This window comes from Rousettus aegyptiacus, unplaced genomic scaffold (genome assembly GCF_014176215.1).
Source record: "Rousettus aegyptiacus isolate mRouAeg1 unplaced genomic scaffold, mRouAeg1.p scaffold_m13_p_8, whole genome shotgun sequence".
Taxonomy (NCBI): domain Eukaryota; kingdom Metazoa; phylum Chordata; class Mammalia; order Chiroptera; family Pteropodidae; genus Rousettus; species Rousettus aegyptiacus.
Window position 1 is genome coordinate 31,482,370 of NW_023416311.1, and position 144,179 is coordinate 31,626,548.

At 34.3% G+C, this 144,179-nt stretch overlaps 1 protein-coding gene and 2 pseudogenes across 3 annotated transcripts; 1 reads left to right on the plus strand and 2 right to left on the minus strand.

Annotated features, from left to right (window-relative positions):
• Window positions 1-286: 286 nt before the first annotated feature.
• On the minus strand, window positions 287-85,783 carry SLC12A2 (solute carrier family 12 member 2). 3 transcript variants are annotated; one of them, XM_036225512.1, is made up of 27 exons: window positions 84,861-85,783; window positions 58,038-58,157; window positions 56,384-56,459; window positions 55,976-56,071; window positions 50,117-50,256; window positions 48,001-48,111; window positions 46,558-46,666; window positions 41,586-41,713; window positions 41,386-41,470; window positions 38,301-38,452; window positions 33,291-33,398; window positions 32,075-32,198; window positions 30,889-30,990; window positions 29,421-29,576; window positions 28,048-28,147; window positions 23,942-24,053; window positions 22,245-22,385; window positions 19,001-19,107; window positions 17,220-17,299; window positions 14,671-14,796; window positions 11,874-11,921; window positions 10,352-10,474; window positions 8,816-8,927; window positions 6,948-7,034; window positions 4,887-5,022; window positions 4,529-4,596; window positions 287-3,189 (listed from the first exon to the last, which is right to left on the minus strand). In XM_036225512.1, the coding sequence occupies exons 1-27, from the start codon at window positions 85,593-85,595 to the stop codon at window positions 3,054-3,056; spliced, it is 3,618 nt and encodes a 1,205-aa protein (XP_036081405.1). In that variant the 5' UTR covers window positions 85,596-85,783; the 3' UTR covers window positions 287-3,053. The 3 variants fall into 3 exon arrangements, with proteins under 3 accessions (XP_036081405.1, XP_036081407.1, XP_036081406.1); XM_036225514.1 differs by lacking the exon at window positions 84,861-85,783 and adding an exon at window positions 58,529-63,565; XM_036225513.1 differs by lacking the exon at window positions 11,874-11,921 and having other exon boundaries at window positions 84,861-85,700.
• LOC118607496 lies at window positions 49,768-49,886 on the plus strand (annotated as a pseudogene).
• Window positions 85,784-138,740: 52,957 nt separating the features above from the next.
• LOC118607513 lies at window positions 138,741-138,859 on the minus strand (annotated as a pseudogene).
• Window positions 138,860-144,179: the final 5,320 nt, after the last annotated feature.

A 144,179-nucleotide genomic window follows, 5' to 3' on the forward strand; every position in this document is an offset into this window, starting at 1 on the left:
ATGTACTGTATACTTGAAACTAAAAAACAAAACAAAGCAATCATTACTTTAAAAAAATCAAAATGAGCCGCATTTTATATGGCTTAATCACACTATCAGTATTAATAGTGGGTATAACAAAAGCTTAGGGACAGTGAACAATTTCAAACAGCTTTGCCAAGTCATGAATATTAAGGTGAAAGCCATTTAAAAAACTCAGATACCAATAATAATTATATAAATGAAGTTCAATCACGAAGTTGACATAGATTTGTAAAACAGATACAATATAAAAGTAGACATTAAATAGTTTTAATGAATCCACTTCCTTTATTGCAGTAACCTCTGTACAAAGCAGCAACTGCAATACTCAATGTTTAAACATTAGAAAAGCATTTGTGTGACAGTTATAGTACAGTATTATCAAAATATTACATTTTCAAACTTGGTAAACATCCACCAGCTCAAATCTTTAAATTATTTCCATAGTCTTTAAAAATACGTAATATCAGAAAGCATATAAAAAGAATGTAAAAGAAAACCTAAAACAAATGAAATAATGTAACAAATAAATATTTGATTTAATTAACCATTTAATAATCAGCTTAACACCACCATTCTCTCTAAACCCACTGAATTTTTACCTATAGGAGTAATGAACTGTCAAATGCCACTGCATAATTATTTGTTTCCAAGCTATCACCAATGATTAGAAATGAAAAACAAAAATTGGCATTAAAATAATCAAATTCGGCATAAATAAAATAGAGTAGAATAGCTTCAACATTAGATAGCATCTCTAAGAATTGTTGAACTTTATTAGAGCACTACAATAACCTTGAAAATTTTGATCTGGTGTCTAGAGTTAATTAAAAGTAATGCATTTTTTTTCTTTTTTAAGTGAAAAGCTTCTTACATTATTTCACAGACAATATTACCCTCCCCCCATTATGCATATTTAGATATATTTTATGTACTTTATACACATGTATGTATGATGCATGACATTTGGTTCCTGCAGTAGAGATCACAATGTTTTCCTGAATGGGAAAAACTTAAAAAAAGAAAAATAAGTGTACCTGTGCACATTTCAATATAGCAGCACTCAGTTCATGCCCTATTATTCATTTATAATGTTCAAACATGATATTGTTTACTGAATAATATGACATTTCTACTGTCTTTACCCCAAAACACTACAAAACCTGCAATAAATGGAACAAGGCTATGGGTTACAACATAAGAAAAAAAATTATGGAAAAAACAATTACTGTATTTTCTTAATGTTCTGAATTCAAAATTATTATTGGATCTCCATTTTCATATTAATTTAGTTCATACTCATGCAGCAAAATACTGCACTATTGATGACAGTAATTTTATAGATTTCTATTAAGGTTCATGAACACCTGCATAAATTCTTCACCACTGAAACTTATGTTAGTGAACTCACTGAATAGTACTCTAGATAAGAATTCCTCCATTTTCTAACTGAATGATAACTGTGTGAAGTTACATGCCCTTCAAATGAACACCTCTGTTTCTAAGAAACCTGTATTTCAATCTGATTTTGAACTTATGTTTACTAAAGCAAAAAGATTTTTAATCTAATGAATGTTGATCACTTAAAACGCAAAAAACCAGCAAAACATAAATGTCATTATATATACACATGTGCATCTGTGTATGCATATACATACACACACACATACAGATATGTAGATATATATCCCTTGAAATGTTTTTAGGAAATCCTTCCTTGAATAAAAAATGAAAAATTTCACATTAATAACTGTATATAAAGCTTTTAGTAACAGTACATACGCACTGTCAAATTTGTACTAGTAGACTACGATGTCAAAACAGACATTTCGAAAGCACAAACTGGCAGTTTTTCTTAACACAAAAGTTTTAAAGTATTAAGAATGGATTAAATTTAAATGTTCGGAATAATCTGTTCAAACCTGAGTATATTAATTAAGACTAAGTGTACTTGACAATTGAATGAATTAAACCTAAAAACATTTCACTGAGAAACCAGTGGTCCATTTAACCATTTGAGACAGTATTTTAATGATTTATAAAGAATGGTATAGTGAAACTCCATGTAGTATTTACTGAAATAGTCTATGAAATGGCATAGCTTTGTCTAATTTTCCTTCAGAAAAAAATTTCTAGCATTTCTTAAAAGTCCCTCAGATTTGAGAAAAATGCTAAATTAGAACAGATCTCTCTTCTAATAAATACAAATGATCTTGAGGACTTTTATCTAAACAATTACAATATATGATATTTCAACATGGTATACAGAAGTACTGGATAAATCTTTAAACTTCCCTAAGGTTTCAAGAGATAATAATCAAATAAAGATACAAATAAGAGCCACTTAGAAGTTAAAAAAAAAAAGGGTTTATTGGGCCTTTTTTCCCTAGATCTACATTTAAACATACTCATACAAACCTAAACTTAAACTTGGGGTCACTTTTTGGTTCCCTTTTTTTTTTTTTTTGCATTTTTCATTAACTTGCCCTAATTCTCACCTTTAATTTCTAAACGTATACCTTTACAAAAATAGTAAAAAACATACAGTACTCAACACTAATTGGTCAATGGAAAAAGAAAAGTAGTGTCCATTTTAAGATGGAAGAAACTAGAAATAAAAATAGCTGAAGGCAAAGTTTGACATTCTATAAATTTATAAAAAAGGATATGTGGATGAAATTTGGTTATTTTCAGAAGGCACCTCAAGGCTAAAGGCTTTTTGTACTCCTTTCATCAATCAAAAACCAACACATTTTTATTGCTATTCAAGTAGCAAAGGAAAACTTTACTTTCATGAGCTTCAGTCCAACAAGGAATCATCATTCATTGAGATTGAGATATGTTTTTGACTAATGCTGAAGTCTCCATACACACACATCAATGGGACAACTTCCCTGTGTGCTTTCAAATTAATAAAATAGTGAAAGAAAAGTCACAGTTCGCTATCGTGATGTTAATGTGTCATTGAAGATTTCAGTTACTTCACTAGGCACTGAAGTACCATCTGAAGGGCTGTCCACTGTGTAGAACATTTAGGAATAGAAGGTAAGGACACTCTGATGATTCCCACGAACCAGGAGGATAGGTGGTAGGTCCTTAGATAGAGCTTCTAACCATGCCATGTAGAGAGCACTAGACACAGCACCTTTTCGTGCAACTGGGAGACTCCTGGTGTCAAAAAGAGAAAGGAAATTAAGCTATTCATTTCAGCTGAGAAGAATAGAATGTAATAAAAATTATAAATTAAGTCATAATAACAGAACTAAAAATTCCTATAGTTGCAAAATATTTTTAAGTGCAGGGACATTCTGCATATAGTATAGTAACTATTATACTGCCATAACACTATTCCGATTTTTAAATTTTGAACAAAATATTTAAAAATTTTTCTTCATAAAAATAGCAAGTAAATTTCTATAAACCATAACACATTTGGTACTTAACATTAACCCCCAAATTTCTCCTTCTTCAATAAGTACAAAATTCTTTAACAGGGATGTAAAGTATAGCATAGGAATTGTAGTTAATAATATTGCAATAACTAAGGGATCACTTCGTAAATTATATAAATGTCTAACCATTATGCTGTACATCTGAAACTAGCATAAACTATTGAATATCAGCTCTAATTGAGAAATAAAAATTAAAACAAATAAAGACACTTAAGGTTCTTAATGTATTTTTATGAAACATATGTAAATACCAACATCTCAGTTTGGTGAGAAATGTTATTATAAAGAAATTTGAGTTATTTGAAATATTTAGTAGCAACTATTAAACAGGAAAAAAAATGTTTTAGAAGAAAAGGATGCTTCCATCTGAATTTAGAAAGTGGAAACTATACATAGATAAATAAAACTCAAACAATTCTACATGTTTATTTTTATCTTCTCAACTCTCTGGGGTTTCATTTCTATTTATAGATGATGGCAGTAGGGACCAGATTTCTATGTTTAGCATCTTCCATTACAGATATTTGATCAGCAGCAGCAAAACTTAAAATTTTCTGGTGTATTAAGTAGTTGTTATTAATCAAAATAACAATACTTTGGTGTTATTTTATTTCATCATTTGGCAGGTTTCTGAAGACCTGAGCTTTCCTTACCTATTTAAGGACTTACACTCCAGGACTGAGAAAATTTGGGTTCAGTATCAAGCTAACATGGTTTCGTGGAGGAAAAGCCAGAGCTAACATTAGCATCTACATTCAACATAAGGACAATGAATCAGTATGTAAAGTCTGTGTGTGGGAACTTGGGGTGAAATTAAGTCAGGAACTGCTAGTAACTTTATGGGGTTATTTCCATGAAGAACCTGCTTGGGGTTCAAATTTTGACTTTTGGCTCTCATACCCCACATGTTTGATGGCTATGCTAAAAAATTTTTAAAAGGTGGGAAAAAGGATACAGGAAAAATTCCAGAATGAACTGTTATGACAATTACCTAAATCTATCCTAATTGCATTATTATGAAATAAATACCCAAGAAAATTTTATGTATTACTTACATGACAATGATATTAGCTGTGCTTGAATGTTCTTTTAATAACTCATTTAACCTGATCTGCCGGTATGTCTGAAACACAACAGGACAAAGTCATTCCTAGACCATCTGGAAATCTAGTATGGTTTATAAAACTATAAGTAGACAAAGAGAAACCAATTTTGGTATAACAAAAATTTGTTCTCTAATTTAAAAAAAATAATTTTTTACACTATCCATGTATAAATCCAACTTAAAGTAGATTTAATTCACACAACTGGTCTCCCCATAATAAATTGCAGTTCTTGATACTGATTTATGTCTTAAGTATTTAAAAAATCACACGGAAGATTAATGAATAGGAAGCAGAAGAGAAAGAATACCTTGGTTTTATAAAGTTCAAGTTCATTATCTGTTATTCTCCATGGCTCATCTTCTTTCATTTTATCTGCTATATCTTGTTCTTTATCATCTTCATGAAGTCGGTATGGCTCAATCATTTCATCAAAAGCTACAATACTTAAAAAAATTGAAAGGATACTGACAATTATCCTTATTTTGAATTACCTAACATTAAGATCTTAAATGCTAAATTATAACTTGAAGAGTTAGTGTTTTCCATTGACTGTGCTCCCCTCTACACTCTAACTACTCTGATCAGTATCTACCCCTGCTCCTACGCCCACCCACCTCAACCTAAGTACATTTTCACCACAGAAGACAAAAATGATCCCTTTGAGCAGTACGTCAAATTGTGTTGCTCCTTTACTCAAAATACTCAAAGGCTTTCCCCATTCAAGTACCACTAAATAAAAGTAGTATAAGAAAAGATACTAGAACATTTCAAAGCAAAAAAAGGGCAGATAGTAAACATTTAAGATGCAAAATTAATTAATTAAGATCCAAATACTTATAGGCAAAAGATACTAGAAGAACATGAACAGCATTCCAATCTTCTGTGAATGTGAAAAGTATTTTCAGCACTGCAATATTGTGATTTATATTTGGTCTTCACCCACAGTTCCTGGCTCACAGCTCCCAAAACTCTTGGAATTTCCTAAGTGTCCAGAGTGATAAAGGTGTTTTTGTTATGTTAATGAGATGATTTTTGGAACCCAAGGGTGGGGCTGGTTGCCAGGAAAACCCACCTAGTGAATAGAAGTTTGAAACTTTCAGTCATTGCCACAGCCCACCCCACTCCTCAACCCCACCCAACTGCCAGGAGAAGGGGCTGGAGACTGAGTTCAGTTGCCAATGGCCAATGACTTACTCAGTCATGACTATGCAATGATACCTTCATAAAAACCCCAAGACGACAGCTCATTAGTCCTTTTCCCTCTTTTAAGGAGAGTTTCCATGTTGAGGAATCAGAATGCTTCCAGGTGCCACCTTGCCAGGCCCAGAGTTACACAAGGCCAGAAGCCCCTTCCTTGGGGACCTCACTCTACGTATCCCTTTATCTGGCTGTTGATTTTTATCCGTTAATATCCAATGTAATAAAAAGGTAATCTAGTGAGCTGTTCTAGCAAATTAAATGAACTTGAGAAGGGGAGTGAGAACCTCTGATTTATAGCCAGTCAGTCAGAAATACAGGTAACAACTTCGGCTTGTGACTGGCATCTACAGTGGAGGGTAGTTCTTGTGTGGCTGAGTCCTTTCCTTGTGCAATCTGATTCTATCTCTGGATGGACAGTGTCCTAACGGAGTTGAATTCTCAGACACTCTGCTGATGTCTGAGAATTGCTTACTGGTGTGGGGAAGCCTCCACACATACATTGCAACTGGATCTTGAAACAACCCATTTTGAGTATCAAGTCTCATAAAAGTGCCTTGTTTTTATTGTTTTATAAGAAGAAACAATCTCTCCCTTATTACAACCTTACATGGTATATTTTCTATTTAAAATGAATTCTTTATACATTTCATCATTTATTCAACATTTGTCTGAAAATAATTGAAAATCTGTCTGGTAATATAAATATAACAACCACTATATATCATTTTCAGATAGAATATTCCACAAGTCTACTTTTGACTCTTGAGAATTGTGAATACAACTATCATAGGCAAAATCTTAGATTCTCCTATTTTAGTAAAGTACTTCATATGTGGAGTAGGGACTAAATGGTCATAATGAATGTGGGCATAAACAATGGAAATTTAAAAACCATGTGGAATTTCTGTGGAATTAATTATTTTCAGAAATTACTTATAAACAGTAGTAATAGAATTCTCTGAAAATTGAGGCTCTTTGGACTAATTCCAATATCTACTACAAGCATGCCAGTTATCAGTGCTAGATTTAAAAAGCTGACTTCACATGTAACTAACAGAAGGCAAAACCCCCAGATAATTAAATTGAATGATCTGTTATTGAAGTGTCTGGGTAGGTTATCTATAAAATGATCAGAAATATGTACAAAGTAACTTATTCAATAACTTACTTTTCTTTCTTTGGTTTAGTATTAATATCTCCTAGGACCATGATATCGGAGAAGTCTATCCGGAACTTGCTAAGTAAAGTAGCCATCCTAAAACAAAAATGAATAGCACTGAGACACATGAAAACTGTAAATACATATTTTAATTCTATTTAGGGTTGACTCCATATACCTAAAATGCATGACTTATAGGAAAATTCTACCAGGTGCTAAACAAAGTCCATCTAAATTAATTCACACTGTACATTTGCAAAATAGATTTCTAAATTCCCTGAGAGGAGACTTCTGTTATATTCTTTTACATTCTCTCAATCTCTCCTTAGTATCCAATAATGAATGGACAGAGAGTGACATTAACAATGAAATTTGAATGGCAGTTAGTTTTTTTAAAGTTAATTTTAGTCAAATTATAGTTAAGTATATAGATTTCAGTAAAAATTTGTAAATAATCATTTGTTTACTTCTTTTTGGATTAGTCTTCATTCATGAAGAATGCGAATCTCAAGGCCCAAATATAAATTTTTGGGCCAAACTGAAACTATGACTGATGGCATAGATTAAGTTCACAGTCTTTTTTGAGAGAGAAGGGAAGACTTGGATAGGCATGGAATAAAAGCTCCAACAAGCCTTCGATTTTCAGGAAAAAATACTTTTTTGGAGGCACAGTTAGCAATAAAATCTTGTGGCTAGAAAAGTTGAACATATAAACAGAAAAAAGAAGGAACAAAACAGGATTTTATTTTTAATGGGTTTTCTAAATCAAGATACTAGAAAACAGACAAGCAACAGATTTAACTTTTAAATTATTTCTACTATTTCTTGCATAATTCACTGTTTGAAATGAATAAACATCTAGCTGAATTCTGGTATAAATTACTAAGTCCTGCTATGTGTTACAGGGCCCACAAAACTCAAATCTAAGAATAAAATACAAGCCCCAGAATGTGATGAGTGGTATCATCATTCAGGAAGGAAACACAACAACTGGAAACACAACAACTAGTGGTGGGCGAGGGGTAGGGGAGGATGGGAAAGTCTTATAAAGAAGGTGACAACTGTCTGGATTTTAAAGAATGTAGTATATTGACAGAAAAGGGAGGCAAGCAAAGAGCTTTTTACAGTAGAGAAATGAGAGTGTGCAAAGGAGTAAAAGTCTGAAAGCACATGCATGTTTAGGGCAGGTACAGAAATGTAAACTGAAGTATAAAGCATATTTGGGGGAACAGAAGATAATAAAAAAAATTGAACAGGAGGACATAAAAAAGGCCTTGTCACATTTTGGCAAAGACTTTCTATGGTATGTTACAGAGACGTTATAAGTATTTTTGGCAGAGGAATCATATAATCAAGCTCTGCTTTCCAAACATGAAATTGGAAGCAACGTGCACCAAATATGCTGAAAAGGTCAGAGACTAGGCACAAGGTATTTAGAGAAGCACTGAAACCAGAACTAGAATTGTGACAATACAAACAGAAATAAGAGAATGAATGAAAATGGCATCCTGCATTTCTGTTGTCCAGAAGTCTACAAAATGTATCCTATATATGAATATGCATATAATCTTTGTGTACTTTCTCTGATTTAAAAAAAAAAAAGCTGCTTAACACTTTAATACCATAAGTATTTAATAAAGACTTTCTAAAATGTCAATATATTAAAAAATATATATCAATAAAACTAAGTATAATTTAAACATAGACTACACTAAATAGAATGAGGTTTTATTTGTTTAGCTAAAATTTTCAGTTTTGGTATAGAACAGAACAACATGACTGACATTTTATGGATTGCCTAATTTTTATCCTATCAAATGTATATTGTATAGTAAAATACCATTAATTAAATGCCCTTCAATTTAAAATAGACTTACGCTCTCCGGTCATGGTCTATTCTGTTTATTTTTCCACCAATGAATACTCTGATCTTACAATCTTTCCACTTTTTCTTGGTAGTCAGAAGATAAGGTATCAATAAAGTCAAACCTGAATTATAAAAATATAACAAATCATTTACTTAATGCTAACGTCTCAATCAAGAACTTTTAATTTAGTCTCTAAAAACATGTTTACTACATACAACTCAATAGAAAACAGAATTTTTCATTCTGTCCTTCCTTGATTTAGTCAAGGCGCCATAACTCAGGACCCATGTGAGGAAGGGAGCGAAATGGGACAGCGGCCTGGCGGAGCTGGATTATTCACATAGAGGAGGGGTGAGGAATGAGAATATTCATTGATGCTAATGAGAGCCAGTTTTTTCACTGAAATGGGAAACATAAAAAGAGAGAAGCTGAACTGAACTCTGCCATGTTGGACTGGAATTGGTTTTCAATCCATATGCACACATACAAACGTTTTCTAGATCTGCCCACTGAGAGGGCCTGGGAGCAGTGAAACCCTAGGAAGAATGGGCATATCTTAATACCCTGATCTTGGCTTCTCAATACCACTCTCCATTAAAGGAATCAGGGCTCCTTGGATAATGAATGATTCGACAGCTGGTATAAGTACAAAACTGAGCCTGGAACATCTTATTGTACCAGGAAATAATGAATGATTGAGACATGACATAAAAATCAGACAAAACAGGAAATCCAGGACAATTTGAATATCAAAACAAATAATGAGAATGACAAATCATACCCCACTGAATAAAATAGGAATCCATGAGTCCACTCAGAAATAATGAGAAAGCTCTTCCTTATAGTAAAATTCCAACTAATAAATGAGGAAGAAATGATAGAATCGGAAAGTCATCTTTTGGTGACCACAAACATGCCACCATAACAATAATAAATTTAGGCAGAAATATCAATGGATTCCAAAGATGGTGGCAAAAGCTGCAGTAACAATGGTATATTTACATGGTCTCACATAACACCTCATTCCCCAAATACCTGTAGTTATAAAAGGGAGAAATAATAACTCTTCAGTGTATAAACCTGGTGAAAACCACCTTACTCAAAAGTCAAAGGTAATTTCACGAATGAGGAGACAAATCAACGTCATGTGCCATCTGATGAGATACAGACAGAAGAGCATAGCATCACTTCTGTGATACTTCTACCCAAAATATATAACTTAAAATTAATTATGATGAAACATCAAATGGCACTCCAAATTTTAAGTGACATTCTACAAAATGGTCTGTAATATTCAAAAAAAAAAAAATGTTAAGGTCGTGAAGCTCAAGGAAGGACCCATCAACTCCCAAAGTGATAGACAATGAAGAGATATGACAACTAAGTGCAACACCTGTTTCCAAAATTAATCCTGTTGCTTTGAGAATGCTGGCAAAACTGGAATGAGGTCTACTGGTGAAGAAAGAGTATATGCCAATTCTTAGTACTATTCCCACAGCTCCAATAAATTTAAATCTGTTAAAGAAAATACATTAACAGCCTTACCTCCATCATCAAAAAGCCACCAGACATCAATGGTATTCTTTCCTTGCTTTTTCTGAAACTGTGTACTAGCTTCAAGAAGCTTTTGGTCAGCTACATTTAAAGGCACAGCAGGGCCTTTGGATTCTAAAGGATTAGCAGAAAAATAAGATGTAAGAAAACTAAATTTTAAAGTCCCTTGTGCTGAATTCCTAGCTTCCTTTTATATACTTAAATGTTTATAATGTAGATAGTTGTATATGGCATCCATCGAAAGCTTTCAATTGTTTATGATTGAAACATACTTTTAAAAAGATTACAGATAAATACATCTTTACAACAGCTAAACTCATCCAAATTATCCTGCCTTATTTCCAATATTTTGAAGCATTCTGAATGAAAGAGAATCATAAGTACCAATCAAGAAAATTATAATCAACTATTCGATTTTGATTTCTGAAAGGCTGTTTTGGGTTAACCGGACAAATTAAATTTATGCCTATTCTATGAATATCTTTTGTAATCTGGTTTCTCAATAATATAAAGCTCAAAAAAATTTTTAAATAAAATGTTGTTATCTGTAATATGATAGACAGAAGGAAGTGGAAGACATACCAATGCAATCTCACAATTATCACAATGAAACCGCTAAGGAAAAACATCCTCATCTTGACCTAAGTTTTGTCTTCTCAATATAGAACACCCAATTCTAAAGCCATATAACCACCACATCTTTCTCTGAATCACAGAAAGATGGTGAGAACTCCCTGGAAGGACACCTGTATGCTACAAGTCTATATCAAGAGAGCTACCTTTTATATTCTCAGGAAGTGGGGGGTGGGGGGAATCAGCACAGCTCTGTGAGCAAGCAAATGGCTATTATGAAACTCCTACATCAAATTTTAATAAGCAGAAATCCACAGGAGGAAATCTGATCACTTTCGCAGAATGTCTATCATTCACTTTTCATGCTGCCATGATGTATGCAAACATGACAAATGATTTTGCATGATGAAATATTATGGCTACCAAACCACACTGCTCCATAACTCTCACCTCTATCTCCTTCTCAAAAAATTCATGTATGTTGACATGCCTGTATCTCCCAAACGCAGCAGGACTGTGAGAAATATTGTAATTTTTGAAATGAAAAATATATTAGTATCAAAATTAAGGACTTGGCTGGGTACAACTGATGGTAAAGAATGTAAGTGACACTGTAAATAAACCTATTTCAGTGTCTCTAATTTTCATCTAAACCATGCAGTTTAAAGTAAAAAATTAATATTGACTTTCAGGGTATATTTCCAAAATGCTATGATGACATGAAATAATTTGTCTTTGATGTATATCACCTTTTCCTGGAATGATTTAACTCTTTATTTGGACTAATGATAATTTTTCTAATCTGCATTTAATAAATAACTGTAACATCACCTCACCATGAAAATAAAAACTAAGGTAAAAAAAGAAAATAATAAGGTTGGAGTTAAAGAGTTAACAGTATGAAAAAAAGGATTAAAATAAAATGATGAAAAATGCCTGCCTTTTTTCAACAGTGGTTGAGTTGGAGTCTTGCCATCCTCTTCCTCATCTAGATTATGTTTAAAAAACAAAATATAAGTTAATTGCCTTTATATGATTAAATAATTAAAATATAATGTTAACAGCACATTTATAAACAAAACAATATGAAAAAAGTCTGTGAATAATCATCGAGACTGAAGATAGATGTTTTCTAGAGAGTGTTCAGGATTTTAAAAAGCAAATATATTTTAGACCCCTCCAATTGAGCTACTGATCAACATTCATCCCCAAATTTTATTCCCATACAACTGACCAAAACTTCAGTGCAATTTTAAAACTTTTTTTATATTTGAAGTCAGCTGAAAGATGTTGAATTATGGCTTAGAGAGTAGAAATATGACATGAAAAAACTGACACTGCAGATAATATACAAATTTTAAACATGCCACTGCAGCACTGTGCAAATGACTGAAAATTAACTTTAGAAACATTTAATGGATTTTTGGTATTTTTAAAAATTAATCACCACTTGAAATATTAAGAAATTTGACTAGACAGAGCCTTTTTGGTTTATATAAAATGCCAAGTTATACAGGAGTGATTTTTTTCAAATATGTAAATCTATATATTCATATACTGGTCCATTTACATTTAAATATCTATAAATTATTTTCCTGGGGTTAACAATTTTCCTAACCTTAGTTTTTTTCTTAATATAAGCTTGTATGATATTTTGCTTAAGGCATATAAAACTCCCAACTTGGACAGGAAAGGGTGCACTGCAGCGGGGTCCAGAGTCAGACTTCTAGCATTCCAATATTACCACTAACTCTTTTTCTGGGGTGTGTGACTAACCATTCACTTTCCTCAGTTATAAAAAGGATGAACAATACCTACCTCTTAAGGCTGTTATATTGTAAGTATTAATGCATTTAGTGGAGTGCTTAACACAAAGTATTCGAACGTTGCTTTTTCTGTTCCCTTGTATACAACTGGGTGCCTCAATAATCAAGACAGACATACCAAACATCTATGACTATATAAGAACTACACAGAATATTTGTAATTCTGAAAACTTTTAAAATTGTCTAAACTTTTCTATAGTTTCTATGCTAATTGTGAAAATAATTGGCTAAATAGAAAATAAACACAAAATAAAATTAATGCTGCTTTTAAATGCTAATTTCTCATGTCTGTTATGGGACAAGAAACATTTTGATTATTACAGTTAATTTTTAGTATTAAATACTGTTGTTCCTAAAAACTTGATATTATCTGTCTCTGATAATAAAAACATTTAGAAATATAACTATGGACATTTTCTATTCATTTCAAAGCTCAGAAAAGTCGAGGAAATATTGACACTTAAAATGATTTAAATTAAGTTGAAAGTATTTACATTTTATAACAAAAAGATAAATAGAAATGTACTGACCCAGTTTTCTACTTGATAAAAATAATAACATTATAAGATTGTGACACACATTAGTGAGCTAATGTATGGATAACATCTACAATGTGGGAGGCACAAAGTAGATGCTTGGTGAATATTACTTCTCTCCCCCACCCTCATCATAGTTTTATCTATTAATTCCTAACAGATTTTATTAAAAAAGTATTTGTTTTAGGCAAGAAAAAAGGACAAGAATAAAAGTAAGAGGAAATGAAAGAATGTATACTATAAACTAAAAATAAATGTAGGAACATAAGAGTTATCAGAATCAGTTTAGAGAGTTTTGACACGAAACAAAACAAAAAATTATAACTAAGCCAGCAAAGAACTGAAAGGGAAAATGGGTCTCAACTAAGTTCTCGACTATCATTACTCTAGGTAAACAAGGTAAATAAAGGAGGAAAGAAATAAAAAGCAACATTACTGCTTTTAAATAATATATGAGAGATCAATTTTTACAGAGACAGAATTTGTCCAAGGTTATCAATTTCAGAAAAAGAATTGTAATTATTCACAGGAATCAAAAGTATGATATGGTTTGATGATTTACAGTGTAGATTTTTTCTTATTGCATCAGCTGGGAATAAGACAGATAGATGGAGATACTAGACTGAACAGAGGTAGGAGAGTGAGGGTGGGAGAGTAAGATTTGGAAGTCATCCCTCTTTCCTTTTCATAAATGTGACATATAGATTTGTGGATGAATTTATCTGAAAGTCTCATAAGATCTGGAAACCTTTTTCTGGCTTAAAGCACATGAACCACCAGAGGTTATGTTTGTAACTATGGCCTAATAGTTCAGCAATCAAATACAAGGAGCTTGTTTCTTCAGAGAGACTAAATTGGGAAATAAAACTGCACTTGATTTTTTCTTACACTGTTTTACCTAAACAACTTCAGATTCAGCAAATGTAAAAAATTTCTGAATTTCTCAGCACATAAACAAAACCCCTGGTATTTAAATATCTTGACTTTGACCAAAAAATTATGTAAATTATGTAAACTTCATTCCTTTCAAAGTTATCATATGCTATGTGCACAAAAACATCGCTCTAAAATGATCATGTTTCTTTCCAAGTTCAGATTTAACCTAAGCTTCCAATTAAAATGTTTTATTTAAAGCAAATATAAGTTAAAAACATACACAAGCATATAATTAATTAGTGTAGTTTCTGTTCTATGACCTAGTAAAGTAAGTAATCATTTTGTAGCCATTTTTGAAAGCTTTAAAATTTATCTGAGCAATTAAAAATGAAGTCAAGTTTGAGAACAGGTTACTTTATTAGCTGTGTAATGTAATAAGAGCCATTCCTCCCAAATTAAAACATTACCTCGATAAAATTTCTTGTTTGAATAAAATTACCTTTATGCGTAACAGTTTTTTCACCAGATGGTTTGGAAGTATCTAAATCCGATTTCTTACTATATTCCATACTTAGTACCACATCCTTGACACCAGGAGATTTCTCTTGTGATGACAATAATTCTTCTGTAGATATGAAAATATTCAAATATTATCTAAATCTTATTTTAACCATTACATGATAAAATTTTAAGCGAAGTTTATTAAAAAATTAGTTTATAATAAATGATTTCTTATATAAACAAATGTGACGATCTGTTCATTTCAATATCTTGAGCCACAGTTAAGTGTCAGACATTTGAATTAGGTGCTGGGCAATCAGTAATGGGAACACAAGAATGTGGTAGGCAAAAGAATAATGTATGATATGTGAATCAACTCTATTCTCAAAGTCATTTACACATATAAAAATGTAAAATGTGACAATTTTTCTTATACATATAAGATAACAGACAACACTGAGGGCTTGGGTGCAAAAGGTAAAGGGATTAAGTACAGATTAGCAATTATAAAATAGTCTATTGAGATGTAAAGTACAGCAGAGGGAATATAGTCAATGATATTGTAATTACTATGTATGGTATCAGGGGTGCACTAACTTATCAGGGGGATTACTTCATATATAAGTGATACAAATGTCTAATCACTATGCTATAGACCTGAAACTAATATAACATTGGATGTCAACTGTAATTGAAAAAAATTTTTAAATTCTCTAAAAAATAATAATAATAAATAAATAAAAATAAAAATCCTGTGTGAGCCTAGATGCCAGTAGAATGCGAAAAGGTTCGCAGGCTGTATTTTCTTTTTAATCTGCACAATGACACTATGATGCAATTATATTTTAACAGATGAGGAGACTGAGGGTTGGAAGTCAGCACATTTGCCTAGCCTCAAACTACGAAGAGAAAAAGTTGGGATTTTTAACGCAAATCTGACTCCAAAGCCTGTACTCTTTATTAATCCCTGTCTAAACCAAACCCCTGTCTCCAAATTCTAACGATGAATAACAAGGATTTCAAAATGATTTTCATTATGATAATAAACATATGAAAATATTTTCTCCAAGTTCCAAACACATGCAAATCTCAGTATATTTTAGAACTATATAATTTATTAGCCAAACTGATATTTTTGAGTGAAAGGGAACACTACTAATAATTACACAGTTAAAAGGTACCCTAAACCTAAATTGCTGTTAGAGCAAAAGAGAATTAAAATAGTATTTTGTAACGCCTACTCCAGAGTAAGAAAATGCATTTTCAGCAAGCCATACTTTTGTGTTACACGGATAAAGACCTCAAAGCACTCCTTTCAGAACTGCATAATACCCTTAAAATAGTAGGGGGAGTGGGAGGATTAAAACAGCTTCAGTATATAAACAAGTGACAAAAGTTCATTATCTGCCTCAGCTTATTTAGGTTTAGCTAATTTTGATCATTTGGTGGATTAATTTAAAATGTATGCAAAGTTTCTTAAGCTTAAAATATTTTTGAATATTTTTATTTTTGAATTATAGTAGACTTACTCTGCCATCTTGACAGGACAAGCTTATTATAATTTTTAAATTACCAGGAAATCATTAGAGGGTATGAAATTTTCCATAGTTTATTTATAAAATCTGCAAAAGTAGTAAGTATACTTTAACTGGTTTTAATCTTTACTTTTAAAAATTTGTTTAAGTACTTTAAAAATTATACAATTGGAGAAGAGATTAGTGGGTATCGGGTTAATGATGGGGGAGATAAGGGAAGAGTATATGAAGGCTAAAATGGGGTAGCAAAAGGGAGATTTCTGTAGTGATGGAACAGTCCCATATCTTGACTGTGGTGCTGATTCCATGAATCAACATATATGATAAATGGCATATGCATTCATGCACGCAGAAGGGTACCTAAAACTAATGAAATATGAATAAGAATGTAAATTGTCTCAATGCCAATTTCCTGGTTTTGATATAGCTATAGATATGCAAGATATTATAACTGGGGAAAATCGAATAAAGGGTAAACAGGACCTCACTGTACTTTTTTTGCAACTTCTTGTGAATCTATAATTATGTCAAAATAAAAGTAAAAAAATGACTTATAGGATTTTTTCTGAAGACAGAGTAAATGATATTACAAAGTTTAGTTTTTCATTATTAATATGCTTTTATATACAAAGCATGACTTTCGTAAATAAGAAAATATCTAATAATTTAACACAATTTAAAATATTTCTGGTATTTTATTTATCATGTCTTTTTACAAATTTGGCCAATCCACAATCATACCTAATATTTATTTCACTTAAAACTTATTTAAATTGACTTTTATTCTCTCCATTAATAATCCCTATCCATTATCTAGGTTGGTACAAAGAGAAAACACAAACTTTGCTGGAGCCAAATAGATCTGATCTTAAACTGACCTACAATAAGTACATAACACGTAATAAATGGTAAATATTAAAATTATTGAAGAACTAGTAAGAATTATATATTTTTTAACAAAGTAATTAATTTATATTTTTAAAATAAAAAACTTATTTCAAACAAAATTTACCTTGTCCTTGAAGATGAGATATATCCAGACCCTCTTTTAGGCGGATAACCACTACTCCATATTGTATGTCAAAGGCATCACTAAAATAGGAAGGGGAAAAAAAAAATCACAAAAATTAGCCTCCTCTTCTGGAAAATGAAGGCAATAGTGGATATGATCTTCAAAATTACTTTCAACCTTAAATATCTGATTATTTAATATGCTTTAAAAATTCCAATGAGATCCATATACTGTTAGTTTCAAATCTTACATCATTCCCTTTCCCTGATTCTATAATACCTCTAAAGCTACTTACATGTAGATCTTTATAGTAATGATGTTTTACCTATAGCAGCTGTTTAAAGCAGTAATTGTATTTTTATCTTATCAGAAACAAATTATGGAAAAACAACTTTCAGGAATTCTACCATACTTATTTTAAACTTATACCCTTAAAGCCAAGAGAAATACATAAAGATGAAAAAGATAGATTTTACTGAGAATGAGAGCAGATTTTAGAGTATGATCATTGCTGAAAGGAGAAAGTGTATTTTTAAGTTATTTATAATGTTTTACAAAACTGCTTTAAAAAGTTGTCCTAAGATTTTGTATGCATTTGCAGACATGTGTTCATATGTCCTTTTAATTTTTTAAACAAAAATGGAAGCATCTCATATATACATTAAAACCTCGAAGATAACTAAAAAACCAGATTTAAGTTCTGGAAATTTTGTTAAGACCATAAATTCTGTACATTCAAGTTCTTCTCAAATCTACTGAAAGAATTAGAAACTCCAAAACTTCAGGTTTTTTCCCCAGTGTGGCAACTGGCTTAAGGTAGGATGAAATCTTGCTTTAAAAAGGTAATGAGCCTAAAGCCAAGAACAGTCAAAACAATACGATGGACCAGGAAAACTTTAATTTTACTAAAAGCTTTTAACAATTACTTGGGAAATCTTATTGATTATATACTTTACTAATCAATAGAAAGAAATTTAAAAAAATTAAAAGTATGAAATTTAGTTACTTCCTCAAAAAGATGTTTCAAGGCAGCTATGAAAACAAAACTATCATATCTGATACAGGCAAATAATTATGTCCTTTTAAATACAGATACAACAGGAGTTCCAGTGAAGGAAATAAATAATAACATGAACAGAGTAAAATCAGAAAGAGAAAGTTACAAGAGAATAAGAAGAACCCACTAGACAAACCATAAAAGGAAAGTTAAAGTGATGTAAATCAAAACTAAGCTATCTGATAAAGATCATTGGAAATACCACTGAAAGTGAATAGCACACTCAGAACTTATACTTCAGGGAGGTAGAAAAGCAAAACATATAAGTATACCTTTTTAAAAAAATGTAAATAGCTTAATGGATGAAGGAAATGATTAACTGAAAAATTAATTTGAGAGGGGCACTAGGTTGTAGCTACCTCTGAGGTTGATATCAGTGATGCCTTACTCAGCATGTATTATTATAATGACATAACTTAGAAGGTGATGAGTCTGACAACCTATGGGAATTCTGCTCAGCAACAGCTGTAAGGATGAGAAACAGCTTCCTAACTTAAATGGGAAGCCAGAGTGTGTGCATGTGTGTGTGTGTGTTTATATGTATAAAGAACAGTCAAAATTTTTAATTGATCATCAACTTAAAATCCAGAAAACCCCACATGATTATTTTCATTATTATGTTGCTCCTAGAAGAGATTTTATGAGAAACAGGCTTCAAAAGTCAGTGTAAACTGTCAAAATTAAAATTTTATGAACCACGTTACTGAATTAAAAGGATACTTACTGGAATAAGTTTATATACATATCCACTTCCCTCATATCTGCTTGCAACCAATCCTTCTTAAATCCAAGGACAAGTGTGTTTGGTTTCATACGCCCAAGACCAGCAGCCTAAAACACAGGAGAAATACAACTGTAAAGATATACTACTCAATGAAATGTTTTTTAAATGATGAGATACTCCAAATGGACAGCATCTAAACATTTTAAAACTATGCACCTTTACTGCCAAAAATTCTTGAGAATCCAGTACACTCACATTTATAAATTATATATACTTATGATTAAACATATACAAAAAAAAAGATAAAATGAAACACTAGAAAGGTTTTAAATGTACATTTTAATACTTCAATGATTTATCAAAATTTTCATATTTTTAGTAAAAGATAATGGAATATAATCTTTCATAAAAATTATAATTATGCAGTGGTATTCTCAGTTATATATTTTGATAACAGCCATTAAAACCCAGAAGCGAAAGTCCAAATGGAAGACATGCCTCATTGGTTATAGTTCTGAATCACTTCAACACTAAATTTTGAATTCTTTTTACCAAATATGAAAAAGTTTCTGCTGAAATTTGGCTAATTTCCTTTCTCAATTGTCCTGTCAATCAGTTTTTCTTGCAACCTCATGAAGAGTTGCAATTCAATACACTTAGCAAATATGCGCCCAAAGCCAATGAATCACTTCTTTTATAAGATTTGAAAACACTTAAAATTCTCTTCCCAAACTTGTGTACACATGTTTTTTGTGCATCGTAAAAGAAAACACTTTGCCATTTTAACCATTTTTATATGTGCAATTCATTGGCATTCATTACTCACAATGTACAGTCAACCCTACTACCTATTTCTAAAACTTTCTCATCACTCCAAACAGAAATTCTGTAACCATTAAGTCATCACTACCCATGCTCACCCACCATCAGGCCCCGGTAACATCAAATCTAGTTCTATCTCTATGAACTTTCTTATCCTAGACATTTTCTTTAAGTGGAAATATCGAAGTATATATAGTACCTGGACTGGACCACCACCAGCATCATTATGTGGAAACTTGTTAGAAACGCAAATTCTCGGGCCTCACCCCAGACCCACTGAATCATTCCAGAGGTGGGGCCCAGCAGTATGTGTTTTAACAAGTCTATCAGGTGATTCTGATGAACAATGAAGTTTAAGAACCACTGCCTTAAGGAAACATTTTCTTTCATAATATTTATTAAATACATAAAGGAGTTATCAAAATGTTCCTATAAATTGTACAAAAGCAAGTAAGATTTACCCACTAGCAACAACCTCTACTTGAAATATTTAGATATTTCACATGCAAAAGTAAATAAAGTAAAAAATAATCATGTATCTATCGCTTAGCTTAAGAAAATAAACATAAAAACTCTCTTTGTAGTTTTGGATTCCACTATTTAGGCACACATATGTATATATTTTAAAGTTACATTTTTAAAAAAATTTTAATATCTTTATACCGCTTATATTCTTTTAACTTACTATTTTTCCTTAACACTTTTTGATGTTTATCCCCATTGATATGTACGGCTCCCTTCACCACTACACAGAATTCCACTGCATGATTATACCATAATTTTCAATTCTGTGATTGATTGACATTTCCCTTGTTTCTTTTTCACTATTGCCAATGAAGTAGGTATGACGTTTCAGACAGCCTTTCCACATATGTAAAAGTTTCTCTATGGTATGTGGAATGTGCTAGGATATTCAAATTTGCAGGACATTGCCAGGTTGCTGTCCAATCTACATTACCAGTTCAAAGATTTCTAATTGCTCTGTGCCATTTTTAACACTTGGTATTGGCAGGCTTAATTTTGGTCAACTTGATAGGTTTGGAATAAAACTATACTGTGGTTTTAATCTTTACTTCTGTCATTTAGGTTTCTACTTCTTGTTTCTTTCCCTCCCCACACCCCTTATAAATTTATAATATTTTCTTTCTATATTCTGAACCATATTCTTTTGCTGGTAATGTTATTTTCTTTTGGTCTGTGGCTTCCTTTTTCATTTTCACATTTTCTTTAGAAGCACAAAGTGTTAAATTTTACCTAAAAAAATAAGTGATCTCTTCTTCATAGTTCATTTTTTTTGTCTCATTAAAAAAAAATACTTTTCTAGTCCACGGTCACGAAATTATTCTGTATTTTCTTCTAAAAGTTTAAAAAATTTACCTTTCACATTTAGGTGTTTAATACAACTGGAAGCAGTTTTTGCGTAGTCTTTGTCAGGATCTGCTATGTTATTTTTTCATATGGATAATCAATCATCTCAGCATCTTTCAATGCTACTACTACCTCTGTCATATGTTAAATATCCTATAGAAGTGGCTCAATTTCTTCTCTCTGTTTTGCTCCATTAGTCTAATGATCAATTACTAATGTAATATCACAATGTCTTAATACTATAGTTTTATGATGAGGCTTTATGATGAGGTTTTATATCTAGCAAAACAACCCACTCCCACTTATTATTTTCCTCAGGATTGCCTAGAATATTCTTAACACTGTTTGTGTTAAGAAACACAAAACAAAAAGGGCTCTGAGCCTCCCACCTCTATTTTAACAAAGTAGGTCCACCATTAACACAGGGAATGGACTTCTTTTGAAGAAAGGGGTTCCTATAAAAATCAGTTGGCAAACGCTGTATCACCTATCTTTATTTTTCTTCTCACAACCTTTAAGGCTGAGGAAACTTGAATTTCAGAGAAGCTAATTAACTTTCTCAATCCAAAATCCAAAATATGGAAGTGGCAGTGCTAGCATTTAAACCTAGGACTAATCCCAAATCACACATTCTGGCTACTATGTCGTACACAAAACTGAAAGAGAAGTCTAAGTATAGAACAAGTAAATATACAGTGAGAAACACAATAAATAACTAGAATTAAAAAAAAAAAAACTAAATAAGGACTGTCATTACTTAACACTCCTCAAAACAACAAAAAAAAGACAGTGAGGTGTAGCAGGAAGTTGAATGGGAAACAGAGAAGAGAAGCAGGCTAATTTATAAATAGGTTCCTCATTGTTAGCCAACAGTACATTATTTCTGTCATCCCTTTAACTCTCGAATTATACAAACATTAAAAGTGTACTTAAATAAAGATATTTAAAAAGATTTACTATTTGTATTATGAAGAATGAAACCTAGAATAAAAAAGTTTTTAAAAGCTTCTGAAAAAACGAAAATGTCGTCATTTAGAAGGCATGACAAATTTACCTGCATCAAATACTGTGCACCTTCTCTCAAGTCATCTGCATGTACTGGAGCATAAAAAGCTTTCATTTTGTTTTTAATAAGCCATCGCTGATATTTAGCTTGATCAATGGACATCTCTTTCATGGCTTGTCTTCGAGGGCCCTGTAAGGTAAATTTAATATCTTTAATTAAATGGTAATCTAGTCCACATCTATAAAAATCTTCCTAGTATATTGGCTTAAACAAGGTTCCTAAACATTGAAGGTTGAGGAGAGAAGCATAACAATAGCATTTCATTTTCACTTTCATGAGTGAATTCTTTGCAAGTCATGAGATCATGAAAAGATAGAATAGTGAAGGCACAGAGGATGCTGGTAGAAGGAAGAGGAAGAAACAGACTGAAAAATAAGTTTTTGGTACTAAGTACATGAGAGGAATTAGAAATTATTGAAAATAGAGCAGAGATTATGCAGAAAAAAATAAGAGCCCTCTGTTTTTCTACAGAGAGTTTCTCAGCTTGTTTTGTTTGCTCCAAATGTGTTAATTTTAAGTAGCCTAGGAATATCATCGAAAATCAAAGTGAGCTGTATAATATAAATATATTTTTTTCTTCATGTTGTTAAATGATGAAATACAAGAAGGAAATGACTTTTTAACTTGCCATTCTATTTGATCCCTGCAAGCAATATGTAAAATGTGTTACATACAAATATATAAAGCAAAAACCTAAAAATAAGTTTGAGTACATCCTAATTACACATGAATATGTAAAAGAAAAATACGATTTATCTTTCCTAATAGGAAAATTACCCCATTTGTATTTTCTTGTGCACAAGACCCCAACTTTAAGACAAATTAGAAAACTCCACAGATTCCAAGTGGGATCAGCATCTTAATAAGTCCTCCCACCATCCTATGCATTCATGCATGCACACGCACACACACACGCACACATCTTTGACTTTGCCACTGTTCAAGTAGAAGAGCAACTCTAGCAGAGGCTGGGACGTGGAGCATAAAACACACCTGTCTAGAACCAAACACAAGATGAACATGAGAGGTTTGGGAGAAAAGCTAAACTGACAAATAAATACTCCAATTTTTTATTTAGAACAGGTTATTCATCATCTAGTGACTGTTTTCAATTGCCAAGATGCCAGAAAACTACTTTTGGACAAAAATTTACCACTATTTTTAATAATTTACTCATGATTAAAAAAGAAATGAATGGATAAGTAAAAGCATTTGAATTTGAAAATTCAGCATTCACTCTGCTCTTCTTAAATACCCGATACTAGATATTTACTACTATTTGTCTACCTCCTCAAACCTCTTTTTCTTTTTGTCAAGTAAATGTTCCTAGTGTTTTCAGGACTTTATGAAAAATATCAGTAAGGAAAAACACATACTGACTTTAGGCTCCTTAGTTACTAAGAAGCTATTTTGCTTAGGCAAACCATTCTATAAGGGCAATATGGTTGTCTAAAATCTACTCATAGTAAATAAGAAAAATAATTAAGGTTTCAAATTCCAATCTTTTTAGAAATAAGGTTTTAACAGCAAAAATATTTTGAAGAAAATAACTACCTTCAAAAAAACCCAAACAAACCCAAGAGATGTTTATTTTGTCAAATTATTTCAGCTCTAGAAAGCCCCCCACATTATAAATTATATATACAGAGTGAAAAATGTTTTAACATAGAAAACAAAACACTTACCATATGTACATGACCACAGATCATTAAGCCAACATTTTTTGTAAAATCATGAACAAGATGAAGTAAAGCTGGACGTGAGTTTGGAGCACCTGTCATAACAAGACACTGTGGCCTAATTTATGATTAAAAAGAAAAACAAAATTAGAGTTTTGGTTTTTGGTAACATGAACATGATTTTAAGTTGTTTCTATAAGAATACATTATTACCCTAGAATCTCATTTATGTAATTGTCCTCAAGACACAGGCCATAAAATTCTGATAAAACATGACTTTTAACCAGGGTTTCTTGAAACACATGAAATGTAGAAACAGAATGTTGTTTAAACAAACATTACACCAAATGTCCTTCTAAAATAAAGAGATTGTACATCAAGATTCTGGTAGGTATTACCAAAAAAAAGACCATGATAATTAAAAATTATATAAAAACTTCATCCTCTAAAGGTAATAAATATTTCGTTTCTTTCGCTGAGTTTACGAAACTTCCTGAGAGTATAGCCTTGCCTTCATGTACAAAAACAGGTCACTGTCCTTCTTAGCTGGATGTAATCATAATTACTTCTACTTTATACTCCTATCCCTCTCTAATCTAGCTTAATTTTATTGACTGTTGTCACGAGTAAAAACCACCTATGGTGAAGAAAATGCTTCTATTTGAACTGAAAGTTTTAATTTTAATTAATTATGGTGGGAGCCAAAATTGAATTAAAACATCTTTGCAAACACAAAACAGTGATATGACTTTCATATTAATTTTCCTTGATTAGAAATGGAAATCAATCCTGTTTGATGACAAAATGTTCAGATATCCATTTTATAAATTCAAACAGATTAGCAAATGTTCTTTAAAACAAGAATTTATATAATTAAAATAACAAAAAGAGAATAGACTAAAAATTCTGCCTTAACCACTAAATTTAGAGTAGTCCCTAATTACAGTCATAAAATAAGCAAGAAAACCTGAATAAAGACTGAAAAATATACTAACATTCAGAATTTTAGCAAGCCATCTGAAAAACCAATTCTGTCTGGGTGAACTACTGTGGGACAATCAAATGTGAATCACCCTCTGTGGCCCAGACTGCTAATATAGTCCAGTCTCCCTGTCTCAGCTTTAGCGGTTACATGGCTCCCCAGCTACAGATTACATTTCCTAGCCTCCCTAGCAGCTAAAATGGCCCTGTGATTGATTTACAGCACAGATGGTATTCCTATTTCCAGGTCATGTCCTTTAAAAAGGAAGCTGGCCACCCTCCATACTTTCTTTCCCTTTCCTACAAGCTAGACCATGGGTGTTGTAATGACTTTGACCACATGGACAAAAATACCTCCTAGGGAATGGCAGACTGAGAAAATACAAGGAATGTGGGACCTGAATGACCAACTGGGGCAAATCTGCCTCCCTGTCATGAACTATCCATCCACCTCTGGAATATCACATAACAACAATGTACATCTTGTTTAGTCACTGTATCTTTTCAGTTTTTTGCTATGGTACTTTAACCTATGACCTACTGTGGGAAATTAATTTGTAGTCCTTATCTTTACTAAATAGTAAACATAGCACAAGGGCATAGTTTGATATATTTTTATCATAACAAAAACAGTATAGTGCAAAATATATTAGGAATGACTGAGTATCAATGAGAGTATGAACATCTGCCTTCATTTTAACTTCTTCTTCAAAAACATCCATGATGCAATAGAATCTTTAAAGGCACAAAACCACAAAAATATGGCAAACAGGAGATAATGCAATAGCGCTGAAATAATGAAAGCTAGAAAACAGATGGAAGAACAATAAAGAATTTTACAAATCAGTGAAAAGTTAAATCTTAAATGACCATTAGAGATAGCTGTGAAACTACCTGATTTTACAGCTTAAAAAAAAATCACCCAAATCCCTAGGAGTTAGAGGTAGTAGATGTCTCTGGAAGCAGTAGGGGCAGTGCGTTTAAGAAACTAAAATACGGACTGACTTAAAATTTGCATATAAAGCAATGAGATAAACCCAAATTCTTTCCATCACCATGATGAGCAACTGTCTCGGTCCCTCTCCAACCCTATTAGGCCAAGGCTTACTTGCTAGAGAGGGCCTCTGGTCTAGGGGACACCAGCAACAGCTGAGGGCAGAAACAGCTACTTTAAATTGGGAAGTCAGAACAGTTATACTCTGTACCCTGAGATCTCTAGGAGATCTCTAAGCTCCTTTCCCATTTGGCTCGCCAACTGCCAGGAATTTATCAACAAGCAGAAGATTAAAAGAGTCTTTTCTGGGAAATCTAGTCAGATCAAAAAAAGAAAGCCTTTAAGATGACTTAACTTTCTCAAAGAACCAGCACAGCCCACATTAATCTACATTAAGGGCTTCACAGACAAGCCCCACCCACCAGTGCAGAGCTTCCCTGGCGAAGGATCACAGATAACCTAAGTGAAGGTTAAATACAAGAACCCGAATTAAAGAAACAGGAAACAGTGAGAAAGACACTTTAAGGAAATAGAAACTACAAAGTGAAGGAAACAAAATCTTTCACCAAGTTGGGTGAAGGCTGAAATAGTGATACAGTTAAATAAAAAAAATTTTTTTTTATTGGATCCAGAGAAAACAAAAAAGCTGTATAGGAAAAAGCAATCATAATTTACCACAAGGCTTAGTTCTGAATCATGTTTGAAAAGTCATAAAAATATAAATACCAAGTATGATCTAAACAAAATAATGACATAAAAATATTCTAGGAGGATGAGATAAAGGGAAGGGTGCATGTGTGTAGTAAGTGCATGTGGATACAAGACATCACTAGATAATGCCTAAAATTAAAAATTAAAAAGTCCAGTAAGCTAGGCAAGTTGGGAATATGAAATACTGAACAAAATGGTTAAGAGGTGAAAGTGGTTGCCTGTGGTATGACAGAAATAGAAAGATGAGAAGTGGGGCACATACTGATTTTCATGACAAACCTGATTTTCCTCTTTAAAGCATGTTCATGTATAATTCTGATGAAAATTTTAAAAGCCATACACAAAGCAATATACAGATAATGTATTATAGAAATGTACACTTGAAACCTATATAATATTAACCAATGTCATCCAAATAAATTTAATAAAATAAAAAAATAAAAGGTAATACTGCACCCAGAAAAAAAGCCATATTGGAATAAAATCTATTTTTACTAATTTATTTTTCAAAAATATATTTTAAAAAATATTCCCATTACTATAATAAGCCAACACAACAGGTTTTTATTAATGACAAATTAACTTTGACTCTTGGATATACACTTAGTTCTGGAATACAACTTTTTATGTAAAGGAATAATTTCTATTTTCTGCCATACTTGGTATCAACAATGTAAAATGCACTGAAATTAAAAGTTTTCCTCCCAGAGCTCTCATTCCTTTTTCTTTTTCCATTTTCTCTCTACTCCAAAGCTGAAGATCTCAAGGAACTTTTCATTTTAGAAAAAAAAAGAGGAAGGAAATCCAAATGAGTAACAAAAAAAATACACACAGACTTTTCTTACTGGGAGAAATTTGGTACAGCAATTCTTTTCTGGTGCTTATTCACTCTTAAATTAAGAAATAGTTTTTAAATTGATGACTGATTAAACTATTATAAGATAAAATATGAAGTCATTTATTGAGAAAAATGGTAATAAAGAGTCTTCAAGGCATTGCTTTTTTATCATTAAAACTGGTTTCCAGTTAGCCAATGCTGAGAAAGAAGAGACTAACATGAAAATATTTAGTGCCTTAATAAAGTTATGGATTTCATACTTAGCAGTTATATAACTTCAGTGGTCACAGAGGGAAAGATGGTTCACTTTATGATACCTGCCATTTAAAAGTCTTCAAATGAGAGACCTCTAAAACTTGCATAGCATTTTTGTAAGATAGATGGTAATTTATCTCTTTATAAAATTTAGAACTAAGAAACCTCAACCTTGCTTATGAATAAATTGCCCAAGTCCAACCAAACAAAAAATATTCTATGCTTTTAGAGAATTTTTCAAGAAATATCAGCATATAAAAACGTTACTGAACAATAAGTGAAGACCTGATTGTCACCCAAGACAAAATGTCTTTATATTACCTTACCACTTACCTGAAGTTTTTCACATGGTCTTCTACTCCAGAAAGACGAATCGAATGCTGCAGTGCATTCAGGTAAGTCAAGGCTTGTGTAGACGATCCCCAGTTCACATCTGTGGGAGGATAGTGTTCATGCAGCATAACATCAATATTAGCAACCAAGCATTAACCAATTTGAGACAAACAGAGAAGTAAACAATGCTTTCACATTTAAAGTCAATTGCTAAAATAAACTAACACAGTTGGAACTTTTAAGAGTTCAAGTCCACAACATGACTTTAAGACAATGCTAATATCAACTATAATTGCATTTAAAGAAAAAATACAATTTAGAAAAGACTAAGCTGTCAGGGCTGCAGACATGTTGTGCATGCAATTTAAGAGTCTTTCACAAATAAAGAAAACATTATTGTTTATATAGTCAAAAGTTTAAAGGGAAAGTGGCAGATCTCTAATTGTTAAGAAGTACTACTTATAGTACTTAACAGTTTATTTGAACAAGCAAATTTTATTCCTCATCAAATAAACAGTCTGGATGCCAAATGATGATTTTTAGACATGTGTTCTTTAGAGACTTAATAGGCACATTAGAGAAATAATTGCTTCTAAGATGGGTAAAACAATACCTTCTTTGTTCATTTCATTTCGAAAGTCACCACTTTATCCCAAAACCCTCATTGCGTCATATCAAAATTACAAAATGTTTCCTCACTGTTTAAAACAACTACATTCCAAGTACTCTTGTAATTTCTTCCTAATCTATTCTATTGGACCAAACACTTTTCAAATCTGTATCACTGGATCTTTCTTCTGTGTTACAGGTTACCATACTGAATATTGGACCAATCGTAATGTATCTTAGCATCATCTTCTTATGTGACAATATACAAACACTTATCAATAAGACACATTCCAGATAATCTTTGACTATTTCCCAGTTAAAATACGTTTGTTCAATGTTTTCTGGTGTATAGTAAGCTAGTAGGAAGACATTTTATCTTCTAGTATTTTCTGAATCCCATAGTATATATGATAGTAGGTACTAACACAATAGTAGGTAATATACATGCTCATTAGGCTAATAGCTACTACAGTACTAACAAATCTAATTTTTTCAAAGAATAATTTTAAAATATATAGAGTGTAATAGAATGTTAATAATGTGAATTTATTATTTTTCTACAAATAGGATTAGTTAAGTTTAATCTATAGATAATAATGAAATTCCATAGACTAAAAAGTCTTGTAGTAATTGTTTCATTAAAACTACATGTATTTGGAAATGAAATACTTTTTAAGTATCAAAAGATAATGCTTAGATATGAAAAGTAACAAAGAACTTCTGATGTTTCTAGCTTGAAATACTAAACAGAAAAGATTACTGACCTGGTTTTTTGTAGGTAACATAAATATACAGCCCAAGGACTATCACATATGTTAGCAACGCAGCCCACCAGTTAATGACAAACATCACTATGCAACAAAGAATTGCTCCAATAAGTGATATCCACATGTTGTAGTATTTGAATGCAGGACGCCATCCTAACAACAACAAATAAAATAGATAAATAAAAGCCACTCACATGCCTCACCTGCTTTAGACAATGATACATACATATGCACAATTTTGTGGCTGCTATACTGAAAAAAGCTTTAAACATTAAGTATGTGGCTAATATATAACAGTAAAGTCAAAGACCATTATTGATCATGATTTAATTTCACAATTCTTGAAGAGAGCACATCTATTTACTTCCACATTGTTCTACCTTAGAATTTTTGTATTCAATAAACTCTTTATCAAAAAAAGTATAAATCAACCCACCCTAGTGAATGCTAAAAACTAGAAAAAAATTTAATAGGTTTCAAACTGAGTCCTTGACAGTGTGGCTTTATATTCTGATTTTTAGCATAAGACATATCCATATTCTAATGAATATACAAAACAGTTCGAACAAAATATTCTTGAGAATTGTTAAAAATTCATCTCTTACTAAAAAAACCGAGTTGATTATAGAAACATATATAAACAATAAAGTTTATATATTTTAACTACACTTTTAATTTTGAGATAATTGCAAATTCACACTAAGTTGTAAGAAATAATACAGAGAGATTTTGGTTACCCTTTACCTGTTTGTTCCAATAACACCTACCATACTACATAAAACAATACTACTATAAAATAATAATACAATATCACAACTAAGATACTGATATTATTACAGTCAAAAAGTCCAGCACAAGGATCTCTTGTGTTGCTCTTTTATAGCCACACTTACTTCTAAAATTTATATTCTTGAAGTAAAAACTAAAACTATGATGTTTGTGTCCTAAGTCCCTATACTTTATCCTGTCCTGTTCTGAGAGACTTTCAGATCCTTAAAAGGAATAGCACTTTTGTTCCTTCACTTCCTTCCTTGCTGTCTAACTGCTGTCATGGTTTTTAACAGAAAGCCCATAACCAAAAGTATTTTTCAGTTGATAAAGACATTAGAACTCCACAGAATTAATGGTAAAAATATTTGTGAACAGGTTAACCATATCATAATGTTCTTAGATTTGAAATAGAAATCAGCTAAATAAACAATAAAAACAAAAAAGCAAAATAATTCATAGTGTCAGTCAAAATTTGACAGTTATGCTATCTTAAATGCTTTGAAAACAAGAAACAATTTTATGAGTATAGTTCATAACAGAGATCCTCAAAGACTTACTTTATTTGACTCAACTGTAAAAGCAGACTGAGCATTGAACTAATCCCATACATAACATCTTTAAAATATGTTAAAGTTTTATCTTCTCTAAAATCAGATATTGTTACATTTACAAAACTTTTAAAACATAAAATCACCTGGAGATTTTGCAAGTGATGCATGGAATACTGAAAAATTGATCAATGCATAGGATGCAAGGAAGAAGTTAGAGATGATTGGAGCAATAACATTCAGTTCAGCTGCAAAAAAATAAATAAATAAATAAAAACCCAGGAGGCATATTATTGACATTAGACATTTTTTTACTTTATAAAATCATAAATTATTTCTAATCTTTACATAATGGCATAATGAATACTTTTATATCCACCATGTAGCTTTAATAAATACATTTTGCCATATGTACTTTACTTTTCATAAATCAAACCTTAGGAACACAGTTGAAACCCCCTTTCTACCTCTCTCACAGTTGGCATATTCTCTTCCCAATGATATTATATACTTTTACTACATATACATATAGTCCATAAGCATTATGTAGTACTGTTTTGGGTGCTTTAATTAAAAGTTACAAAAATAGTATCATATGTATTATTCTGCAATTTTATTTTTTAGATTTTTTTATATTTGAGATTCATCCATATTGATATATTAAAGACAAGTTTATTCATTTTTTTTTTTTTACTGGTGAATATTATTATTCTGCAGTTTGATTCTTCCAGTGATAGGTATTTAGGCTGCTTCCATTTTTCACTATTATAAGTAATCTAAAAAGATTCTCTTATATGAGGATATATGCAAGTTTCTACAGGGTACATATCCCTAAATAGAATTGCTAGGTTGAGGGAAACTTTACTAAATATTGCCAACTTGTTCTCAAAAAAGAAGCTATGCCAAATACATTAGTTTTCACACCTGGTGGTATCATCAGACTTTTAATAAAAGTGGAGTGTCTTCTTCAACAGTGTAAGATCCACAAGCTCGTTTGTGATCAGAGGCAAATGTGCTAAAAATTAGATCAGTGGAGGCTCTACCTTCAGGGAGAAATTGGAATCCTTTTCTTTATGCTAATATTGTATTTGTTTTAGGACAAGAACCTAGGAATTCTTTCTAGCTCTAATGAAGACTTAGTGATGGTAATAATTTTAGCGAATATGTATTGAATGCTATTATTTGCAGTTTTTAAACACTTTCATTTGATCAGAAAGAAACTAACTTAGTATACTAGGCAAAGTAACATTTTACTTCTAATTTATTCAATATTTAGAGCTAATATTATAAATGTACCAAAATCTACATTAGCACACCATTTATATGACTAACCAATTAAGATGAATCCAAGTGCAATTAAGAATGTTAAGATGTAGCCGCGAAGAGGTTCATTATTTTTCCCATAACCTTTAGCAAACATCTGAAAAGCTGGGTAGATGTTGTCCTTACACAAAGCCTAATGAAGAAATGTAAACAATAAAATGAAATATACTGAAATTAGGCATACAGATTTGCTTATAGTTAACAACAGGTTAATCAGGAATGGGACCCACGTTTCGAATTCTCTCTTTCCCCTGTCTCATATGGCTTCACCTACAAAGTGTAAAGGAGATTCAAACACTTCAAGAATCAGAACAGTAGTTGGTTTAGAATATCAGAAGTTTTATCCACTTTATCCCACCCCCATGTTGAAATTCTTTTATGAAGAAGGAATCAGAAAAGCAAGCATACGAACAGAAGAAATTTGGAAGCCTGATAAGTATGACAGAGGTTATGTCCTACTTTATACCAAGTCCAAATCCTAGACTTAAAGCAGATAAAAATCCTAATTGTAGAACTTAATAATTTTTCTTGAAACAATACTAAAAGTTGTTTAAAGAAATATATTCCATGTCTTTTCTGTACTAACTAGCTACAACTACAACATTAAGAACAAAGCTACAGAATCAATATTTCATTTATTTGATTCAGTAATAAAATATATTTCTTATCCAGTAACAGCTACTTGTTAAATGCTCATTAAAGGGAGATGATAATGTCTGTCTTATTCACCATTATATGCTGAGTACCTAACACCATGTGTGGCACATATTAGGTATTCAAATATGTGTAAAATAAAACATTTAGGTTAGTATAATGCTAATAGAAACAAAATACTTTAATTCTTCTGACAGGGTCTTGGACCACACACCTTATCCTTGGTAAGAAATTATAAAAAATTATACTAACAGAATATATCAAAAAACAAAAATTCATTGCTACTTCCAGAAAGACAATTCAAAGACTACACATTGACAGTATGTAAATGCACAGATCTTTACATAAATATACATATTCACATTCATATGCATAAAATTAAATATACCAGTCTTGATATGTATGTATGTGTATATACTATATATATATATATATATATCTGTAGTTTGCTTTTTGTAAATTGCTTTTTTCTGTTAACAGAAAAAAGCAATTTAAAATTATTAACAATCCTAAATTAAAATATATTACCTAACTCCCCCTTTAATAAAGCTTGTAATATAAAAATACTTACCTGAAATATTTTGGGAGCACTCACAAGGGATGCTAATGCAGAAGAAAGCGTAGCTGAAAAGATACCTGCAGAAATTAATGGTGCAAATCCCGACACCATGCTCATTACCTTAAAAAAAAGTAATAAAAATGAAAAAATAAGTCTTACGAACAATTTTAAAAAAGAACATTATCCTATATATCATTACTATTCTAATAAAGGAGACTAATACTAGAGAAAGTTTAACAATAATAAAAAATAGTAATAATTGTTACGTGCATTACAAATTTCTGAAACAGATTTACTATTAACTCTTACCTTTAAAAAATTGTTTTATTTTGTAAAATTTCAAAGACACACATGGCAGAGAAAAGAGGATACTGAACTGCCAAGTAACCATCATCCAGTTTCAACAATGACCAACTCAAGGACAATCCCCACATTATTTTGAATCAAACTACAGATATCATTTTATGCACAAGTGTTTCAGTATTTACCTCTAATGGATAAGAACTTTTAAAAATTGTAACTACAGAGCCATAGTCACAGCTTAAAAATTGAATAATTCCTTAACAACCCAAATAGCTCAGTAGCACTGGAATTTCTCAAACTGTCCCACTTTTGTTTTAAACAGTTTGTTCAAGTCAAGATCCACAAAAAGATTATACTTTACTTTTGGTTGATGCGTCTCTTAAAGGTCTTTTTCAATCTACAGGTTCACCCTTTCCTTTACATTTTATTATTTTTATTTCTCCTTAAAAAAAAACCCACTCTGGATTTTACTGACTGCATCTCCACTGTGCTGTTTAATCTGTTCCTCTCACCTCTGCATTGCCAATCAACTGGTAGGTAGAACTAGACAGTTAACTGCATTAACTAAAGTACAAGTTTCCTAGCAAGCACATTTCAAGGTGGTGTGATAAATTTCCACCAGGAAGGTTGCTTCTTTTAGGGATGTTAAGATAGTAGGTTGGTATTGTGATTATACTGGGGATGGAGGGTGCTGTTCGTTTTCTTTAAAGAGTACTTACTTTTTAAAGCTAAATGTGGAAATATTTCTAGCTGAAAAATTAAAGTCTAGGATTTGCTTCTAAATAATATAGGAAGTGGGGGTTGTAAATAAAATAAGATAAATCATGCACTGATAACTGATTAAGCTGGAAAATGTGTATATATTGGGTACACTCTATTGCTTTCCCTATCTTTGTACATGTTCAAATATTTCCTTATGATGAAGTTTTAAAAAAATGGATTGATTACCTAGATAATGAGAAGATAATCAGATACATCCAAATTGAGGGGTATAATACAAAATAACTTGCCTTAACTCTTCGAATGTCAACATTCTGAAAGATTAAAATAAGCAGACTGGGAACTCCTCTAGATAAAAGGATTTTAAAATAACATGATAACTAACTGCCATGTGTGATCTTAGATTGAATTCTAGATATAGAAAAAATAGCTATAAAGGACATTACTAGGACAAGCAGAAAAATATGAATATGGAATATATATTTAGATAACAGCATTTCACCAACATGAAATTGCTTGAGTGGGATAACCGTACTGTGCTTGTGCAGAATATTTTAAATACTTCAAACTGTCGTGTTGTGATGTCTACAATTTATTCTTATATTTTTGAGGAGAAAAAAGAATATATGTACATAGAAAGATGAGCAAAGGGGGCAAAATATAAATAACTAGTTAATGTAAGTGAAGGGTAGGCACACAGGTATTCACTACACTGTTCTTTCTGTATCTTTGAAATCTGTCAAAATACAAAATTGAGGTAGAAGAGCTGTTGATGGATTCAGATACTGTCACCTTAATCCATCCATTATAAATTTCACTGGTAGTGAATGATGACTATTCACGAGAGTCATTACTTTATTAGTAGAGATTTACCTTTCATTTTTCTTGACCAAGAGCACGTCAATTGAGACCAAGGAGATAAGGAAATGAGGCCTTAAGCTATTTATGACTATCATACACTTGACTGTGACTGTAATGTAATACTTTACATCAGATGTAAAATTACCTGGCCATAATATATGAGTATACAAACCACCTTATTTCATTTAAATGTCTCTCCTTGTATCTTTCGCAGGACTTAAGGTTAAAAATGAAGAATACATTTAAGTGTTTTACAAACATTAGCATTAGACTTCTCTGAGAATCTCAGGGAGAAAAAACTTGAAAACATGATTTTCTGTTCAGCCCTTTAATAACAATTTCGTAGTTACATATACGCCATGCATTTTTCAGGATCACTATTTTCCACAGTTACTAGTGCTAGATTATTTAGCATTGCCAACCCTGTTTTTAGGAAATAAGATTTAAAGGATATAGAAGGTGGGGCAAGATAAAAATGAGCAGACTTCATTTCTGCTGTGTATACTTTGAAGAAAAAATTACATTTTCTCTCCTCCATAATCTCTAAATTGAGGTAAATAATACACCCTGTTTAGCATCTGGAAACATTATTTGCCAAGTTTCCTGTTTTCTAGTTACATATTTACCCGATAACCTTTGCATTTCCCACCAATTTCTGGTAAAATATAAGTAGCAAGGATAATGATAATGTAAGTAATGGTAATATCGGTGTTGTCTGCAATATATAGTGGAAACAAAGAAGAAAAGAAAAAGATGGTTTTGTCTCTAAAAAAAAAGGAAAAAAGACAAAAGTCTAATAAAAGGTGAAAACAAGGCCAACTAAAATGATTGGTGAAATTTTGTGTGCGGGGTACATGTGTTGGTAAGGTTCAAGAAAATCTTCAGAGCAAATATATTTGGACATAGAAGAAGAAAAAGGAGGTGCATTCCAAGTAGAGTGAAACAACAAATACAGAACAGAGTAGGGTCAATGCGTGTCATGTGAACTTACACAAACACACCAAGACCGAAGTCCAGTCCGAATAGAAGGCAGTGGGACGTTAAGTTTGGGTATGAAAGGCTTTGACTGACAGAGCAAAGATGCTCACATTTTGTTTATTAAGCAATGGCTAGTCAAAGGTTTCAGAGGACATTAAAATATAAAACTAAAATAACAAAACATAAGACTATATGTATCTTAAATACATAATGTATAAACTTAAAAATTTAAGACAAATAAGGTAGACCAAATCACTTTTCCTCCTGAAATATGAAAAGCCAATTATATGTAAAACAGCAGTATAAAGTTTGGCTTTGTATAGCCTTCATGATGGAGGCTCCGACGTTATAGCCATACTTCATTCTCCAAATAACAATTTATATTTTCACAGGATTTCCCCACCTCTACATTATGTATCATGTTACAAAGAATTTTTTAAAAATGTATTTACTTAAATTAGAAAAGCAGCTTTATCTATACCAAGCTCCTCTTTACTTGAACAAGTCCATACTAGGCTTGATAAAGACAACTCACTTCTCTATTTGAAGGCAACAATGCAGAAATCTGATTGGTATTTTCAGTCCCTGGGTAGAGACCAGCATTTGTGCCTTTCATACACAATATCAATGTCAGAATTGGCCCGAATCATTAGCTGGACATGAATACTTTCTTTCATTCTTACGATTTTGCCTAGTCTTGTGACTAGAAAAAACAAACTCCTATTACATAATTGGGTTCAATATTTAGAACCACTGAAAGTGTAGTCAATTGCTTGAAAACTACAACAGAAAATTATCATAATGCCATTAAAATTTAAGTTACAAAATTTTATTATAAAATGTATGTATTCAACATAAAATTTATAGTGTTCTGAAATATGTCAAATTTCCAACTATTTTGTTTATTGCGTTTATAAAATACTGGAAAAACACTAGGAAGCAACATTTTTATTTTTTATTTTGAATTAGTAGAACCATCTAATCTGTAGATTTACCACAGAATATTTTGTTTTAATCTGAATCTATACCTTTGTGTCTCTTCCTTCTGGCATCCTAGGACTTATCAAGTAATTTTCAAAATTATCCTCCCAATTTTAGTAATTCTTTCTCCCTTTATATAATCTTTGCTCCATTTCTAAAAACACATAAATTTTATAAAAATTTCATTTCACTTTCAGTACACTATAGAAATACCTGAGATTACTTATCTTTACATAGCTCATATTTTAAAAGTTCACAAACTTTCAAGCATCCATTAAGGATTTAATTCTGCTGTTAAACGGTCGTTTAGCATGATCATATGGGCCATATCTAATAAAATAACACTATTGATACTAATCGTACTTTTCGAAAGGATATTTATATATATATATAGCAATTATGGAGACATCTCTAATTAGAAAACTGAACTCATTTTAATTTGTATGGATTTAAATTGCTCACAATAAAAATGAAATACTTAGGTGTATAGAACTTGTATTCTGAAACCTATACAATGGTCATGAAAGAAAAAAGATCAGAGGAAACGGAGAAACAAACTGTGTTCATGGATCGGAATACTCAACATAGTAATGGTCAGTTCTCCCTAAAGTGACATACAAGTTTAAGGCACTTCCTATCAAAATCCTAGCAAGATTGTTTATAGATAAACATAAGATTAGTCTAAAATTTATATGGAAAAACTAAAACAGCTAAAACATTTTTGAAAAAGGATAAACTGGGAAAAAAAATCAATCTATGAGACTTAAGACTTATTATATAACTACAGTAATCAAGACTGTATGGTATTGGTGGAGGCACAAATACAAAGATCAATGAAAAAGAGAATTCAGAAATAGACCCCACAAATATGACCATGTATGAGATGCTTCTGATGCTTCTTTGCTTTCTGAAACAGTATGCTACTTGTATTATACTCTATTATAAAAAGTGTTACCCTTGGAGGGCCTTTTGCTCTTAAATGGCTTCAGATTTTACCCTTTTATATCTTTATGTTTGCTCAATTAATTATCTACAGCCTTTTAAAAAAGACATCTAGGTATAAAGTAACAACAGTTCTCCTTTCTAAGTTATTGCTATAATCTGAATGGTCAGATTTGATAGCATTCTGACCTCTAGATAAATACGGAATGTCTGTTATAATATAAATTTGATGCTCACCTGAAAGTTGTTCATTAGGCCATAGGAACAAGGATTGCTTTCACAATAAGAAAAGTCAAAGTTTAATTTGCAGGCTGCAGAAGTACAGTTTGTTAGCTCTGTTACAATAGTGTCATTAATGTTCCCCGTGGCATCCCGAACAACACAAGAACCTAAAGCACAAATGACAATGAGAACAAAAAATATAGCTAATATTTATATTCATTTCAAAATTACAAAACGGTAAAGAAATTATGGGACTGACTGCATATACTTGCATATAATAACATATTCTGTATTTACAGTTAAGATAGCTTTACAGGGAACAGAATTTGAAAAGCATCACGGTCCCTAATATTGGTCCCCAATATTTAAGTAGTAAAATGGAACCTTATAAGTAGTAGTATTTATACATATATACTTAACAACCTTGTAAACATAAGTTGTGAAAAATGTATATTTACAAAACTATTTCCTGGCCTCTTTGGTTAAGATGTCTTTTTAACCAAACATGAAAACATTGTGTTGAAAGAGTTCCAAGTGGCAGAAATGTTTTCTATACTCCAAATATTTTATACTTGAAACCTGTCAAAAATCAGACTTCAGGTAATACCTTCTGTGAGGGAAAAATTTTGAACATTAATGAAATATAATTCTCCTTACACCTTTGTCTCAAATAAGTCCACCTTGATAATAAAATATATGGTATCTGAGATTTGCTTAAAAATAATTTATGGGGCAGACTGAATAGGTATAGATGAAACAGGATTAACCATGTACTGATAATTCTTGAAAAATTTTTTAAAGCTGAGTGAAAGTTGTTAGGCTCATCAGAAAATGCTCTCTATTTTTGTGCAAAACTGAAAACTTGTATAATAAAATTGAAAGTTTTCTTGAAAGCACTTTTTTGAAATAACCTATGATGTACAAGTAATAGTAATTAACCGTTCCTTAGACTGTATTTATGTATTTTTTACTTTTGAAGCCCTTTAACACTACCGTCTCACCATATAGGAGGTAAAAATTATAGCTGTGACATCAAAAACTGAATAAACGGAAAATTAAATTTGATAAGGTGTATATTTTAATTACGAGATCGACTACCTATAGTTCTTTATTCTTAAAATTTCTTCATCTAACTTTCAGAGCAGTGTTTGCAAAACCATGTTTCCTTAAAGGTATTTCTGAAAGCATTGGGGTGTGAAGGGAGAACTGAGCTGTGTCGAGCCCTAAAGCAGTTATGCTTTTATGTGTTTCATATTTCAAAATATATTTGGGAGACAAAGGTTCCATTGCTTCAAACTAGTTATACAACCACTGGTGTATTGACCCTCTTTACTGGTTCAGCTACTGAATACCCAAGGAGAAAAGGCTACACCTATTGCTGTAAGGGCTCACGCGGACAGAATAAAATGAGTATGAGTGCCAGCAGTGTTAGAGAGTCAGATAAAAAACAGAAAAAGTTAATTTGCTCTTACAGATTATTGTCCAATCTGAAACATAATCAGTTATATCATTCTTTAAATTGAAACTAAATTTTCTTTAGTTATCTTATGTATGATAAATACAAGCATCTAGGAGTTTTAAGGGAACATAAAAATATTTTGGTAAGATTATATATAAATGAATTTCAAATATTTATGTATAGATTGTAAGGTTAAATGAAATCCAATTCCTTTTTTTGTATTTTAATTTAGCCCACCAGGACAATATTATTAGCATTTCTAACTCTATGTTTAGTGAAATTTCAAAATTACGTTGATGCAAATTAACAGTAGAGGCTATAAAAACGGTTCTGTTATTATCTCCCAACAAATTGCTGAATATATAGCAAAAATAAAATTTTCTTACTGAAATACAATGGAAACCTTATACTCTGTAGTCTATGAATTTAAAGTTTGCGATTCTTTAGGTTGGTATTAAACTAAGATTTATTCTTACAGTATGCTTAAGATATTTAATTGTAAAACCTGACTTTTAGAGTTCAGACATTAAAACAATGATTAAATTTCAAAAAATATATGTATTCTGGTTAAAGTATACATTTTTATGAAAGTGTACTAAATTTGAGACAATTTATCTAATTACTACTTGTAAATTATATGCAAATTAATAGCTATTAAATTTTTTCTGGACTAGAATGTTTCAGGTAAAGAACCTACTATTATAAATAGCTTTTTAAGACTTTATTTTAAAAACAAACCAAAATCCACTTTGCCATGAAAACAATTCTTTAAAGCAAGTACGAGTTATCTTTGGTATTGAAATCTCTAAGCTTCAATTCCTTCATCTATAAAACAGGGATTTAGAGACTAGTTGACTATTTAAGTCCTTTTAAGTTCTAAAATGCTATGAGCCCATGAATGTAATAAAATAGTTTAAAACCATTTTCATTTAATTTAGTAAGGCTTTAGAAAGATTTTTCACTCAATGTAGTATGTCTTATTCATCAAAATCAGTTTTTATGGTAAAAAATGCCAGATACTGCTTAATTGCCTTGAAATAATCTTCATATAATAAAATTACATAAAAATAGTAAATAACCACCATAAACAAAGCATTTACTTTTACTTACAAAGTTTTCTATAAATATACTCAGTGAAATTTAAGAGTTTGCAATTAAGATTTCACATTAGTTTCCTATTTACTTTAATAAAAATCCTGGAGGAGTCACAGAGCATTTGGTGGTTTAGATCAGGGGCTCCCACCACCTGGGCTGCGTACTGGTACCAGTCCATGGCCTGTTAGGAACCAAGCTACACAGCAGGAGGTGAGTGGCAGATGAGCCAGTGAAGTTTCATGTGTGTTTGCAGCTGCTCCCCACCTCTAGCATCACTGCCTCAGCTCTACCTCAGATCATCATACATTAGATTCTCATAGGAGCACTGGTCCCTGATGCCAAAAAGGTTGGAGGCTGCTGGCTTAGATGTCGATAAATCATTACTAGTTTACTTAAAACTTTTTTTTTTAATTAAAATATGCAATTCCATGTTTTTTATGAAAATATTTCTAAATTTAAATGTTAGAAATATGTCATGAAATAACTATTTATAGTATGTATATCAAAAAATTCCTGAAACACATAAAGAAATGTAAAGTTCTTTACCTACAGATACTGCAATTCCTATGTAAACCACCGTAGTAATTAAAATGGCTAAGAGTGTCCCTTTAGGTATGGCTGACTGAGGATCCTAGAAGAGAAAAAGATATTTTTTAAAGTCTATCTTTAAAAATAAACATATGTCTACCATTTTAAATATATAATCAATACAATACTTTTTAATATATAATCAATACAGTACTTACTGCGAGATCACCTGAGATATTTGCTCCAGCCAAAATACCAGTTGCAGCTGGAAAAAAGATGGCAAATACAGAAAAAAAAGTCTCTTCCTCTCGAAAATCTGGTCCGAAGTTCTCATTAAATATTTCAGCTGTAGAGAACGAAATGTTTTTTGGCAATTAGAGAATAGCAGATTAGACTATAATTATTTAGGTCAAAAGTAAATGCTATGTATGATCCCTGACTTTTCTTGAAGTAAACTCTTAATTAAAAACTTCCTAATTCAACTATTAGTATCTCTCTTTTTTTGTAAGGGAACAGTTTAAAAACAAAAATAATTTGACCTGATCATGCCCTACTATTTTGTAGACCTTAATAATTAAGTTTCAAGAACCTCTAATTTGATTATTGTCACTAGACAAAATGTAAAGCAAAGCGTGGATAAACCCCCTCAATCTCTGTGAAGAAACGAGAAAAGAAGAAAATAAAAGGAATATCATGCTAAATGAATCATTTTTTCCTTCCATCCAACTTCTATATTATATGTACACCTTTCTCTATTTCGTAGTGGTGACTCATTTGATTTTTGAGGCCATTCATCAGGCTTCCAGATTTTAGCTAAGATAAATTAGGTAAAGGCCCTTTTCACTTCAACTATAATGAAAGCTTCCACTAGTCTTACTGTTTCCATCTATTCTTATAGGTACTGACACTAAAACAATGAATTAACTGTCATTTATCTATCTATCCTTCCTTTCTTCATTCTGTCAATTAATCCATCCTTCCTTCCTTCCTTCCTTCCTTCCTTCCTTCCTTCCTTCCTTCCTTCCTTCCTTCCTTCCCTCCTTCCTTCCTTCCTTCCTTCCACCCACCCACCCAATATTTAGGTATCTACAATGTGCCAGGTCCTGTACGGAAGCCATTTAGTATCTCAAGGTGCTTAGAGATACAATAGCAAAAAGCTAGACATGGTTTCTACCTTTATAGAACTTAAGAGACTCAATGGGGAGCTACAAACTAAGAAACAGATCATTACAAACAGCAGTAAATGTATTGATGGAAACAGGGTGTTGTGATAAAGAATGAAAGAGAGAATCTAATTCGAAGAGGTAACAGAAGGCTTAAGTGCTATAATTAAGGAGATAATTCTTAAATAGAGACTTTTCTGAGAATCAGCCATGTGATGATCAGAGAAAAGATTAGACCAAGAATTAAAAAAAAAAAGGCCCAGAGGTGGGAAAAGGTTTAACAGTTTTTAGGAAGAATGTAAAGATCTCACAGCAAGGGAGAGGATGAAACGAGACTGAAAAAGGGGTGAAAGTATACAAAATTTTAAGTATATAGAATATAAAATTTTATATTTTATATATAAATTAAATGGAAATATTCCTATGTGGGCAATGGACTAAGGCATCAACATCTGAAGCTGGGAGACCTTAAAAAGTTACTTCAGTGCTTCAGTCTAGTGAGGGGAGAATAATGTACTGATTAGAGAAAGATTAGAAAGTAAGGGGGCAGGTAGGAAAGACTGAGATCCTGCTTTCATCCACATACTGAAATAGAAAAGTCTGAGAAGGATTAGGTAGGACATACATATATATATGGAGTTTAAAGGAGAGATCCAGGAACTTATGTTAGTCTCTTGATAGCATCTGGAACCATGACTACATATCACCAAAGGAAAGAATATAGCCAGACTCTGTGCCACTTTGACATTTAGAGGATAAAAGAGAAGGGGTAATATAGGACATTAAAATGTAGAGTAATAGACATCAAACAAAACAAGAAAAATACTTCAAGGAGAATGGGACAATTAAGTATATGGCTGCTGCACAATGGATCTAGCACCATGTGGTCATGAATTTGACAGACAGAAGCCAGAGAAGGGTTAAGAATGAATGAAATCAAACTATTCGGTAGGGAATAGGCTCTGTACTGTCTCAAAGTATCTTGCCACAGATTACTTATTAATTACAAAGAAGAAAATGACAACCTCACAATAAAGAAACCTCTCAGGTACCACTTTGACCAAGTCATTAAAGTTAAAATCATCAGTGATGGGAAAATCTGACATCATGTGAGTCTCCTAATGTGATGACACACTGAGGAAGAAATATCATCCGGGTGGTATTCCTGGCAAAAACGAATAACCTGTGGACTCCCATAGCTCTTTATTATACCTCTCTTTTGGCACTTTACCATGTTTTATTATCAATTTAGTTATGTATGTATCTACCAGATTAGAATATAAGCCTTACCAAGATAAGGACTATGTTGTGTTAATCTTTACATTAACCAAAGTGTCTATAGAGAGTCTGCTCATAATGAGAATTCAATAAAAATGTTGTTTGAATGACCAAAAGATTAAAAAAAAAAATTAATGAATAACCTGAATCTATGGAAATAAATCAGACAAACTCAACTGTCAGGATTTGTTCTTGAAAAATGTCAATACCATGAAAGACAAAAAAAAAAAAAAAAAAAAACCCTACAGAGCTTTTTCAGATTCAAGGAGATTGAAGATTATGTAAATGCCATTTTTTAAAAAAAGGAGAATGAAGAGATATGATGACTGAATATAACACATGATCATGAATGGGTCCCTGGAACAGGAATAAAAAAGTTGCTATAAAATTTTTTATAGGGACAATGGAAAAATTTGTATACGAACTGTATGTGCCAAAGTTAAACTTCCTGAATTGTCCTTTTCCTTAGCAGATACCTGCTTAAATTTAAAGCTGAGAAGTCATGATATCTGCAAGTACTATTAGCAATCGTAGTAATAATAATTAGATCTATATGGAGTGATAAAACAAATGCAGTAAAAAAAAAAAGACAATAAAAAAGTGTTCATTGTTGGTGTATCTATTATGAAAGGTTTAAGAAATTTATTGTATAAATTTTTCAAATTCTCTGTAAGTTTGAAATTACTTTGAAATAATAAATGAGAGGTATAGATTTGAGAAATTTGTCTATGAAAGGGAATTGGGAAATGAGGTGGTAGCTCAAGGAGAATAAAAGAGACACCATTTTCAAGATGGGACTTAGTAGAACAAGTTCATCAACTTATATATGTGAGAGTTTTGATGCAGGAAAGAAACTCAATTATTATAGGATAAATGGCTTTGATAAAGTAAAAGAAAGGTGGTCTAGAACACAGCAGAAGCATTGGCCAGTGGTGAAAGATACATCTCATACCAAAAAGAAAAAAGGAAAGAGGAAAAAATGAATACCCTCTATTAGGTAGTCTATTTGACCTGACAAGTTTATCAATATTAGCCTGTTTACTACTGACACTGCCTTAGTACAAAGAATGAGAAGAGAGCCAAGCAGTATCAACCACCAAAAAGGAAAAGTCACATTCCAAAGTATATTTAGATTTATTTACCTCAGATTGAGATAAACCCAGATGTACTACTTAAATACAATATAAATTACTACACTAGCTAACTATGTAATACTTTTCTAAGTTGCCAAGGATCCGAAAAAAAAAAACAAAATGAAAAATGTAGCCTAGAAGGTATTTGTAGATATTTTTAAATCAATTAGTTATAAACAAAAAATATTTAATTATCAGAAATATTTTTAGAAGTAATCATCCACTATAATTTTTAATACTTCTTTTAGAAATAAAAGAGTCAAAGACAAATGTTCAAAAACACATATTAAAAACCCTAAAGTAAAAAATCATTCATAATAGAAGAAATGTCACAAATATAATTTACGAGAGCACAAAATACAGAAAATTATCTACCTAACCGATGTTACTAACTTTCACTTCTGGCATGCCTAGCAGACGCCGCTTCTCCCAGTCCAGGAATTCAGGAATTTAAAGCCCAGTTTAGATGTACGCATGAACACTAGTAGACAGAACAGACATCACACTATCAACCCAGGACCAGTAGGCACAAATAATAGGTGGGTGTCAGTTAAGGAAAGCACCGTAAAACAATTCGTATCAGAAAACTTCCCAGCCAACTAAGTCAGGGTCTGGTATAGACCAAATCAGTACTACTCACAAATGACCCAAGGACTGTATGCTGTCACCTACCAGTCAGCAACAAGATCAAGGGTTTTACACCAGAATGTGAGTCAACTAGGTCTATAGGCTCTACAGTTTAGTTCAACTTCCTTTTTTCCCTAAGTATGATTTTCTGAAGAAGTACACTGATTTATTTTCTATATCTTTATGAGTACTCTGGGCTAAACAACTAAGGAGAAGTAAAGCTAGGCCTTTTCTTCCAGGGCTTCAAAGCAAGGAGTTTTTATCAACTGAAACAGACCTGTTACCCTAAGTGCTAAGTCTCTCTGATGCTAATGCAACCATTTTTTCCCTACTTTCATTTTATTTTGTGGAGATAGGTTCAGAGTTGCTCAATTAAGCAGGGAGAAGATGCAAAGTGAGGGTACAGGGAGGGTGGGAAAGATACAGAGAGATCCTTTAAGAAATAATAAATAAGTAAATTTCACCAGTAGTGGCAATTAGATGCAGAATGAAAAAGGTCACATAAGATGAAAACTGTAGAAAATTCTCACACAATTAATACAAACCACAGAAAAACTTAAACTGCAATCACAAAGAAACTAACATTTCTAGTTACATTCACAGTCTCACAGTCTCAGGTACTTTTAGACTTGTGCTGAAATACAACTAAAACAACGAAAAGGCCACATCAGAACAAAAGTTACCTTTCAGTTATAAATTCCCAAAATTAGTAGAGAACTAAAGTACTTTCCTCAGTAGCACTGATTTTTTTGTACATTCTATTACCTTTCGTTGTTAATAATGAAAAAGGAAAGACATAAATAAAAGTGATTTTTTACTCCAATTGTAACACACATAAAGACACAACTAAATTGAATTGTCAATTAGTACAGGTCACTACACCAAACTCAATTACATTATAAAATATCTAAAGTGTACTAAATTTATTTACTAATAGAACTGTATTGTATAATATACACATTTGAAAACATTCTATCTTTTTTACTTACATTTGTAACTAAAGAAACCTTTGGGCTTCTTGCTCTCCAATGGGATAAATGTTCCTATGACGAAATCAGCAATAGCAAGTAGTAGAATCACCAAAAGAACAATCTGAGCCTGGAATTTTGAACATTAAAAATCAAAATCAAATCTCTTATAGCTATATTTTGATTCAGTTTCACTAGACTATAACTTCCAAGTAGCAATGGAACTGAAAGAGACAGGAACAATCTATAAGAACTACCACTTCTCCTCTTCCACTCTTTTTTCATTTTGTTTTGTTTTATTGGAACACAACGACATGTAATAAATCAGTATCAGGTATATGACATAATGATTTGATATTTGATTATAAGGTGAAATTATCACCTTTTAAGATACACTCTTTTAACAATTTTCAAATATACAATGCAGGGTTATTAACTATTATCACTATGCTGTACATTACATCCCAATATTTATTTATAACTGGACATTTCTTTGTACCTTTTGACCACCTTCATCCATTTTGCCCACCGCCTGCCTTTCCTCCTCTACTCTTAACTTGCCAATAAAACTGAGCAGATACTCATGAAAAACTGTCATTTGCGGGAATAAGAACAAATTATATCTAATCATGTCCCAGGTAGTATGAAATTCTATTCTTTTCAGCAAAGCCAATTTGTTAAATGTTTAAGTAAATGATTTAATTTTATACTAATGACTTAAATAACAACCATAGAAAAAATAATTCTTTCATACTTTCCTAATTTTTGATTCGGTAAATATTATCATAGCTCACATATAGCAGAAATCTGTGATTTTATGCAATCTACAGAAGTAAACATGAAGAAAACCTGGAAGGGACTTTGAGCTGCTGAAAAGCATCTTTGTGGATATGCATTACTCAGGAAACAGGAGCTGTACTGTGACATATTCTCTCAAAAACACAGAAATATATTTGGGTGCTCTGCCTATATGTTAACATGTGACTTCAATTTTTCCCAGAAACACTGATATTGGCTTTAGTAGTCATGATTTCTGAGATTTCAATAGTAAGGAGCAAGATTAGCTTCTCTAATCTGTAATGGGCACTAACTTATTGCTTCTGTATTTATTTAAATGAACTTTTAAATAAATTACAAAGCCAATAATTTAATTTGGTCTACCTAATACTGACCTGGACATTTCCATATAATGTAAATTAAGAATAAGGGGTGGGAGGGGAAATAGGGAGTCAAAAATTTAGAAAATACTGAATTTAAACTGATAGGCTATCTTCAAGTATTTTCCATCGTGTCGATTAGAAAATAACCTTATACATAAATTTCTCTGAAAGTGGCCATTTAGGAATCTAAATATCTAAATATCAAAATCTAAAAATATTACCACTGTATAGCATTCCTAAAACAAAAGCTCTATAAGTTCATATATTAAATATTTACAGATATTCCAATGATACCATTACTTACTTTTGCTTCCCACTCCATTCCAGCTACTGAGATACCTAAAAGGATCACCACTGTAATGGCTCCAATAATTCTAATATCATTGATTTCATCTATCATAAGTATGGAATGTTCCTAGAAAAAGAGAATTATAAATGTAATAAGCAATATTAGTTATTTTAGTTAAAGTCTAATTCTTTTTAAACATTTTAGAGAAAGCACAGTGCCTTACATGTAGAAGTTGAACAAATGCCTATTTAACTAAGAATAGAGAGACCTAAGGAAAAGGAATGAATAACTATTATTGAGATGCCATTCAGGTATCTGATGACATCAAAAATATGATCAAATGAATAATGCTATATTTAATGCAGACACAATATATCAAAAAGGGAATTGCTAACAAGCAAATAAAAAAATATGACTAATAGTACTAATAGGATTTTCTTAAATTATATAGCAGAAATATATTTTCATGTATTTATTAGTGAACTCATGCTTTAAATGATCTTTAGTTTGCATAAAGAAGAGATGGATATACTTTCATGCAGTTGTCCAAAATACATTATTCCCATTCTATGAGCAAAAGTATTTGTGATTTAATATCAATGAAATTAAAAACATATACTAAATTAAACAATGAAAGAATAGAAACTCTTAATGATTATATTACTTGCTTACTTACAGCCCTTCCTTTTCTCCATCCTTTTAGCCTACACAGATGAGGTCAATGCAATGTAAGTGTCAGTCATTTTCAAATTTTACACTCGCTAATTATGTACTAAACACTAGTGCAGAAGAAGAGTTACAACCTAACATGAACAACTATGAGTCAGTCGAGGTTCCTTTCATTTTACAGTACTGAATCTTACTTCACTTCTACTACTTTAATTAACTATACACATCCCAATGACTCTCTTCAAACAAGTCCTTATCTACATTCCCAAAGAGTATTATTGTCAGCTACTTTCTGGCCAGCTCTGCTTGGAAATATCTCTAGTTCCTAAAATTAGAGGTCTAAAACTAAACTGTCCTATGTTCTCTATCTCAAGTGAATGGCATTACTTCCCATCTAAATCCCCAACTGTGTGTAATCTTGACATCCTCCTTTCTTTTTCTTTAATCTCCCACAACCCATTAATCAAGTCTACTTATTCAATGTTTTTAAAATCTCTCATACTCGCCGACACCTTTTCAGCCCCATTCGTCAGTTTGTTTTGTTTTGTTTTGTTTTTGCAGTAGAAAAGTAAAGTTTTATTAGAAGGGTAAGTACACTTCCAGACATGGAAGCGGGCCTGAGCAAGAGAAGCATGGTTCAAAAGACCTCGTCATTGTTTTAATATAAGCCATGTCTCTGCTCCCAGGACAGCTACGACAAACAACCTTTTAAAAGGTCTTCATCGCCAGTCGTGATCCTTCAAATCCATTCTCTACACTGTGGTCATTTCTTTAGGTTCCAAATCTGATGATGTTAATGGTCCCCAACTCTATTCAAGGTAAGACCTAAATATATTAGTAAACAAGGCCCTTCCTGACTTGATTCCTCTTTCCAGTCTTACATTTCTTGCCAGTTTGTGCTCTAGTCATTCAGAAATATTTAGGTTTTTCTTTTTTTAAACACAGAATATACTCCACTCTTTCCAGGCCTTTGTTTTGTTTTCTTCTTTGTTTCCCTCATACCACACCCTACTTCTGCTATCAGTTTATTAACATTTAAACTCCCATCCTTGACAGTCTTCCACCCTCATTTCTAGATGTTAAGTTAAGTGATCCCCCTTTGTATTGCCAAGTGTCTATGGTGATGCCACTCTGAATGTGCCTGATCTCGTCTGATCTTGGAAGCTAAGCAGGGTTGGGCCTGGGTAGTACCTGGATGGGAGACCACCTAGGAATACCAGGTGCTGTAGGCGTTAAAAAAAAAAAAAAGAAAGAAAGAAAGAAGACAAATACAAACCAAGGCCTCCTAGTTATCTACTTCTGACTTTCTAAAATAATTTTTTTTTTTTGTCTATATCATACACTAAACTTCTTGAAGGATGAATTTTGCATTCATCACTGCTTTCCTAGCATCTAAATGGTGAGTGGCATAAGCCCTCAACAAAGATTTGGGAAACAAATGACTAGAAGAAAGGTGAATTACCTTAAGCAACTCCACCACAGTTTCTGCAAATCCAACCACATACATAGCAACTGCAACAGCATTGGCAAAAGCGAAAATGAGGCCAATTGCACCGCCAAATTCTGGCCCTAGACTTCTAGATATTAAATAATATGCTCCTCCTAAAGAAAAGGAAAAAACAACAGAAATACTAAAGTTAGGATTTTAAATGTCCTCCTCCATAATGTGGGTGGGCCTCATTCAATCAGCTGAAGGCCTGAATATAACAAAGAAAAACCTCCCTGCCCTCCCCCCTCCAAGCAAGAGGGAATTCCATTGCAGACAGGTTTGCAACTCAAACTTCTGTTATCAGCGCTTTTCTGTGTCTCTAGACTGCAAATCCACCCTGCAGATTTTGGACTTACCGGCTGCCATAATCATAAGAATCAAGTCTTTCATATCTTTACACACACATGCACACACACACCCTATGTGTTCTATTTCTCTGGAGAACACTAATACAGATGTGCAACAAGGTGAATATACAAAAATCCGTATTTCCATATACCAGCAATGAACGATTAGAAACTGAAATTTTAAAAAGTAACCTACACTAGCACTCAGAAACAGGAAACACAAGTCTAAATCTAAAAAATATTTGTAAGATCTGTATACTGACAACTTAAAAAAAGTAACTAAATAGATTTACCATGAATGAAGACATAATTAAGATATTTATTCTCTCCAAATTGATCTCTCTAGATTCAACACAATTCCAATCAAACTCCCAGCTGGATATTTCATAGAAATTGACAAAGTGATTCTAAAATTTATATTAAAGGGCAAAAGAACTAGAACCGCCAAAACAATTTTGAAAAAGCACAAAGTTGGAAAACACACTACCAGTTTTAAGAATTGCTATAAAGCTACAGTACCAAGACAGTATGGCATTAGATTAAAGATAGATCTATAGATAATAGAAGAGCACGGAGTCTAAAAATAAAGCCATGCATGTAGGGTCAATTAATTTTTTCCCAGCTTTATTGATATTTAATTGACATGTAACATTGTGTAAATTTAAGATGTACAATGTGATGATTTGATACATGAATACATTGCAAGATGTTGCCAAAATAAGGTTGACACATCCTTCACCTCACATAATTACCATTTTTCTGTTGATGTTATAGTAAGAATATAATAAGATCTACTCCCTTAACGAATTTAAGTATACAATATTGTTAGCTATAGTCTCCATGCTATACATTAGATATATGTATATATAATAAGTAGAACTTATTCTTCTCGTAAGTAGAAGTTTCTACCCTTTGAGCAACATATCATTTCTCTCACCTCACCGCACCCCCCACCCCCCGCCCCAGCTCCTGGTAACCACTTTCTACTGTTTTCTGAATTTAGTTTTAGATTTCACATAAATGAGATTACACAGTATTTGTCTTTCTCTGACTTATTTCACTCAGCATAATCCCTCAAGTTTCATCCATGTTGTTGCAATGGCAAGATTGCTTTCTTTTTATAGCTGAATAATGTTCCTATGTACGTGTGTGTGTGTATGTACATATACATATATATCACATTTTCTTCATCCATTCATCCATTAGTGAATACTTGGGTTATTTCCTAAGTATGTGAATGCTGCTGCAATGAACATGATAAACACAGGCTACAAATATCTCTACCAAATAATGATTTCATTTCTTTTGGATGGATGTCCAAAAGTGGGATTGCTGGATTATTTGTTAGTTTATTTTTTTAAAGCACATCCATATTGTTTTCCATAGTGGCTGTACCAATTTACATTACCAAAAATGAAGAAGGGTTCCATTTTTCCACATCCTCACTAGCTTTTATTCTCTCATCTCTTTTATGATAGCCAATCTAACAAGTATGAGGTGATTAACTCACTGTGGTTTTCATTTGCATTTCCCTGATGATTAGTCATGTTGAGCAGCTTTTCATAAACTTGCTGTCTTCTCTGGAAAAGTATTCAGGTCTTCTTCCCATTTTTGAATCAGACTGGTTTTTTGTTTTTGTTTTTTGCTATGAGTTATATGAGCTCCTTATCTATTTTGAATATTAATCTTTGATCAGATATATGATTTGCAAATATTTTTACCCATTCTGTAGGTTGTCTTCTTTTCATTTTGTTGTTTCTTTAAGCTTTTTAGTTTGATGTAGTCCTGTTGTTAATTTCTGCTTTTGTTCTTATGCTTTTGGTGTCATATCAAAAAAAAAATCACTGTCAACACCAATGGCAAGGAGCCTTTTCCTTATTTTTCCTTCTAGAAATTTTTAGTTTCAGGGTACTTGCACTTTCCGTCTGATTATGACGGCCAAGATAAATTGGGGGATTCCAGGGGAGGGCAAAGAGGGGGGACAACCTACACTTTTCTGGGTTGGTATCTGTTTAATCTCTAAAAGGTACTGTTAGAACCAATGTTAAAGTTACTTAGTAATATTAAATCTCCTATGGCAAAAAGGAAACAGCACGAAGAAAAGTATGAATTTCATATACTTCCACAGGGCTAGAAACATATCTTACATGAAATGAGAAAATATTCACTATTACTACAGATAAATGTTGTAACTCAGTTAAGAATCCAGTTAAATAAAAGTAAAATATCAAGCACTACCTCAAAAATAGTTCTTTAAATTAATACGGTAACTACACAAGTTTATTAGGGGGATCTTTAAATTAAAATTACTAAAGAGAGCAACTGCAACCTTTAAGCAATTGAGATAAAATATTTCCTTATTAATTCCATTATTAATCAACTTTCAGTCCACAGAAAATCAAGATGGGCATACAGACATCACCATTCCCACAGCATCCCTCCATTTCTCCTCTCTAAGCCTTTGGCGCCCTGATCCTTTGGATAGTTCTCGCTCTATCACTCTCCTCTCTATGCCATTCCAAGGGAGGCAGTCCAAATCAAGTTCTCAGTAGTTGGGACAGAGACCCAATCTAGGCACTCTGGGTCCCACCATATTAAAACATAAAGTAGTTTGTTGTTAAGAACAGCAAACAAAGTCACACCTATACCTTGAACCTCTTAAGGTTCAAGATAATTCCCTATATTTTTCACTCCTTGGAAAATTTTGTTGAATAAAAATTCCTTGTTCCAGAGAGATTCCCGGTCTGGAATTTCCTGTTGTCACTCTATAGTGTCATTTAATAAGTTCCTCTCTCCCCTGCATATTCCATAAAAAACTTCCTGGAACTGCAGGCATGATGTGATTCAGATTCAATTTATTGGCAAACAAAACTTCTCAGGTGCTCTTAATGAGTAAAGAGTTTACAAAAATTGGAATATTCTAATTCTCTTTCCTTTTTCACTAATTACATAGAATATTTATATAAAGAAAAAAATTTCATTAATTTCTTGGTTACACTAAGTTCAGATAAGGAAACTTTCATTCACAAAAGCTTTATTCAACATTAGATTCTTTCCCTTTATTTATCAATTTTCATAGCACTCCTTACCATTCTTCAAAGGTAAAAAATGAGCTTTTTCTTTTTTGTGGTGTCTGTAAACGTATGGATTTTATCATATGTTTTCACTCAAATCAGTTATTAGTAGTAGTAGTATTACTGTTTAAAGTATCCAAACTTCATTCATTATTAGCTTCTTTAAGTCGGCTCCTGGGTATTTTTGACATGAAACTGTTAAAAACAGCCTTTTTCACCTTCTCTACTTTCCGAGGTAGGAGGATGTCTGGGTTCCTCAATGACAATTGAGGCCCAGATCTGGAACAAATCTTTTCTCCAAGGTTCCCTCAATTCCTTTGATGGAAATACACAATGTGGGCACTAGGGGTGCTCGTTGCTACTGGATTGGTCATTTGGTACAGGTGAATTTTGTGGACAGAGTTAAAAAATGTGTACTTTTGGGATAAAATCTATGAGTCATACTATCTGACACTTTCAATTTAGAATCATGACTACAGGGTGCAATGTAATCTTATCAATTTTATACCTATATCTATTTTTTCCCGTGAGGAAAACACTGTTTTCGCAGGAAACCAAAATAAATCCTGATGGAGTGGTCTTCAAGTCCATGAAGCATATAACTGAGAAGACAGAAGGGGTACATTCATTGAAAGAATCTCCAGGAAATGTTCAGTGCAGATGATGCACCCCATTTCTATTCTGTAAAGGATTATCCAGGTGTCCAAAGTCACCAACTGACAAGTGAAAAATAAATGCCTTCTATAGCTTCAAAGTATTTGCTTATTTCTTTAAATTAATGCCTCTCTCTTTTTTTCTTCCTTAAGTTTCATTATTTCAGCAAACATATTTACTTTTTCATTTGTATGCATATCTGATAATAACAAAATTCAGAATTATATCATCTAATGGGTTTTTTCCCCCTATAGTTCCTTCCTTTGTGAGCTATCATTTTGAGGGAACTTAGGCAAAATTGCAAGATATGGTAATTTGTTGGGACATATCTTCATGCATTCCACATTCTCATATTTCCTTAGTATCCCAGGTCAGAAGATCAGACACAAAGTCTCTGAAATAGATGTATTTGTGAATATATATGAAAATCATTGGTAGTACTGAAAGATGAAATTTTTTTTAGTCATAATGCAAAAAATCTACACTTCCCATAAGTTTGAATTCACAAGGAGAATAGTCTAGAGTTCATGCTGCCTATGGCTTCATGTCCCATTTCCCTTGAGGTTCACAACCTAGATTTGAAGGGTTGAAGATAAAGAGAAATTCTTTGATGATTTCCTGATTCTCTCAACTACCAAACACTGTGCCATTTCTCCTTCCACTTCCGTCCCAAAGCAGTAACAGAAAGAAAAGAAATATGGGCACCTAGTACACAAGAAGCCAAAAAGAATCTTTTGGTGTTGTCTGCTAACTGTTGGACACATCCACATCTTACATCTCAATACAGCTCCATCCAGGCTCGCGTAGGCACATGAAACCTCAGCAAACAGTGATGCATGTTCACCATAGTCACAGTCATACTGATGTGAGCTACCAGTTTTCTCCCAGGCCATAGTGATCTGAATCCTCCAGTATGTAAGAAATAAAAGATGGAAAAAATGAAAAGCTCAATCTGGTTCTCTCTCCAAATACTGATGAAGATAAATCAGAAACTGACTGCATGTCCAATGTATATAATGTCCAATAAAAATTTGAAAATTGGTTGAGGCAGATGGTACAGGTTGATTCTTCTCTCAGTTATCTGCTGTGATGACTTTACAGAAGCTGGTATACATTTTCTCTCCTTTCTCTAGGGATCTTCTCAGTATAGATAACTGATGAGCTTTGGTTTAGAAAATGGAATTCTGTTCTTCTTATTCTCAGGGATCCTAGGGCCATTCTCCTGGTCTGGGTGCTCTTCCTCGGGAGGGTAAAATCTCACAAGGCAGATCTTGTGAACTCCACTGAAAGAGACCTCAGGGCACCCACAGAAGAGAGCTAGTTGAGAGTCCTAGGTGTAACTCTTAAAAGCTGTTAGATCATGGGGGCAAGAACTCTCTCTGCCTGTTTCCCTCAATGGGGAGGAATGAGGTTACACCTGAACAATACCATGAAAGGTAGGATGCATGCTACTGAGTCAAAGGCTGAAGCCTGGGAGGAGGCAACAAGGGGCAGCCTGGTGAGGAAGAAACCCAGTTAGAAGTTCTATTCTTGCTATCAAATACAGTGAACATCCTCAATAACTTAAAGTGTACATGTTTGTGTGTCTTGGTCAATACAAAATTTTATATTAAAATATAGTAGGTCAAAGTGCTCACTAGCAACTTTCTTGCCTACACAGACCTGATAAGTTACTTTTTAAAGGTTAAAAATGAGATTTAAATCTCATTTTTTAGTAACAATAATCTGATGACAATAATGTAAAAAACTGAATTTACCTCCTCGGACAAATCCATTGGTAGCTATTGCTGACGTAGACAATCCTGTGATAGTTGTCACGACAGTGGCCATTACTATTACGAGAACCGACAGACCTTTAGGGAAAAAGAACAGAGACTGAGAATACTTATACGCTTATTTAAACCTGCCATATTTAGAACTGGTTAGTCTGAGTATACTGAATTTATATTATAACTTATGAATTACCTTACTTTTATCCTATTTTAGAAAAATCAAATACGAATTATAAAAAAAAGTAACATTAAAACAACAATCTTATACAAAGGAGAACACAGCTTAGCATGATTCCAATTGCTTGTATTTTATGAGGTTTAGAGCCTAGAAATGCACACAGCTACTTTGCTTATTCATTCTCAGATGAATCAAGAAATATGAACTTCACTTACCTATTCCAGCTTGACCTACGATCCATGACAGTCTAATGAAGAGCATCACACCCCAAATGTTTAACATACAACGTACCTAGGAAAGTAAGAGGCCAAGTCACAGATGAAAAATGTTATCGAGTGTAATAAAGCAATAAATGCTAAGCTAGCTAAAATCAGGACAGCATACATTTACAACTACAGAGAGTAATTATAACTCTTATCACACCTTTTAATATATTTTAATAAATTTATTGGGGTGACACTGGTTAATTACATAGGTTTTAAGTGTACAAGTCAATAATATATCATCCGTACATTGCACTGTGTGTTCACCACTCAAAGTCAAACTTCTTTCCGTCACCATGTATTTGACCCCCTTTACCCTTATCTATATCCCACCCTTGCCTCTTTCTCTCTGGTAACCACTAAACTGTTGTCTGGTGTCTATAAGTTTCTGTTTGTCTGGCTTGTTTGTTGCTTTCAGTTTTATATCCCACATATTAGTGAAATCATATGGTTCTCAAATGTTTCTGTCTGACTTATTTCACTTAGCATGATTATCTGTCACCATACACCAATATTAATTCAAAATGGATCAAAGACCTAAATATAAGACCTGAAATGATAAAGCGCATAGAAGAAAACATAGGTACTAAATTCATGGATCTTGGTTTTCGAGAAGATTTTATGAATTTGACCTCAAAGGCAAGGGAAAGAAAAGCAAAAATAAATGAATGGTACTATATCAAACTAATAGATTTTTAAAAAGCTTATTTAATAAGAGCTTAAAGTGAGCTAATGTAAGTATAATGTAATATGTGAGTGTGTATCTATAGCTAAATATACACATACCCATCACAATTATCTGAAGCAGAAGAAGCACTGAACAAAGAAGGTATAAGGAATATTAATACTTCGATCCTTAAAAAAAGTAGTTAATTTCCTCTTTATCACTGCAAATTAAGTTTAATTTTTGCTTATTCTTTTATAATATTCTCATGTCATAATTTCTATAAGAGATTTAAGTATTATATGTCAACACAAAATGCCAATTGTTCACATATCTTTAAAAACCCCTAATTATTTGTGACAGTCTCCCCAATTTATTTTTATTTTTATTTATTATGCTCATACATAGAACACAGTCTTTTGAAGGACTAAAATCTAAGAATAGGCAAACAACAATCAGGAGCTTCAATTCACTATTGACCAGGCAATAAAATTACTATTAAAACTGGGATCTTCCCTCTGTTTCTCTTCTAAATGTCAATACAATTCCAAATAAGTGCTTCCAAAGTCCCAATGAGAGGTCGCTTTAGCCTGTCTACTGTAGTCAGATCCTTAGTGCCCATTTGAACACAGAAAAACAGAAGTAAATCTTAATCCCTTAAACTCTCTACTGAAGTGACCTCTTAATACTTAAAAGATTTATTCTGTTGCCTGTTAACTTCTACACATTTCTCTTCAAAAAATAATGCGGTAGCAGGTAAGAAAGTCAACATATTTTAGCTCTATTGCCTGCTCAGCTTTCTTGATTCTGATGCTCTCATCAACTTAACAGCTTCACTTAATTATCGAAAAGTGACAATATAGGACTTACAAGCAATAAAATACAGTTGAGGTAAGCAAGTATAATTTGATTAACTCTAAAATAAAGTCTGTATGTACATACTAATACACCCTTGATCCAGCCAAACTTCACAACTCCTTTACTTTCCGCAGTATACGTGACCACAGCATCTCTGGTAGGAGTACTTTCTTCTCCATTTGCAAACCCATCCTCGAAAGGTTCCTGGTTAAAAAAAGAAATGTAAATTACGCTTGGAATTATTTAAACTTTAAAATCACCTGATAAAAATAAATATCACTAAATACACTTAACCATGTTCAGAAGGACATAATACAATTTTCAAAAATGAAGGGTTCCTGAGTATTCTAACTGAGGAAAATGCAAAGCAAATAAAGTGGAAGAAAATTACTGAATTTTAAAAATTTCAACCTTATCATGACAGTAAACCCATTTTAATAACTTTACATCTTAATTACATGTTGGTGGTATCTGGAGAACACAATGAATACTGTTTGCTAAATACAGGCTAGCTCAACCAGGCAATTCAGACCACTTCTCTCCAGCCGCAACTTCAAATCGCCTAGTTGGCACACCTTTTCCACATCTGACATTTCAACGTAACAATTTTAGACGCCTCTTCACCAATGAAGTTTCCCCTTATAGTCCACGACAGTAGGGTGTCCATAGAGAGCGATTCACTCCTAACTCCTCCCTTAATTCACTCCTTATCTACATCCAGTCACTCAGTGCTCCTCATTTTCTCCTTTGTAATTTTTCTCAGATTCAGACAGGAACTGGCTGACACAACGCATTTTCATAATTAGTGTGTTTCCTCCTTGGATTTTTACATTTCATGTCTGAGTCTATAATCTTAAGTTTTTTGGTCTCTACTTTCTTTCTCTCCCTCTCTTCCTGATTTTCAACTTTTATTTGGTTCCATCACATCCAAGGCATATGACAAATTTCCAAACCAGTAATGGTGCCTTAAACCGGTCATAAAGGGTAGAGGGAGGTGTTGGGAGATAAAAATGTTCTAGACCTAGAATCATGTCCCTAACACTATGCCCATATTTCTTCTTCTATCCATATTTTCAATAGTAGGAAACAAAAAAACAGCTATATTTCAAACATCATTCCTTAAATGCAGAAGAGCCAACTAAATTATTATTTAATCCTGGAAACTGTGATTTAGATTTCCTAAAGTACTTTTTAAAAAACCATTTTCAGTGGCTCATACTCTCTAATGAATTCTGAATGTTATTATTTTTCATAGAAATGAACTGTAGTGTTTTGTATTAGAACAGAGCAAAATCTGTCATAATCTAAACTCCCCTGTTTTTTTGACCAATTCTGGTTGGTCAAGTAGATTAATTTCATTCTGTAACGCATTATTGCTATACGCTTTTTCAAAATTCTATCAACCCGGATTAGCTCTTAAAGTCCACATTTACATAACTAGTGCTAATTTTTAAGCAATGGAAGAAACATTATGTTAGATGTAATAATGCCTTTAAGTATATCTTTTGAAAATTATTTTACCTAGTCTTTTTTAATGCCAAGAGAAAAATAATCAAATTTTCAACTAATCTCCATGTTTCTATTAACAGACACAGATATAACTTCAACAATGTGAAATACATGAAAAATAAGTCATTCGAAGATCACTAAGAACTAAAAAACAAACTTCAGTGTTAAACCACTTCTGATAGTTCACAAATTGAAAACATATCCTAAGAAAAATAAATTACAATAATTTCCTTTTCATCACACAGTTTCAAAACTACTATCCACAGTATCAATGATTATTGTACAATACTATATATAAGAAAGATGCTCCAGTCTTATGGTATAAAAAATCACTCTCAGAAAAAAAATTTTAATTACCCCAATGTGTTATACTTTTTAAACAGCTTTGAGATATAATTCACATACCACACAACTTACCCTTTAAAGTACACAAGTCATTGATTTTTAGGATATTCACAAAGTTATACTATTATCACCACTATCAATTTTGGAACATTTTCCTCACCCCTAAAAGAAGCTTCACACCCATTGGCGGTCATTCCCCATTTCCACTTTCCTCCAGCTCCCGGCACTTATTGACCTTCTGTCTCTATGGATTTGCTATTCTGACATTTCATATAAATGAAATAATGAAATCATACAATACGTGGCCGTGTAGTTTTTTTCACTTAGCATAATGTTTTTGAGGTTCATCCATGTTATAGTATCAGTACTTCGTTCCTTTTCATTGCCAAATAATATTCTATTGTATAGAGATATTATGTTTATTATTCATCAGCTGATAAACTGGGCCGATTCTACATTTTGGCTATTATGAAGAATAATGCTGTGAAAATTTGTCTACAAGTTCTGTGTGGACATATGTTTTATTTATCTTGAGTATATAGCTAGGAATGGAATTGCTGGGTCACATTTTTAAAACGACTACTTCTGGTAATTTTTCTCTATTTCATCTTTTTTATTATACTGCAGACTGTCACTCCTCATTTCAGTCAATGTGTCTACCTATTGTTATCCTTCCCCCTTGCTTAGAATCTGACATACACATGGAAACCAGTAATCATTAAACTGGTTAGAAATATATATAAACAGAAAAAAAAAAACTGAGTATAGCTCAATCACAAGTGCACCCCACTTTGGCTTCCTTTACTTCTATTATTGGATGTGTTCTAGGTGGTAGAGAGCATCAGTAATGATCCTAAATTTAAAAAAAAAAAAAAAAGATACTTGTTAATTCAATTCAATTGACTCTAAAGGAGACAGAAGTTCCTTAATTTTCACTTTAGGTTATTTAGTGCTCTTCAGTTAATTTATGAAAGACTTTAATTATATAATCTCCAAGGATTACAAGAAAATGTCTATAAAACATGCAAAAAGACTTCTTTTCCCATCTCTGTTCAAAGAAAACTAAAGAAGTATGTTAATAGGCTACTTTTTCCAAGACTAAGAATTGATATGGGTGTCTTTTTAACAATGCAGAAGCATGCAGGCATCTTAAAATTTTTGCTGTGGGTGTTTATCAGAATTCCATGTCAAAGTTGAATATTTAGCAATAACTATATTATTTCTACTATACTACAAACAACTATATTCAAAAAAACAGGTTTTCCAGTATGTATGAAATAGTATTTTAAGATATAATGGATCCACATAAAATGAAAGTTTATCTTCCTTACCATGATCCGATGGCTTCTATTTTAAAAAGTACATTAGTAATCTCTAAAATACAATTCAAAAATTAAAATCAAATAAGTATGTTATTATAGTTCTAGTAATGGATTTAAATATAATGAAATTGGGTTTATAATTATATTGATTTCCAGAAGATGAAACTGAAGTAGAATACATATACAGGTTCCCCACACTATCCAAAAGTAGAGCGTTCCTATGAAACCTTTCATAAGCTGAAATAGCGTAAAGCTATGACAAGTCAGTTTATTTGCACAAAATAAACTGAGATAAAGCACAGGTCCTCACAGACATAATTCAAAACTATTGGTGACTTGATGCTGAGTGTAGTTCCCAGGGAAGGAACTTGCTGGTGTCACTCTCACTGCTTGGGGTGCAAAATGCTTCTGTACCGACTTATTGCAAAACAAATGCTGAATGCTATTTTTGCTTTTCACCTTTTTTTTTCATAAAAGCGAAACTTCTCCTTGGATTTTGTTCAGTTACTGAAAATAGGTACTAATGCAGGTCTTTTGTGAAAAGGAAATAGCATAAGACAAGCTTTCAAGAAGTGGACGATATCTGTATTTTATTTCTTTAAATACATCAGTTTAAGAAAAATATGTAAACTGTTGGGTATGGCATTTTTGTCTACACATAAAAAAACTGCCTGAAAACCTTACACTCAGGAAAATTTCACACACACAGTTATGAACTATAAAGCTGATACAAAGGTATAAAATAAAATCTTCAATTTACCTGCCTCTTTTTACATAAGTGGTAGGTTTGTGTTCTTTACTTTTTTTCACATAATGGATAAAATGTCAAAAATAATATATGATTTTACAGATAATACCATATGAAATGAGGTGAAATACATTTAAATTTATTTGGGGAAATGATCTTTCAAAAAGTAGCATTGTGATTCTGAGTCTACCAAGCAGGGATTGAAGGTACGGGGGAGACTAGAATGAAGAGAGTAAGAAACAGATGAAACAATAAAAGATCCGGATGGGTAGTCTCAACTAGAAGGATTTCTTAATGAGAGAAATAGAGATACCAGTAAATTATGTCAGCCAGAAATGGAAATGATTAATTCAGCTGGACATGTTGAATTTGAGGAGCCATGAGACAATTAGAGTTCTATCAGGCAGTTAAAAAATTCATGACTGGAACTTAGGAGAGGGGCCAGGGATAAAGACCTAGTAGGTGAAGCTATGGAAACAGTGAAAAGAGAAACTAACAGAGAGGAGGGGGAAAAAAAGAAAAAAAAAACATGAGGAATTGAACATTTTTCTGAGGATATAGAAAATATAAGAATGAAAGGGAATTCTGGTCTCCATGGTCATTATTTCTTTGCAGGGAGTAGAGAAAGGGGAATTTTTACACTGTAGACATCTCTTTCTTGTATATTCAAGTTTCCACTTCAACTTGATCATTCTTTTCCTTCAACCACGGTTAATTTTTTTACTGCACACAGCTCTCTCACCGAAATGCCCAAACTTGCTGTAAATACTATGGCATATTCCTCAATGCACACCAACCTGGCTTCGCTCCATCACAACACTGAAATAATTTTATAAGACATCCAAAGACTTCTCTGCTGCCAGATCCAATGTACATTTTTCTGTTCCTGTCTCACTGGATTTTTAAAACAGCATTTGATACCACTAACCACTCCCTTTTTCTTAAAACATTTCTTGAAATTTTCTCTCAGCCTCATCTACCCAACAATTAAACAGTAAGAGTTCCTCCAACATTTGGTCTGAGACTCATCTCCTTTTCTCACTCTATGGTCCTCTCACTAGATCTGTAGCTTTAAACATTATCTAAATGTGATAACTGGTAAGTGATGGCTCCTCTTCATGTCCACATCAGACCTCTCCTCGGAATTTCAGCCCTGTGTGTAAATACTGATGTTGCCACTTGGATGTTCTATTATGTTTACTATTCTAATTCTTACTAAATGAGAAAAAGAAATTGTCGATGTGCGATAAACAGCAACTTTCCTCTAAATTAAAAAAGGGAGTTTCTTGTTTTTTGTTTAAAATTTTCGGTGAACACTTAACTAGCAAAAAAAGTATTTAACAAGATAGTAAGTTCTTACCAAATTAAAATCCTTTATTATGCAAATGTTTTAGACTTATTCCTCAATGCTCATCTTACAGATTTACAAAGTTTTTGTTTCCAATATCCCAAAATTAACTCATTTTTAAACTCACTGATTTAAATTATCTTTTACATAGCAAAGGTCATCTTTCAATTCTACTTGACTTAAGAGAAAACGTTACTTATAATACACTGACTTGGTTTAATGATAATTTTTCAGTTAAAAAAAAATGAACATAAAAATCAAGCTGTTTCTTCCCAAACACTAAAATTTTCTTCAGTATTTTAGTGACAACATATGATGAAACCAGATTTCCTTTTAAAATAATGGTTAAAGATTAAGCTTTTAGGAAAAATTACTTATTCAAGTTAAAAAAAAAAATTAAAAACCTTAACACTGCTTTAACAAGACGTAACAGAGTGCCAACTTGCCTTCTGTGAACATCTTTATAGGTCCCTAAATGTGCACACCAATGTGCTTCTCAATTGTTAAATACTTTAAGTACACATTACATTAAATCTGTTATTTTTCTTGGAATATCTCAGTTACTAAGTTCACAAAATTTTCATCTCAACTGTACAATGTAGCATAGGTGGTCTTTGCAATGTCACTAGCCAAGGACGTTAATATCCATGAAAGATGACTGTGCAGTGATCAAATAACTTATGATCACATGCTTTTTTCCAAAAGTTAATAAAAGTATCATTGTGCAAGGAAAACTCAAGACCATTTAAACAGTGCAACTTCTAAATACAGTTAGACTACTACTAAAACATTTCTGGCAATGCTAATTACCAATCTCTCCATTTTATGCTATTTTTACAATTAAACTGGTAAAGGCTGGGCAGAAGTCTTTGTTCAGCAATTTCAGGCCATAGTGGGCGAAAGACAACCTACACATTTTTTAAATTTGGACAAAGGGAAAAAAATGTTTGTTTTCATTTTGTTTTACTGTTGTTTTAAAGAACAATTGAGCAAAGTTATACCAAAGTCTCTCTTTTCAGGCCTTAAGGTTGCCACAATATTGTTCCCAGGTAGATACTCAAATATGGATATCCTTTGAAGAGGAAAAATGTTCCAATCCCTTTATTTAATATTTAAAAATCTAAAGTAACTTCCAATGTTCTGTTCCTTGAAGACTCTGAATTTGTAAAAGAAAATTTTCGGGAATAAACTGCAATCTCAACCTTCCACTTATTAAACAAATATTAATCAATATTATCATCATACCAGGTACTTTCCAGCTCTCCTGGAGTTATTTTTATAGTAGCCTCTACAGTGAAAGGTAGGTCTTCTAACTTTAATCCAGGGCATTTTTCACTCTACTAAGTAGTCTCTATTAAATTAAATGCTTAGCCAAAAAAAGGTTGAATGCCTTTTCATTAATACCCCTCTTTTCAAGTCAACCCGTGAAAATTGGGTTCCTTATCTGTAAATGAAGATTTTACTGTTTTCAGTTCCATTCCCTTGGAGTTCTGATGCTCTTTTAATAATGATCGATTTGTAATAGAATGGCCACATTAACGCTGAGGCTTCTAGCACCTATCTATATAGCAAGCTGATAAAACTTGATTATTACACGACAATTTAAATTTGAGTGCCAGTGCCATGTTAGAAATGTGAGAGTATGACTCACTTATAGTTACATATTTCAAAAGAATCAGTAGAAAAATTCCTAGGTTGCTTGGCTTCGCAACACCTGGTCATTTTTCAACAAGAACAAGACCATGTACTCAGCTGACCCTGAGAGCAAAGGCAACAGTTTCTCTTGCCCCAAATCATGCAGCTATTAATGTGGCAAGGCAGAGAATCTTCTAAATGGTAAAATTCGACATATTACAGTGTGCCAAGGTAAGTTATTTTAGACATCTATTTTGGGTCAAAGGGCAAAAGATTGACAAATCACCCAACTCTGAAAACTGCTCTCAATGCCCAATCAATGCTGGTCCTGTGGCACCTGTTGAGAAACTCAGACTCTATCATATTATAGGAGGACCAAAGCCCTGTCAACTCCTTCTGCAACTAGAAATCCTCCTCGTGTGTGTGTGTGTGTGTGTGTGTGTGTGTGTGTGTGTATAAAATTAAATCTTGATCATGTTTTATGGACCTACTGTGTTTCTGTGTAAAGGTCCATTTATCTAGAGGAACAAAATTTGTTTTTAGTATCACCTCTGCAACTGGAAAGTGGTTCTTTTTAAATAATTTTTTATTTTTCAGTTAGAGTTGGCATGTTTCAGGTGTACAACAGTGATTAGCCATCTATATAACTCACAAAGTGATCACTCCAATAAACCTAATGCCCCACACCGTCCATAATTATCACAATATTATTGGCTATATTCCTTATGCTATACTTTCTACCTCTATAACTATTTTGTAAGTACGAATTTGTACTTACATCACTTTTCTCTTTTTCACTGACTCCCTCCACCCCCTCCCCATATGGCAACCCTCAAAATTTTCTCTATGAGGGTTTTATTTTATTCTTTAGATTCCACATATACATGCATTCATGTGGCATCTGCCTTCCTCTTTCTGGCTTACTCCACTCAGCATAGTTCCCTATAGATCCATCATGAAATATCTTTTACATCCCATTACTTTTAGTCTGTGTCTTTTAATCTGAAGTGAGTCTCTTATAGGCAGCATCTATGTAAGGGTCTTGTTTTCTTATCCATTCAGCACCCTATCTTTTGATTGGAACATTTAATTGTCACTTGAAGTACTTATTGATAGATATGTAGTTACTGCCATTCTTTATACTTTTGATACCCATTTTTTTCTTCTTAAAGAAGTCCCTTCAACATTTCCTGTAATCTGGCTTGGTAGTGATGAACTCCCTTATTAGGTTTTTCTTCTCTAGGAAGCTTTTTATCTGTCCTTTGATTTTAAATAATAGCTTTGCTGGGTAATCATGGTTGTAGGTCCTAGGTTTTCACCACGTTGAATATTCTGTACCAAGCCCTTCTGGCCTGTAAAGTTTATTTTGAGAAATCGGCTGACAGACTTATAGGCACACCTTTGTATGTAACCAATTGCTTTTTTCTTGTTGCTTTTAAGATTCTCTTCAAATTTAACCTTTGGCATTTTTAAGTATGTGTCTTGGTGTGCGTCTCCTTGGGTTCATCTTGTTTGGGACTCTCAACTTCCTGGGGTTGTATGTCTATTTCCTTCACCGGGTTAGGAAAGTCACTGTTTCTTCAAATAGGTTTTCAATTCCTTCCTCTCTTTTTCTGAGGGTATCCCTATAATGTGAATGTTGTCACGCTTGACATTGTCCCAGAGGCTTCTTAAACTATTTTCACTTTTTTGGATTCTTTTTCCTTGTCACTGTTCTGATTGGAGGTCCTCCGCTGCCCCATCCTCTATGTCACTGATTTGATATCGGTTTCATCTATTGTTGATTCCAATGTACTCTTCATCTCAGATAATGTATTATTCATCTCTGATTGGCTCCCTATTATGTTTTCCATCTCCATTTTTGTTTTTTATCTCTTGATTAAAGTTCTGAGTTCATGTACTCTTTCCTTAAGTTCCTTGAGCATCCTTATAATTGGTGTCTTGAACTCTGTATCTGGTATATTGCTTGTCTCCATTTTAGTGAATTCTCTTTTTGGAGCTTTTTGCTGTTCATGTGGGACATACTTGTCACCCCATTTAGGCTGCTTCTTGTTTGTATTAGGTAGGGCTCCTACGTCTCCCAGTCTTAGTAGAGTGTATTTATGTAGTAGGTGTGCTGTGGGGGCCAGTGGCACAGTCCTGGAAGGGGTCCAGCTGCAGTATGTGGACCTTCAGGGCCACCCTGTGTCACCAAGCAATGCACATATGACTGCCACCCATGCTGAGCTTACAGATGCCTCAATGAGCCAAGTCAGGAACACTAGTGCGGGGCTCGAGGCTGCTCAGCAAGAGGTACAGGGCACGCTGAAGCCAGATGCTGCTTCTTTGGATTTTGTGAGCCTCTGAGAGAATTTATGTAAGTTTGCAACAGGGGCCAAGACAGCCCTTTGTATGGAATAAATCACTGGAATTAGCTTGGGTGGGCACACAGTTGGGAGCGGCAGAGTCTCAGGGAATCCCTTGGGCTAAACGACCTGTTATCCAGGTTTATGGTGCCAGAGTCTATAGGTTGGGAGGAGAGAAGGCTCAAAAAAGTGACAATGGCATCTGCCTGAATCTCTCTGGGAGAAAGCTGCTCCTTCAGCCCTCACCCTAAAGCCTGATAACTCAGTGCCTCCTCTTATGTCCCCGGCACCCCTTGAGCAGCTGCCCCAGCTCTGGAGCTCAGAGCAAACAAATCTGTCAGTGAGAAGGCAGGCATAGGCCCTTTAAGAGAAAGGCTTCCACTTCCTGCAGCCCTCTGTCAGACTCAGCTGCAATCTCTGGTGGTTTTCACAGCCAGAGGTTACGGAGACTTCTCTTCCTGGCATTGGAACCCTGGGGAGCCCAGTGTGTGTCTGGGACCCCTCACTTCTTAGGCTGGGTAGGTGACTCTGCAGCCAAGATAGCCCTCACAAGTCTCAATCGCCATGTGCGGTTGTGGGACCGGGCTATTTCATGTCTCCTCCCCTACTGTTTTTTGGAGGTAACCTGTTATTTGAGGTGAGCTAGTTGTAGGGCTTCTGTTTAGTCAGACCTCAGGCGACTCCATGCACTGGTTGCTGTATAGTTTTATAATTTTGGTGTGGTCACTAGCGGAGGTGTGCACTGCCTCTCCCTTCCACACCATCTTGTGAGCTCTCCCTAGAAAATGATTCTTAAACTAATACACTAACTCACATAGTTAATGTGAGGATTGTGTAAGATAAGGTATTAACTTACAAAAAAAATAACAAGGGTGACTATTTATAGAACATAAAGAAAGCTGCAAAAGAAGAAAGAGAAGAGATCATTTTAGTTTTTCACTAAGACAAAGTTGTATGTATTGGCAGTACTCATTTTCTTGCTGTCACAAAATATGGGTCAAACAATGACTAACCTTGCCAAATGAAGACTAGGGAACTATATTGTTTCTAGTATTCTGATCTGAGAAATAATTTGAATCCCAATCACAACTGATATATCTTTTTATACAGTACATCAACCTTACTAAATAATATAAACTGACAGAAAAAAAAACATAAAAAGCAAAACATGGGGGGACACATAGATATAACGTTTTAATGCATTTAACATCTGCTTATTTAGAAGAAGTGCTATGTACAGGGTAGAAACTATGGTAGAGAATATGAACATTTAAAAATAAACAAAAATGTTTTTACCCTCATTCAAGATATCCAACTTCAAATTATACCAGCAGACATCATCTCAATACTAAAAAATTCTGGTAACTACAACCACCAAAAAAGTCACAAGTCCAACATTAAGATCACACATACACCAATACAATAATCCTTTCCAGGAGTTTTAAATTCTACCCAAATTAACACTTGCACTAAATGAAAAACACGATGGAAAAGCCTATATAGCAGCGTAAAAAGGTACCTTAGTAAATATACTTTATTTCCATCTGTTCCTGAGTGATTCCCTTACTCGTTCCTATAACTACACGAACACTTAGAAAACGGGGAAAGGGGGAAAGGGATGATTTTTTTCTCCATGACTTTTAAAGAGTTCAATTCTTGATTAAAAAATTGGTCTGTAGGGTAGGTAATAATTTGATTTTGCATATTTGGGAGTGATGTGAACACTGGCATAGCATCCAACTCAATTCAAATTTATCGTGATACATGCCACATTTTTTTGTGCTAACATTCAAGAAACAAGAGTTTTCTATAAAATACAGTTGTACATAATCTAGGTCTGGTTGCCTATTATCTATGGGATAAACTAAGAATTCTCAGTATGTGAGACCCTCATAATTTGTCTGACTTACTTGAATAACAGCTACCATTTACTGGAAGCCTACTGTGTGTCAGACATTTCCCTAAATGCTTACATGTCTCTTTCCATGAATTGGCACATCTGTGAGAGGTAGGTATCATTATCCCCACTTAACAAATAAGGAAACGGTCTTTTGATAGGTTAACTTACCCCAAATCATGCAGCTATTAATGTAGGAGTTCTGAGACTCTTCTAAATGGAAGAATTCCACATATTACAGTGCACCAGGCTAAATTACTTTAGGTATCTATTTTGAGGGCAAAAGATTGACAAATCACCCAATGCAGGAAACTGTGCTGCTATTTTCACTCTTCACCTTGCTCATCTTTCTCTCCTTTGTTTCCAAATCTACAGAAGCTAAGGGCTTCTGACATGGTCCTCATAAAAACTACAGAAGTTCTGTACTGCATGGCACCACGGGGGATTTTTTTAAAAAAATTTCTTGTTTGTAGAAATTCCTCCAGGGTCTACAGTGTCTATGGAACTCTCTGCCCTACAGAATACTTACAGACAGCTGCACTGGACCACCAATGGAGAAGAAGGAATTGCTTGTGTCTGGACACAACCCTTCTGGAAGGCATCTCAAATGTTTAGGTATGAAATTGTGCACTAGATAATGTTATTTAACTTTGAAAATTTATTTGGAGGCTCTTATGGTAGAGGGGGTAGGTTTCTATGTTACCTAGGATTTTCTTTTTCCAATTAAAAACCCACATTAGCTGTTCAAGCTAGTAATTCCTTTTAATCAAATGTTCCAGGTCATACGAGGTTCTTTCTTTCCTTATATGCTTTACCACTGCCACCTCTTAACCACTGGGCCCATGTACATATCCATCGCACCATTTTAGGAAGGCTTAAAAAATAAAACTGTCCACATAAAATTCTTGAGATTTGTCATCAATGTTTTGCTAACCACACATAGTAAGATTTAACTTGAATGATTAAAGAAAAGGTAAGTATTAGAAGTGAAGTTTCTGTATTTTTCCAATTATAGACCACTTTCCTATTTCTATTAACTTTTCTTAAAGTTTCTTATGCACCCTCAAACTCCTATCCTTTAAGTAAGAAAATTACTAAAAGAGCTCCAACTAAAATATTAAAATAGATAATACTGCTTTATCGTTGAAATACTGATTTTAAAGTATTTTCTCCTGAGGAACTTTTCGCTTGCTGCTTCCTCTGTAACACAGAGAAGGCTGGGCTCCTTCTCGTCTCCTTTAGGTCTTAGCTCCTTCCCAGTCCACCCAACATATATTTCTTCTCATCTGTGGCCCCTCTTTTATTTTCTTCATATCATATATCACACTCTGTAATTATCTTTTATATTTACTTAGTTTTTGTAATCTATGCACCCCCCTCCACTCCTTGTATTAAAATGGAAGGCCCACCACGACAAAAATCTTTCCTGTCATTTTTATCAAAGACATAGTGAATAAATATTGAGTTTTTATGGGAAATCTGTTTTCCAAATACTGTCCAAAAATAGAAATGAAATTTGAAGTGTCTGCTCCTGAGTCAGATCTAGGTTTAAATTTCAGCTCTGCTACTCACCAGCTATGTGAACTCTGGCAAGTTATTTAATCCCTCTGGCCCTCAGTTTCCACATCTGTAAAATGGAGATAATATTACCTACCCCATACTGTTTGAGAAGATGAACTGAGAAAATACGATGAATAAATAGAACGCAGAAATTCTGATACATTGCTGGTAGAAATATAAATTGGTAAACAACTATGCGCATTATCTTCTGAAATGGAAAACATGCATACTCTTCAACTCAGCAATTCTACTGCTAGATATATCCCTAACACATATACATATTTACATGAAAGTAAGACACTAGTAATAACAATGTTCATATTAGCATTGTTAAAAATTGTCAGAAACTAGACACAATCCAAACATCCATAACTGCATCTCATACAATGAAATAAAAATGGCATAGCAATAAAATGAATGAATTATAAATACAAATATAACAGTGAACAAAAGATGGCAGATAAAAACATACTGTATGTACAATTCCATTTATATAAAATTTTAAAGCAGGCAAAACTAGACTGCAGTTGACTCTTGAACGATGCAGGTATTAGGAGGCATGAACAGTCTCTAAGTCAAAAATACACATCTACCTTTTGATTCCCCCAAAACTTAACTACTAATAGGCTACTACTGAGTGGAAACCTTACCAATCACAATTGATTAACATGTATTTTGCATGTTATATATATTATATGCTATATTCTTAAAATAAAGTAGGCTAGAGAAAAGCATATTATTAAGAAAATCATAAGAAAAATACATTTATAGTATATATTGAAAAATACCCAAGTATAAGTGGACTGGCACAATTCAAACCTGCGTTGTTCAAGGGTCAACTGTAATATTCTTCAGGAATACATAAAAGTAACAAAATCCATTAAAAAAAAATCAAGACCAAGGCTCAAGGAAATTACCACCATTAAGTCAATATAATGTCTACTTTGAGGGTGGAGAGATCAGAAAGGAGTGCACAGAGGATTTCTGGGGTGCCAGCAATATTCTATTTCCTGATCTGGGTAGTAGTGATCACTTGATTAAGTTATATGTTTTGTTTGCCTCTGCTATATTCCACAATAAAGACTTTTAAAGACTTTTAAAAGAGTAAACAAAAACAATGACCTTTACATACAAACGTGGCATCACAGTTTGCTGGTGAGAAAGGATTTATCACCTACACAATCAGCAAGTCAACTGGGTGTAGTGGAAAGTACATGGCTTTGATGATCAAACATCACAGTACTAGAAATGTTTTGTGTCTTCTCTAGAACTAAAAACACACTTAGTAAATGATCACTTCCTCCCTTCCCTACTTTCTTAGTAGCAACTGACTGTATAGGAGCGCTAGCTGGAATTCATGTCAGACTGCATAGTCTGAGAGCGGAAGCAAAACTTATGAGCCCAGCTTTAATTAAGCAAATGAAATCACTGTTATTGACAGGCAGAGGAGTGGAGATCTTTATTTCAGGGCACTGTTAATGTACAAGAATTTATTGCCTTGTTTACAAGCAATTTATTACTAATTTAAATAAACCCAAAATTACACTTCAAAAATGTTAAAGTTCACCAAAAAATGCTATTTAAATCCTAAAAACTAACCTCTGAACTAACATATTACTAAAGATACCTTAAAGAAAAAAGGTAAGACAAATTATTACATTAATATCATAAAACAGCCAAATTAGTAACTGAAAATGAGGCATATATATATGCAAATCCAGAAGCCAAAGTGGCTGGGTTTATTCTAACAATTTTTTCATCAAGTACTAGCCAATTATATCATCGCAAAGCTACCAACATTTCCTATCCGTGCTGTCGGTGATTGGTGTATTCAGTAGAATGCTCCCCATACAGACTACTCTCTCAAAACAAAGTATTGTTTTACAGGAATCCAATCTGCTCTGGTTAACAATGGTCTATTAAGATCTAGTGGCATTAATACAAAGCTCAAAACTCAAGTGCCACAGATAAAAGTGGATGGTGTAGCCATGTGACTTTACAATGAACCAAGTCAGAACTGCTGATTGCAGTCAAAGAATTCAGTCCTCTACTTAGCACCTAGCCCATTATGTTCTTTACTAATCATTCAAGATGGAGTTACTACAGAATGCATTAGGAATAGCATAATTATATTTCATTTCAAATCCCATATAACTTGCTAATGTCAACAAACTAATAGCTTAAAATATTTTAATCCAAATTACCAGAAAACTTATGCTTTCCAGTATCAATAATATGATGATGTTATCTACATTTCAAATTGTTTTATTTTTAAATTAAGAAGAACCAAAAGTTAGTTGTCAAGAATACAAATACATGGCAAGTGGCATCATAAATGGGTAGAATATTATAAAAGCAATATACATGGTGAATCATGTGATAAAAATTATATTTAGTGCATGATATGCACTTGATATTTCGTGTATTTCTCATATGAATATGATTATTTCTCACCATGAAGTCTCATTTCCTATATAAAGAAACTGAGGATCAGAGGTGGCAAGTCCTTTTTCTGTAGGTCACACAAATATTAAGTGGAAAGGCCAAGGTTTAAATTCCTGACTGACAGCTAAAATATATATGATTGGAAAAGAACCTACGACAACTGGAAAAAAGTAAAGACCTGAAAGGAAATACTCTTAATAGAGCTGCTCTGGGTGAGATCCCTGAGTCTGCTTGCTGTGTTTTTTAACTGAGAGAGTCTCCCAAATGTGTGTAACTTGGAAATCTGAAAGCAAAGCCATATTAGCCTGAAATATCAAAGCAGAAAGCCCAAAAGTCAGCAGTGATTGGAAATTAAGTGACAATCTCTAGGAAAAAGTGAAATGAGAAGCAAGGGTAAGCACCATATCTCAGCCAACAACTAAATTACACAGGTGTAGGGGAAACCACCCTCTGTCTCCAGGAGCCAGGCTAAAAAGGGAGCCGGAAACCATAAAACAGAACAGAGATATCAGCTACTATAGAGGGGGTAGAGGACCCAGTTTGAAGTTTGAACCTAGGCAAGTACATGTTAGTTCAAAAAAACAATAATCCTTAGAAGAATATAAATAACTCAAAGTTGCTACAATGTACTGACATTTCCAGTTTTCAACCAAAAATATTACTAAACAGAAAAATATAACCCATAATCAAAACAACAACAAAAAACAATCATTGGAAATTAACTGCAAATAGACAGACTTCAGAATAGGTATAATAGACATACATGTTCAAAAATTAAAGGTAAATATGGTACCAATGAAAAACAGAGAGGGAATCTCAACAGAGATATGGAAGATGTATTTTTTTTAAATTAAAAATTTTAGACCTGAAAATCACAATAATTGAAATGAAAAATTCACTACATGGGCTCAAGAGCAGAATGGAAATGGCAGAAGGAGGAAGCAGTGAAAAGGCATTAACTTAGATACAAGTAACTTAACAGACCTAAAAAGGATATACGCAAAGAGAACTGGCACAGACTGCTGAAAACCAGAGAAAGAGATAATCTTGAAAACGACCAGAGAAAAACAACACATCATATACAGATGAGCAATTATAGTTAACAGCCTCTTCTTTCAGAAACAATAGTGGCCAGAAGTCACTGGAAATGCATACCTAAAGGCCTGAAAAAAGGAAAACTTGTCAACCAAGAAATCTATACCCAGCAAAACTATCTTTCAAACACGAAGTGAAATTAAAGACATCTTCAGATAATCAAAAAGTGAGACTTTTGTTGCCAGCTGACTTGCACTACAAGTAGTACTCACGGAAGAGAAACAGTATTAAATGGCAACACATATCTACCAGAAATAATAACAATAAATGAGTATAAAATATTATTACTTTTTTTTTTCTCTTTTAAAGCCACATGACTTGAAAGCAAAACTACAACACTGTATTGTTGGGTTTATAATTTATATGACAAGGAAAAGTATTTTAAGGTTCCTATATTTTAGCTGAAATATTTCAAAATTCTAAGTAGAGCAACCACTAAAACAATAATGAAAAGAGATATATAGCTAGAAAGTCAACAGAAGAATTAAAATGGAATATTAAAAAAAAATAAGAGGAACAAAAAATAGACAGAAAAATACAAAACAAATAGCAAAATACCAGGCTTGACTACAGTCAAATCACAATAAAAGTAAATGGGCCAGACAGTTTATAAAGAGAAAATTAGAGTTGTGGTATATGTATCATATGGTACATGTATGAGTAATGCTTAAGTGAATGCTTTCACTTAGGTAGAAGATTACTAAGTGTGACATAGGAAGTTTTGATTAGCTATATACTAACAATCAGTTATTTAATGCTAGGTGAGAAAAATATGATATAAAACTGTAGTTTAGAAATATATATAAAATGCAAAAATGTTAAGGATTTAAAGTCTAACTTTCTCTATTTTCCAACCTTTCTATATTATTTTCTCTTCATAATGAAATAATAATATTTTAAATAAAGTACTATGAAACTCTTGAGAGTAAATTTTTAAAATGTTAGTTTTGGAAATTAAGATTTAAACCACAGTTATTTTGTGTCAGCAGTATGCTAGATGGAGATGCTACAACAACCAAACTCAGGACCTCTCATTGCATCTACTCTAAAGGGCTATTCTAGGCTATTTTCTGAGCACTTTATTTGGTTTCCTCTTCATGATTTTCTTAATTTCTATCTCTATAACATGCTGACTATCTCTGAACTCATTTTGCCAGTGTTCATTTTCCCTTTTAACCTGCCCTGGTTCTAAAAAACAGATAGCTATATTTGTTATAACTATGTATAAAGTGTAACTATACAGTCCTCAAGTGCGGATGTGGTGAATCTTTCAAGTGAAAGCCTTTTTGTTGTCATTGTTGTTGCTTTGCTTAATTACTGGATCACCTTTGTTTCTGATCAGCAAATCTACCAAATAATTGATTGAAATAGGTGAGACAGTAATTTCTCCAAGCCTAAAAGCCAAATTTATTATTTCCAGAAATTTATAGGTAAACCAATATAGAGAGTAATTTATCATAAAGCTTAATTTCTAAAATATTAAAGCCTGATTGTTTATATCTGAAACCATTAGTTCTATAAAAAGAAGTAATATCTAGACCCAAATATTCCATGTGAACTTATCAGGATTCAAATTTAACAGTACTGTTATGTTTGAATTCCTGACAGGACTTTAATAGGCCACTTAATAAGCAACATATGTTTGTCCTAATACCTCATATGTAAGCTTTCATTAACATGCCTAGGTTTAAATCCTGCATCTACTACTTACTGGCTATGAATCTTGGACAAGTTGTATTAGCCTCTGAGTTTGTCTATCTGTAAACTACCTGGTTTGGAAGGTTATTGTGCCAGGACAAGAGAGCTCCTGAAGCATGGCAGATGTTCAATAATTAGTGACTTAATGCAATTTAGCATATCTAATGGTTATCCATTCAGTTATCTAATGATCAAAGCCAGATTTTTGACAGTTAACACCTGTCTATACAAGGGTATTTCAAAGTTGAGAATCAGCACATCAAAGAAAGTAACTATGTACTACTGTCACCAGGACAACCAATGTATTAAGATCTTTATGATCTGTGACACTGGTTCTCAAACCTGGACTACTCATGATTCCCAGAAAGCTTTTCAAAAACTACATTTTTATTCTTTAGAGAGAGGAGTCTGTCATTTTTCTGCAGGTGATTCTTTTAGAAATCTGGGAATCAGTGGTCCAAAAGAAAAAGATTGGGAGAGAGCCCTAACATCAAAAAGATCTGGCTTCACCAAGTATTAGTTATGTGGCATTAGGCAAATTACAGTCTTACAAAATGAGATTGTTACTCCAATACCTTTTGAAAAACCACTTCCTCCAAAGACAGATCTGAAAACAAAATACAGATATGTAGCTTAACAGTGCTTTGGAAACTCTAACACTTTATATGTGTTAAGAAATTCTATGCAGCCTTTTCAATTAAAGATCCAGATCTTAGCTCTTGAATAGAAAAAGATAAATTCCACTGATTAAATAAATATGTCACTGAGGCCTAATATGTTCTAGATACCTTTGAGAAAGAATCCCATGCAAAACTAGATGAAAATTTGACAATTAATTTTAAATTAGTGGTAACTATTTAATATGGAAGAAAAGAAGGAAGAAAAGAGGAATAAAGGAAGGAAAAATGTTCCTTTAATTATCACTCCCTTGGCAGTACTGTATAATAGATCTGATGATGGAAATATTCTATATCTCCACTGCCTATTATGGTAGCCATTAGCCAAATATGGGTACAGAGCATTTAAAATGTGGCTCAAGTAACTGAAGAACCTAATATTTAATTTTAATTTAAACTGAATTTAGCAGCCTCAAGTGACTGACTAGTGGTTACAGTACTGAAAAGCTCAACCCTAGAATATTTAAAAATTTAGGTTGGGAGATATGGATAGGAAAAGGCAGAGGAAATGGGGGAAAAAAACAGTAAGATTCTATTTTAAGAAGCTTTCTTACATTTAATTTATTTTTGAAAATTTTTCTACTAGGAAAAACTATATCCACACAATGAAACTGAAGAGTCCAAATCTTTTCTACTTTATCTTCAATGAACGATAAAACAACTATCACAGATACTTAAAAAAGAAAAAAAAGTCACCGAAGCAACAAGAACTTATACAGTATCAAACTGTAGGATGTTGGAAGTAACATCAACTGGGAGTCAGAACATTTGCTGTAAGTTCCAAGTTCCCTGGTTCTGCCAGTTGCAGATCCTATGACTTTGTACAGGTTACTTACCTCTTTTATGCCTCAAACTTCAAATGTGCAAATTGGGGCAATTTACTGGTCAATTGTCCAGAGAGTCTAGATAACAAATACAAGGTACTTAAAAGAGTTTAAGATTCTTTTGTACCACATTAATTTATAAAGAACTAGTTCTATTATTTGACATATACTGATTGAAGGTCCGCTGTCAGACCTATATACAAGGTACTAGGGACATAATGCTAAATAACAGACATAGTCTGCTTCCCATGGAACTTGAAGTCAACTAAAGATAACTCAAATAACCATGTTAATAAATATACTATCATTAACTGAAATAAGGGCTTTGAGCAAAAGTAGGTTTGTCCTAGACTGGAGGACAATAAGGTTTCCCCTGAGGAAATAGGATAGTATCATGTACAAAGACCCTATGGCCAAAGGAAGTATTGTGCCATTGAGTCATTTTAACAATGAAAAAGAGGTAAGCCAGAGCTAGACAATGAAGGGCTAGTTTTAAGCCAAGGGATGACACGATCAATTTTTTTTTTTTTTTTTTTTTTTTTTTTGAGAAGATAGTTCTGGGCACAATAGTAATGGGAAGGCATAATGAACTGGGGAAATCAAGTTAGAAGGTTACTTTAGAGGGACAGACTGAAGTTGGGTCTAGGATGGTACTAATGAAGATAAAAAGAACCTCTAGAAAATAAGGGTGATAGAACTCAGTGATGAACTGGATGTGGAGGAATGAAAGAAAGTGTCAAGGATGATTCATAGATTTCTCACTTGTGCAATATTCTGAACAGTGGTAGCAATTCAGAGACATGGGACAGTAGAAGAAGGCCTGGGCTGTTTTGTTTTTGGAGAGGGACTCAATCATAAATCTGAGTTTGGGTACCTTTGAGACATAAAGCAAAAATTTCAGTAAGCACTAGATACCCAGAACTCAGGAAAAGGGTCAGGGAGGAGACAAAATTTTGAGAATCATTAGTCTACAGATAATATAATATAAAGAAATAAGAGAGAGGAAGAAGAAAGGACAGAATCAAGCTTTGAGGATGGTCAGTTTAGAGATAAAGGAAATTGCAAAAGACACTGGGCTGAAGAAAAATAAAGAGTGGTATTATGGAAACCAAGGAAATGACACTGGAGCGATCGAGCCCACCCTACCAAGCCACCTACCTGCAAAAAAGCTCTAAAATGACTTGCATATTAAACTCTTTTAGAAGCTACACTAATGAACTAATTCACATCAACCCAACAAAGAACCATGCCATAAGTTTTAGAATTCTTAACCTAAATGAATATCTAATTTGTAAATATTCAGGAACAGTATAGTGAGCATTTACAGCAAAGACATTTCTGAGCCCAAGGGTAGTACAAATAGAGCAGCCATAATTAGCTTCTGCAGAGAGACAACATTCCACTAAGCTATTTTTGCTCTTCAGATTTTCCCCTTCTAATCAGAAATCCCCAAGTTCTTTATCAGCTCCACATTTTTCATAACAGCTTTAACAGCGCTGGTACAGGTTCCAGTGAAAAATCAAAGAATAATAAAGCCACTGGCAGATGATAACTTTATTATTTTAAATAGGAAACCATTGATTATGTTTTTAACTTCAGTATTTTAAGTAGTTGTCCCTGATGTCCATCTCTCAACTCTTTTACGTTGTGGAATCAACCCACTAGTTTTCCCATCCCTTTGTACTCTACTTGAAAAACTACTGGTTTTCATGGCTTTACCCTAAAATTTGTAGCATTAAAGCACATTTTTTGCTACAATTTAAAACCCATTTTAGTCCTTTTCTTTCACTCACCAGCAGCTGCAATTTCATGTGTTTGCCCCACTGTAGAACTAATTTATAGAATGAAACCCAATCAGTGATATTTTAAAAACGTAAGTCAGATCATGTCAAGTCTACTCAAAACCCTCCATGGCTTCCTACCTCACTCAGAGTAAAGTCCTAAGTCTATCATGATCTACAAGGTTCTACACTATTTGTTCCTCACTACTGATCTGACCTCCTCTCCTATCACTCTCTCACTTGTCACACTCCAGTCATGCTGGCCTTGTTTCTCAATCACACCAAGCACACTCCCATCTCAGGGTCTTGGTGTTTGCAAGTTCTCTACCTAGAGTATTCTTCCCTGTAGGTATGTGCATGGGGTGATCCCTTACTCCCTTCTAGTGTCTGCTCATACCTATCAGAGAGGCTTTCTCTACTCTAAAACAGAACCAACCCAGCCATCACTATCTATCCACCTTCAACTTTCTTCACAGCAATTACACTTGACCTATTTATTTATTGTCTCCTGCCCCTAGAATGAAAGCTCCATAATTCTGTTGGGTTCACTGCTTATCCCCAACACTTAAAATAGTGTTGCTGGTGCTCAATAATAATCTGCTGAATAACCAAATTCCTATTCATTTCGTTTCAGCATAGAACAAATTTTAGTACTACAGACTTTCCAAACACAAATATGAAACATGTAATTAAAAATTAATGAAAATAAACACAGTACATAAGAACCAAGAAATAAATGCTATTTTGGTCCTTTAGATTCCAGTTTCACAGGACTGGGAATGTGAGTATGAACACAAATACATATAGAGAAGACATCACTTACGATAGCAGTACACAGACTGTTTGCCCATTTTAAATCCCAAAACTTCTCTGTCCTTCTACCTAGGCAGTCAGTTGGTCTATACTTAGGAAATGCATCCAGTATTACCAATAAACTGGACTCCAGCTCTGGTGGCATGAGTATAGCAGGGTGGATCCCCTGACAAAATTGTGAAATAGTCCAAGTTTGACTTTGCCACATGCAAATATTTTTTTTATCAGGGTCCCACCTTTACTCAATCCTGGAACTACTCTACTTTCTAACCCCAGGGATGTGACTCATTCTTGTCCCTCCAGGATGACCATTAAGGACTCAAACTATGTACTTCAGTGATTAGTAGTATGGAATTTCGTGTCCAAGAATCAACATAGTCCATTAGGCGAAGCAGCTACAGGAGTTAGAGGAAATAAGATATTTATTTAATGTTTTAACTAGAGGTCTTTGTTAAGTGGGGGAACTGCCCACCCTGATCCAGCTAATGAACAAAACTATTCTCTGCATGAACATGAATGAGATACAAGTTCAGATCCAATGAGAGAGAGTCATAGCATATATCATCACAAGAATTCCTCCTCGTTTTTCTCAGTTATGTAACCATTCCACACTCAGGAGGTCATGGTAGAGAGGTGATGGTAATAATCACCAACGTGTCCCCTCAACATCCCTGCCTTCTCAGAGCAGGTCTGGGGGATGGAAGAAGATGTAATAAGAAAGAGGAGTTACTATGTCCTGGCAATAGAGTCAGAAAAATCTGAGTATGAATTCCACCTGTACCACTTTCTATGACAGTGACATTAAGCAATTTCTTCACCTGCTATGAGCCCAACTTTATCATAAGCAAAATGCATTTAAGACCTAGTTTTTAGTAATTAAATAAAAAAAAAATCCAACAACCTCAATGAGACATAAAGGACACTCGATATAGTTGCTCTCTATGCCTCTCCATTTTTATTAATAAAAAAAGGCTAAAATAGAGAGGCCATATACAAAGACTTGACATACTACCAGCAAAAGGCTCCCAAGCTTTGGCCTAAAGACAACTGCTCAAAGGTAATGCTAAATTTTAAAACTATTTTAATAATCCAGTAGGCACTATTACGAACTGTCTACCACTATACTTTCCACATTTGATAATAATGCCTTCCATAATACATGTTGAAGTTGTCCATCAAATACTTATTTCTTTGTTTACCCTCCCCCTCCACTTTTCTTCTTCTTGAAGGGGCAGGAATCAACTACTTTGGTTTTATTTTCTTTTTAGTACTTAAAAAAATCAATTCCTGGCATCACCTTTGAAGAGTTTCTGCCTTCTTTAAAACTCTTCTCTCAGCTTCCCTGATATTGCTCTCCTGCCTATTTCTCATCAGGCCAACAGCTCCTTCTTATTTCTTCTCATAGTGCCTCCTCAATCTCTAACGGACCTTTAAAAGGCCCAATCCCAGACCCTCTTTCTGTTATCTACCCACTCTCCTTAAAAACACTATATATACATACACACTATTTTTATACTTTTTAATATGCACATGCTTTATATACATACAAAATGTATTCTGTCCCCCAACTCGCCCCACAATAACTCTTGGACTAAGATAGTTTACAGGTTACTCAAACAGTATTCTTTCTTTCCCCTTTTAAATCTATTCCTTCTCCAGTCTTTCCCATCTCAGGTAATAGTACCACCATCTATTCAGTTGCTCAAGTCCAAAATCTGGGAATCAGCTTTTCTTTCACTCCCACGTCCAGTCCATTTACATTCACTTCATTCTACCACTAACCCTTAATATCTGTTACCCAGACCACAGTAAGAGCTTGGGTCTCCCTGCTTCCGTTCTTGTGCCTGCCAATCTCTTCTCCACTCAGCTGCCAGCGACATTAAAACAAAACAGATCATGTTGCTACCTCGCACGAAATCCTGCAATCGCCTCTGACTACATTTGTAGTGAAATCTTACACTGGCCTCCTTATAGTTCTTTGGGCATACCACTCTCCCACTTCACTACTTTTACTTATGCAGTTCCTCTGACCTGGAATGGGTGTTTTCAGGTTTCAGCAGCTTCAATGTCACACCTCTTAAAAAGGCCTCTCCAACCCCAATTAAAATTAGGTCCTATTATAGCCTCACTAGCATCCTATACTTTCCTTGCATAGCACTGAGGAAAAAAGTTTCTAACTACGTTAATTGTACAACTGTTTGGTGAACATATGTCTAAACTGAATGAGTATCTGTTTTACTAATCAGGGCATCATCCCATAGTGCCACAGCCATGCACCCAACATTTAAGAAACTACTCCAACCAATAAAATATATATATGATAAACAGAAAACTCATGACTCCTGGCCCTAGAATGGCTACATTATACAGCAAGATGTACCGTAGACATTTAACAATTCCTCTTCAGTTGGATTTTTTGGCAAAATAAAGTCACAGTGCCAGGCAATAAAAGGAATTTAAATAGAAGAAAGTCAATACACTTTCTGGAGTGCTTGTCTTTTACTTCCTTTGTTCTTCCATAGTTTATTCCTAGCAAAGAGTAAGATCCATGGTAGATACTTGAGCACTTAGTGACCAAAGTACACTGTATGACAATCAAAGTGCTGGAATTAAATGTTATAAAATTCTAAATATTATGGTTCACTGAGGGCTAGAAGCATTAGAAGAGGTTTTAAGGAAATAGAAATCAATCTAGACAGGGTGAGGAATAACTTAGGGGGATCTGGCCAACCCATGCTATCATCTCTCCTGCTCTAACAGCGGTATATCTATGTAGCCAGATTTGTATTGTACTCCAAAACATGAAATATTTAATTCATTTGCTAAATTCTAAACAATATTATCTTTAATGTGAGGTTCTATGCTTAGTTAACCTAATAACCTTTTTTTGGCTATAAAGAACCCAAGTGGTAGAGGATAAAAAGCTACCAAGAACTCATTATACTGCCTGACCCATAAATGAAACTCTGAACATAACATTTTATAAATATTCATTTAACAATGTAAGAAGAGAATCTAAAAGTGAAATCTTAGAGTTTAACTAGGTGCTTTCTGAAGGGCCAATATAAGATCTAAATAACTACACTAGCCATTATTTTCCAGGCACTGAATATGGGCCTTTATGAGCGTTTTTTCTCCTACTCTTCAAAATAACCCTGAAAGCTGAGATTGACAAGTTGGGTGACTTCAACTTACTACACAGCTAACAATACCGGTGCTCTTTTTCAGACACTGTAAACTAACCCAAGATGCCAAAACAAACAAGTAGATAAAAAAAAACTGAAGTTTTTTGTTACTAAATTTAAAATAACAAAAACTTTCCTATGAAACATACAAGTTTAAGAAATATAATATCTTTCAATTTAAAAAGCCTTACTAAAACTCATAGGTAAATACAGAGTGCTTTACTGCTAAACTACTTGGCTTTGTTGAAATAAATATGAAATGTATCCGTATAATAGTTCCAATAATAAATGTTCTCTAAAAAAAAGAAAAATTACCAGCTACATATCTACTTTACAAAGGTTTTGAGTTTTGAAAGGAATAATAGATTTGAGAGAAACTACATAAGTATGAATGAAAGTAGTGTTTTAAAAATTGTTTTTCTTCTGATATGACAAAATACCACAATGGAATAACAGGAGTAGTATTATCCAAAGCTAATGATGTCAAGCTTTTAAACAATCGATAAGCTGTAAGGGTTAGGACCTATGTAATTATTTCAAACTGTATGAATGTTACATTCAAACATTGGGACAAGTACGGTCTTGTATAAAATGACTGTATGAGTTAAAATAATCATATCCAAAATAAATTACATACTTTCATAAACTTTTCCTCGCTATGATTATTTCCACCTGTATGGTACCAACTCTTTGCATTCACAAAATTCCATCACGTAGTCATTACACACTGTAAAAGCAGACTTCAAGTAATACTAACTGATAAAAAAGTTAAATATTAACTGAATCTCAAAAGCATCTATGTTATCACAAATGACGATTTTGTACCCTAAAGAAACATGTCATACATGGCCATAATAGAATCACAGAAATCAATAGAATTTAGAGGGTTGGCTTTCTGTTCACAGAGTATAATAACTACTTATGCAAGACCCCAGAAAGTCTTTCTGGACTTCCTCCACAGAAAAAAACAATTCTATTTTTCCCTCCCTCTTTCCTCTCTCTCTAGATTCTGCCCTCCCCACCTGCCTATTTCTGTACACCCAAAAGGTTTACATTAAAAGATGGATTTATGCCATTATCAGTAACAGCATGTCCCAAGATTTATGATCTTTGTATATTCAAGATTGCAGGAATTAAGCTTTAATAATTCATAAACCACAAACACACCCTGTTAAAAATTTTCTTTCAACACTAAAGTTTCCCACTCTTGGGACCCCTAATGGGTGTACATAAGTCAAATATTACAACCTTTTAAAAAAAACACAGATGGTAGGTGCTCACCACCCCTCTCCGAGAGAAGTACTCACCTAAACCTCTGCACGGTCCCTTCCCGGGGCCCACAAGCATGACTGTCATTCAAAGGACTGGGAATTGTTAAGCGTGGCTGAGAAAGCATACATGAGATATATAACTGGATGAGGAAGGTTGTTAAATGCAGCCTCTCCTGTATCACGTAACTAGCCTAACCCGCTGCAAACTTTTAAGAGATTAAGTTACATTCCTCTGCAATTCCACTCTTGACAGCTGAATCCAGAGATGCCAGCGGGTCGTGCACGTCCATTCCAACCACCTCACCCGTGGAGAGCTGGCAGCCACATGCCGCGGTCAGCGCGGACCAGTGGTTGGGGAAGGAGGAAGGGCTGGCGAGAGGGCCGCAGGGAGAGGGCCGGGAGAGCTCACCTTTTCCAGCTCATCGTGGAGCTCCGCTAGGCTGGGCCGGAGCAACTTCTCGCCCAGCTGTGCTGCTGTGTGTCGGTAGTGGTCAATCCTGGGCACGGCGTCCATGGTGTTGTGGCCGAAGGTGCGCAGGTAGTAGGTGTTGGTGTGGGTGTCATAGTAGTAATGTTGGTGGTGCCCACTGCCGCCGCCGCCGCCCGAGTGCAAGCTGCTGCCCTCGCTCAGCACTGTGTCCCCGCCGTTCTGGAAGCTCACATTGGGCCCGTCACCTCCGACTCCCGCCGCATCCGACAGGCTGTCGTCCGCAGACGAGGAGGCAGCGGGGTCCACGAAGTTCACACGGAAGCGGCCCTTGGCTTCCTCGCTGCCTTTCGCCGGCCCGCTCTCGCCGCTGGCTTTCCCATCCGCAGGGGTCTCCTTCCTCCCCGCCTCAACACCCGCCGCCGCCGCCGCCGCAGCAGCCCGCCCCGCGTTCTCAGAAACTAGATCCACCTGGAAGCGGCTTTGGCTCGGGGTGGGCCCCAGGGGTCTGCCCAGCCCGTCCCCTGCTGCCGCGGCGCCCTCACCGCGGACCCCGCCGCCGCCCTGGCTAGCGGCTGCAGCATCCTCCGGCACCGAGGACACCGCCGTGCCTGGCAGGTCCACCCCGGCGGCGGCCGGCGCGGCGGCTGGCGGCGTTTCCCCGACCCCGGCCAGCCTTGGGGAGCCGGAGGAGGGCGCCGTAGGCCCCGGCTCCATCGCCGCCCGACCCCCGACAGACCGTGAGAGCCTGGCGGACGTCGCGGGCTGCACGCCCTCCGCGCCCCTGGCCGGCGGTGGCCGCGGCCGCAACGTCAGCGGAGAGAGTCGCTCTCCCTGCCGCCCACTGTCCGCCGCTAGCCCGGGCCGGCACAAACGCTGCCGGCAGCAGAGTCAGCGCGCGAGTGCAGCGGGAGCGGGGCGGGCCCGGCTGTTTAAAGCCTCGGCGGGGCCGCGGCGGTGGCGGCTCCCGCTGCAGCACGCGGGAGGCGGGGCCCGAGGCTCCTCCGCCCCTCAGCCCGCCCACCCGTGGTCCTGCGGTGGCGCTCGGCGGACGCTCCCAGGCACCCCGGCCCCCCTGGGGTGCTTGGCGACCCTACGCGCGAGCAGCCCGCGCAAGGATTGCGTCCAGCCAGTCTGCGCGCGGCCTCGGACAGCGCGAGCAGCGGGACAAGGGAGCGAGCGCGGCCACGCGCCGCCTGACCGCCGTCGCCGGGAAGATCTCCGCGCCGCTACCTCCTCTTCCGTCGCCCTCCTCCCACCCCACCTCTTTCCCCCGCCCGGCTCTGCAGTGATGAGGGGCAGGCCCCCAGCCGCCTCCCTCTCTCCCCGCCCCTGAGGCTGCACGTCTTTGGTCCGGCAACCCAGGCCACTGCAGCCGTGTCTGCGGATGACTCCCGCCACGGCTGGCGACGGGGCGCGCGGGACCTGCTTCGGCGCGCGCCGATTGTTGATGCTCCCGCGGCAGTTGCCACCGCAGCGGCGGCTCTGGGGATCTCAGCCACTGGCTTTTTTTTTTTTTTTTTTTTTTTTTTAAGTTCTGGACTCGCAATACTTGGGCTGAGCCGGCGAGATCTCGCGAGATGCTGCAGGGCGTCAGGGCCGCTTCCCCTCAGGCGCGTGGTACCCGCGGCGGTGCTGTAGCCGCCTGCTGCGCCCGGCTCCTCCGGGTGATCCCGGGGGCTTTGTCCCGCCCCCTGGTGCTTCCGGAGTAGCGGGCGAGGTGCGCCCCTCGGTGAGGCCTCCTCCGAGCTCCTGCGCGCCGCGACTCCCCGCACCCATTACAGGCCTGAGCCTAGGGGAAACCAGGATTTCCTCTGTGCCGCGTTTCAGGCGGTAAATTCACCCGCCTGGCAGCGTTAGATTTGCATAACCAGAGACTAATTGCAGTGGGGATGCAGTGGGTGTGTCTACACTTACAGTGACACATTTATTTTTAAAGCTGTGATGTTTGAAGGTGAGAAGGGAGCGTAGTTGTGATACCTCATTGTTTCAGGACGATTTTTAACTTGAGGCGTTTCCAAAATGATAGGAAGTTCTGAAATGGATCTAATGAGAGCAGTAACAATCTGGGAAGTTTCAGCGTGGTTTAGGTTGTGAAGAATTCCTCTGTTTTCATTAAAACAGATACTCTTTTGCAAGTCTATTAGTGTAAAATGTAGGGAGAAGCAATTTTTCAGCAACTTTCTTAGAATCCATTTTTAACTTAAATTTTACCCACAGCCCTACATGAAAACATAACAATGGCTTCTATCACTTGTCTTTTATGAATGTATTTACATTTATGTATTTTTAAACTGTATTCACGTGGATAAACATCCTTTGCTGAACCCTGGAAATATGATCAGACAGCCCCAGAGTTCGCAGAACGGTTTTGAAATACAGTACTGTGAAGAAAGCTACAACCAGGTCTCAAAAAATTGTCATAACCATGATCTTATTTGTCTTGCCCAGCTTTCATCTCAGTTTATTATCTCTATTGTAAAGATGAAGAGAAGAAGAGACAACTCTTGGATCACGTAGCCACAGTTTTTAAATCTCCTCTTGAGCTGTAGTAATACTAAGAAAACCAGAAGAGGCCAGAAAAATCAGGTGGTCCTTTAAGCAGTTGTATTTCTACTAAGGGATTTTGGCCTTAGTAGCTGATCTGTGTGGTGCCCCTTAGCTCCAGAGCTAATTAGATGACTGTTGGAATTCAACATTCATTGAACTGAACAAATGGTAAGCACCTACTATGAGGTGCTCTGTGTTCTCTGGATATAGCAGTGAGCAAAACAATCCCTTCTCTCATGGAGCTTGTAGTCTAGGGAGAGAAGGGAGGGGAGAGAGGGAGAAGCAATAAACAAGATAAATGGATAAAATGTATAGCATGCTAGAGCAATATAAAATGTAAATGAAATTATAGAGCTTGCTTGGAGTGCTAAGGAAAGGGGAATAAGATATGTGAAATGGAGGTGGTAAAATTTTTCGTAGAATAGCCTCACTGAGAAGCTGACATTTGAGTGAGGAAGTGAGTGGTACAACTTGGAAAATATTGCAAGCAGAGGAAAAACAAAAGCCCAAAGGTGAGAGTGTGTCTAACGTGTTCATAGAATTGCATGTAGGCCAATGTGGCTGAAGCTGCTTAAGGGATGGGGAGAATTAAAGATAATCAGGTCAGAGAGTTTACAGGTTGGGGACATGGCAGACCAAAATGTGTAGGACCTCTTTGGCTATTGAACTTTTACTTCGAGTGGGCTTCCATAACAAAATTCCATAGACTGGGTGACTTAAACTACAGAAATGTATTTTTTTATAGTTCTAGAGCCCAGAAAGTCAGTGCCAGCATGGTCAGATTCTGATGAGGAGAGGTCCCTTCCTATTTTGCAGACCTCTACCTTCTCTTTATGTCCTCACATGGTGAAGAGAATTCTAATGTCTCTTTTTCTTCTAAGGACACCAGTTCTGTCTGTTCAGGTCTCCACGCTTATGACCTTATTCAATCTTAATCACCTTAATGACACTATTTCCAATACAGTCACATAGATTAGGGCTTCAACATATGGATGGGGGTATGAGGGTGGGGACACCATTCTGTCCCCAACAGATGGCAAGTTATTGGAGGGTCTGAGTAGAGGAGTGACATGGTTTGATGTATATTTAAATGACCAGTCTAGCTGCCTTTTAAATCTATAAGGGGTAAGTGGTGGGGATAAGGAAAGAAGCAAGGAGAAGTGTTAAGAAGTAACACAAAAATTCAGGAAGTGATGATGTGGCTTTGACCATGATGCATAGCATTGGTAATGGTGAGAAAATGATTGAATTCTGAGGCAGCAATAGAATTTGCTGATGGATAATGGATTATGAAAGAGAATCCACGAGTGTTTGCCTAAGCAAATAAAAGAATGGTGTTGCTATTTTCTTAGATGAGGTGATGGTGAATGAAGCAGCCTTGGGTGGGAGGAAAATCAAGAGCTCAGCCTGAAGGATGATTAAGATTAAACTATAACTTAACAGGGGAGTTTCAAAAAAAGGAAATATTGTGTGCAAAAGCCCTCATGGAATGAGAAACGGTCTTAAGAAGCTTGGAGCCAGTTTGGTTAAATAGTGATTTAAGGGCAAGAGTAATGAGATGAGTCTGTCTATACTAAAAGCCCTATAAAACCATTAATGGGTTTCCAAATAGATAGGTACATGATCAGATTTACATTTATTAAAAGTCTCTCTAGTTATTTTGTGGGGGAAAATTGGAGAGTAGCCCTGTGACCTAGTGGCTACCATATTGAACAGCATAAGAATAGAACGCAAAAGAAAGCCTAGAGCCCAGCCTTGTGTAATTCCAACATTTAATGACTAAATAAAAGGAGGAGAGGCCTGAGGGTTGAGAAGACCAGATGAAGGCATTTTCAAAGTAAGATTAGCTGTGTTAATTGAACCAAAAGGTGGAAAAAGATGAGAGGTGAATATAGAATATTGAACTTAGTGATATTTATTAACCTATATACTAGGAGAGTAATGGGAGAGAGAGCAAAGATTCCAGAAGGTATAATCAAAATATGCAAGTGAAACTGATTGAAAGAAACACTGTCAGGAGAGGTCTCCTTTTTACTCTGCAAGCATTTGGTTATTAGATTTACCATGTGTCAATTTAGAGACTAACCTTGAGAATAGACTCATTGTCAGTACCATGATGAAGTACCTAAGTTGTTTCGCTTATTTTCCAAAAAGTCAGCTTTTGGCAATATAGGTTCCAATGTACTTAGTACTATGTGTTGAATATATTTAGAATTTTATAACTAGAAGGGACTTAGGTTATTCCAAGCCTTTCATTTCACAAATGCTCAAAGGAGATATAAATTACGTTAGACCTACAACTTTTCATATCTGTAGCATTGGAACATGTGAGAACCACGTAGAACCTTTAAAATCAGCTCCATTTTTTTTTTTACAGTGAGTTTTAGTTAGATTGTTTGTGCTCATATTCTACCTGGTTATGGTTTTCTTATTTTTACTAGCATACAAATTAGGTCAACGGTATTTCATTGAGAAATAAAGTAATTATCCTATCAAGGAAAAAAAAAGATTGACAAGAAAAACTTATGCTGTGTCATAATTTTGTTTTCTTACCAAGTCCCAATCACATTCTTCTTTAATTAAAAATATTATAAATATTTTAAAGTCAGTCATAGAATTAATCAAAATCTGATTGTGCTTTTTCTCTGATATTTAAAATCATATTTTAAAAGAGACAGCCCAAGGGTTTATTGAATTTAAACCTTATGTTTTGCTAATCCAAGCAAAAAGTTCATGACGAATGCATTTAAAATAAATGTAATCTGTCTTTTCTCATTTCCCACTTCCACCTATGAATGTATATTATAAAGCTAATCAAGGAAGTCTCTTCCTCTCACATTTTGTATTGGAAAAGTTATTTTCCATCTGCACCGATTTACTTTTATACTTCTAATTCTGTAGTCCGTGAACATTTGCAAACTTCAAAATTGTTATCAAATATTAATATATGAAGTAAATACTTTTTACAAAATAGTAGAATCATAGTCTCCATAGCCAGACTGCCTAGATTTGAATCTCTGCTTCATTAGTTACTGGTCATGTGAACTTGGGCAAGTGTGACCTCTGTGCCTCAGTTTCCTCATTTGAAAAATAGTGATAATTGTAACTACCTCATAGAGTTACAAGGATTACATGAATTACTATCAGTAAAGTGCTTAGAACAGTGCCTGAGACATGGTAAGCCCTAATGTATATAATCATTAAGTGTTTAAATTTTTTTAATATTTTATTTAAAAAAGTGCTAAGACAAACCTTTAAAATTGTATCTTTTTTGTGACTGTCCTATTTAGGTTTTAAATTTTGCGTTTTGTTTTTTTTTTGAGAGACATTTCAGTAATTTTTTGAGTAGCATGTAAGCCATTTTTTTCTGTTACAAATTTTGAGCTTTTAAAACAGTTGTTAATACAATTATTTTGCTGCCACTTATTTGAAAGCTAGAATGACAGCCTAGACTGAGGATTTTTATTCACCTTAAATCCATTATTCCTCCTACCGGGCTCTTTAGAACTAATGATTTGTTACTAAAACCATTACATACTAAATTATGTTATATACTAAAAGGTGTACTTTAGGAATGTTTTGTCTGCATTCACTGTATTGCATTAAAAATAGAGGTTTAAAACATACACACCCCAATACTTACAAAACACATACCTTAATAATTAAATTGCCCCTCATTTATGGAGTAAATATTGTAATGTATCCCATGACTAAATTCCGTACCTATATTTTCTTCACAATTAATGAAAAATATCTATTTTTTAAATCTATTATGTTCCTTTGTAATTAACTCATGTTTTCACTTTCAAAAATTACAAATATAATTGAGATGTTTTTATAATTGTTTAAGATGACTGAAATTTGAAAAATCATAAACATGGAATCCTAAAGTATTATGTAGTAAGCCCCTACTTTAAAAAATAGAGTAATTATTCTATCTGTACAAAACATTTTTTTCCTTTAGTAACATTCTAATGGTTACAAGTTCTTACAGCCATAGTACCAGACATGTTAAAAATACTCAGAGAACAGGACATTCTTCTCAATGGCTAAACTAAATTATTCTTCTAACAATTTACGTTTCTGCTTCTTGTCCTACTCTTCAGAGGTTATGGTAACCCATAAAATGTAAGGTTATTTTTGGTTTTATTTTCTAAATGGTTTCCTCTTGCACGTCATTATAGAGCCCAATTTCTAAGTATGTAATTATTTTTATTACTTTCCTCTGGACCCTTTCCAAGTAATTTAATCTTCCTTTAAATGTGGGCCAAAACTATTAGGTTCAATATTATAGTTAAAGAAACAACAACTGATGATTATAAAAGTAAAGACAGATTTTTATCATTGAAGTAATTGTTTTCATTTTGGGCTTCCACATCTGACTTCAGATATGGCCCTGGGTGTCAACTCTTCCTATTAGTCAAAAAAAATATATATATATTTTTAAGAAATTTGAGCTACAAATCCACCTCTATTTCAACCCATTTCTAAAGACATAAAATTACTAGACTATAAACCAAAATTTTTGTATTTATAAGAGCAATGAATCTGATATTGATATTATTTTTCAAATTATAAAAGTGATACATATTTAATAGATAAGTCATAGGGAAAAAAATCAAAGGGAAGTAGTACTTATTATGCCATACCCTAAAATAATATTTACTTTTTGGTTTATGATAATACAAAATGACTTATTGTTTTGTAATTTTCAAAACATCAATGACATGAACATCTTTCTGTATATATAAAAATGTCTTGAAACTGCATGATTCCTAATGGCCGCATAATAGTGCATCATTTGGATTTATCATAATTTACTGAATCTAGCACCTATTTTTGAACGTTTCATTTACTTCCTTTATAATTATAGTAAGCAATACCGCATTGAATATCTTTGTGCATATACCTTTCTTCATAATTGATTATTTCCTTGGGATAAATTCCTAGAAGTGAAATTGCAGGATATATGCATTTTTAAAATGTTTGGCGTATGTTGTAAAATTGATTTTCAGAAAGGTTATATCAGTTTATTCTATCAGCATTGTATTTGAATGCCTGTCTTACACTCCCCTTACAAATTTTAAGAAAGATCATTATCTTTGTCAATCTGATTAGCAAAAGATGGTTTAATTTTCAGATTATTGACTGCTAGTGAGGGTGAACTTTTTAACATTTATAAATCATTTATATATCATTATTTCTGAATTGCTTTTTGATAGCTATAGCAGACATTCACTGTATCCTGAAAGTCTGGCTTCCATTCTGCTTTGTTTTGGTAATAGCATACAAATGATTTGTTTGTTTGTTTGCTTTGTTTTGTTTTTGGTGGGGTGTGGGAATGACCTGTCTATGCAGTTGTGGAAAGACATAGAAGGACTTGCCTGACCCTAGCCAAATTGTGAACACATGACCAAATGTGCCAGTCTGGCTTTCCTAAGAATTTTGAATTTTGAATGGTATAAAGTCAGGAAATAAGTCCAGTTGCTGGGACTAATAGTTGCTCATACCTCATTAGAAAATCGCCTTGCCTCTGGCAGCCCAAAGCAACTAGCTAAAGAAACAATACACAGCCTTTGCCTCCATTCGGGAGTACTCCAAAGAGCACCCTGTAGGTTTGGCCCAGGCTTCAGCTGCATCCTCATTATGGATCTTCTCTCTGCCCAATTCCTGCCTTCCTCATTTTCTTATAGGTGTATATGTCCTGAGAGCACTCCCCAGCGAACCTTCGAACCTTTGTATCCCATCCTCCACCTCAGTCTGTTTCCAGGAAACTGCCTCTTTATTCCAGTGGTAACACTTGAGGAAAACTGTTTAAGTAGCTCCTGCTACCAACACTCTCTGGAACTACTTCTCTTGTTCTTTTTGCATCCAGTTCTTCTTTTTTGAACTTTCCTATATTCTCTTAGTAATTTATTCTGTTAACCAGAGTTGATTCCTATGGCCTGCAGCCAAGAATCAGTATTAATACAATGTTCTTTGCCATTTTTCTAAAGTCTTTTTCTTAGAATTTTTTAGCTTTTTTATGTATCACAGACTTAAACTAAATTGGTTGTCTTCAGTTTGTCAGTTTCATGGTAGTTATGTTTATCATAGTGTTGAAATTCAGTTATTTTTTAACACGTATTGCCATCAAGTATCTTAACCTTTTTCTTCATTACTTTTACCTTGGATATAATGCTTAGAGAGGCCTTTGTCATCATGAGATGATGTATATAAAATTAATATGTATATATGTTTCAGTTAAAGGTTTTATCTTTAATCCTCTAATTCCTATGCCATTTATTTTTGCTTTGGTATGAGGCAAGATTTAACTTTTTTTTTCAGATAATTTAACTGAATATTTAGGCTTTTATGTTAAAATCTACTTTAACAGTATCTTCAAATATTAATGTTTAAATAAGGTAGACATTTATCTTTACTCAGATAACAGTCCAGAAATGATACTTCTCAAGCTGGCCAAGCAGATCTGCCATCCTCATCAGGAGGCTCTCATCTCCGGGTTAGAAGCAGTTGCTTCATTTCTTGCTATTTTCCAGTCAATGGGAAGAGGGAACTAGAGAGTGCAAAAAACAATTTCTTAACACCACACACACACACCCACCCACACACACACACACACTATCATTGGCCAAAATGTAGGTACTTGGCTATGTGTAACAGGTCAGGAAATATAATCTTTTACCTTGCAATCATGTGGGTAGTCAAAACCCATGGGGTTCTGGAATTCCCTATGATGATGAGTCCTGCCAGTAGATAGAAACCTACATTCTAATATTAGCCTTAAAATGGTAATTATGTTGAACATGGAACAGAAAATGAACCTAAAATATTAAGTGTAAATTAACACAGCTATCATTTAAAGGGGCTCACCCCTTTCAAAATGGTGTGTGTGTGTGTGTGTGTGTGTGTGTGTGTGTGTGTGTGTGTACCACAGCCATTCAAAGTTTCTGTTTCTCCTCTCTATCACCACCACCATATATTTGGATTTGGAACATGAGTTGAGGTTTTTTTTTTTTTAAGTACATGATTTTAAGCCTCTTGACTTGCTTCATGTACTTCTTTTGTTTACCTCTGATTCTTTCTGTGCAGGCTAGGTGAATATGAACAATGATGATAGGAAGGGTATATTCATATGCTTCTTTAAGAAGATTTGTGATTTGTGAAGTAAGTTAATCAGGAAATATAATTTCTTGAAAAGGAATGGTCTATATCTGATTTAGGAATGAATATTAAATATCTAATAAGAAGGAATCAGAAGTTCTGTCTTCTCATCTAAATACAGAATCTATTCTCAATATTGATACTGGTTTTATTGTGATTGTTTAGACACAGTTTCATTTTTAGTCTCTCTGTATATTATTCTGGTGTTATAAATGCCTAACCTTAGAATTCATCCTGCAAGCATAAGGATGACTCCTTGGAAATTTGCATAAAGATAGCCTTTGGAATCATAGGATATTTGTCTCTGGGAACCATGGTTTTGAAGCAGAATGGTATTAGGTATTTGTTTTATTTTTGTAGCATTAATTATGCATGACATACAAGGAAATGTTTAAAACATACATGTACATTCTGATATATCGCAAATCAGCATCTAGGTCATGAAACATAGTATTGCCAGGCCTGAGAAGCCCTCAGAGTGCCCCTTCCGGCTCATAGCCCTTTTATCCCACTCTTAGTTTGTGATAGTCATTTCCTTCATTTTGTTGTCTGTGTATATACCCCTAAACATAATATAAATGGATTTATACTGTATGTTTCTTCTGTGTTTTTCTTTTCACAATATGTTTGTGCAGTTAATCCATATTGTTTTATGTATCATAGTGCATTTATTTTCACAACATTATAGTATTACCTTGTATTGACATACCACAATTGATGTGGCCATTTTACTGTTGGTAAATATTTTGGTGGCTTCCAGTTTTTTCTTGATTTTGCTATTCTGAGCATATCTGCTGTGAATATTTTATTATATATCATAGAGAATATGTATGTAAATTCCTATGGGGCATATATTTAGGAGGGTATTGCTGGTTCGTAGGATATGTTCTTCATCCTTGATATATGATGACAGACTATTTGTAGAAAGTGACAAACCATAGATGACAAACAGTTTTCTGGTGGTCATATCAAGAATGGTATTATTTTTAAGGTTCTTTACCATGTCTTAAAATATTTGCTAAAAGTGTCTTGAGAGAGGAAAACAAATTTAGTAAGCTATGGTATTGTATTTTGTTGTAAAATAATTTTTAAATAATCTAGAAGATAGACACCCATTCTTTTCCAGTCTTTGGTTTAAAAAGGTATTTCAATGTGGATGAGATATATTAAATATAATATAATACAGAAAACATTACATATTATATACTATATAGCATATATGCAAATTATGCAATATTAACACATAATATATAGATAATACATTTTATATTAATATATAATATGTATACAAATCTATATTAATATATTTATAAAATAATATAAATAGATATATGATATATATCAAACATACAATATACAGATATAGAATATAAATATATAATACATTGATATATATGGTAAAATAAAATTTTAAATCAGACAAAAAGGTATAAAGTGAAAAACAAAGTCTCTATTCCCCTCCCTAAAGTTCTGCCTTAAATGACTGCCTAATTAACAGTTTTTGTATCCTTAATAAATCATAATGCATATGGTATTTTTTTTACTTTGTTTAACAGCATGTATGATTCTTTCTTTGCAATGCTAAATAATATCAACTTAATTTGGTATATAATAATTTACTTAATCAGGCAGATTAATTGATGGATATTTAGGTCATCTCCAGGTTTTTATTATTACCAATGATGGATCCATACATACATTATAACATACATGTTGTAATTTTTGAGAATGTATTCATTAGATAAATTCCAATCTATGGAATTATAGTTCAAAGTGTATGAGCATTTTAAATTCTGATAGATATTTCAAAATTGCCCTCCAAAAAGTTGTATCAGTTTGCATTTCTATTAACTGCTATTTTGCCAACATTGTGTGTATTATCAGAATATTTTATGTTTACCATTCTACTGGTTGCAAAATATAATTTGTTTTAGTTTGCATTTAATTAATTGTGAGTGAAGTTGAGCATAATTCCATTTTCCCATTAACTGCATGTTAATACCCTTTGCCTATTTTCTATTGGGTAATTGAATTTTTCTTGATGACTTGTAATACTCATTATAAATTAACTTTTTGTCTATTATGTGCTGCAAATATTTTGCCTATTTTCTTGTTAAGTTTTATACTTTGTTTATAACTTTTGTGCATACATTTTAATAGTCTTTATGATATTCGTGTTGTATATAACTTTCAAATTACTTAGAAGACTCTCATATGTTGCCATTTGTTTTACAACTTCATAAAGACAGCTAAATTTAGTTCACATATAGCTCAGCCTCTTTTTCTTTTTTTTTTTTTTTTTTTTTGCAAATCAGTCTGTGAGAAGATTCTAGAAGGAACCGCTGTAGTGCAAAGTATACAATGAATCTAATGAATTTTGGCTATCAAAACAAAACAAAAATGTGTTAAACATTTAAATGACAACTACCTCCTTTTTTCTTCAGTTGTCCTAAAAGTCGATGGATAGGAAAGTATTATTAGTAAAGAACATTATATTACTAGACTTAAAATATGTTCTCTAAGAAGGTAGAGAATACCTTTTCTCCTACCTACCTTCAAACAACAGATCCCCATCTGCCCATCTGTATCAAAATTTGTCAGAAGTTCCAGTATTTCTTATAACAGTTTATTCATGGATATTTATTAAATAGTAACACTTATAAGTTGTGGGGAACTAATCATGCAAAACTTTTTTAGTTTATATTTTTGTTTCTTATATGTCTTAAAGCTGTTTACAAATTACTGAGTAAAATTAGCTAGTGTAACATCAAATCTTTATAGTTTTTTGCTCAGTAGGCTAGGAACTCAAAGCTACCAGATAAGGCTTAGTTGAAAACATGAGATTCCACATTGTCCCTCAAACTAACCTTATTTTCTCCGGAGTTCTTTATCTCAGGCCAATAGGATAGTAGCATCCGGCCAGTTTAGACTGGACCTCAAGCTTTTTGTTTGGGGGGTTAAGATACTTTTACAATGGACAGAGGGAATTCTAACTATCCCATATCTGATGTTCAAAGATGATCCAGATTTTCTAAAAGAGTCCCAATTTTACAAAGCTTATTGTTTTCAATAAATAAAGGCTAGTTTATAGCCTTGTAAAACTTTATCTTTTGAAAAAGTATTTTTAATTGTTTTAATTTTTACTTAAACACTGTCCCAATTATAATGCTTTAAAAGAAATGCTTAGCTGGCTCTACTTCTAGCAATTAAATAAAACTGTAATACTGGTTAAGTCATACATTGATAAAAGTCTCTAAAATATTTAAAGCTCTCTACAATGTATATTTCTCATTAAATTCTAGGATGACTTTTAAAAAAAACACAGTATAGTATTAAAAGTTGATTTAAGCATGGTATAGTGTTGTACCTCCACTAAAGAAAATGTAAAAGTCAATAAAGATGTTAGAAGGTGAATGTAGAATAAGTTACCAATTACCTGGATCCGTCTAAATAGCAGAAATTTAAAAATAGCTGAAAATAATGTTTTATAAATGTATTTATTTTAATTAGTTTCACGTATACAGTACATTGGTTAAACATCTATATAGTTTATAAAACAATTCCCCTAATTGCTCCCACCATCCCCTGCCCTCCACCTACCAACATATTAATGCTAACTGCATTCCCTATGCTGCGCTCCCCATCCCCGTGACCAACTATCAACTACTAATTTGTACTTCTTTAACCTTTCACCCTATTATTCCAGTCCCCCAACGCCCACTTCCCTCTGTCCATCACCAAAATGTCCACTATATTTGCAAATCTGTTTTTGATTAGTTTGTTCTTTTAGTGCCTTAGATACCACAAATAAGTGAAAATATTTTTTTAAATGTTAGGATTTTAAACTGCCTTTAGAAATAGTCATGAGGTATTATATATTCTTTTCTCTACTCCTTAAGAGAATACTGAGAATACTTTACACTATCTTGGCTTAGATCAATTTTTGGAGTGAATTAGCTATCATAACATACTGACAGATGGTAGCTGTAGATACAAGTTTATATTTATTGGGAGATAATTTTCCATGTGCCTGTTGTGTTTCTGCATGTCTTGCAAACAGAGACATTGACTTCTTTTGTTCCAGACTATCTTTTCTTCAATGTATAGCTAACAGTCTTGGAAGACTGAGATAATGTTTCCCTGGAAGCAAAGAGTAGTTATGATCTCATCGTTCATTATAGAAGGTTCAGATTCCCTCAGCTCAGGTTCCCTTAACTACAACCTTATAACCACTGTTGTGCATGTGTTACCTGGCTCTCTTCACATTGCCCTGTAGGAACTGAGTCTTAGTGAACTGGTGCTAATTCTGACATTTTGTTGACTGATATTGCCATCAGTAATAAAGTCCTTTGTTTCTGACCGAAGTTTCATGTCCTCTACCAGCATCTATGAAACTATAGCAAGCTAACGTGTTAGCTTGCGAGTAGGGTAAAATTCTTAGAACTTTTACTGGCTTTGCCAAGATGATATAAAGCAGAGATCAGCACATTTTTTTCCTGTAAAGGGCTAGATAGACAATATATGATCTTTACCACATACATTTCTTTGATATGTGGGTGTGACCTTTTAAAATATAAGAACAATTCTTAGCTTGCTGGCTATACCCAAACAATCTTTGGCTTGGATCTGACCTATAGGCCATAGTTTGCTGATGTGGATCCCTGATAGGTTCCTGATATAGAAGGTGAAATCAAATGGCTATTCTGTTTCCCTAGCAAGTTGCCCAGAACTTTTCTCAAAATCATTATGTCTTGCTTTTCACACATGATTTTCCCATGACTAAATAATAAAATGAAGCACATCTGTTTGGAAGTAAATAAAATATCACTATCTGGAAAATTAATTAGGTAGTAAAAAGAAAAAGCAGTGTCTTCCTAAGTGGTTTTCTAGAAAATTTTCATCCTCACTCTCACTTTTGGAAATCAGTTGATCAGAGAGCCAGATAGCTCTAATTCATTTAATACTAATAGTAGGTGACAGGCACCGTATTCCTTCTATAACACACTGCTCACAAAAATTTACATTGAGTTTTTGGGGAGGATTTATTCAAAAACTATAATGTATTCCTCCAAAAACAGTCATGCTTTTCTTCATGAAGTTCTTAAGTTTTATGTAAACAGAAATTCTCAAAGAATAGTAAACTTGGGTCTAGATTGTCATCTAGTATTTTAACCAACTTTCCTTCTAGAACAATTTTAAAAGCTGTTTTTAAAATGCATGCGGGCATCTCAAAATTAGCAAAATAAGAATTAGCAGGCCAGGATCTGGGGAAGGGCGGGGGCCTAGGGAAATCTCTTGGCAATTGGGGCTGCTTTCCCCTAGGGACAGAAATGAAGAGGCTGGCCGATGATTTTAAGCCTAGAATAAGCAGAGATGCAGCGATGAGAATCTAGGGCCCACCAAGCAGGGATTGTGGTGAACTCTTTGTCCAACAAGGTTAGCACTCCAACGGTTAGAAGAAAAAGAGAACTAGGAGAAGATGAGCATTTTCAGGGATTACCACCAGCTTTAAATCATTTGTCTCTGATTGTTTTAAGATGATCCTGGATTGCTGGTACTTCCACAAATTTGAAGTATTTCATTATAAATCCCCTCTTGAGGAAGATAATAGCTTTCTAGCCTTAAATTTTTTCTACTATTTTTCATGAAAAGGCAAGACAAAATGGACAATGTATACATATATATGTGTGTGTATATATATGTATATATATGTGTGTATATATATGTGTGTATATATATATATAAAAGCAATGGAAACCATAGAAACAGACACATGGGACTTTGACATAATGCAGTTACCAGACATACTTTATTTATCAGATTATACTTAATATTTTTCAAGAAGATAAAAGATTGAAAAATTTGTTGTTAAAATTTAAAAAGAAACAAGTAGAAATTTTAGAATTAAAAATATAACTGAAATTAAGAACTCAATAGACAGATACATCATGGAGAGAATTTGTGAGGTAGAATATAGGTCACAAAATATACAGAATGAAGCATAGAGAATTTAGATACAGTTGGAGAAAAAATTAGTAAAATTGAAGAAAGTATCCAAAATAAAGCTTAGAGAGAAAAGGATGGGAAATAGATAAGAAAGTATAAGGAACTTAGAAAATCTAGTGAGAAGGTCTAAGGTTCTTGGAGAGTCCCAGAAGACAAGAAGAAGAAAAGTGGGACAAAAGAAATATTTGAGGAGATAATTACTGAAAACTTTCCAAAGTTAATAAAGACAAAACCTCACATTCAAGGTGCCTAGGAACTATAAGGAAGATAAATAAAAACAGGCCTCTACAGCAAAACAAATAAAAAGTTTAAATGCTGAAAACCAAAAACAAGAAAATTTTAGAGTAGTCAGGAGAAAAAAACTAATGCACAAAGGTGCAACAATTGGTTTGAGAGCCAAATTCTTTTTGCTTTCCACTGTACTAAAATATACATAACATACAATTTACCATTTCAACCATTTTTATGTGTACAATTCAGTGTCATTAAGTATATTCACAGTGTTGTACAACTATCCCCACTATCTATTTCCAGAACTCTTCATCATCCCAAACCAAAACTCCATACTCTCATTAAACAATAACTCATTCTGTTCTACTTTCTGTCTTTATGAATTTGCCTATTATAGGTATTTCCTATAAATGGAATTATACTATATTAGTCTTTTTGTGACTGGCTTATGTGTTCATAATATTTTCAAGTTTCATCCATGTTGTAGCATATCAGACTTTATTTTTGTGACTGAATAATATTTAATATGCCATATTTTGTTTATCCATTTCTTTGCTGGATACCTAGATTGTTTTTATCTTTTGGCTATTATGAACAGTGTTACTCTGAATATTGGTGTGCAAGTATCTGTTTGGATTCCTGTTTTCAATTATATGGATATATACATAGGAGTGGAATTGCTGGGTCATGTGGTAGTTCTATGTTTATTCTTTTGCAGAACCACCCAACTGTTTTCCAGAGCTGGCTCCTAATAAAAATAAGCCAGAAAACAATGAAATGCCATTTTCAAAATGCTAATGGAAAATAACCGTCAAACTATTAGAATTATATATCTAATGAAAATATTCTTTCAAAATGACATTTTCAAACAAACAAAAATTAAGGGAATTCATCACTATTAGACCTTAGCTAAAGGAAATAGTAAGGGGAATTCTTTTAGAAAGATGTGAAATAATCTCAAAAGGTCAAAGATGTAAGAAGGAAAGAAAAGTGGTAAATATGGTGGGTGGAGGGAGAATATAAAATAATATTGACAGTATAAAGCAATAATAATAATAATATATTGGGTTTAAATATACAGATAATTTAATAAAATACCTGATAAGTATGACATGTAAATTAGAAAGGTTTAAAGTGAGGTGAGATTTTCTGAGGACTTTATCTGGTCTGGGAAGAAGGTAAATCTATTGAATAATAATAGACTTTGATAAGTCAGCGATATGTGTGGCAATCTTTGGGACAAGCATTAAGAGGATTGTAAATACTATATATCTCCAAGTTAATACAGAGTGCAAAACGCAATAAAATAATCCAAATGAAAAGAAAGTTAAAAGGTGAGATGAAATAAATTAAAAAATACTTCATAAAATGGTAGATTTAAACACAAATGTATCAATAATCACATTAAATGTAAAAGAACTAAATGCTTTGTTAAAAGATAAACTTGATGTTGTGCTATTTATCATTATCATATTTAAAATGTGAGGATGCAAAAAAAATTAAAAGTAAAAGGATAGAAAAAAATGTGAACACTTACCAAAGAGATGTTAAGGCAGTGATATTAATACTAGAGAAAGCAAACTTTAAGGTAAAAATTATTAGAAATAAAATGTGCGCTTCATAATAATAAATGTTTTAATCCACCATGAAGATATAAAATCTTTTTATTTCTATCTAATTATATAGCATCAAAATATTTAAATTTGTGTAACTAATTAAATTCAAAATCATAGATTTTAACAGAACAAGCAGATTTAAAAATGTGGGTGGTTAGAATCACCAAGAGTATAGAAGATGTAAACAAGATTAGCAAAATGACTTCATGACATATATAGATAACAACAACCCTTGATGAGAAAACTCTAGGGCCAGGCTTCTACTAAACGTTTCAGGATGTAATATGCCAATATTATGCAAGCTCTTTCAGAGAAGAGAAGAGGAAACATCAACTTGCTCTCTGAGGCCAGAATAATTGTGGTATTCACACCTGATAAGGATATAATCAAAAAGGAAATTAAAAGCCAATCACATAGATGCTTAATATATCAATATTAATGCAAAAGATTATGCATGATGACAAAATTAGGTTTGTTTCATGAATTAAACATTGAATTAATATTAGGAACACAATCAGTCTAACAAAATTAACAGACTAAAGGAGAATAATTGTATAATAATCTCAAAACATGTAGAAAAGGTATTTGATAAGCTTTAATATTTATTTAAGAATAAAACGCTTTGTAAACTAGAAATAGAAGGAATTTCTTTCACATGATAAAACATTTGTAATAAACCTACATAAAACATTAAATATGTACTTATATTCATACTTAAAATTGTGAAAGCTTTCCTTTTGAGATAGGAAACAAGGATATCACTACTTTCATTCAATATTGTATTAGGTCTAGCCAGTGCAGTAAAATAATAAATTAAATGAATGTGATTGTAGAAAGCCCAAGAGGATCTACAGATACGTTAGAATCAAAAGGTGATTTTAGCATGTTTTGCTAGATATACACTAGATATGTAAAAATCAATTGTATTTTTATACACTGGTAAAAATCAAGAAACATTTTTTTAAAAAATAATATAGTTTAAAACAGCATTAAAAAGTTCCATGGACTAAATCTAACTAAAGATATGCAAGCCCCCACTCCTGTGAAGAAAACTGTAACATTTTATTAAGAGACATTAAAGAAGATCAAAGAAATGGATATACCACGTCCATAGATTGGAAGACTACAGTGTTGTAAAGAAGATAATTACTCTGGAATAGGTCTATTGATTCAATATAATTCCAATAAGAATCCTACCAGCTTTGTTTTAGGGGAGACTTTGTGGAAAGCAGCACAAATGACAAGTTGATTCTAAAACATATACGGAAATGCAAAGGTTAAGAATACCCAAAATACACATGAAGAGGAATAAGATGGAAGAGCTTATTTGATAGATATTTGACTCAGTAGAAAGCCATTGTAGTCAAGACTATGATGTATCGACACATAATAGACCTATGAAATAGAATGAGGTCCCATTAACCCACCCACATGTGTGTACTAGATTTAGAAAAGACATGAAACTGTGATATAATAAAGAAGGATCCTCTAGTTTCAGTCATGCACCACTTAACAATGGAGACAGATTCTGAGAAATGCATCATTAGGTAATTTTCTCATTGTGCAAACATCATCGAGTGTACTTATACAAACCTAGATGGTACAGCTTACAACATGCCTAGGCTCTATGGTAGAGCCTATTGTTCCTAGGCTACAACTCTGTACAGTATGTTACAGTGCAAAACAACATGAGATTAAACCAAGCCCAGAGAAAATGTTATAATCAAGTGATGATATATGAGGCTATTTCTTGTGTAGAATGGCATACCATTTTACAGCAAACTTTTTATAAGTAGCAAGAGTATATGCTACATAATGATAAAAAGTATAGTATAAGAAATACATAAACTGTTAATCATTTAATATCATTATCAAGTATTATATATTGTGCATAATTGTATGTGTTGTACTTTTATATGACTAGCAGCATAGTAGTTTTGTTCACACCAGCATCACCACTTACAAAGGCTATGATGTCACTAGGTGATAGGAATTTTTCAACTTCATTATAATCTTCTAAGACCACTATCACTTCTCAGTCTGTCTTTCACTGAAACATTGTTTTGCATCGTATGACTTTATATGGTACTTTACAACTGAATTTACAAGTAAAAAAAAATAAATGACTTTTCTTTCACATTTTATACAAAAATAAACTTAGTTGGATATTATATCTAAACGTGAGAGTCATAACAATTTTACCAGAAGCTAATAAAGGATAATATCTATATGAAGTCAGTAGGGAGTGAATTCTTAAACAAGACACAGAAAAACATTGATTATAAAGGCAAAGACTGGTAAATAAGGCTACATTAAAAGTAAGAACTTTTGTTCATCAAAAAACACTGTTAAAAGAGTGAAGTCAAGACAAACTTAGAGAATATATTTGCAATAAACATGCACAGAGAATCTTCTCACAAATCAATATAAAATTGACAAAACAACACGATAGAAACATGGACAATAGACTTAAATAGACACTTTACTAAAATGGTATCCAAATGGCAAGTAAACATACCAGAAGATACTTAATTTCATTAGTATTTGTGTTAATTTCAATTAAAAACAAAATTTCTACACACTTGTCTGGGTAGGCACACTTAAAAAGGCAATTAATGTCAAGTCTTGGCAAGAATATAGAGCAAAAGGAACTCTTCCCCATCAGTAAAAGAAATATAGATTGTTATATGCATTTTGGAAACTGGTTTGAAGTATTTATTAAAGTCAAGCATAATTATATTCTATAATCTGTAATTCTACTGCCAGGTATCTAACCAACAAAAATGCTTGCACATTTCTATTATAAATAATGCTTATTTATAATTTATAATAGCCAAAAAGTGGAAACAATTCATGTATCTGTCAACAGTAAAATGAAAAACTTGTTACATATTCGTACAATAAAATATTATACAGCAACGAAAAAGAACGAGGTACAGCTACATGGAAGAACATGGAATAATCTTGTTGTGGTGCGGTCAAATCTAAGATGCACGGAGCCAATTGAAATGAATTGTGAGCCTTTTTCAGCCGTCCTGCGACTGACTCTCTACCACCCAGGGTTAGAAGAAATCAGTCCTGAGCCTCCAGAGGGGATAGCTTAAAAAGCCCCAAAACTCCCTCCAGCAAGCAAGCAGGTTTATAGACGCTGAGGCTAGCCATTCGCATATCTTTACACAGGGTAACTATACCCTTACATTAGCATAAGTTGGGCATTAGCATATCTTTACACAAAATATCTCCTAAACAGAAGTTGGCCATTTGAAAATTTTCCACCCTCAACAATCTCACAAGTGTAATGTTGAAAGAAGACAAATATATATAATTCCCATTATATAAAATTCAAAAACAGGCAACATTTTATATTTTAGGAACGCATACTTAACTGGTAAACCTATAAGGGAAATGTAAGTAACTGATAACCATGAAAGTCAGAACAGCAGTTACCTTCAGCAGAAGGTAACATAGAAATTAGTGATTGGAATACAACACAAATGGGCCTCTGGGTTGCTAATAAAATTCTATTTCTTGAGTGGAGTAGCAGTAACACACATTGTTTAATGCACTTTTCTGTGTATGTTATATTTCACACAACTTCGCACACATACACAAGATTTTTAAATCATGATTGGAAGACATGACTTCAAAAACTGGTTTTGATATTAGAAAAATTTTAAATACTATATTTTTCAAGACATTTTAGTTGCAAGCAATAGAAACCCCACTCAAACTGGCATGAAATAGCTTAAGCTATTTCAATAGAATATTAAAGAGCAAAAATTCAATCAAGTAAATTTGAAGATTTAATGGGCTTTATTGAATGGTTGATGAATTGGGCAGCATCCCATCTAGAAAGCAGATTGGTACTCTGATTGGCTGTACAAAATGGAGGGTTTTTATAGGCTGAAGGAGGATAGGGCAAGGAAGTTATCTGCAAAAGGAAAGAAAGAATTGTTTCAGGCCAGGACATCTTTTGGGGGAAAGGGAGCAGAAGGGGTTCTATCATGCAAATCACCACATTAATGATAAGCAGGAATTTCAGATTGACTGTTCCGAAGGACACATTCTTGGGAGGGGTTTAAATTGCAATTAAGTCTTGGTTTGCTGTCCTGGTACAAATGACTCTATTTGGGGCCTGTGTTATTTCTTTTTTAACAAGACCATCTAATAGAAAGTCTAGCAGTCGATCCAGTGGCTCAAAGTCAGTCATGTGTCACCAGCCAACACACACAATACGTTAATAAACCTGTTTGGTTTTTTCTTGTTAATCTGTCACCATTTGGGGTGATCTAAATCTGTTATTGCCTGGGTGGCACTGGGGGGCCTCAGTTTTTTCCTACACGCAGTAAGGAATTACAGATTAGCGAAGATTAGGAAAAATAAGATTTATTGAACTATGTTTCAAGAGAGAAACAGTCAAGAGGGTTGTAGCCCTGTAGAGGTGAGGAGGTTTATCTTATATCTATTCTCTGATAGGTTGTTACAAGGTGCTATTGCTAATTAATGTGTGAAGTCATTTTGATTGACAGTTGGCTGTTATATAACCTATTGTCAACTGCACATGCACCTTCCAAGAATTTAGTCTGTTATAATTAGATTCGTGAACTCCCGGGCATATGCATGACATTAAGAGGCCGAGGTGTAAAGAAGGTCAAAGTGCTCTTTACTTGCACAAGCGTTTGTGGCTGGCCTACACTGGTTACTATGCTATGGTAATTTATTTCTCTGTACTCCAGGATGTAAAAGTATTGCTATTTGAAAAATGGGTTTTTTTCTGGGAGGTCCTAGGGGTGGTCTTTTAGGTTGAGCAGTCAATGTTGTCATTTCTTTGGTTACAGAACTGGGCTTTCATTCCCATCGCTCATGGCTCCCTAACTACCTAACATGACTTTTTGTCAGTCTGTTTGCAGGGTCCCAACCATTAAACCTAAGATAGGTAGAGGAAAAACTTTTTGTCCCCTACATTTCCCATTAACTGATGGAAACGTCTCAGGGAGGTCTTCACCGTGCTCTGGATTGCTCTGAACTGGGTCATGTGCACACCACTAGGACTGGCTGTGTGGATGGGTAGGGGGTAGAGTCAGCCTTACCAGGACCTCATAGCAGAGGAAGGAGACAATGATTCCTCAAAGAGAGGGATGCCGGCAAACAAACTGAATAACTGCATTATGAAATTCTTTTCATTTTAACCATCTTGGTCTATAGCAGCAATTTTTCAATTCAGATTTCAGGTTAGAATAGCCTGATGAGCTTGTTAAAAATACTGATGCAGATCAATTAAATCAGAATTTCTGAGGGAGAGAGATTAAGGGAGTATGGAGGCATCCGTATGAGTTTTTATGTTCTCCAGATGATTTTAATGTGCTATTTCAGTGTTGAGAACCACTGGATTATTGTGTAAACTGTTGAGGTAATATTCAGGGCAGAAAAAGGGCAAAAATATTTATAGATATTAATCTGTTGTCTCATTTGAGTGTTGTAGTTACCTAACAAACATTTAAAAAAAAAATCACTGGCCATCACAAACTGTGATTCCAATTAAAGATTTTAAAAGAGAGAAAAGTTCAGCCCTTCACATATTCAAATATTGAACACCTTTACAAGCTCTTGATCAACAAGACAATCAAAATTACGTTAGCTATATTAGCATATGAAAAACATCAACTGGTTCACATTCTGCTTTAAACTCACAATAGATTCATTAGCACCTCTTAGAAGATAAATCGGCACACCATCTCATCAGCATATAGGTGTTAAATTGTGCTCTGCAAGGAATTCTCTGAAAGATGCAAAAAGGTTCCAAACTACCTTATTTCCTCGTTAGTTATAACTGCATTTTGAATATCTTTTTCAAAAGCCAAAGCTATCCTTTTGGAAATGTAAAGGATCAGACTTGTAATAATTCAGCCAGGACTGTTATGTGATAGTTTTATAAACTCAATTTGGAAAGAGCACTAACAATTTTTGAGTTCTAATATCTTATTTGTAGATAGGTTCTAATATTGTACTAATGATGCAGGACAGGGCAAATTTCCCTGAGCTGGCAGGAGGGAGACCAAGCCCTGCACCAAAAGAAGAAGAGGATCCTTTGGCAGAGAGTGTGGAAAGAATTCAACACACGCCAAAGTTAGAGTCACAGGAGTGTTTATTAGAAAAGGAGTAACACTCCACAGAGTGTAGTCTCCTCTCAGAGGCGGAGAGTGAGAGGGACAGTGAGAGAGACAGAGACAGAGTAAAAGCACTGAGAGGGACATGGAAAGGCAGTAAGAGACAGAGGGGACCTGAGAGGGTCAGAGCAAAGGCAATGAGAGGGACCCTGAGTGTTCAGAGAATTGTTTATATGCCATTCTTTTGTTCCCATTTCCTTTGTTATGGACATACAGTGAGGAAGAGGAAGAGTATGTAGCATGAAAAGGTAAGATTATGTATAACGAAGGCCTGCTGGCAGCTCCCAGCCTTTAATCCATGGATTCCCCAAAGGGAATGAACCCTGGTTCCTGTTTCCCCTTCACAGGTGTGGGGAATAGGCTATTAGCAATCCCAGCAAAAATCTTCCTTTGTTCTGAAGGTGTACTCTTGGCCTGGCTGCAGGGCTGATCAGCATATTGCAGTCTCTGATTGTAGCTTGATTAATATTTTAATTCTCTTGCCTCCTACCTACATTACTAATAGATGCTAATATTGTTCTAATCCAACATGTCTATGCTTACCCTTTGTAAGAAGTACAAATGACCATCCTCTTTTAATGTTAGAATCATTACACTCATGTAAGCAGCAGTATGGCATAGTGAGAAGTAACTTTTAGGATCGGATAATACCTGGGATCAAATTCTGTCTGCTATTTATATTAACTGTGTGGGTAGGTCAACTTGACCTCTAGCGGGTCAATTTAGTGCCTCAGTTTTCTCTATTATAAAATAAAAATAGGATCCATCTTATAGTATTATAAGGGTTAAGAATGATCGCTATGATCCTTCTGTAATTTTGCTTCAATATTTTAAAAAATTGTACAAAAAAAATGAGTAAATGTATTCTCCTTATAAAATAATGACATATTATGGATAAGAAAGTTAGCTTTTGATGACCAAACCCCTTCCTTCCTTGCCAGTGGTACCACCAGTATCAATCTGGTGCATATGGAGAGAATGAATATACAAATGAACAAGGGCTAGACTCTATAAGCAGTTGAACTCTGACACACAAGCACTGCAACAATTGGCCCAGAAATGTCAGAGCTTGGTCAATGACTGTCAGCTTCTAACTTGGGAGCAACCAGAAAAAGTCAGATGTGCTCCCCAAACCAATCACATAAGATACCCCACTACTCTTTAACCCCTCTAGCTTCCCATGCCAATAATTCCCAATCGTAGCATGGCTGAAGCCTTTATTTTCCACCATAACACTTCTTTTCATCACTCCTCTGCCTGTCTTTGAGTCTCTGCCAAACATCAGTGATGGTGGTTCACACCTGTGGGGGTTCAGATCTAGTTATCCCAAGCTGTGCTGTGGTATGTGGATTGTTTTGAACCAAGGGCAACTTTAGCTGCTGGCTCAGGAGAAACTGCTGCCTGTTCCTTGACTATCTGGAAGAACTTGAATTAGTGACCTTTGCCATAAGAAGAGATTATCAAACCTCTTTTGAACTGTCTTTGGGGCAGGACAAACTTCTATTTACTGACACGTTTGCTCTTTTAATCAACCTGCAATGACCCTTCGAAGCCCACAAGATACCTTACCTCATCCCCAACTCATAATGTCTTTTATGCCCTTGTTCCTTTTCTGTCTTTAAAATTCTCATGCATGTGGGGTCTCTAACTCTCTCATGTATGTGGGGTTCCTATACAATGTATTAAATTTGGTAATTTTCTCTTACTAATCTATCTAATATCTATTTGATTATTAGATCAGCCAAAAAGAACCTTGAGAGTAGAGGAAAAAATCTCCTCCTCCAAATTCCCTGATTGTTCTATTTGGCGGCCTCTATTTCCATAATATCCTTCCAGTCTTTTTACTATGCATTTACGGATGGACATTTGTATGTATCTTTGGGAAATATATACCACTTTATAGATTTTTAGAAAACAAAAGTAGTGTTCTATTATACATATTTTTCTGTAACTTGATTTTTTTTTTTTTATTAAAAATGTCCTGGAAATCTATACATGTTAGTTCATCCCAATTGTTTTCACTGGAAGGAGGTAATAATATTTACCCTGACTTCTTGTAAGGCAGTAAGCTCTGGGGTGCTAAGTACTCCAGTTCTTTATAGGCTGCTTGCTTTCCCGTGTTCACCACATGGCCTTTCTTTCTACCTTTGCACCCCATTCCACTTCCCGTCCACCTCCATCCCCAGGCCACCTCTCCTTTAGCCCTCATCCTCTGAGCTATAGTTGATTCTTTGTGACCCTGACTGGCTGCTATGGATGGAAAAAAACATGTTCTATGGAAAGTAACCTCACTGGGTGATCTGATCATAAACTCCTAACTGGGCGGTCACACCCCAGGCATATAACTTTTTAATAAAAGGTTTATCTTTGCCTTAAGCAAGCTCCGTTCATTGTTTCTGTGCATCTAGGTTAACACACCTTTAAAATAGCCTAAACCACCCTCGAGACAGCACATAATCTTGTGAACTATCCTGTAATCCAATCCCTGCCTTGCTTTCTCTCACCTGCATTTAATCTTCTTTACATTCCTTTCTTAATTTCAAATGCATAAAAAAAAGCTTCGAAACTGTTTTTTTCTGGAGTGTTTGAGAGCTTGCTTCCCAGCATATGTCATTAGATTGGGTCAAGTAAACTCATAAAAATTCTCTACAGGTTTGGACATCTCTTACATTGACACTGCCTTTCTTCATGGCAGCTAGAAATGGCTGTTCTAGGGCTGATTCTTCGGGGACATGTCTAGGGGTTCAGATATATTGATTGGTCTCTGACTGGCCCAGGTCCTCTGTATCATCTGCTCAACTTTCTCATTACTGACATATGAAAAATGCAAGTCTTAGTTGTGCCGGATTCTTTCACCTTGAGTCAGTTTTCCAATTTTATGTAAGGAATTTATTCCAATGAATTAAACATAATGTGCACCCCGAGAAGAAAGATTCCTATGACATGAACCTTGAAAAGGAATTTATCTTTTGAGATGGCCTCCCCATCCTCAGCCGAAGGCCCAGATTTTATGAATAATAAGAGTCTAGTGACCATTTGCTAACAGGAAATCCTCATGTACTCTATACCGGGGAAGAATCTCAGCTCGAATTGGCTTTCCTGGTTCCATCTTTCTCCCAATGTACTGAGTTCTGCCCCATCCAATCAAAACTGCACAATTTGGATACCTCATTTACGTAAAAGACAACCTCTCCTTTATCTCAGAGGAATGTTATTTAGATTGCTACCTGAATCTGTGCCTCTTGGGCTACAGCACCTTTAACTCAAATAATTGCTTATTATTAAAATTAATTTTGGTTTATAATACCAACCTTAGAAACTAGTTTGTGAAGAAAGTAAAATAAAATTAAATGTTTCATTTATCCTTGCTTTTACCAAGTAATTTGAGTGAACCTTGTGGTCACCCAAATAATATTCCTCTTAGGAAATACCAAACATTCAGAATTAAGACATTGATGGTAGGGTCTTGGAGTAATTACTTTTAAGATTTGACAGTTCACACGGGCTGGTAGAGCCTCTAGACCCAATGTAAACAATGTATAATTGATACTGCTGCATATGCTCTGGGACAATATAGCCCGGTATTTGAACCTTGACTCCTCTGTTCCATTGAACTTGGACAAGTTTCCTAATTTCTGTGAGTTTAAGTGTTCTCATGTCTACAATAAAGGTAAAATTTACTTACATCATAGGATTTGTAGGAGGAAAAAATTTTCTTCCACCCTGGGGTTCAACAATTGGGGACATAGTAATTAAATTGACAAGACAGATTAGCAAAAGAAAAGGACATCGTGTATTCACCTATATGAGAGCTCATTGAAAATGCTCTCCAAACAGTTAAAGACAGGGAGTTTTATTGCACTTTGCTTTATTGCCCTTCACAGGTGTTGCTTTTTTTCAAATTGAAGACAAGATCCTCCACTAGCTAAAAGGTTATGAATTGCTTTATGGCAAATGAACTGCAACATCTACGAGGCATGCCTGTATACCTAATACAATAAGAGAGAAGGAGCAGGGCGAAAAAGCTTCTGTGGGAAGAGCAAATGGGTTTATAGGGAAACAATGGGAGATAAAAAAAAGTTCGTGATAATGTTTGTTTATGCAGGTGCAAGGCTGTTTTCTTTCTGGCCAATGAAATCCCCAGAGAAGAGATTTATGGTGGCAACGCTTCTGCTTTAGTTGCATTAGAGGAGTTTCAAAAAGTATTCTTTCTGCAACTGTTAAATTTAAAATGTCTTCAGTTTAAAATAGTCTTTGTACCAACTCTGGAGGTCTGAGCAAGTCCCCACAGGTTCCTGTGAGAATAATTAAGGTAAATTCAGTGAAGCTCTTAGCGCAGCACTACAAAATAATTTGTTACTACTGATATTTGAAAGTTAGCTTTCTGCCTTGACACCAGAAGCAGATGGGAATCATGGTGATTTTTAGTTCTAAGCTTGACCTATTTGATAGATATCAGCCAGTCTACTTAAATCCTATATTAGCATTTCTTATATAGTTATTCAATTGCTGATTGTTTTTTGCTTAGATTCAATGAAACTTTCAACCTAATTTTTCAAAAATCTATTTTTTCCTAATTGTTAAATTTGCCTTAGAATTCCTTGCAGTTGTCCTAAAGCATTTAGATGACTCAAGAAAATTAACATCTGCTAACATCTGTTCCTATCTTTCCTAATTTCTTCTTGGCTTCCCATGGATGCTCTGTAATGTCACTCAGAGTGTTTTTTTTTTTTTTAAATCTATTTCATCTTCATTTCATTTGGCTTCTTGCCCTTCATAGGAGAAACAGAAAAGTGATACCTTTGTTTTTATAACCCTCTCATCTCATCAGTTGTTTATAAATGCTTAGCATTTATAGGGTCACTATGGGTTAGTGGGAAAAATGTACCTTATCAATAGATATCATCTTTTTTTGCCATTTGATAATGTCATGGACTTTTACACAAGGTCTCTGTAGCTGGAGTGAGCAAAATCCTAATACATTTAAGGATGGGTCAGAAGATTTAGATATTAGGTTATAGTGCTTGCAGGAGATATGTAACTTCTCTTCAAATTGGCCTGAAACATATAAATTGCCAGTGTTGTCTTCTGTTTCCTAAATTCACCAGATAAATATTTGGTTTACTTTGCTTGGGAAAGCATTACTTATAATAAAAATATTTTAGATGTCCTTTATACAAATGCAATGGAATATAAACATGCTTATTAATTTAATACTTTAAATTGGTAATTGCTATTTTATTGTCAATAAATTTTTTATTTAATATGATAATATTAAAAATTGGTATAAATATATTAGAATTATTTGCTAGTTTCTAAAAATATATACTATATCTTACTTATAAAATACATTTTAAAAACACTTGAATTGGTCATTTGACATGGAAGCATTATTTCATTATATATTCAAAGATGCCAAGAGGAAGATATTTAATGCCATTCCCTGAAGGCTAGTAAGTTTACAATTTGTTGGACCACCAGGGGGAGTGAATTCTAGAGCTAAGAATACCTCATTGATTCTACAGTAGACTTGAATAAAGTAAGGTTAACATCCATTTAGTTGACCAAATAGCCTGACAAAATGCATAAGAGAGAACTAGTTTGGCAGTCTTGGTAATAATGATTATTAACAAATAAGTTCAATATTTTCAATTAAGTCAACCTTCAACTTCTTAAAACCAGTTATATTTTCATCTAAGTCTTTCATATTAGAAAACTAGAATTGTGACTGTGAAAGGTCAGAATAGACAACAAATTTAGACTTGGGCTTTGTGGATGTGGAATTAATTCTTGGCTTGCTGGCATCTATTACAATGCAGGGGTTCTAGAAGATCTCTTTAGTTTTACAAGCACGGTCCCATCTCCACACTTTAAAAGAGATTGGAAATATTTGTTTTATGTCCTAAGGGTAAAAAGTTAGGGAGGGGGAAAGGTACTCTTCTCCATAGATTTATTAGAATTTTTTTAATACTAATGACAAAAGGGAAAATATTCTATATTAAAACAGACTAATTGTTCATATCCAGCATGCAAATAACTTCTAGAAAACATATTTTTCTGAAGGACAGTACCATGTAATTCCTAAACAAAGGGAAAATAATGAGCTTATTCTTTCTATTTTTTTTTTCTGCTTAGTTTTTCTAATTACGTGAGCCTTCTGGAGGAAATATTAAAATGATAATTTTACCAGTATAGTCAGCTTTATCACATATGAAAAATGAGTCACTGATATGATAAATTGCCTCACTTCTAGTTGAGGTGAAATGAAGGAGTGTTGAGAATTTGACACCATTACCATATGTGACCCAAATGATACCACAGTCCTGATTTTTCAATAACCGTGTAATATAGACTTTTCTCGCCTGTGCTATCAAATTCCATTCCTAATTAAACACCAAAGCTTATCCTCCGTGATGAATATAGAGAAACTATGCAAGGTTGGTGAACATCCTTTTATGATCAGAAAGAATTAATGTGACTAGGCATTCTAAACGTCTCATTTAGTAGCAGGAGTGGTAGGGAATTGAGCTTCTTAATATATTTTGTTTTGGCTTAGTTTTTAATGAGACTCAAGAACTTCCTCTGTCCCCCTAACATTTTTATTAGCACGCAATATGTGTCAACTCTTGGGGTAGATACCATGAAGAATAAGACATAATACCAGTACCTGGAAAATGTGGAGTATACATGAATAGAGAACCTTGAATATTTTTAACTTCCAATTTATGAAAAATGTTTCCGAGAGTCCACCAATGAAACAATAGAGACAGTCATCCATCTGAGGTTAATAGTGCTTATCTTCGAATTGTGTGATTCTAAGTGCTTTTATGTTTCTAAGTTTTTAATTTGTTTATTGTTTTGCATAGAGTGTATTTAATGTTTTATAAGTGGAAAAAGAACCACTAGTTTTTAAAGTGATGAACAAGATCTTATAGCACTTTTTTCTGACAATAGCAAGCTCAACGAATATTTGTTAGGTGAGTGAGTACATTTCTCAAATTCTCAAACTCTTCTTTAAAAACATGAAATACATTTATTTCAGATCAAATAACTCCCCAAATTTCCAAAGCAGGAGGTATTCTTCTAACTTTATTTTCAATATTTGAAAACCACTGTCAAGTATATAAAGAGCTAGATAACTTCTGTGGACATTATATTGCACCCATAGTATAAAAATGATAAATTTGTTTTCTCACTTTTAGAATATTTTATAAATAAATGCTATGTGTAGGGCATAAACATAGTTTGAGTGTCATCACAATTGTTAAAGTCTCCAAACTATCCTAATGGAATAGATTGGAGAAGAGAATGCAAAAAATGTTTTATCAAAGTTGCAGGGTATACAGATAAGTAAGTATAATGAAAACCAACTTTAAGTTACTAGAACAAATTGATCCAGGGGTAAAAAATTTCAAATCATAAGTTATTAGTTTAGTTATTAGATGATCAATGGGCTAGTTTAGTTGGCTGGACTGTGAGTGCTGAGTTCAATGTTCTAACTTCAGATAGTTCACTCACTATATTTTTTTTAGCCAGTGACTCTGTTGCCAAACTGGTCAGCCTTTCTACACAGATGTGCCATGGTCTTAAGGAAACCTGGTAATTGGAACATAGTAGCATCGCGGGAAAATAATTCAAAATTCAAGATTTAAAAACAGTGGGTGGGAGTACTTTCACATCAATATTGAGGGCAGAACCAGGGAGAGGTGGTAATAGTTATTGGTGAAATTCTCTACTGAATGGATTTATGCCACTGAGTCATTTAGAGTCCCACTGAAGAGACAAGAGACATACATAGCAAATGAAATAATAAGATATATGTTTTTTATAAGCTACTCAGTCCTCTTTATGTCATGCTTAAAGGTACAACTGGACAAAAATTTACCTAAGTTCAAAATATCTACCTATCACTTCTTGCCTGGGGCTTCTTTAAAGCCATAACGAAGGCCAGTGGAACTCACAGACTCACACACGTGCAATCAGGAAGTGCAGGAGAGTTATTGCCAGCGAGCCATTTTTTCATCCATGGTCTCTAGGTGGATTTTCAGAGAAGTATTTCATAAGGCTCATTAGAGGAACCTGGGGAGACCTGGTATCAATTGGTCCTAGTTGTGGCCAATTCAGTAAGATATCTTTGAATTGGCTCTCTCCTTCCTTCTCTGTTCCACTCACTCTCAGTCATGCTTCTTGGGATCACTGCCCACCAATATGCAAGCCTATGTCTTAACTCTTCTTTTGAGACAACCAATGTCAGACACGAGGCAGGGAGAATTTAATGAGATAACCAGGCTGTTCCCAAAGAAATATAATTGCAAAGAGAAAACAAGAGATGGATTTCAGAGATTTTACAAAAGACTTGATGAAACTTAGTAATAAAACAATGAAGAATGAGAACGGTCGACTTGAAGGGCCAGACGATAGGTTTTATTCTATAGGAGGCCACGACTTAATGCCCAGCAGGCCATTGGTACTAAGCTTTAGGAATCAAGTGAGAGTTGAAATCTTGAAAGTGAATGAGTTCTCTAAAAGAAGACTTTATCAAGAAGTGATCAATGGACTATAGACTGAAGTGCAGATAATCGTCAGATTTCCAGAGTCAAGAAGAAAAAGAAAGGGCAGCTACTGGGCACCCAGGAAAGAGAAGAGTTTAAGACTATGTGTAGTTGTGGGAGAGTGAAGAGAACATTCAGTACAATCTCACCATGAGGTCAAAGGGCAGACTGAAGAGGCTTAAGATGAAAATAGATAATATGCAGTGCAGAGGCAGTAATGTAGATAGCTTATTGTACAGATAATATAGGTGGAGATAGTTCACTCCTGACATACAAGCAGCTCTGAGCAAACCGAAGGAGAGAAGCTAGAAGTTTGTGGATCCAAGTAAAGTAATTTCCTTCCTGCCTCAGGATTTAAAAAATGAAAAAAAGGTAGTGAAGACAATGTCCATATAACAAATCCTGAACTTATTTGATTTCTAAATAAATTTGATTGAAATTATCATTAATTACATAGAAAATCTGATTTCACACTTGTGTGCCTTTTTATTCTTAAGAACATGAATTTTTTAAAAAGATGAATACTCACAAGCACTTTCCCTAAGATGTTGGTTTACAGAATGGCATTATTGAAAAGTACCTCTCTTCCAGAAAATATTGGAAGAATTCCACTTGAATAAATATTGCATAACTCAGTGCCTACTTTTACATACCCATATTTGTGTTATGCTAGTCCTAGTTTCTAAAAAAAGGTTTTGTACAGTTGAAAAGCATTCTGAAATACTGCCAACCCTATCTTGTGACTGAAGTTCTTTGGTATAAAACAGGTTAGAAGGGGTGAGATGCCAAACAGGTATTTTGAGAGAGTTTGAGTTTGATATTTTATGTTTGAATGAGTCATGGTTTAGATAATCTGTTTTCTGCAAAAATGTTTTCAATATGCAATCTGATCATTTTCTACTTTTTCATTGAATATATTTTTTAGAGGGGGTCCTTTTAAATCACCTACTTTAAATCTAAATGACAGTTTATCACAGTGTGCTTAGATTTTAGCATATGACATCCGTCTAGAGTACGTTTGTTACCTGTTGGACTTTGGATCAAATAGTTACTGTATAAGTGAGATTTGAGACAGTGGCTAATTGCCTACAGAGAATGAGTAAGATTTAACAAATCACATACTATTTACTCAATTAGTTATTCTAATCCAGTTATCTATCTATACAATGTAACTGTGACAATCAAACCATAATTCATTTGTAGATTTTTTTTTTCTTATTTCACATTCTCACGACCATCATATTACCTGGTTTCAATTGATATTAAGCTTCTGCTGAGTTCTCTCTCTCTTTTTTAAGTTTTACAGCTTTTAGTTTTATTTATTCAACTTGTGGAGTGACAAACATTCCATATATTAATTTAAATTTACTTTTAGTATGAAATCTTATTCTTAATTCACAAAAAAAGTGCAAGTTTATTATTATTAATGAGATCTTTTTAAAAAGAGAGAAATAAATAATTTCGCAATTTCACCATTAGAGAGAAAAACTTTTGAAATTTTTGTTTATAGAGTGCCGTAATTTTTTATATGCCTATATATGAATAGTTTAAAAAATGTGAACATTTGGACATAACCTTACCAAACTTTTTCATTCACATGTATCAGAAACATGTAATCCTACACTAATATTACCCTAAAACATGATTTTATATTGGGTACATTATAGATGTACTAATCCCTTTCTGTTAACTAGTATTTTCAATGTTGTGATCAATAGCTATTTAGTTAAATCTTTCCTGATTTCCTTAACTAAAATATATCACTACATTTTTTTCTGTATTACAACTCTTATTTTTAAGTAACAAAAATGCATTTGAGTTCAACAAAGAGAGGAGTATATTAGAAGAACACAGGAGTATCTTGAGGAATCTAAGGACAAGGATGGTGCTAGAAACATTCTCTTGACTCCTATGTGTACTAGGCTCTGCACCTCTGATTCGTTACCTCCCTCTCACCTAACAGCCTTCCTCTGCTTCGTACTACATGGGTAAAAACATGGCCATAGACAGCAGCCAAGTTTCTATATCACAGGTCCAGTCATTCTGAGAAGAACTAAATCAGTTCCAATTATTTCTTATCTCTCTACCCCACTTACCACTCCAGATTTCCAGGATTGTAGATGTTCACCATGTCACTCAGTGGGGCCGGGGTGATGTTTGATGGACATAGTTGCCAGGAGTCACCCTAGAGCCTTGAAAAGAGGGACTCGGGATCTGTGAATACCATCACATTCTCATCGCTCGTCACACTCATTTGTATTTGGAGACCTTTATTGTGACAAATTGGCACTGTTATACCAGTAAAATAAAGGAAATTCTTTTTTCTTCCTTTAGTAAGAATAGCTTTTTCTAAGACTAAGTTCGTTTTATCTGACAGGGGATCACAACACCTTCACAGGTTTTTGAGCTACGCATCCATAAAAAGGAAATACCATCCTTTGCAAGCACTCATGTTGGTGCCTCGACTGGAAAATTATCTATTGTAAAAATAATAAGAATAAGAAAATTTTATGATGGAAAACAGCTTTAAAATTTGTCAACTGTTCTCTTTTTAGACAACATTTCAATATATGTAAAATCATAAAATCATATTTCTCACGTAATGAATTTTATAGTTATTATAAGAAAAATACATCTAACATTTAAAAATAGAGTATTAATATTTATAGGGAAAAATTATGACAAACTTTTCTGTGGACTTCCATTGTGCAATTAGAAATATGTTTTCTAATTGTTTGGTTGTTTTCAGGAGAGTGAAATCTTCCAGTCAAGTGTGTTGAAAACTTTTGGAAGTGGAGGAATTAATAGGATAAAAGGCCCAAGGCAAACTAGGTATTATAGAATTTCATCAGTTCTGTGTTTTCCAGAAAAGCCTACAATGTTACATAAGTCTACATTTTACATAATGTTATGAATATAAAAATATAATTAATGAGTCTGAGATTTCTACATCTTTTTCAGTTCTCTTCTTCTAAGCTCATTTATATGGCTATTAGCAGGAAACCTCATTTCTTCACTATATAGGCCTCTCCATAGGCTGCTTATGACATGGCAGCTCATTTACCTTGGAGCAAATTATCTGAGAGAGAAAAATTTGTGGTAGATGGGTATAGAAACTATGCTGTCTTTTATGACTTAGCCTTGGACTTGACAAACCATCACTTCTGCCATATGCTACTGGCCACACAGAACTAACCCTAACATAATGTAGGGGGAGGAGGGTTCGTAAACCATGAATGACAAGAGTTGAGAGTCACCGAGGGTCATCTTGGTGGCTGCATACCCCATGTACCACTCTCAGATCTTAAAAGTCACCCTCATAACTTGATTTATATTTGAGTCTCTAGAACTCTGATTCCATTCTATTTTTTTGTTGTTGAGTGTGTTATGATAATGCTAAAAGTCAATTGTATTTCTACAGTTCGCATATAGAGACTTTCTTCAAATGTTCCTAATGTTAAGGGCTTGGGGCCCAGCATATTTTTACATTTTTACCAATAATCTAAATAAAAATTATATATACATCATGCTTATTAAAAAACAACGTGATTAAATGTCTCTCACTAGGCCACATTCATTAATTCATTCAAAAAATAATTATTGAGTTCAGGGCATTGCGTTTTCTTTATTGTTTCAATGTCATCTCTGTGCCCTAGCCGCCTCTTTTTAAAAAGAGCTTTATTGATATATCATGTATCATACTATTTGCTCATTTAAAGTGCAAAGTCCCTATTTTAAAACTATATTTTTAAAAACAAAGGGCCTGAGAGTATCTAAAATTGGGCAAAGATATTTTTGGCTACTCTGTGTACTTAAATAAGAAGATCCAACTTTGAGACTTCATGTGATTCTACCAGAGCAAACAGGAAAACTCAGATGACTTATTTATTCTTCTTTTTTGCCTGCTCTGCAAAGCTCTGGAAAACTTCGAGGGGTGTTAACTGTGTAGCAGACAGGACCAAATGAGTAATTTCATTGTCCAGAGGAACAATTAGTAGGATAAGTTCTCCAGTCACAGTCCTATTATTCTCCTCTAAGAACAGATAAATAAACCAAGCCCCAAGTGACTATAAAAGACATATATATATATATACACATATATATATTTTTTTACCAAATTATTAGTATGTACCCAAATGCTGCTGCTCCAGATAATCTAGTCACTAATGAATGGAAATTATATTTTAATTAATGATATCCCAGAAAGTAAAAGATGTTTTCATGTGCTCTTCAAAAACTATCACATAAGCATAAAATAGGTGGTTGCTCTTAACCAAAATGAAGTACATCTTTTTTCTATTTTTATTTTTAATTTTAGCTGTGACATCATCAAACTAGATAGTGTGTATTTTTTTGTTTCCCTCTTTTGAGATAATTACTATTAAATTTTTTTTTTACAAGTACATGTACATTACTGAAAAAATAGAAAATAAACAAAAGCAAAAGTATAAAAAGAATGTATAAGTACCCATAATCCTGTCACGCTGGTATATATTCTTCCAAAAACAAATTTTGGAGGAGTACACATTTATATAAATTGTAAATGGGACATTGCAAGCTTTAACAATCTGTGATTAAAAACTTGGCTTGTGTTAATATTTAACACCCAGATTATTTCTAATTGTTGTGCAGTCGGTCTGCTCTGATCTGCAGGAGGCATCTCCCACCTTCCCTGCATCCTGCCCTGGCTCTCCTGGGTCCACGCTCATGGACTATAATAGCCCCTGAAGGAGCCTCTCCATTACCTTTGCTAACAGTGCCTCTTGCCTGTGTGAAAGGACTTTCCATCTCACAGTGCTTAAAAGGCTGCCAACTCTCTTGTGCACCTCACAGCAGCACTGACGTGTGCCACAACTCTAAAGAAAACCAGAGCAAACAGGTTTTTCTGTTTCTCAAAGCTCAGCTCCCAGTTTTCTGTCAGTAAGCCTGCAAATGAATTCGCACACTTATTCATAAGAACAAGTGGCATTTTTAGGATAGTGAGATCTCAAGCCAAACATATAAAATGAAACATTTCTCTCAAACAGAATAATAACTATCACACAGTAAACACCATATACATGCTTAGTTAACTCATATTATAGGTATCCTCTTTGTACGAAAACATTCAAGTTTGGGGGGCTCACCATCTCAAACGCCTTCTATTCAGATGAGGGATCAGTTTAATACTTACATAATTAAACAACCTATTTGGGATTTTTAGATCAAAGAAACAGCCTGCCTTAAAAGTAGATTCAACACTCCAAAACAAACAGTAAAAACCAGTTCAATTCTTAAACCGGTTTGTAGCCTTTTATCGTCTCCATTCTAATTTCAGTTAGCCAAGTTTTAATAGAAGTACAGGGTCAAAGTTTTTGTTTCTTGATCAGCAGTCTTAGTTCCTACACTGATTCCTCTGAAGAAGGTCTCAATTATAGGTGGGAGGTGGCAAAAGGGGACCCCTTTTTCATGCTCAGGCATATACATACTTTTAAATTTTTATGAGAATATATTTATACATTAGGTATAAAATTTTTAAAAACTGTCAACATTACCACCGACAAAACAAGAGTAGAAACTGGCCACAAACACATTGAAGTATTCAGTATAAAGTTCATGGTATATCTATTTCTACTGCACTGACATATAACTTGTGATGGCAGCATGGCATACTGGGAAGACAAATTCAGAAGTCAGTGCACCTGGCTCTGTGACAACTGCGCAGGCCTTGGGCAATCCTTAAATACCCTGATTTCCTTACCTATCCCATCTAATGTGGAGCGATGAGATTTCTTGGAACTCCACCATTCTATAGTGTGTATGATTTCTCACTTGAACGCTCTGGTTATAAAAAATGTCATGTTGTTTTATTTCTCCAAATGAAATATAAATCTTCTTGATTTCTCTTTTAGTGGTTTGAGGGAAAATTCATTGTCAACCCTTTTTTCAGATTTCCCTTCCCTGCTATCGGATTCTGTTAGAGTCCGAAGGACATTATGCTGTGTGTACATCCAGAAGTGGACCTGCTAATCTTTGACACTAAGCACGGTTGGATTGCTCCTTCTCCAATTCTGCAAGGTCTTGCATGGGAGCAGCGCAGCCTCTTCTTACCTTATTTTAACCACGAGGATCCTTTAACGACCCTCCAAGAGACTCCTCTTAAAGTTTATTGCCACTTCCCCTATATCGGTCATTTGTCTGTTTGCTTGCAGCTGTGTTCCTGCTGCTCTTATTTGCTTTTTTAATATTCTAGGGCTGGAAGTTTGCAAGTTACACATCTTGGGGTTCCTTGCCAGCTGGCTTCTGGTTAGGGCACTTAATGGGAGTCACTGACAGGATACTGGAAGGCAGGAGATGAGGAAAAGGGATTCATCTATGGCTTCCGGTTTCTGACAGTGTCTCAGGAAGCAATGATGGTATTTACTGCAGTGACAGTGTTGCCAAAGTTCCATTCCTGGTTAAGGTGGCACCTCGTCATGGATCCAGAGCTGACTGCGCTAGTGTCTCACATACTGCAGTGGCAGGTACAGGCTGGGGAACCCCTGCCCAGAAGCACTGACAGTTTCTATTCTTTGCGTATCACCCTTTTTGCTTTTCACCCTCTACCTCTACGCCTCCCCTATTTCTGTCTTCTATTACTTTTATAACCAATTCCCTGAATCAAATTTCCAGTTGTTAGAATTTTTACCTCGGTTTTTGTTTTCTTGACTCTAGACTCTAACAGCCCGCTTCTTTCCCCTACCAAGTATCACTGAGCCACCTTATCACAGATCTAGTTACCTTTATGGGACTTCGTGTAAGAGAATAATGTTGTCCCTGCTATTGTTAGACCCCAAAGAACCTCAGTTAATTAGGATTCTTTTGGTTCTTAAACTCAATTGAGGAAACAAGACAAATTGAAGATTTTTTTATAGGACTATAGGTGTGAACCATGGAACCTTAGTGCTGGGATATACCCAGTCCTCTAGAATCATGGATGGAAGCACTGGAGGGATCTATCAGTTAGGTAATACTGCATAACAAAACAAGTTTTAGTGTTGTATAACAGCCCTAGACTTAAAATGTGGCTTACGATAATAATCATTCATTATTTTTCATAAGACTATGAGTTAGTTGGGTAGTTCTATTTATTTGAACTGGGCTTGTATGGTCTCAGCTGGGTTTCTTAATGTCTACTTGGTCAACTAGTGTGTAGTTAGGCACTGGCTTGTTAAGATGGCCTTGGATGAGGCACCATAGCTATGCTTCTTATCCTTCCAGCAAGCTAGCCAAATATATTCTCAGGGAGTGTATGGGTCAAAAAGAAAAAGTGTAAATGTTCAAGGCTTCTTGTGATCCAGGCTTGAAACTGGCACTCTGTGTCACTTTCGCCAAGTCCTAAGACCAGCTCAGATTTAAGACATGAGATACTAGGCTCCACCTGTTGAGAGGAAGGGCTGCAAAGTCACACTGTGAAGGAAGTGGTATACAAGAAGGGGAGTGAAGAATTGGGGCTAGTTTTGCAATCTGTCCACTACAGTAAACACAGGAAGTCATTTCTGTTTTACCATGAAGTTTTGCTTTATTTTTCTTGCATAGCATACCAGTTTTTTTCTCTTACCTGGTTTGTGTGATAGAAAACGGCCACCGAAACCAGGTTCCAAATTTATACACTCATTATTCAAGAAGGTAGCCAGGCCAAAACTGGTACCTAAACCAACTCCATATATTCCAGAAAAAGTGTTGGTGGCTCACTTGCGTCAGGTTCTCACCCATGGATCGAAAATGATGGTCTAGGAGACTGAGTCAAATTGGTGCTCCTGCTATAGCCATATGGAAGGAGAGTAGAGAGTACTTGTCAGAGGAAGCAGCAACCTACATACCGTCCACATAGAGCCACAAGACTTACAAATGGTTCTCAGACATCTTTAATTTTGCTTAGAAAAATACCTTTTTGCAACTATGACTTACATCATGAACAAAGGAGGAAGAAGAATTAATGTCAGGAGAAAAAGCATGGGTTCTGGAGTAAGACTGCCTCTGTAGGTTTCTTCCATCTCCCACATCCTAGCTGTGTGACCTTGGGCAAATACCTGACGCCCGTGTGGTCCAGTTACCTTAATAGTAAAATTGGAAAGAAAATAAACTCCTACCTTATAGATTGTTGTGAGCATTTAATAAGAATATATACTATACATGCAACAGTATCTATACATAGTAAATGCTCAATAAATGTTAGCTATTGATACTGTTATTACTCTAAAGAAAATATATTGAACACTGAGCATAAAAATTCAGCAGCATAGTACTTGTGATTTCTACTAACCCTCGTTGTAAGATTTATTTGCTAGGTGATGCTAGAGATCCCTAATTTGAAATTAAGTTGAACTCATCATAGAATATCCTTATTGGAAATCCTAGATTCGTTTTTACCATTCTGACTATTAGTCATCTTTTCAAGGCATTCCTTCAGATTTTTGTGTATTCTTACCAAAGATACTAAGAATTATGTCAAAAGTATACAAAGGCCAGGAAGGCCAAGGTGTCAGTGATGAAGCTGTGGACCCATCGGAAGAATGGGGATCAGAGAGGGACTCTGTGCTTGAGGCTATAGTAAGTTGGAAAAGCATATAATTTTGAAAAAAAAAAAATTATCTTTACTTAATTTTTTCCCAACTCCTACACAAAGCCCAGAAACCCAGAAGTGTTAGTGATTGTGTACCCAATAATACTAGCCACGAAGGAAAAGAAAAATATTTTAATATTGAAAAAGTCAATGTGGACAATCTAAATCATACTATATAGGATATAAATAGATAAAAATTTAGAGGACACCAAATCAGGACCTTATTTTAGCAAAAATAGGAAGAGTTGTCTTTTTTCCTTTCAGTTTTTAATGTAACATAATTTTTCTAAAGATGAGATCGCACTCAATGAATTCAGTTTAAAAGTATGTGCAAGATGTTATAAAAATGTATTAAAATAGCTTCTGTTTTATTTACCACACCTACATTCTTCGTGCATATTCACATAGGAAGCAGCTAAGACCGAAGGCAGGCAATTCCTTTATAATCTGATCAAAAATAGAAGCTAATAGTTGTAATGACTCACTTGTTTCCTTCTGCTTTCAATCCTTATCTTGAGACCACAGATTGCATTACAGTTGGTAAGTAATTGTACATCTTTTGTGAAGCACCTTAAAATCTTCTGGCATGATAATAAACTGACCACGTGTTAGAATTCCCAAACAAAGCTGTCTTGTGACTAAGTCCTGTCCCTTTATGTAACACTTCATATTATTTTGAGAACCTGTAGCGAGTCACTATAAAAACATCCAGAGCCAAGCACGTAATAAAGTAAATTTAAATAAGAGATTTCCCTGTACCGAATTATGTTTATATAATTATTTTCTTCCTTCTAAAATATATGATGTGCATATCTTATTGTAAATTCTAGGTAACCTGATGCTTAGAGATTTTATTTTCTTCTCTTATACTGACCTTGCTGCCAATTTATTTTTCTCTTTATAAAGTACAATTGAGTACTTTGAAAACTGTGAATAATGTTAGTTTAGGTGAGGGTCCAACTAAAATTAAAGGAATTCCTGACAGATCCTAGATACACTGATTTGATTATTAATACAATGTTAACATGTGTGGTGTGGAGTATGGAGGAGACTGCTAATTGCTCCCCCAAATCCATTTTCCACTTATTTTCAATTAATAGAGCCTGTAGTATTCATTTGGGCATGCGGGTGCCCCAAATTAAGGCTGCATTTCTTTCTTTCCCTTGAAGCTGGATGTGGCCATGTAACTCGGTTCTGGACAATGGGATCTAAGCGGCGGTTATGACAGTTACATGTGACTCTCTCTGAACTTTCAGGTGCAAGGGAAGCAAACCACTATTACCCCACATTCCACCACCTACCTGCCCCTCATTGGATAAAGCGATCCTGGGAGGTGACAATAAAGTGAGTTCTTTCTCAGTAGGTACAATCAAAATAAAGGATCCTGAGAGGGAACTATACCTCAGTCTGTGAGCACAGTGACAGTCCTGAGCCTTCACCAGCACACTTAGTTTCAGTAGAAACAATGTATTTATAAGCCATCCTTAACAGTACAAAACATTTGTTTATAAACTGGCAATTACTTGTCTATATTATAGGCCCTACCCAATGGTTCTATCTCTGCTGAAGGTGGAAAATGAGAATTGGTCTCAAATTACAAGAAGAGAGATCTGTGGTAGAAAGAAAGTTTTTAGGAAAAATTTAAAGATACTAAAGATGATAAAAAGTGAAGAAAAAAAAAACCCTAAGTAAAAGATCTTAATTCTGGTTATATTTGAAATAGGACAAACAGCTGCAGTTTTTATTCTAGTCTCTCCAACTCTCTTTCTGATGTGGACTTATGTAAGTCCCCTGAATATTGCATTTATTTAAAATTATAGATGCCCTCTTCTAAGAAAAAGTATAGTATCTTTTATTTTCATTTCTCTCTTATAAGCATCACTTGAAAAAAATTGTGTGACTCAAACATAAGTAATTATTAGGAAAACTAAGAAAGGAAAAAGAAAAAAAAAACGCTGGCTTATATTTTTATTTTTGTCATCCAAGCCTTAGGTAGTTAGTTAAATATATATATATATATGTAATTGTATCAAAGCATCCATTTAAGCTATAATTTCTAAGCCATATTACAGGTCATAAATAGGACAAAGATGTCCTCATTGCATGCTGTAAATATTATGTTTAGAGCATCAGGTAAGATTGGCTGTAATTATAGTTTTCTCTGTCAAATTTAGAATGCTATCAACTATAACACACATTTATTCCACCAGTCTCTTAAATCAAGTCTGAAAACAATGGGGCAAACATCAAGGCATTCAGTTGTCATCTATGCCCTGGGGATAACGATGCCTAAGCAATTCTTAATTCTCTTGAACATGAGAAAAGAAAGGAATGTGAGAAAATGTGTACTTCCTTATGGTGGTCTATGCAAAGTCTTGAATGTTGGCCATCTCCTTTGGCTAAAAAAAAAAAAAAAAATTGATGAATTTCTGCTACTCCTATAATAACAGCAAAACTGATCCTAATTTTCTCTTGTTGCTTGAAAAATTTCCCAGAATAATGATGCTTCTTTAACTATAGCATATCTGGGCAGCTGAATCCCAGAGTTTTCCCCCTAAGTTTAACGAACACGTTATCAAAATATGGTAACTATACCAGCATGCATTTCCTTTTTCCTATTTCTCTCTAATTTTAATTATATTCTGCTTATACTGAACATGAACATTGACCAGGATAGAACATAATATTATCAATGGAGCATTTCTGACAATATCTTAGCATCATAGTATTTACTGATTTTTAAAAATAATTTTTTTTTTTTCTGATGAAGTGTGATACTATAGAAAGGAAGGTGGACCAGGAATTAGGAGACCTGGATTCACTCTCTGACTTTGACTTTAATCCACAGTGTGAACCTGGATACTAATGGGCATCATCACCTCACTTGTAGCGTGAAGGGAATTAGACTAAAAGATCTCTAAATCTTTTCTCTAAATTACAATATTTAAAAATATCTTTTTCTTCACTTGGAATACTGAACTTACAAAATTTCCCTGTTTTTGCTTTAAAACTGCAAACCTTAGAAATGGCAGCACCTATGCAGCAATTTTTGTGGGAATCTGAAGTAGATCTTTATTGATTTTTTTTTTAAAAAAACTCACTATCCATATCATCTCTCTGAAATGAGCAGATTATATATGATTATTTTATATTTGATGATAATTTAAATACAGAACCACCAATTATAACCCAAAGTTATACTTTGAGTACATTAAATAATGCATAATTCTACAAGTTCATTACTAAACTTTTTTTTTTTTTTTGCAAACTCTAATAATATATCTTCTGATTTTACCAATGGTTAAAACTTTTGGAGAAGAAATTTAGAATTACAGGAATCTTTATTCAGATTATCAGAAATTATAGATATAAAACCATTCCAAGGATGAGCTAGATTTCATCAGAACTCAGTTTGGACATTAGCCATTCCTATAACCCCCAGTGTTATTTTTCTCACTCCGAACCCATTAATTTATCTTCTCAGAACCCACTCCTCTTCTTGTTTTCACTATTCTCTCCTCTCCCTGCCCCGCTCCAGCCACCCACACTGTCTCTATACTATTTATTGATTAATGGTACAGGTCTCTCTGGCCTTACTTCCACCAGCTGCCAACCAGGCACTGAGACGTCTCAAGGGAATGCAAAATCCTGGGGGCCCATGGACTCAGTGCAATCTGTCTATCCACAAAATTTCTCTTGGTTACTTTTAGCTGTAAAGCATTCATCTTTGTCTTTGGAAGGTGTTGATGTTTATGTTACACGATAAATATAGTTAACATCTTCAGGTTCCAATTACTACAGATTTCACCTAGATGAAATCATCAGTTTACATGGATTCTTCCTTCACCTTCAGATAAGAGTAGTTACCTAAAAGCTGAACTAAATCAGAATCATGCATCAGAAACCATATAATTCACTGAATTTGCCTTAGGATTTTTATTGTTTCTTCTAAAACTGTTTGGCTGATTTATATTAACTTTACAATTCTGAAGAGACAGTGCCAAATAATTTGGAAAATATAGTACAATTTCATCAGCTGCTGAATGAATACAGGTAAGAAAAGAAAGAACTGAAATTTAAGAAGCACCTGATTTATATGCAAAAGCAAGTGCTTCAGACTGACTACCCAGCAGCTGTCTTCACTTTTCTGTGGAAAATCATCTCAATTTATGATCATAGTTTCCGGACTTTAGCTGACTTATAGAAACATCAGAGATAGGTAAACCTTAGGTAGCTAAAGGTTGTGGAGGGCTAAAAATCGAGGGCATGCTGAATCATGCTTGGCTTGTAATTGTAAGTTGAGCAATGATGAAAATGCTGTAGAATAAACTAAAAATCTTGTGATGTTGGGAAACGAAGACAAGAAAGGAAAGTTAGGTAAGCAAAAAACCCAAATGTGTGGACAAAACATTACTCAAAAGCATGACTTCCTGACTAGCTGTTTTTTTGTTTGTGTAATTTCCAGATGTACATGAAAAGTATATATTCTCAATTGATAAATATCATATTTTATATGTGACAGTCATACATAATTCGAAACACTGCCATGATCTAATCGCCCGTTTTTGGAGAAGAAGCAAGAGAGAAGTCAAGTTTGGGGGCTTTTCTTAAAAACTATGCCGAATCTATCTATAAAGAAGAGAATTCAAAATGTTGAAAAGATACAGTGTGACCCTGCTAGTTTCTAGACATACGTTTAAATTACATTTGTTAGCAAATGCATCACATTTAATTTTAAGTCAGATTTTTGCCATAGTACTGCTATATTCTGCTAGTGAATGCAAATTATTTAATAACCTGCCACCAAATTCTTTAACCAATTCATTATTTGAGATTAAGGTGCTAAATGTTCATTTTATTGCTGGGTAGGTTTTCTCCAATTTTACCTGAGAATTTTATAGGCAACAGACAAGGTTTTTCTAGCTTTATAAATGTGTCAATGTGCTATTGAATTATTCATACTACTGTCATCCAATTAGAATTCTGGCTTCATTTTGTGAGAGCAATTCACATGAAGAATGGGTAAAAGGCATTTATGTAATAAATAAACGATGTTGGATTATTTTAAGATCCTGTGTAATACATAATATATAACAAAATGTTAATATTTTTTTAAAAAATAAGAAAGTAAGACTTGCTTGATTACTCACACTTTAAATGACCTTAACTATTTATACCCGTACCCAAATCTTAACTTCAAACATCATTTCAAGCTGTGCACTCCTAATATCTGCTTAACAGCATACAGTCTTCCTGTGTAGGGAATAACAAAATTTTGAAATACTTTCTATTTTCAGAATATTTGTTGGAATCCTCTCTCTTTTTAAAAAAAATTTTATTTTATGATTTAAAAATAGTATCTGTGTCACCATAGCCACATGGGTAGATTCTAATGCAAAAAAGGTGGGTAACAAGCATTTTAAGGATCCCTAGGAACTTTGTAAATTGGAGGAGGTGTGGCCAAGGGTGGGAGATGGCATGCAAATTCACAAGTAGATATCAAGAGAAAATTCTTTTATTTTCTTATAGAGATCCCTGCACTAAGACCTTCCCTGTGAAGCTGCCCATTCTCAAATTCTATGAGTGTTTTAATTGGAGATAGTTAAGACTTATGCATTTGTTTTCTCTTGCTGCCTTAAGAAATCACCATAAATATAGTAATTTAAAACAATACAAATGCATTATCTTTCAGTTCTGCAAGTCAGAAGCCAGACGGGTCTCACTGAGCTAAAAAGAAGGTGTTGGCAGTTTTGAATTTCTCTCTGGAGAAAGAACCCATTTTCTAACTTCTAGAGACCATCTACTTTCCTTGGCTCATGGCCCCTTCCATCATCTTCAAAGCCAGAAATGGCAGAGTCTTCATGTAGCCATCTTTCTAGTTCTGTGCAGCTAGGAAATCTTCTTTACTTTTAAAGACTCAGGTGATTAGTTTGGGTTCACCTAGGTAATCCAGAATAACATTTCCATTTCAAGATCCTTAAATTTAATCATGCAATTTAACATATTCACAGGCTCTGGGGATTAGGGTGTGGACATCTTTGGGGATCATTATTCTGCTTACCACACCATGATGGACATTCATTTGCCAACATGTTTTCTTCCTCTCTTTTCCCTTATTGTGTGCTGGCTGGGAAAATTATTGCTTGGCTATCACCATGGGAACATAGGCTATTACCTATGGGAACATAACATTCTAACAATAAGCTTTCTGCTTCCGTACCCCTGCTTGCACACCCGACCTATGGGTCTACAGGTAGTGAATAGAAGAAAAATAGACCTTTGTGTTCAGACAGAATGAAGAATGGGATTTAGGGTTTAAAAACCTTGTACCTCTGCATTTCAGGGCTGCTTAATTTGGGGTTTGCATACCCCTGACAGACCCAGCTGGCTGAATAAAGAGTGTGTTCCCTATAACTCACTGAGTTCCTGTGGTCCATGTGTCTTTTTGAGGGCTGGTGGTTACAACATTTGTACTGATGTCATGGACATTCTGCCTTCTCTTTACTCCCTTCACCAAGAGTTTCATTTACTCTTATGCATTTCACACCCATTTAATGGGGACGATTTTTTTGTTGCTGACACACAATGAATTGAACATTTGGGGTTTGAATTTCAATTAATGATGTGACGTCAATAATCTACTGATACTTATTTCCATTTATGTAATATGTAAATTAGTAATTAAACAGGTAGAGTTTTAGCTGATTTAGTAGATTATAACACCTATGTATAAACTATGCTTATATTCTTATTAACTAAAAATGCGGACATTAATAAATGAGGAATTTTAATCTAGAATGCTTTCTTCAGACTGATAAAAGGATTGAGTCAAAAAGCAGTTTGGCTTTTTAAAGTTACTACTCACTTGACTCTCTGATTGGCTAAATGAGAATATGGACTAAAATTAAAATATATTACAGGGATAGAAGTGGAAGGAGATTTGTGGTTTGTGGTTTGAATTAGATTGTGGTTCAAATCAGATTTAAATTACCCTTATTAGTGATATTTGTATTCCTGATTCATGACCCCTTGATTTCAAGTCACTAAACTCTATTCACTTTAGAACTAGTATTGCTGGACAAAATTCAGCCCACCTAGTTAAATTTGAATTTCAAATAAACGATGAATAATTTTGTGTGTGACATACTTATACCAAAAATGCAGTATTTCTCTGTAATTTGAATTTAACTGAGTATTCTGTAGTTTTATTATATAAATATGGCAACTGTATTTGGAACTAAAATTTTCACCAAAAATGTGGTCAATATCTCCAACAGAGATCAGGTTAAATTTGTCTTCCCTTGTTTTCACTAAATCTCTAACAATTAAGAATAAAGTGATGAAGCGATACAGTGTTTAGAGGAACAGCTAAGCATCATAGATTTTACTATTTACAATAGTCTTTCCTGCTAGAAATTCTATGGCAAATGAAAAGTTTCCCAGTCTATTCCATTTCAGTTTTTCTGTTTGAAACATAGGCCACCTAATTCAGAAACATTTATAAGTATATATAAGACAATGAAGACCAACCTTAGAATTTAATTTTGAGTGTGGATAAGATTAATATAATGCGATAAAAGACTATGGATGTCACTTTTATCACTTCTTCATAATTTTATTTTTAAAAAACTATTTTTCAAGTTGCCACAGATTAAATTCTATTATCGTTACCAGTTCTAAAGTGACTGTATTTTCTGTTTTTGTTCTTAGTTGAAAATTTTGATGTTTCAGATGTTGATGGGAATGAAGGGGCAGCTGCCTTGCTGCTTAGGCATCCTTAGATTGTCCAGAATAAGAGTTGAATGGGGACTTTTCCCCGCCTCTTTAATTCCTCCTCTTTTAGCTCCACACCCTACTTCTACCCCTGACCTATGGATGTGGCTGTCATCCTTTTTTAAAGAGGTGGATCTCCGAAGGCAGAGAGTCTCCTCCGCCCTGCCCCACTTGGGCCACGCACCCAGGGCCTAGCGTGCACCTGGGGCGCACCGAGGGCCTGGTCCGTGGCTCCACCTGGGGTGGGAACCCAAGGCCTTCTGCGTGTAAAGCAGATGTGCTAACCGCTACACTATGGAGCCCACCCCCCCAGCCAAAGGACTTTTTTCCATAGGTTTCCCTCTACTATTAGATGGCTGGAGCTCTGGGATCAAACTTCTTTCTTTACTTTACCTTTGCCATCAACCCTAATGCTTTTTACGTCTTCATTAGTTAATTTTAGGCTCATTCTAAATATTTCAATCTTTGTAACAGCTTCACCTCACTGCACAGTTTCTACCTGTGGGCATGGCATTACCCTGGGTTTTACCATCAGGAATTTGCCAGAGACTTTGAGCAGAGCCATTTCTCCTTCAGGACCACTTTCTCATAGCTGCTATCCTCTCTGCTCCTCTCTCAGGCACCTATTATCAATTCACCCAGTCAGTAAATTCTTCCTTGACCCCCTTGAATGACTCTCTGCCTGATTTCCATTCTGACCATTTCAATGTTGTAGATTATTTTCCATCTTGAACTGTCCATCACTTGAGCATCAGTTTTATGACCTTACAGACCTTCTTCTTTGGCACTTGTTCTTGGCAAGAGATCTCCATTGAAGGAAATAGGGCACTGTGGGCTAGATCCCCTGCAATGCCAATCATGTCATTAAAAAGATTATAGGTTCTGTCTAGAGCCAGACCAAAGTATGAGAGGCATGCAAGATCCAATCAGGACTAAAAGAATAAGAAGGTTCGCAGACTCCCAGGAAGCAGTAAAGAGATTAATGGAATCAAATCAAAGCATGAAGGAAGTTATTTGTAGCCAGGGTGAGAGTATGGAATTCTAGCTATCCCAGTTAAGTGATTAATATTAATTTGATGAGTGGCATGGGCTTGTTGACACAGTTTATATAAAAAAGGTGCAGTCCATTTCTGATTCCAGCGAAATCATGGTGACATAGATCTCAAGTCCCACTTCCTGGTCTTAAATTTCTGAATAATAAGTAACTCTATGAAGGTTTTAGAATTTTGATTTAATAACTTAATTCTACCTGAGATGATAAATCTATATTAATTGAATGAATGTCTTGATATTCAGGAAGATTTAGAATTAAATATGAATACAACGAAGTTGATAGAACCCATAGAACTTATGCTTTTATATAAGAACATTTTATACAATCATTAGGAAAATGTGTTATTTATTATTTAACCTAGAGATTACACATGTGACTTTCATTTGAAATATATATTTGGTTTGGACATGTGACATAAGTGGAAAAGTATAGTAGAATTTGAATAGTTTTAAAAATCCATTTGGCAATATTTAAGAACATTTGTGGCTCACAGTTTTAAAGGTATAATTTATTAAATCTATAAGAGTTATGCAGGAGCTAGGGAGAATCTTACTTGTTAAGGTTAAAATCACTGCTTAAGATTTGAAATATTTACACAAAAATCAAATCTCTTTAATGTATAATTTAAAATGTGGGATAAAATATAATTCACTAAGTATTTAAACAGAACTACTTGCATGATTTTAATCTGTTCAACATGAGTTAAACATGAATAAAAGAATATCTGAAAATGACTTTTTTTGTTTTATAGAACAATAGGTTTTTAAGTACAAGATTTAGATGTCAATTTCAAAGGCTTGAACAATTAAATTAAAATATTTTAATATTAATTTGAAAACTAAATAACTGTAAATGGACCTTGCTGAACAAAAAACTGAAACGCCCAGCCCAGCGCTTAACATTGTGCATTTTTCTTTTTCTAATTTGTTTTTCACTGCCAGAATATGCTAAACAGTTTTCCCTTCTGCTTGGAAATATTTCCTTTTCTTTTGAGCTCAGTTGAAGTTCTGCGTCTTCAAAATATCTTCCTTAAAATCCAGCTCTCAATGATTGCTTCCTGCTTTAAGCTTTCGAAACTCTTTTATCTGCTTCATTCCCTTTAGACTGAACTGTTATAATTTATCGACCAGAACAATGTCTCTCAACCCACCCCAAGGCAATATCTTTACATCTTTATGCCTTCTGGTGCAGTATTGGGTAGACATTTATTACACCAAATCCTTGATTGGGTTATTTTAAGTATTTCAATAACTCAACAAATTTTTGTTTTATTTTAATAACGACACATTTTTATTTTTAACAGTTTTTTTGAGTAAAATTTACATACTATAAAGTTTTTTTCTATTGAAAGAGAATAATTCAATGATTTTTAGTAAATTTATAGAGTTGTGTGTAGCCCTTGCCACAATCAAGTTTTAAAACGTTTCAATTACCACCTCAAACTCTAATCCTACTGCCAGTATTACTGATTACTTGATTATCACTGGTCTTTTTGTTTTCATAAATTTGCATATTCTGGACACATTATATAAATGGAATTATATACTACACAGTCTCTGACTTCTTTCACTTAGCAAATGTTTTTGAAGTTTGTATTGTAGCATATCCAGTGTTTTGTTCCTTTTTATTACTGAATACTGACATACCATATTCTTTAACCATTCACCAGTTGAAAAACACTTGGATTGTTTCCAGTTTTTGCTGTTATGAATAATATTGTTGTGAACATTTGTGTACAAATCTTTGTATGAATATATGTCTGACTTTCTTGGATAGATTCTTAAGAGTGAATATGCTGGGTCATGTAATAAGCTTATGATCAACCTTAAAAAAATACTTCCAAACTATTTTCCAAAGTGACTGTGCCATTTCTAATCTCACAACAACCAGTGTTCTGAGGTCTACTATTTTTCTAGACTGTGCTGGCTTCTGTGATTTCAGAGACAATCAAGCCATAGTCTCTGCTTTCTAGGGAGACATAGTCTGACACAAATGTAGTAAATTATCACAGACTTGATTTTTTGGCCCTGTAGAAGACAGGAATGCATTTGACTGAAAGTCACATAATATTTGACTGTCAAATTCTTAATATTTCAATGTTAAAGACATTTAATTATCTCAGATAATAAGAAGTCTAAGGAAAATTATCTTTACATGGGTGCAGAAGTTCAAAAATACTATCAGTGACCACTATTCTTTGCATCTTTCCTCTCTGCCATCTTCCATGGATTGATGTCATTCTAATGCTTGTTGTAGCAAGGTTTCAATATGGCTATCGCAGCTCCAGGAATTGTATCCTCAAACTACTGCATTCACAGTCCAAGGAAGATGTGGTCTTCTTCACTGTTTCTCTTTTTATTAGGGATCTAAATCTCTTCCAGAAATCTTCCCCCACAATAAAATTTCTCTTATATCTGTTTGACTGATAATGATAATAAAGATTGACTGAAATTTTAAATGAACATAGTCAGGAGGGTCTATGGGAGGAGCTAGAGCTTATGGGAGTTGTTCTTAAACTCTATAATGGGAAAACTCTACAAGAAGAATTCTATGTTTACAATAAAGCACTATGGTTTTCCTACCCCTCCCCTTAACTTCCTTTTTCACGTCTATAAATACCCCTCCATCTTGACATGCAGAGCAGTGTGTGCACTGGCTTGCCATGTTTGAATGCATTGGGTTGCAAACTTTTCTTTTCTCCCTGAATAAATCCTTTTTGGTAATGTAACACCTCATCAGTATTATTTTTTAGTAGATACTGGGTTACATACCTACTCTTAACTCAGTCTCTATCAAATAAGAATGGGTTATCATGCTCACCTAGACAAGTTATGCTTTATACTCTGGCATTGGGTGAGAAATACAGGTCATGTTATGTTGAATATCACTATTACGATATGATTCCTTTGACAAGCTTTAGAATCTATGTTGGAACTGTCACTTTAACTCTCTGAACCTGTTTCCTACTCTGTAAAACAAGGGATTGGAATTAGACTAGGGTTAGGGAAATCTCCAAAGATTCCTTCCAGTTCATAAAACACCTCAGCATATTATAGCTTTTCAATTTTCCTTCCCCATTCCAATGGAAATTTTAGAGGATCCAGGTCTGTTCTTACTTGATTTCGGGAATTGCAGTCAAGGTATAGAAGTGGAGAGGTGGGAAAAAAATTTTTCCTTTCATCTGTCTTCAGGCAAATTTATTGTTTTTTCTCCATCTGACTTTGCTTGGAGTTACAGCCTTATATTACCTTAGATCTTAATATACTTCTATTAAGAAAGCATTGAAAGAATTCAAATTATGGTCTTTAATACTAAAAGCCCTTTTTAAAAATATGACTTTGTGGTTGACTTGTCTGCTATTTTGAAAGCATTATGGTCTTTAAATATTTCAGTTGCTAAATAGGACAGGTGTCTGATGATCCTCAGAGCAGTTGTCTAAAAATAGAATTTGAGCCTGGAATACATTCTCTGGCAGAGCCATAGGCAATCACCACTATAATTAATGTAAATGAATACTGGATAACTTTTTTGTGTGTGAATTTTAATGCAACACAAGATTTTAATTATTTATCAAAAAATTGGGTTAACTCTTTGAGATTAAAACCTAGAATTTTATGATTTAGGATACAACTTTTAGCCTACTACAAAAAGGGTAAGGCACAAAATATTATCTACTAGAAGATGTCCATTTTGTATTTTTCTTATGAAATTCTTAATGTAAATGGCATGATGAAATTAACTTTCTTGGTCTCCATGAAGATGATGGGTTTTGAGACTGAAAGTAGGTGGAATGGGGGTTGAGGAAGAGAAAATGTGTTTTGTAAGGGTCTAGAGAGCTGATGGATATATGAGGACAAAAGGAGGGGCATTTATTTGGCACTTACCCTGAATCCACTAATATTTCAAGCAGTTTACTTGCATTATCTCACACAATCACTACCAAAAAAACCCCCTATAAAGTAAGTACTGTTATCCTCATTTTACAAATGGGGAAATAGATATATTTAAGAAAATTTCCCACACTCATATGGTTATTAATTGTCAGAGCTAGGATTCAAATACAAATTCAACTTGTTTGTTTGTTTTTTTATGCGAGGCAACCCTTAGTTGACTCACAGACTGAAAGGATCGTGTCAGTTTACAATCCCTTATGTTTAATTTTTTGCACCTGCAGCACCTGGTCTTCCTAGGTGGTCTCCTATCCAAGTACTAACCAGGCCTGACCCTGCTTAGCTTCCTAGATCAGACAGGATAAGGGTTGTTCAGGGTGGCATGGCTGTAGACCAAATTTCACTAATTTTAGAACAATGCTTCTAACCACTGTGCAATGATGTCTACTATGGGGTTAATAATTGTCATTTAAAAAAAGTATTCTTGAGGTATGTGATTTATCATTTTAATTTCAAAGAAGTACAATTTAGTTGCTGCTCAAATTGTAAAATAGATAATGTACAAAAATATCAAAATAATTGTATTGAGGTGAAAGATATCAAAATAGCCAAGCTCGGTAAAGGATAAAACACTTTTAACAGAGATTATTTTGGGGATTTGGGAATGAGTTGGAGGATGAGAAGTTGTATAGAATAAAGAGGAGGTAATGTAGTGCTTAGAAAAAAGTAATAGAAATAGGTAGAAATTAGAGTTCAGTAAAAAAAGAGAGAATTAAAGATCAGGGAGAGGAATGATGAATGTATCTTGGGAGAACTAAGATGGCAAATTGGGAGTTTGGGGTCTTATTAAAGCTAGGGGAATAGAAATAAAACATAAGCTGGAAATAAGATTTGGTACAAAGATGCAGTCCCCTATTGTTGAAACTAGAGATAAAAGCCAGTTAAATGAAGAACATGGGCCCCATATGATAGAATTATAACGGCAAGAAGCAGGAGGAGGTTTGTCGGAAATATTATGTAGTAGTTTTAAGCTTGATCTTCCATCTTGTAGCAAAAGCAACATCCTTGAGCACGGAATTAAACTGAGTGAGTAATGTTAAGATGTACTATGGTTTTATATACATATGCATTTGGTCTGTAGGAGTTAAGAAAAAAGCATCAGTGGACATGGAGCTTAAGGACTGGGGTCAAATACTAGATAAACTGTTTACTGTCAAGCTATAAGATGCTGTGCAAGTCACTTATGGTCTCTGAGCCTCAGTTTCTTCATCCATAAGACAAGTTGTTTGCATTAAATGTGATAAGGTATGTGAAATAGCCAAACACGTGATGATACTGAATTATTTTCAGTAAAAGATTTTAAATGAAAGATTAATAAATTTATAAATTAAAAGATTCAAAAAGAATAAAAAGGTATATGGTGAAAAGCAATTCGCTATTTACCTATAACTCTCAGTCCTACGTCCTAGAGGCAGTCACTGTAAAAAGACTCCTGTATCCTTCTAGAAATATTATATTATATATAAAATCTCTCTATATTTTTTACTTCAATGGGGATATTATATATATTGCTTTGTTCACTTAGTATATTCTGGAGGTTATTTTATAATTACACATATAAACACACTTCATTTAAATGACTTTGAAGTATTTATTTATTTAACTAGTTCCCTCTTGATGGACACTTAGATTATATCCAGTCCTTCATTTATTGCTCATCACTATACGGTGTAAAATTACATACAATTTAACAAACATTAAAAACTAACTGTGTATAAAGCTCTATTTTTAGCATTATTAGATAAACTAGACATGTTTCTTGCCATGAAGAAACTCTTAACCTAGTAAGCATAGTTGGCTAATGGTTCATAGTCTGTACACAAGAATCCAACCCAACCTCTTGCATAAATATTGCACTTACCAGAAATGTGTTTTCCTGTGTCCATATTGCCACTTTGTTTAAAAAAAAAAAATCCCAGTCTGTCTTTCTCTTTACATGAGATACACAGAGCTCCTCCTCCCATTTTTTGGTCCCTTTATATCTCTTGGCTCTCCTTTATCTTTGGTACTACAGGAGAGGCAAAAGTTTACCTCTATCTGTCTGAGGTTTTCAACTAGGATGCTAACAAAAAGACAGATTAACAAGAGAAAAACAAACATTTTATTAATGTGCTGTGCACATCATGGGGGTGCAGCTTAACCCAAAAGTAGCTCAAAACAGTAGTGTAGAATTCCAGTTTACATAGCATCTTCAATAAAGAACAATAAATTTGTAGGGTAATAACAGGGCAAAGGAAAATAGTTTTAGGTTTCCAAGGGCAACGAACCGTAGGAAGGTAAATACATAGGAGGAAATTAATGGAGTAAGGTTGTTTGCAGCTTCCTCTGGTGCCATCTCTGGGCCGATATGAATGTCTTCTTTCCTCCTGGTATGGGGAGGGTACCTTTCACATGGGAATTTTATCTCCTGCTTTCAGGAAGTAAGAGGAGGGTCAGAGTGTCTCTCTTGTACCCGTTGTTTCTTAAGTGCCTTTAATTTGAAATAATTGATATGTCAAAATGGCATATTTTGGAGTGACTTATTCCGGTTACCTTCAGTACCAAAGGTTTGCCCACCAGCAAAAGGACCGTGGAGGATCTGTGAGCTCTACCAACCTCAGAATTATGGATTACCAATAGGAAAAGAAAATTCAAGGTACAAACACATTGCATTATGCAAGGTATATAAATGATAAATGGATTTATATGGTTAAAAACCCTGTGGATATAGACCAAATGTAAGTAGATAGAATAAAATATATCAAATATAATTAAATAATAATGCTATTAATAGTACTTCACATTTATACAATAATTTACTTTTAAAACTATTTTAATACGTATAATCCAACCCACCCATATTATTGGACAAATAAACTCTTACAAACGATTTGGAGGCAAAACTTTATCATTACAATTTAGAGAAAATAAAGTTAATATAAACTTTAAGATTTTAGAATCATAGACGTTTAGTGTAGGAGGAACTTGACAGTTTGATCAACTGGTTCTAAAAGTTCTGTGAGCATTGGATCCCTTTGAGAATCCAATGAAAGCTCTGTTTTCTCCTCTTAGAAAATAAAGTTTATAGTATAATTTTTCAGGGTCTATAGATGCCCTGAGGTAGATCCATGGCCCTCTAGAGTAGTTTTTTTTTTTTAATTTTAAATAACTTTATTGAGATATAATTTAAATACCATAAAGTTCACCCATTTTCAGTGTCCCATTTAATAAATTTTAGTGCAGTTACACTTGTACAACCACCACTACAAACTAATTATAGAACGTGTCCATCAACTTGAAAAGAAATCTTAAGTCCATTTACAGCCACTCCCTATTCCTACATATCCCCAGTCCCAGTCAACCACTAATCTACTTTCGGTCTCCCTCGAGCAGAGTTACAATTTTTTACTTCTCTCCACAATAAAAAATATGTTCGGCATCCAACTCAGAGGCACATGTAGACATAAAAAATTTCATAGAACAATACTCTTATTCTGTATAATATACTCTGATATATTCCATTCCACTATAAAAACTGATTTTTATAATCCAGTAGTGAGTGAGTTACAACCCCCACTTTTAAAAACACTGTCCTAGAGCAAGGCGCCCCAACTCCTGGGCCACAGACTAGTACCTGTCTGTGGCCTGTTTAAGAACCAGACCACACAGCAGGAGATGAGTAGCGGGTGTGAGAGCAAAGCTTCATCTGTAGTTGCAGTTGCTCCCCAGCGCTAACATCACCGCCTCAGCTCCACCTCAGATCATTAGGCATTAGATTCTCCTAAGACCACCAGTCCCTGGTGACAAAAAGGTTGGGGACCGCTGTCCTAGAGGGTATACACTGCGTAAAAATAAAATCGAACTAAACCCTGAAGCAGATGGCTCCCTTATTTAACGTCTGAAAAAACAGGTCCAGAAATGTGATTTGCCCATGGCAAAAGTCAGAATTAGAATTCAGTTCTCTTTTCTCCTAGGACACTTCATTTGTTGTTCAACTTGTGATTTTCATAACCTAAGAAGAAGCACAACAGAGATTTGCAAGAAGTTGTAAAAGTTGCTAAATGGTCAGGAGAAAAAAATTGTTTAATGTTTAAAGTTTAGGGGTAAGAGAAAAGAAACCTGATTCTTCCTAGGGGAGGAGGGGAGCATGGATGGCAGAGTGATGTGGGGTAGCTCTGGACCATGTGGGGAAGACACACCTGTTGCAGAGTGACCAGAAGCATACCCTGGGGGCCACGGCCTGGGGCTAATTACCCTGCATCGTGTTCAGGTTATTAGAGTTGAAGCCAAGCAGTGTTTTCCACTGAGATGTCTCTTGATACTCTGTTACCCAGGAGGTTCTGGCACAAGTAAGGATGTTTATAATCTTCTACAGCGATTCTGCAGCTGAGCAGTAGCAACTTCGTTTGCGCCCTGCAGCATCTGTGGACTGGCACCCGCTCAGCATTTAGAGTACATGCCTATAAGGGCATCATCATTCTTGTTTGCTTTTGCTGCAAGTTGAAATGTTAGCTCTTTGTAGACTGCTGACTCTTTCGTGTGATGATTGTGAAACTCATTGCCTATGATCCATATTTGGGGTAACAAGTAGCAAATTGGAGGGTGCTGGTAGGTGTCAACATTAAGAATTCAGACATTAAGCAGACAATCACTCAAATAATTGGGAACAACTGTAAACAGGGGTATAAAGGAAAGGTACAGAGCTCCTTAAGATTACATAACAGGGGTTACCGGGGTAGGTCTGATGAATGATGAAATCCAAGGTTTTAATCATTCTAGCTTATAAGATGGAACAGGGGAGTGTTTTACATTTCTGAAGGGGCCCAAGACACCTCCCCTGAGCTTTGTGGCTGAGTAGGCTAATGAAGTACAATGGGCTATTTCCAGAGCAGTTATCAGCTTCTTTGGCAGGGAAATATATGATTAATCATTTTGTCAAACAAAGCAATTATAGAAAGGAGTCACAAAGAACAAGGATTCCATTTCAGATTCCAATCTAAAACTCCTAGAATTCCTGAACTCCTAGGCATGGAGCTGAGGGTAAAGTAGAGAATGTGTGCTATTTATCTTCTTGTCAGAGTTAAAAACCAGATATACAAGAATTAAATGCAATCTGGCTTGAGCAGAGTGTCAAGGGACTTGGGTAATGGAAAAAAAAAAGATGTGAATTTCTTGGAGAGAATTGAGGAAATAAGAAAACAAGGAAACACAGGATTCCAGTAAGATAGAACACAATGAAACCTGAGTCAGAAGAATAAAAAGTAGAGGAATGTGACAAGAGGAAGAGGAGATAAAATCGACTGCAAGGAGAGGTAAACACAATAAATGAGAGCCTTGTCATACTGAGAGGTATGTGACAACTAGACCATCTGGAGAAGCAACATGCACACCTCAAGAATAATGGTGAATTGATATCTGGCTCTTGAGAAAGGAGGATGGAAAAATGTGACTCGGAGAAGGGAAAAAAGGAAAAGACTATGAGATAGAGAATGGAACGTTGACCTGGGAAGAATCATGATTTATCAAAGAGGACCTTAAGTAATGGGTGAAAATTAACCTTTTGAGTGAACAAATGGAAGTTGTGATTTCCTGTATGTGACTATTATGTAGATTTGATGAGGCTTGTCTTTCTCCAGTACAATAGTTGGAATAGAGCCCCCTGTTGGAAAAGGAAT

Bases quoted from the DNA above. Each gene is read 5' to 3' on its own strand.
- SLC12A2 (XM_036225512.1), bottom strand. From the start codon at position 85,595: ATGGAGCCGGGGCCTACGGCGCCCTCCTCCGGCTCCCCAAGGCTGGCC. The intron at 56,460-58,037 runs GTATGTACATAC...TTACTTTCCTAG, and splicing joins GCTGGATCAAGGGTGTATTA to GTACGTTGTATGTTAAACAT. The intron at 17,300-19,000 runs GTAAGTATCCTT...TTCCTATTTTAG, and splicing joins ATGTATATAAACTTATTCCA to TGATGCCTTTGACATACAAT.